The sequence below is a fragment of the Sardina pilchardus genome, chromosome 19 (genome assembly GCF_963854185.1).
Source record: "Sardina pilchardus chromosome 19, fSarPil1.1, whole genome shotgun sequence".
Taxonomy (NCBI): Eukaryota; Metazoa; Chordata; class Actinopteri; order Clupeiformes; family Clupeidae; genus Sardina; species Sardina pilchardus.
In genome coordinates, this window is record NC_085012.1 from 28078938 (window position 1) to 28223116 (window position 144179).

Genomic DNA, 144179 nt, shown 5'->3' on the forward strand with positions numbered 1-144179 from the left:
GTACGCCCATTCGTATACCCCCACTGCCAGCGCAAAGTCAGTATTAATGCGTAGTCAATCGCGGAAGCTTACGCTTAATTGTCAATTTATCTGATGTCATATTAGAATCGAGGGAGGAGGAGGCACATGCGCACGCTCCCAATGCTCCTGAATCGGTTAGGCGCGATGGCATAATATCTCCCAGTATGACTTGCGCTGCTAAAGTTTACTGAGAAACAGCCATCATCACGACCCCTTTTGTGCTCCAAGATTACCCTGGTTGCCATTATTTCCTTCAATTATACCCGGAACAACGGGACAACAACGTGGGACCGTTTTTCTAAGGTAAGTGATACAGGCTAAAGTTGAGGAATGACATTGTCATATGTGAATGAACTATGATTATTTCCCACAGACTCAGCGCTAGATTGTCTGTGGTTTTCTGACCAGCTCCTTTGTAAAGATCATTTCAGAGTTCAACATTCGATTATGTGTCCCCGCGCATTTTTTTTCTCCTCATGCCTCCTCTTTGCGTTTCTCTAATTCTTTCCTCTCCTGTACTTTAGGCTTCAGTTGTCTTCGCCTTCTCGTCTCTGTCCGTCCTTAAGTCTGATTTCGAAGAATGGAGAACAATTTGGTAGAAATCTTCAAGGAAGACAAATGCCTGTCGTCTTTAGTGGAAGAGTGTCTATCCAACTCTTCTCTACCCGACACGCGCAACTTGACGCATAACAACAGCGGCAGCTGGGCGCACGAGCCCATGTCCCCAATTATACCAGTAATCACGGCATTCTATTCCGTGGTTTTTGTCGTCGGACTGGTGGGCAACTGCCTCGTCATGTACGTCATTATCAGGTATAGTTCCTGTTTCTTTTAATACTGTTGTGTTTAAAACAGCATATGCCTATAAACATTTATGAAGCGATATGGGGTCATAGATTGGCTAATGTTATAGACATTTTTATTGCTTGTTAATGATACTTGACGTTAAAAGGCGACGTAGTTTATTTTGTGTAGAGCGTGTCCATTTGATTGCTTGTCTGACCCGGCTTCCACTCCAAGCCTGGCGCCAAATCATGTTATGCTTGTGTTCTTGTGTACTAAATCCTGTGGGTTAAGGATTTATTTGACCGTGATTGTCTGTGGAGTTGTATATACAACAAAAGATGTCGTGGTTGTATCATCTAGATTGCATCTGTGCATTTTTTCAATAATCCTATCCCTGCTGTATGTTGCTGCTGCTGATGCATGTGTGTGTGTGTGTGTGTGTGTGTGTGTGTGTGTGTGTGTGTGTGTGTGTGTGTGTGTGTGTGTGTGTGTCATGCATTCTTGGTTGTATTCAAGTTTGTTTTTTGGACATTATTATGTTTTCATGACTATATGTTTACATGACTATACATAACTATATGTTTTCATTTTTGTTTTAGAATTTGTATCAGTTTTTGAAGATGTCAGATTTCTTTGGTATTGTTGCATATCTTATACATGTGTGTGTGTGTGTGTGTGTGTGTGTGTGTGTGTGTGTGTGTGCGCGCGCGCGTATGTGTGTTTGTGACCTGTATGGCTAGACGTGTGTGTGTGTGTGTGTGTGTGTGTGTGTGTTTTAGGATGTGTGTGTCTGAGGGTGGGGGGGGGGGGGGTTGTTGTGTGTGATTAAATGTGATTTAATGGAGTGATTCCCTTCTCTGACATGAAGCGTGCTGATTCAGTTGTTTTTATGGCGGTTTTTCAGGCGCCTGTAGCAGGTGGCTCTGTATTTACGATGGGGGACACAAATAAATCTGAGCGCGTGCACGTGACCAGTTGATGTACAGCATATTTGTATCTGTGTGTGTGTGTGTGTGTGTGTGTGTGTGTGTGTGTGTGTGTGTGTGTGTGTGTGTGTGTGTGTGGTCGTGTGCATGTGTGTGTGTGAGGGAGAGAGAGTGTTTATGAGCACCTGAGAGCCCTGAAGTGTCATTTCACCGACAAATCGATAACACACCACATTCCTGAGTAACCCCGCTCTGTCACGTAAGAGGCTACGAGCTGCTGATAAACGGCTTCAATGCGACAAATTGGACTTGTTATGCACTGATTTATTAAGCCAGTTTAGTGAATCATTGATCTGATTGATTGATTATACTGAGAAATATATGATCTATAGGTCTTTAAAAAATTGAAGGAGCAAAAAAAAATGTTAACAATGTTAATTGTCCTTGCCATGCTCAAAACTTCAATCCAATTAAAGTAGCTCCAGAAAGACAGTTTACCTAATGCGTGATGCCCCAATGGCTCTAAAGGTCCCGGTTTGATCGCAACGATGGACACACACAAATACATATGCACACCATGTTTTATAGTCTTTGCTCTTCCTTTGAAACACACCATATCATTAATCCCGGCTGACCATCCTTAGGGAAAATAAATGCACAGTAAAATCACTCACTGGTCAAAAGACATCCCTGACAGGAATTGACATTATTGACATTAAGGGTCTTATTTTCAAATAGCTGCTTCATTCAGTGTTCCGGCGGTCTAACTTACAACTCAGCAACAAGATGTGGTTGTGGTATTGTGTGAGAAAAAAATCCTGTTGCGTAAGGATTTTTTTCTCACACAATCCCACAACCACATTTAGAAGTGTGTCTTCCACTCTTGAATAAACTGTTCTTCTAAATGAAGTATTCAACACAGCTTTGACTGGTAATGTGAGGCTGAGCAACCAAAATTGTCCTCTTGAATCTAATATTCCATTGGCACCTTCAGCTGCTATCTTTGCAGCAGAATGGAGCTCTGTGGTCCACTGTCTCTGTCTGCTCTCCCCTTCCCCACCTCACCCTCAGTCTGTGCTCTTTCCCCTGCCAAGGTACACCAAGATGAAGACGGCCACTAACATTTACATCTTCAACCTGGCCCTGGCCGATGCTTTGGTGACCACTACCATGCCCTTCCAGCATGCAGACTATCTGCTCCACTCGTGGCCCTTTGGGGAGGTGGTGTGCAAGGTCTTCATCTCCATTGACTACTACAACATGTTCACCAGCATCCTCACCCTCACCATGATGAGCGTGGATCGCTACGTGGCCGTGTGCCACCCGGTGAAGGCGCTGGACTTCCGCACCCCGCTCAAAGCCAAGGGCATCAACGTGGGCATTTGGGTGCTCTCTTCAGCCGCCGGGGTGCCCGCCATGGTGCTCGGAGGTACCCAAACCAGTAATGGTAAGACAGACGCCTGGCATTTGATCTTATGTTGCATGTGCCTCACCTTCTGACAGGAATGTTGTAGTGCGGAGGGCTAACCGCTGCAGAGCTGTTGGCTGCGGGGCTTTTGATTGGTGAGTTCATTAGAGTGCTCACCTGGTCTGTCTGATGGATTGCTGATCCCTTCATCAGAACTAAATGAGCCCCGAGAGGCCTGCTTAATCCTAAAGCATGTATCAGAAATCCAGCAGTAATTACCGCATTTATCATTGATTCATTTTAAATAAATGTGCCAGCTTGGGCCGTCCTCATTAACTCTTGCCTCCACTTCCCCCTCTTTCTCCTTTATGTCTCTATCCCTCCATCCATGCCACTGCTCAACGTTTGGCTCTGGCGCTCCCATCACGCCCTCCCCCCCCCCCCTCCCCCCTCCTCCCTCTGCAGGCACCACGGAGTGTGCGCTGCAGTTCCCCGAGCCGTACGAGTACTGGGACAGGGTGATGAAGCTGTGCGTGTTCGCGCTGGCCTTCGTGGCGCCCGTGCTCATCATCAGCGTCTGCTACTCGCTGATGATCCTGCGTCTGCGCAGCGTGCGCATGCTGTCGGGCTCGCGGGAGAAGGACCGCAACCTGCGGCGCATCACGCGCCTGGTCATGGTGGTGGTGCTGGTGTTCGTGGTGTGCTGGATGCCCATCCACATCTTCATCCTGGTCAAGACTCTGACGGCGGTGCCCGAGACCACGCCCGTCATGGCCGCCTACTTCTTCTGCGTGGCGCTGGGCTACACCAACAGCAGCCTCAACCCCGTGCTCTACGCCTTCCTGGACGAGAACTTCAAGCGCTGCTTCAAGGACTTCTGCTTCCCCGTGCGCGGGGGCCGGGGCAGGTCTGGGCGCCAGGCCAGGGGGAGCAGCAGGGCGGGGGAGCCCGGGGTGCGTCAGCTCGCCCGCCCCGCTGAGAGCCCACCGCGGACCGCCAAGCCGGCCTGACTAGCCGTGGAGCTGTCCTCCATCACGCAGGCGGGGAAGGAGGACTCGCACGACTTAGGATTGACTCAGGTCACGTCAGCCCTGTGACCACTTCAGACAAGCCTCCCCAGAACAACGCCTGCTGGACATCCAGAGTGAACCCTCTCACTTTGGTCTCAGATACAGCAAAAGGGACGACATCCTGTCATAATTGTCATAATTGGATGTTTTTCTTAACTGTGGTTTATTCATTCTTCAGAAAGGGGCCAATAAGAGTTTTCTGATTTAAAAATATACCATGGTTTGAACTGAAGACAGATTCATAATGATTTATTCACATTCATTGAGGTCATAGATACTATTAAAATATAAATGAATATTTTCTAAATATCTTTATTTGCATTATTCATGTATAAATGGCAGTGTGTGTGTGTGCATATGTGTGTGTGTACATTTTACCATTTATATATTTTATATACATTTTGTATCATGGTGTAGTGAATGCACAATCTAATTAAGCCTTTTTCAGCAAAGAAAATGTGCTTCATCAGTTTTGCTGACATCTTATCCAATGCTGCTTATGCACTGTTTTCTGAGTCACTGAGTCAGTGTTCCTCTATTCCATGCATTTCAACACAATTATGTTGCCAGTCAGCTCAAAGTAACTTTGCTATTTTTGGCCATTCAAATTGATTGTTTAAGTTTAACACTTAATTGGAAATGCAGGTTTAAATTCCTCTGTCTCTCTTCCAAAAGGAAATATGGTTAAACTGCCTATTCGGGTTCTATCCTCTTCATGTCAAGATAAGATTTCTGGGGTATCTTATCATGAAAACCATTCTTTACGTGACAGCTGAATAGCTCAGTATTCTCACCTGAAGAATGGAAAATAACCTATTACATCCGCGGAAATAACCCTTCCTATCGCCTGTGCTGATATGACTTTCATTACCGTTCCCGTGCTTTGGTCCATCTGATAAAGTTGCTAATACTGTATCTCCTGGCATCTCAGGCATGGCCATGCAGTAATGAGTGTATCCTCCCTGTCTGACACTGGAGGTGTCGCACTTCAACTGAATTATTCACAAAGACTTTGGTGTCACACCATCTCTCAGAGCCTTCACAATTCCTCATGAAAATGTATTCCTCGGTTGAAGATATGATTTCTGGACTGCTTTTGTCAGGGGCACTGAGGAGTTGGATGGAGAGACAAGCAAGGGCAGGGACAGATATCAGCTGTATAAATTGTTTTGTTGTTGTTGTTGTTTGTTATTATGTATTCTATCCCATGTAGGAGAGTATTGAATAGCTATGACATATATTTTTGCTAATTTATTAAAACAGTATAGCAGTGAGTGAACTGTTCATTGAATTATGGAATTAATTAAGGAGCCATGGGTCTCTTAGGGGAGACTGCTGCAGTGAGGCCTCTGGGAAGATTCTGAACTGTGAGTAGTGCATTCTCCAGGGACTGCTATGCTTTTTTAAAAACAGTCTGCCTTTCTGGTGAATGTAGGCTAGTACTACATACACATCAATAACACATGGCTTTGTTCATCAATGTATATAATTTACATTTAGTTGTTTCTACATTTTTCTGTGTCATTTTGTTAGTATGATTTTGTTACTTTTGACTATATCTGTTTTTCAAAAAAAAGAGAAAAAATAGAACAAATGGTTTCTGATCCAGATTTTAGCCAAAAGTGCACTTAATGGTCCAGGGTGTGAAGCATGCCATCCATACACACATAAACACACTCACACACTTGTACACACATCACACACACACACACACACACACACACACACACACACACACACACACACACACACACACACACACACACACACACACACACACACACACACACACACACACACACACACACACACAGACACACACAAACTCTGTACATAACAGTGGAACTGACAGCTTTGCTAGAGAAAATCCTGGACCTGAATGATCATAAATTTGACAGAGGGCTCAAACTCAATGTTGATTGCTGGAATTCCACCAAGCATGTTGAGATTTAAATCTTTTAAGGTGTTAGACCATGTGATTGAGGTGTGCTTGTGGTGTAGCATCAGCTCACCTGCAGTTGGGCCTGCTTTGTACATTTCAGAATTGTGTGAGTGTAGACCACAGAACCTGGGTGTTAAAACAATAACATGCCTTAGGCTGAACTAGTTAAAAGTGCTTCAGAGGTAAAGTGATGCGTCACAGAAAAGAGCTTGCAGGCGCATTCTACAGTAAGTTCTTATTTGTTACTGCGCTGAGAAATTGTATTATGCTCATCCAATATTTACACACATAGTTTTTATGGTTTTGAGGGTAAATGTGTTTGCATGTCAGTAAATGGACATGATACTGTATGTATATATGCTTTTTGATGGTTATTTTTTACAAATCATCAGCAATGCCAGTCAGCACTGGCTCAAAAGGTCAGTAAACGCTTCTGCAATGTTGTGCACATTTGTCAAATCCCACCAACTTTGTACAGGAATGTATATGTTAAAAAAACAAAGAGGACTCCTTATATATGTATGTGTTTACTGCTATTGGATCTTTACTGTATGGATGAAGGCTAAACGTGTATGCAGTCCTAGGATACTCTGCTTCTGTTGTATTTTAAATGTACTACATTGAATGGATGAAACACTCTGAACACCTGTCAAGCACTACAACAAGTAAACTTGAAACTGTGATATTTGCGACTAAAGACTTTTATCTCTGTTTATTAATCCCCCATGAAGACTTTATTTTCTAATGCACTATTTAACTGTTCTGATTATTTGGTATGTGAACTCCAATTACTTTTCAGCCCAGTAAAATGGTGGTTCGGTGCTCCTGGGTTTATGGCTCTTCTGTAAAAACAGTGCCTTGATGCAGAGCTCCCTTCCAGCACGGAGAGCCCCTTAAACTGCAGAAGCGACTATAATTGAATCTCTCTATATATAGCTATGTTCTGACCATATTATGAGCAATGTACCTGTACTGAAACAATGTAAACAGTTTAAGGCTGCTGTAGGCAGCATTCTGCCCTCCTTCCACCCTATTATAATTATTAACATTATTATTGCTGTTGTTGTTATTATTATTATCATCGTCCACAGTAGTGGTATGGTAGCAGCAATAATAATACAAAATACCAGATGTGGTACCTATATTCATTTTAGCTCTTATAGCTAAAATTATGTCTATATTGTCATATGACTATGAGCTGTAGTGTGTTTAGATTTCTGTAAAAAGCTAGAAATGTAGTGTGGGATTCATGATTCGCTTCTCTGCAGTGTCTGAAATGTTCTCTCTTTTGAGGGGTCGAGAATGCCCAGTGTATGTTTGCTTTAATTTTACTCGTGAAGTAAATATCTATCTTGGAAGAAAATATAATACAAGCTTAGATCATAAATCTGATTACACAAAAGCTGACCTTTCTGCCTGCATTGTATGATTCTTAACTCTCTTGAGAAGGGCAACCAGTTCTCAAGCCTCCCTTTCCTTTACTGCCAACCAATATAAAAGGAAGTAACAGCTAAACCTCAAAAATGGCAGTATTGAGAGAGAAATGATAAAACAGCCTTTGTCATCTGATGATGAGTGTAGCAATCCCAAGTGACAAATGAATGATGGATCATTCTACTGAAGACCCCCAACCCCTCCGCCCCTCCCCCACCCACAGCAGTGGCCTTAAGAGGGGATGGGCAGTTAAAACCAATCTAATTCAGTTTGGTTATAGATACAATATAATCAGGCACTGAATAGATGACAACCAACTGGCTTGTTCGGAAAAAATGTGGTCATGGGTTGTTGTTTTCTCACCTCTGTGGGTTTGTTCTTGTGGTTGCAGTTCAGTGCAATAGATTTGACGGCTTACCTCAGACGTAGAGAAACAAATCCAGTTTCGACAGATGTCTTCAGGCTCAGTCGCTCTGCCTCCCTGACCTCGGAAAGTTCCAATTCTACATTTGACTTTGGCAATCAAGGATCAAAAGGTTGTCATGGAAACACACACGGCCTAAGGGGGGGAAGGCACAGGATTTGACAAGTCTGGCTTGGAGTGTCACCAACCTCTGTCACAAACCCGGGGTCTTACTTTCTTTAGAGTGAACTCTCGTCCCCCCTGCAGCACTACTGTGTTTTTTCCTTATGCCAGTGCTTTAAAGCTAATATAGCCTTCATTGACATTTCAGTGCTTGGGCTAAATCCATTCTCAATGACACTTAAAAGCACATGAACAATAAATGGATTATAAAGACAACTATGAGTCCAGACAGATAAATAAGATGGAGTGTGTTATGTTTAGAGCATGTGTGGGCAAATGTTTTAGGCGCTCACTGAGAGACAATAGGTAAACAAAACGAATACTGACACTGATGCATTAGTGCCCTTTGCAGTGTCAAACCAGCTATACAAAAGCAAGGCAAATGGATGTATTCATCAGCAAAATAATGCATTTGTATTTCAGGGGTAATGGTAGAAAAGAGATTATGTTTTATATAATGCAGTCAGCATCTAGAATTATATTTAATATTAACATTTATTTATATACACAGGATAGCTCATAAATGATCATGAAGTAATTTATCATTTTTAAGTATGATTATACAAATATATTAATAAGCATTTTTGTGTACCCTAGGCCTATTACTGTAATGCAGCATTCATGACTGTACTTGAGCAAGACCTAGAGGCAGAGAGTGGGTATTACACATTGCTTTCCTCTCAGCACTCACAAGTTATACTGTAGGCTTACATCCAGGTGTGATGTGAACTTCGGTCCTACACATCAATTTACTTCCATACAAAATAGAAACACTTAGATCTGCATGTAAACATCCCAAGTAGGCTACAGTATATACCACACACAGACATAAAATAATTGCTTGTAGAATGATAGCCTATATGAACATATTAGGCTGTCTTAGGCCTACTCCTACATCGATCATGTCACTTAAAAAGATGTTTGAAGATAAGAAAGAGTAATAGAGGTCGAGTCAGAAAAACAAGGAAATGTATTGTATAGGCTTATATATATATATATATATATATATATATAGGCTATATATATATATATAACATATAGGCTTTGATTTTGAAGTAGCACACAATAAACAATGTTCCTTTCTCTGCTCTTAGTGTCTAGTTCAATTTGAATAGACCATCTTTGATAAGTATTATTATAGGGTGAATAACTGTTCTTGTGGTACTACCCCCTTACAAGCCCCATAATGAGCCATTTATCATAATTCATATGCAACAACTTATTTAATAACTATGAATAAGTGGTTACATAGGGGGGATTTTTAATTAAGGGTAAGGGTAGAATTTGGTCTTGCAGAATAAGGTATTAATTAGTGACTTATAATGACTAACAATTGGCTAGTATGGTACTAACAATATACATGTTAGTAGCAGCTAATTAATGGTGAATATGTGTGTCTTAATATAAAGTGTTACCGAATTCACTATAACCAACAAGAGTGAGACATGATGGAAGAGAACTAAGAGTGTGCTTAAGAATACACTAAGAAAGTATAAGTTAGAGGACTTCAGGAGAGAACTGGAAGCTGTGGGTATATATTCAGCTGAAGACAGGGACAAAAAGACCCAGAAGAAACTGAAAAGTGAAATGAGAAAAGTTCCTCTGAGGGAATCTGAAGGGAACGACAGCGGAACAGATGAGCCCAGCGAGTTCCTGATAACAAGGGAGAAGATGGAGCCATGGGACAGAGAGAACAGCCTGAGGAGGGACAGGAGCCAACTGATATGGAAGACACTGGAGAGCAGCAGGATGGAGACTTTACCGAAAGTGGACCAGTAAGGGAGGGAGAGAATGTAGAAAGTTGCCCTGCATATCCATATGGACTACGGTGACTGGCATATGCAATCTCTATTCTGAGCACTGATCTAAGGTTCTTTATACAGTAGATCAGTGACTCTGAGCCAGTAAGCACAGCAGACCTATTGTAATAAAGGCAAAACGGTGCCGTATTTAGTTCTGATGTTTCTAAACGTTCTGTGAATTTGCCATTAGAGCAGGAAAGAGAGAAGGGTGTCAGAATGACTTCATTAATGATTAAGTGACTTTTGGTTTGACGTTAACATATTAAAATAGTAATTACTGAATGATTAAATGGCCAGTACCTTATAACTTTGCTTACATACAGTAGGTTTGGATGTGAGCAGAGCTGATAGAAAAGAAGAAATAAAGGATCTCAACAATACTCACATCTATACTTGGTGACCAAAGACAATAATGTTCTTCAGTTACAAGACTTGAGCTGTTTTATGAGCAGGTGAAGAGATGCACGTAGAAAAACAGTGAGAGTAAGAACGAATATGGTTGGGAACCAACACAACTCCAGACTACAGGAACAGAGAGCCTTTGATGGAGGTAAGTACAGAGTGAAGGGCTGATACCGCTGCAATCAGTTTATAACCTTAGGAGAAATGGAGGGGAAGGGTAAATGTCACTAAGTCTGTTCATTTTCTGATAGGTCTGCCTTTGGCTCAAGCTTGCAGTGATGTGAAAATGTTGCGATGAAAGAGGAAATGGAGGGCACAAAGGGAAAAAGAAGGGTCTAGACCTCATTTCTTAATTCAATGAACCTCAAAAAACACAATTCCCATTCAACACAAAATTCCTTTGCAATTTACAGATGAGAGGAGATTCATCAGTCTTCTACTGTACAAACACAAGACCATGGGATTGGAGGAATGAGGGATATAGGGTTGTTAGAAAAATAGGATTTTTCTTGTTGATGCAGACTGCAGTAATATAATCTAATGAAATATAAAGTCTAGGCAGTTTTCATAGTTGGTTTATATTAGACCTGAAAGTAGAATGAAACAACATGCCAACATACTCAGGAAGTGTATTGCACCAATGATGCACATGTTTTACATGTGATGTATTTATGTGTGTTTATATGCCTCCCATTCAGCAATCCTGTCATGAAAGTCATTTCCTGACCAAAGCATAGCACAGTTTAGTGTTTTCACCAGGTGATCAAAAATATATGGACAATCACTGTCAATAGAACACTTTTATTGAAAATGTAATGATGAACATTCAGGAACCTTAAATCTGGTCATTCCTGAAGCAATTATTTCCATCACTCTTTCATCGCCCTCTAGGGGTCAGAAACATGAACATGTTTTCACCTAGTGAACTGTGTGAATAAATCCTTGCTAGTTTGACCTGAGAGTGGGAAACTCCAATACACTGTAAAAGTAGGACTGGAGAGATGAAAAAATGGCGCAAAAGAGAATTTCATGGTGTATAACCTGGTGAGATTTCTTATTAACAATATTGTGTTTTTGCATGAACCATATGTAGCCATAATACTGTAATGCATTTTTAGTGATTGTTCTTTGATCAGGTTCCTCTCCCTCCTGTCATCCTCAATGTATATTATAATTATCTATGATGCAATGTTAGCTTCCCCAGTGAGTGGTAGAAGTGTGTGATCAAATTCTCTAATAGCCTAATAATCTTATAATATTTTTTACTGTCCTCACTCACGCATGAATAAAATGGACTTATTTGTATCCATGACTTGTTTTTAATCTTCTCATACAACCTCATAAAACCAAGGGGCGGGGAGGGAAAAAAGATGCTATGTTGGTTATTGTTATCGTAATTTTCTTAAAGCATACTTCAGTTCAACTGTCAAATTGAAATGTGTGGGTCAAGTGATATAGATATTCAAGGGAATAAGAGAGCCAACAAGTAACATCCGTTAATGTGGCCTCCTCCTCATGTCAGATGGACAAATAAAGGCTAGAATGACACTGCATTGAAAGAGCTCCTGTGCAGTTTCACTGTAGCTTTCTTTAGTTGCAAGATATGGCATCTGGTGTTGCTGGAGCTATTCTTTTCCTAAAGGAGGCCACATGTGTAGCTGATGGTCCATTTGTTTTGGTCCATGCTGGATGTATTTATGTGAATGCATTTTACGACATTGGCTATATGCATACTTTGCAAGTAATGCCTCCAAATTATTCCTCATGTTTGCTATTTTAAAGTGTCTGAACTTTCAGTTGGCTTTATTTAACATTGATGAGAGTGAGAATTTGAAAAGAGTAGGCCCTACTGTAACTGTCGTTCTTTGGCCAAGTTAGGAGGCTACTTACCAAGACACCTGACCAACTCTCCACCAGCTCTCCACTGGTTCTCTTCGCACCTGATATTCACATTCCTTATATTAATATTTGTGTTTGGCCCCTCATCCCTCTCATGTCTGGGAGGCTCAAAATCGTACCTGTTCTCCATATTTGTATATACTTAAATAGAACTTGCTTCTCTTTCATCTCTTCTGACGTCATAGCTCAGCTGTGTTTTAAAAATGTGATTTTGACAGAAATGGCTATAAATGTTACTGTAGGCCTACTGAAATTTAATGGTATTTATATACAGTATGTGTTGGAATCCAGCAGTCCGAGTGGCTGTTGGAATCCTGCAATCCGATTTTCTCCCAGAATCCTGCAATTTAATTGGCTGTTGGAATCCAGCAATCTGATTGACTGTTGGAATCCTGTGATTTGATTGGCTGTTGGAATCCTGCAATCTGATTGGCTCCCAGAATCCTGCAATCTGATTTGCTGTTGGAATCCTGCAATCTGATTGGCTCCCAGAATCCTGCAATTTGATTGGCAATTTGATCCTGCAATTTGATTGCAGGATTCCAATATGACAATCTGACAGTTTAAGAATGTTGAAGTTATCTGTTTTGGGCTGTTAAAAGTGGTAAAAACACGTCACCGTTTTTTCATATTAAACTACGCTATTCCCTTGACTAAGACGAGTTGATACATACCTCTCACGTTTCAATGCGTGCACTCACTGGCTCTGGCGCGCGCAACTTTGATAGCACTTAGCTAGCCCAATGCATTCATTAGGATCCAAACAGAGATGAAGTTAGAAGTGACTATTTCTCCATATTTTCCCTATTAAAATACAGTTACACAAGTAGTCACGACCAAGTATGGTGAGACAAATTTAAAACGTGGCGCATTTGTAAGCAGGTAAGAGGGATAACTATATTGTGTGTGGCACAGTAATATCCTCACTCTTGCACTTTCAGTTTCACTTTGGGGTGAGGATATTACTGCGCAGAGTCTAAGTGCTCCCAATGTTATTCCGCCACACAATATAGTATTCTAGTATTGAAGTAGTGAGTGCTGGCACAGTATGGGCAGGATAAGACCACTTTACTTGGTGAACTGGCAGTGGTGGATGGAGATTCTGTGCTGGGTCTCTTGAGGGCTGTTCAGAACCATGGAGAACAGTGGTTGGCCTAGCAAACATTGACACCTTCCGTCTCTCCCTCTTTTTGTCCTCTCTGTGCAGGGACCCATAACCAAACCCTTGGATCTTGTGGGGCTACATGTCCACCAAGTTTCATGCACACTGGACTTTCAGTGTCCCGGGAATCCTTGGCACACATAGCATTTATGGATCACCAGGCATCTAACATCATGAAACTCTTAACATATAAATATAGGCTGAAAACTAAAAAATATACAGTACATCATAGAAATGTACCTTATGATTTTATGAATGCACACAAAGTATGATACAGGATGGATGGCAACTTAATGAATATACAGAACGGATGCAGTTAGCATCCCTACTCTACCGTCAGATCCAGCAATAATGGCTCCTATCACATCATTGGTCACTAACATTACTAACACTGGGTGGGATTAGTGCATTTAGAAAGTGCAGTTCGTTATGACATTGGTGTTTCATTACGCTGGTGGAAAGCTGTTATGTGGGTGGGTTTTACAGGCGTGCCCTGCCGCTTGGGCTCCAGCTCACTGATGTCTAGCCAGCCACAACAAGGTGAGAGGGAACAGCCATGGGCGGCACCACTGTGAAGTATGGTGGAGGGCGAGGGTGAGAAGAGGGCGAGAAGAGGGTGAGAAGACATATAGCCCTTCAACCCCAGCATGTGAATGTAGTAGAAATATTTGCTTTAGTCATGACCCCAGCTTTTCATCACGCCAAACCTTATCAGCCAACTGCCCTTGTGACCTTTGACATGAGGACAATTACTCATTTGATCATGAGTCCTTTCCTCTTCTCACAATCAAGAGAGGGCAACGGGCGACGGCTTAAATGCAGAGGGAAGACGCAGCACTGGAGCTTCAGTTGGCCATGGCCTTAAAGGAATACGCCACCCAAAAATGAAATTAAGCTAGTCTCGGTCACCCCCAGAGTTAGAACAGTGAAAAAAACCCGGTTAAAATCCGTCCGGGCATTCTCCTGCTTTGGGAGCAGCGATGTTAGCTTTAGCTTAGAACAGTTGCTGTAGATGAAGGGTGTCAGTGAGCACGTCCTCCAAAAAAGTGACCGAGACGTCTACATTTTTTTCTAAATATATTTTGGGAGCCGTGTGTTCAAAACGAGTACAAATCATAATGCAAAATCGAACGAGACTATTACCTGGGCAGATCTTTACTTGGAACTATTTTCAGCCTCATCGCCGACGAAGCACCGCTAGCTAGGCGCAAAGTTCTCACGTAGCAGTCTTGTAAACTCCCAACTAGCTTCGACTGGAACTTCACAAGTGGTGCTACGTGAGAACTTTGCGCCTAGCTAGCGGTGCTTCGTCGGCGATGAGGCTGAAAATAGTTCCAAGTAAAGATCTGCCCAGGTAATAGTCTCGTTCGATTTTGCATTATGATTTGTACTCGTTTTGAACACACGGCTCCCAAGATATATTTAGAAAAAAATGTAGACGTCTCGGTCACTTTTTGGAGGACGTGCTCACTGACACCCTTCAACTACAGCAACTGTTCTAAGCTAAAGCTAACATCGCTGCTCCCAAAGCAGGAGAATGCCCGGACGGATTTTAACCGGGTTTTTTTCACTGTTCTAACTCTGGGGGTGACCGAGACTAGCTTAATTTCATTTTTGGGTGGCGTATTCCTTTAAGCTGTGAGCTTCAACACACACTACTCATGTAGAGTCCATGCATGTACGCCAAGTGCTCATGTCAGCAGCGGTGCACTGGGGGAGATGATATGTATGTCAAAGCACCCTGAATGACTAGCAGAGTTAAAGCAGTGGATGACCCACAGGGGCCTCATGTGGGTTCAAAGGGGCCAACTCAACTCATGAACTGAATGGAGGCTAATTCTAAAATAGTGAAAGATGCACAGCCATGGTAATTAGATTGCCTGACAATGTCACCCCAGACTTGAAGTCGTCCTTTTTCACTATTACTGTAAGTGGCAGTGATGTAACCCAGCTGAGACAAGTGAGGAAGTGGATGCTCTTCTTGCACATTGATACTACATAACAAATTGATAACAGCCTGGTACTGTAGATTAGCCAAGGCAGCACAATATGGTACCCAACAGTCAGATAGAAGCTCTGGGCTGCCTCAGACACACTTATATTAGAGGAATTTAAGTTATGAAAACAAAGTGATATCATGATTAGATTAGCACATTCATGAAAACAAGACTACAAAAAGAGGATATGGATAGGCCTAATGCCAGACTGAAAGGAGAAGTAGAAAGCAGCACAATGCTGGTTAAGACTTTCATGTGGAACATAGTCATAGTACACTCAGACTTTCACCAACGACATGCACTTCATTATCCTCATCCTTCTCACAAGCTTTCAAGGTAAGGGATGAGGTTGTTAAGAGATATGTGTGTGTGTCTGTGCATTTGTGTTTGTGTGCGTGTGCGTGTGTGTGTGTGTGTGTGTGTGCGGGTGTGTGTGTATGCATGCACATGTGCATAATATCGATATCATGATTTTCTTTCAGGCATCAGCAGCATCTCCTCAGTAGACTGGATAACTGTGAAAAAAGGACAGACCCTCATCATCCCATGTCACTACAGTCCAGCATATAGATATGATATGAAGATCTTTTATGATGTTTGGGATGATTGGCGTGTTATTGTGAACAGTCGACACTGGCCTCAGTTACAGAAAGTTACAATGTCAGACTACCCAGACCAAACCATCTTTACTGTCACAATGAGGAATGTAACAGAGAGGGATGAGGGCTCGTACCAATTTAATATTGAAGGAAGCTGGTGGTATGAAAACAAATATGTCTACATATCAGTCCAAGGTAACAGCACTTACACATGTACTGTACACACTCCCTCTGTGGCATTGAGCAATGAAAAAAACGCCACATATTACGATGATAATATTGCCACAATCATATGTCATCATGATATTGAACCTAAATGTAATGTTTGTTCCAAATACCTTGCCAATAATTATACAAATACATGACATTTTGTTCAGATTCTCCAACACTCTATGTTCATAATCAAGTTGAGACCGGATATGTGGGGGGGAGCGTCACAATAAATTGCTACTACAAGATCGATGGATGGAAGAAATGGTGTCGGATTGGTGGCCGCTGTGCCTATTGGAGTTATGGATATATAGATGGAATGGGTGTATCCATGAGTGCTGATGTGGATAACGGAGTGTTTAAGGTGATTATGAGAGGTCTACAACTGAAGCACACTGGCTGGTACTACTGCTCTGTGGGAGACCTACAGATGCCTGTGCGCATCACTGTCAAACAGAAACAGAAGACAACTACTCAAAGGACAATAACACAACAGCCTGCAATCAACACAACCACCATCAGGACAACCAGCACAGGTAGAAGTTTAATCTCACTAAAGGTGGAATAGAACCATTTTTGTTCACAATGATATACTTCAATAGAATAACCCATAATAAATTGCAGTTGATTTATTTCCTTAATTTTATTTTTATTATCTCGTCTTCTAACCTTCAGTTGTTGATTTATCTTCCATATCAACCTCAAACAAGACCCATACTCAAAAGTAAGATTGTATGTAATCCCTCACATTTATAATTGTATAACTTTTTACTTCATCTGACCTCGTCTCAACCTGTTCAAAGAGAAACATTGTCCAGAAAATGTCCCATATAAAAACATGAAATCATATTTTGGTTGATTGTGTTTATAGCAACTTCTTTATGAACAATTTTCAGACTTTAAAGTTACAAAATGAGTGCATGATACCACCTGCAATTAATCAAGGAACTGAAAGTGTAAAAGTTCCTGGTTTCAGAGTAATTTTTAATCACCATCTAGAATGTCCTGGAAGGATTTCTGCCCTTTATTTTAGTATTGATTATGTTGGTATTCTCCTACTGTGCCTCACAGTGGGCTCAGCCTGACTCTGCTGCTGGGGCTGCTGGGGCTGCTGCTGCTGGTGGTCATCTGTGGAGGACTGACTCTCATCAGGCTGAAAAAACGGAGTAGGTTTATGAATAGAGTATCATTTCAACTCAAGCTCATTTTGTAATAAGTGGTGGGGTTTTAGGGAGAAACGTAAGTGTAAATTTATGTGGAATTAAATGAATGACACGCCATTTATACACAGGACGTGCTACAGGCCCTGATGAAGCTGTTTTTGAGAGAAAGGGTTCAGCAGCTTTGGTGAGTGACAATGAGGAAACGTTTTGATGTAATTAGAAGATCCACCAAGGAGGAACTGAAAGGGCAAATGTTCATTTTGACATACCGCTTAAGCTGAAGTTACAGGGGGTCATGCGGACTATCATTTAAGGCGAGATAACAAGCAGAGAGTCGGGGTGTCGAGTCAACAAAAGGTCAAGGACGTGTTTAGAAAATGTAAGAAGACTGAACCAGAATGTCAATGTGAATAAATATGCAAATTCATTATTTACACATGCATATGCACACATGCATATGTGTCTGCATACTATAAATGGGTAAATAAACTGGAGAGAGCGAAGAGTCCTGTTTACGGTCCATGTCTGACCTCTGCTGCTCTTTTGTATGATAACAGCAATAGTTCCACCACCTCTCCATTCCTCCCTTTGTTTTATTTACCCGTCTCTTTAATCTACATTCAAGGTTTAACAATACATTCCCCCCCCCCTTTTTTTTGGACACCATATCCTTCATTCATCCAATGTGAAGTTAAATGATGGATATATGACTGAGCACTAACCAGCATTGTCTTTTGTTCTTATTTTGTTACAGCAAAATTCCCAGGAGGACCCTGAAGTCACTTATAGCAGTGGTCGGCAATAGGCGGCCCGCGGGCCACATGCGGCCCGCAAGCAAAAAACATCTGGCCCGTGAGATCTTTTGAACCAGAGAATGAAAAAAAAAAAAAAAAAAAAAAAAATCGGACTGCCATTCTCAAACATGCTCTTTATTTTGAAACGTAACTTTCCAGAACAGAAGAATTTCAATCAATCTAAATGCTTAGATATTTGTTTCATCTGAATACGAGTGAAGCACGCAGCGAGGTGCAGCGTGAACGCACAACATGCAAAATCAAATGAAGTCAGTGGACAGCGCTGGTTCTCAAATTCCAAGCTAGTCCCTAAAACACATGTTGTCATTCAAAGAACGGACATAGGCTTATGGTGATAATTAAAACAGGCCTGACATCAAACAGGCAATTTACGCACATAGAACTGTGAAAAGTAAAACACGAATTTCAAACAATAGCGTGCGTGTTATTTAGGAACGCAACCTTTAAATTAGCATGCTTACTTTCGTGGTGCCGTCTTGTACTCTTTGCATGCAGAGAAACCCTCGTTAGTAGTTACAGAGCAGTTATGTGGGCTTTGCATTAATACAATTAGGGAGGATGAAGGCATAGTTCTCTGTCCATTCATCATTAAAGATCCTGTTTTCGCTGTTAACTTTTCTCTTCAAATTTTTTCATAGTGCCATTTTTTGACAGCTAACAGCAACGCGTGGAAATATTTTTCTGGTGTTTTTTTATTATTATTTTTTAAAGACACAGGCATATAATAGCGCCCCCAATGACCAGTCGACAAATGTAACCTACAGTGTACATCAGCCTGCTTGAATGTCTCTGCTCTGTCATTTCAAGAGCGCCTATCATGTTTACCTCCTCCGATATTAATTAATTAAATTAGCCATTGTTTTGGTTGTGAACTTGTGGCCCGCTATGTAATGGCTCGGAAAATATCTGGCCCGAGGCCAAACTTAATTGCCGACCCCTGACTTATAGCATGATAGCTATGACTAATTCAAAGAATGCAGTATGTCTCCATCTTTCTCTCTCTCTCTCCCTGTCTCTCTCTCTCCCTGTCTCTCTCTCACCTCTCACCCACCCACCCACAACCCACCCACACACACACACACACACACACACACACACACACACCCACAAGCAAACACATACTTGCACGCACGCTCGCACACATGCTCGCGCGCACACACACACACACACACACACACACACACACACACACACACACACACACACACACACTTGTATCTCTGGTATACCCTCACACAAATGCCTCCACATTTGCCACTAACTAATTTTTAAGGTTTCTTGAGCTCTAAGTATTGATGTCTATTGATGTTTCTTGATCTCTAAGGGTTGATGTCTATTCTCTCAACAGGCTGATGACAGCCATGGTGATGTCACCTACAGCACCGTGGTCACACACAATAGAGGCCTGAGAAAAGTATTTTTTGATGTATTTCTATTGTAAATTATCTGATGTGTGATTTGTTGTGGTGCAACCAACAGGAGTTTATACCCCTCTGTGTCTGCAAATGTGTATCTGTTTCTAGTCCCTTAGATACCAAGTTGCAGATGTCATCTACAGTGAAGTGGCAACAAAGTGAAGCCAGGTAATTTTACAAATTCAATAAACCTTGAAGCAAAGTGTAAAGTGAAATACTGTATGTGGGGCCCTAATTCAAATGATGGGCAAACTCTTTGTTTTAACTAAAGCTTGTACACAAAATATGTTTGCTGGTTGAACATAATGGGCAAGACAATGAAATATTGATGGAATTTACACGTTGCCTGCGAAAGAAATTAAGGCCCCTTTAACTGACAGATTGTGACTTGAGCTTGTCATGTCTCTCCTGTAGATGGAAGCATATTGATTCTTTAGGACTCACAAGGATTACAGTTTTTTTCTGAAGCACATTTTTTGTAACTATTGCCTATTTTTGCAACTAACATTGTAGTTCTCTTGCAAAAGAGAACACACCTGGCTTAACTCACACCTTCGTAATATCACGGAGACCAAAAAAATGGTCTCAGTGATGCCTGGTCAATATCCCCACTCCATTGCCTGTAAAAGGGCTATGCATTGATGGGGATGACGGTCATAGACCTTCCAGTGCCAGGCAGAGAAGAACTCTTCAATTGGATTCAAGAATGGAGAGTATGAGGGGAGGTTGAGTACAATGAAGAGTGGGTGATCTGTATATATGTTTTTTTCCCATTAGGCCATTGATTGAATTGACATTATTATTTTTTGCCATTCTCCTTAATTTAGCCTTACCATGCCATAGTTATTGTTATTTGTTATTCCCCTTTATAGTCATTGTTTATTTTCATTAGGTTATTGCTTGAATTGATATTGATTATTGTTTATATTGCTATTCTCCCTACTGTAGTCTGACCAAGTTTTTTTTTTTTTTTTTAATTGTTCACTGTTAATTCAATCATTGCATTTGTTTTATTTGTATGTTGCTTTGGACAAAGGGTCTACCAAATAACTATAACCCATATAATGACTGTAGCATAATGATTTATTATGCCCCATGAGTTCAGTTCCCTATCACATGCTTGTGTGTGTTCTGACACAAGGTGGCAGTATAGACCATTATTAGTACATCCACAAGTTGTTTTTTGAGCTGTCATTGAAATCATATGACTTAAAGAAGTCACAAGTGAGGCCAATTTTGATATTTGACTAATTAATATCACTATATTAATTGTACATATATGTATGAATATAGTGCAGGACTACGTCACATTTCAATGGCATGTCCCATATAAATAATCATTGTGAGAATTACACAACCTTACTTGGCACCTGAACTCCAACAATAGTGCCCCAAATGATCAAGAAAATGAATTATTAGTGTGAGCAAGTAAACAAGAAACCAACCAATCAAACCCCCTGTGGTTACTTACATCAACCACTTCAACTATCCGTTCTGATGAGTGATTTATTTATTTTAGTGTTATTAGCTAAAATAAATGAACTGAAAAAAGTAGACAATTGTATGCTCCCTCAAATGTTATGTAGCCTATATTCGTGGCTGTAACCCACTATAACACACTTAAACATCAGTCTGGCAGACCAGTGAGCATATTGTATAGTCTGGTGTTGAATGTCATATTAACAGAACTGAGTCTAGCTTACTGCAACATGTGCCAGATATTAGTGACCCTACTGTTGTCTGTTTGTCTATCTGATTAGCTGTAGTGCAAGAATTTCCGAAACGATCGATGAATGTCTATCTACCTATCTATCTATCTATCTATTAATTTGTGCATACGTCTGATTGATCATCTGAAATCAATATATCTTAGTAATCAGTTGTTTTTTGTGTGCTTAACTTTTTATTGAAAGTTTCACGATATAAACAAAAGTATACACAAACGCTGACAGTCACCACAGTAACGGCAAAAGTCAAAACCATGGAAAACAGTACACCATGTAAAAAGAGAAGATGGGCCAATAAAACTAAATGAAAACAAATAAACAACATTTTACAGACATGTGTCATTGGTCTCTAAGGAGCTCATTCAATTCTACCACTATATCTACAAGGCAACACAGTTGGGGGCTTCGACGGGTTAAATCTGGCGAGTATTCCACATTAGCGAGATTCAACAATCAGGTAATCAGTTGTGATACAAATTAACTACACAATTAAAAAATCCAGGTCAAATCTGTAGCTTTATTAAAATATTAAAATATCAAATACTACATTTACCTTCAAAAAAATAATTTTGAAAATTCCTCTTTGTTCTACTGTGCTATCTAAAACATTAGTAAAATATACAGGGGTAGAAATATTTGCCAATCAGAAACATTTCATAATTAGTACAAAATATAGCACGGAATGATTATGCTTACAGTAGTTGTCATTCCAACACAAAATATGTAGTTCTCAATAGTTCTCAATTATATTATCATACTGCAATATAATTATAAAGACATTTACGATATTGGAGTGGTTGCAGCCTGTGCTTTGGTTTTGCTGTTTTGTAAACATTAAACTGTCTATCCTGTCCACATGGAAAAGCCCTTAAAGGCAGTGCAGCATTAAAGCTGTCTTTATTCCCATGTTATATCGAGCAACTTGCAGCTGAGCTCCCACAGGCGCTGAGCCAGATTGTCATCCGAGGCAAGTCTGGAGCAGGATGCTGGAGCACAGTCACTATGGAGAGATTCAGAGTTTGATATTAGTTAATAATGAGGAGAAATTAACATCAACTCACACTCAACTACAGAGATATTCAAATCTAAATCATGAACATGTGGATTGGTTGTGGATTGGATTTAGAGCTTGGAATATACAATAATAACCGCTATTTAATTATTATTCACAATATAATTTTCATTAAAAATTTCATAAAACGGTAAGAAAAATCTCTGAACACAAAATCAACAAATGACTTGATACCAGCATAATGTTCTATTACATTTTTCAATCAATTACAGAGCACACAATCCTGCAATACCTGTAGTATCCACCACTCTCTGTGGCCAACTCAGGGGCAACAGCACAGTAGATGGAGGTCTGTGCTCCCTGCACAGAGGTCTTGGTAAAGGGGCTGACCATCCACATAACAGCCTGTTGCGCTTTATTGAGGTGTCTCCAGAGATCTGTCTGTACCACTCCAGGGTGCAGGACATATGCTGTCACACCAGTGCCTAGAGCAGAAGAAGATGTCATTGTAACCTGTGGAGAGGAACTAGGTGAGGGTGTTCCCGTTTCTGAAAATGGGAGCGCCCACAAATACGAGACACTAGGAAAGTTACATGCTTTGTGTTGGTCCATCCGACCTGTTTGCGATGGCATCCCCTGGTGAGAGCACACTCCACCAGAGGCATGGCTACCTCTTGGTCACTGTTCTGGAGAATATCAGTTCCTGATATTTGCATTGAAGCTGGGATGGTGTAGCATGTAGAAGCCTGACAAAACTGAGGGTTCAATTCCCGACTTCCACTGTTGGGCCCTTAAGCAACGTCCCCAAATTGCTCCAGGGACAATGGCATGTGTATATGGACATACAGTATGTAAGTCACTTTGGATGGAAGCGTCTGCTAAATGTAATGCAGCTACTGGAGCTGGGAAATACTCATGCATTCGTGAGGTTTTATCGACTAGACATTACTGCTGCCTCACTGGCCCATTTAGTACTCTGTGTTGGTGCTTTGCAAGACTGAGCTTGCCAGTTTTGCAACTTCTTGCAACTGCTTCTTGTGACTTCTGTTGTGGACTTGTGTAAAAGAATGCAATCCAGAAGTGGGCCATATATCTCCCATAGTAAGATATCAAATGTTTGAAAGAGAACGTCTGGTTACCTAACGTAACCTTGGTTCTCTGAGTGAAGTATCTCACCACTCTTCCCTTCCTTGCATCACATGCTTCAAGGAACCCACCAACATTTTGGGAAAAGAGCTTATTCACTGTTTCCCCCAGACTTAGATAAGGTGATAAATACCCTCCTAGTCTGTGAATGCAGTAGTCTGACACATAGCTCATTGAGGTGAGCAGAACCAACATGTGAATAGGAAAATGTTGGAGTTCTGATGTCACTTCTGGGAGCTAGGCTAGTTGGTTCTACAACATGCAGAACTCATGAAGAAAAAACACAGACAAAGCCCACTCCAGAATCTGCTATTACGCAGTTAGCAAATGTTTCCGAGCTCATAGAGCTTTCAGTAAGAACTTCTGAATGCTCTGATTGTACAATGCCTGTCAGATAACTGCAACCGAATTCTGGTCATATGACAGTCAGTCACAATACACTAGTCATCAGTTGATAATTCTGACATGTTTAGACCATTTCTCTGTGGCTGAATTTCTGACCTGTGAGCTTCTTGGCCAGTGAGCGTGTGAACAAGATATTGGCCAGCTTGCTCTGGCTATAGGCTGCCTTCTTGTCATAGCTCTTCTCACTGTTGATGTCCTCGAAGTTGATGGTGCCCCATGTATGGGCCATGGAAGAGACGGTGACAATCCTGGCGGGGGCAGATTTTTTTATCAGGTCCAGGAGCAAGTAGGTCAAAAGGAAATGTCCTGCGAGATAAGAGTCATAGAAGATAGATTGGTTTATTATTACACTTTAGCAAGCTATGCCTTAGTGACTGAGGTAGAATGAAAACAGTAGGAAAACTACTCTGATAACATGCCTCTGCTACACTTTTAGAAGCTGTGATTTCTACCAAGCATAGAGCCACCCTAAAAAATAATAACAAAACCTGCCCAAAAATAAGTATGCTTAACCAACTTTACATTGGTTCACTGTTCCCTTACCAAAGTGATTCACACCGATCTGCATCTCAAAGCCATCTGCTGTTTTACCATATGGACACACCATCACTCCAGCATTGTTAATTAGAATGTTCAGTTGCTTCTCGTCTGAAAATGAAGATGTAAAACCCAGGTTAATGACAAAACACACTTACTGCAATTGCATAAGACAATCATCATTCTTCTTTTTGGCCTACCTTTATTGATCAACTCTGCAAACTCCCGAATTGATTTTGTATCTGACAGATCTAGTTTCATGATCACCACATTTTGGTTTCCAGAAGCTTCCGTAACCTCTTTCAGTGCATCATTGGCTTTTTCCATATCTCGACATGCCATGATGATCCTTGCACCTGCAAAAAAAAATAAAAATCTGAGCAAACAGCTGTTGAATTCTTCAAAAATAAATGTCTCCTTAATTTGAGACTGGGTATAGTTGTTTATACACCATTTCCACAAAACAGGAAGATATTAGACATATGATCACCTCAACACTTGCACAATTCCACTACAATCTCACATGTTGATCTTAAACGGTAGTCTCTCAGGCAAACCATGATGCATTTCATCCAAGCATAAACCAAAGCACTAGGCCTATACAGCAAGATAAATATGGCTGTCGGGGATAGGGATAGGTTGTAACACTTATGAACCCAGCCCACATGCATTCAAATTAGTACAATTGCTAGATTTGAAAACATTTTGACATAATGCTTCAGTATTGGGAGGTGGGGGTTGACCTGTCCTACACCTCACTTGGAAACTGCATCCTTCCCTTTCCAGATGACTCAGAATTATGTATGTGTCATTTTTAATCATCAACTAATTTAATTTCTCAGGCATTGTTTCTGTCAGTTATCAACACTAGCACACGCACGCACGCACGCACGCAAACACACACACACACACACACACACACACACACACACACACACACACACACACACACACACACAAAAACATCTCACACACAAAATACACATATACTGTACGACCAACCACACATACAAAGGCTACTGGGGAAGACCATGTGCATGTTAACATCTAGGGTTAGGGTACAAAACAAAACTTTATATATCTCTAAAAATCACATCTGATATGATTACCAATCAGTTATGTGTTCATAAAAAAGGTTAGAGTTGGTCTCTATATGCCTAGATCAAAGGTTACAGCATCTTGAAGATAGTGACAAGTAGAGCGTCAGGCATTAGGATTTTGTGCTCTTGAAAATCTCACTCATCTGAAAGTAATTGAGAAAGATATTGGCAACATTTTTTCTCATTCTATTGTTGTTTTATGTTATACGTTATACATAATGCTTATTTTCCTGGGTTGACATGAAAATAAAAGGAAAAAATATATAATAATAAAATAAATAAATAAACAAATAAGTATATAAAAGGTTTCTGGTTCTGTAACTCTGGTACCGTAACTCCATTACCATGAAATGCAGTATTTTTCCCCTCCATTAATGGCATTAAACTAGCCTGGCTATCACCAGACTAAGCAATCTTTTGAGATTGAAAATTAAGTCTGGGGAGTCTGTGCTGTGTTTCTAGATTTCAAGGAACTTTTCTTTACAAACTTTCATCAGGGGCCCACTCCCAGCAGAGGGCTTTGTTTTTACGAGACTGATTAGTTTAAACACCTGGCTCGCAAAAACATGCTTTTCAGTAGGGATGAATTTTATTGACAATTTCAACCTTTTCTGGAATCGCAGGGAATATTTCAGACCAAAAAGCACAGAGCTGAGTTGGACTGGAGCCAAGATCTTAACTCAGAACTATCACCTCTCTCTCTTGCACCCAACATTTTCTCTGCCAACCTTGAGCCAAGCCTCTGATAAGTGCTCAGTAGCCACACAGACGGAACAAGCTGAGGACATCAACATGCAGACCTTGGAGAAACATAAACAACCAGAACAACAATGCCCAGCCACGTCCACTGGACATGATAAGATGGGTGCTGCTAAAATGATTCATAGTAAATCACTGGCGTCAAACTCTGCGAAATCTCAACAAACAAATGGATGTCATGAACAGGAGAAGATAGCACCTATCAAAGCTGCTGGAAGGCTATCAGAAAGGAAGGGTCATGTACCAGTGCCCCTCCCCACCTCCGTTGACTCCTTGCCACCACAAAGCCATAACAACATGGAACACACTACTGGAATACTTGCTAAAAAGCGAAGCAACAAACCCCCCAGGACCCCATCTGGCAGATGGAGACTCTTAACCCACCCAATTCAACTACTCAAGCCACCCAAACCCACCTAATATCCCATCCCAATCCCCACCTCATCATCCCACCACCCAAACAAACTCCCCAGGATCCCCCACATACCCGTCACCATCCCCACCCAAGCACATGATGTCCCCTGCAGCAATGCAGAGACTGCTACCAGCAGCCAGGCAGATTTTTAACAGCCCAAGATCTTCAGCACTGAAGCGCAGTGCACCTCCACGCCCTCCCCCTCCACATGCAAAAGGATCACCTAAGCAGCAACAACTTCATGACAGTATTGTGTGATATTCTGTGGGTCCCTGCAATAGAAATGGTAGTGACAGTAGTTTTGAGAACATGCCGGGACCCAGTAAGCCTATGTCATTTTCTATTCCTGTTTTGACAAGTAATAGAAGACTAGCACATCGAGCCTACAGGGTAAACCAGTCAAATCTCCAACCTGTACCACTACAGCCTCAGATTTCCCCCGTGGATCATAGCTCCCCAACTCTTACAGCAAAACTAGCTCTCCTAAACATCAGATCTCTTTCAATCAAATCATTCTTAATTACAGTGCATGAAAATGCACTGTACTGTTCTTCCTAGGCTTTTTAGAGTGCATGAAAATGCACTCTACTGTTATCCGATTTATTCTTATTATTGATATTTTTCTTCTAACGCTTTTTGTGCGTCTAATTGAGCTTCAACCGTTTGACGTAGAAACTTCATTCAAACTGCGCTGCGTAGGTCTTACTTAGGACACTTCAGCTATATATTTTTCAACTTTGTAACTTTTACACTTTTTGAACTATTAAATAAAAACTATTAAAAATTCCCCATAGACTTAACATTGGATTATGACATCATAATAGGGCAATTAGAATGTTATGCCAGGTGGCCAGCCCCACCTGCAGCAGCTCTGTCTCTCCCAGGCTTGAAGCATACAATCTCTCTGTGAAGACTACATATCCTGTAAACTGTTTCCTCTGTCCACAACTGTTTCAAAATAAAAGTCCTCACTGCAATAATACACTATTAAATCATTTAACCATTGAAACTACTCAACTATTTAACTGTTCAACCATTCAAACTGTCAGTTATCATCAACTATGCCTCCAGTCAACTATATGAAACCTCCATGGACCTAGCAACCAACATGGCAACCATTAAAATTAACCGTTCATGACAGTTTCCATAGCAACCAATATGATTTTACTACAGTAACTTCTTTATTCCTGATAGTGGCCACCATAGATACCCTATCAACAAATGTTTCAAAATAAAAGTCCTCACTAGCAAGTCAGCTAGTTAGCATATTAGCATTGTTAGCATAGTTAGCATTTTTAACATAACTGCTAGAAATGATTAGCTAAGTTAGCTAATGAACCTGGTTAACATTGTTAGCATAGTAAACATTGTTAGCATTTTTAGCAGAACTGCTAGAAATCCTTAGTTCAGTTAGAACTGTAATGTTTAAGCTTTAAACTGTCTACCTTCACACTATCAGCTTTCTTTAACCGATGCAACCACCATGTTTACCCTAGCTACACCTTAGTAACTATATCTACATTATCTACTGTATCTATACATTTTTGCATTTTCATGCACTCGTAATTTCCCTGGAATTACATTCTCTAGTTATTACAGTGCATGAAAATGCACTGTACTGTTCTTCCTCGGTCTTCTTCTTCTTCTTCTTCTTCTTATTATTATTATTACAGTGCATGAAAATGCACTGTACTGTTCTTCCTATTCTTCTTATTATTACAGTGCATGAAAATGCACTGTACTGTTCTTCCTAGGCTTTTTCTTATTATTATTATTCTTCTTCTAACGCACTTAATGGAGCTTCAACCGTTTAACATAGAAACTTCATTCAAACTGCGCTGCGTAGGTCTTACTTAGGCCATGGGAGCTTTGTAATTTTCAACTTTGTAACTTTTATACTTTTTGAACTATTAATTAAAAACTATTAAAATTTCCCCATAGACTTAACATTGTGATTATGACATCATAATAGGGCAATTAGAATCTTATGCCAGGTGGCCAGGCCAGCTGCAGCAGCTCTCTCTGTCTCAGGCTTTAAGCATACAATCTCTCTGAAGACTACATATCCTGTTTCCTCTGTCCACAACTGTTTCAAAATAAAAGTCCTCACTGCAATAATACACTATTAAATCATTTAACCCTTGAAACTACTCAACTATTTAACTGTTCAACCATTCCAACTGTCAGTTATCATCAACTATGCCTCCAGTCAACTACATGAAACCTCCATGTACCTAGCAACCAACATAGCAACCATTGAAATTAAGCGTTTATGACCGTTTCCATAGCAACCAACATGATTATACTGCAGTAACTTCTTGTTTCCTGATAGTGGCCACCATGGATACCCTAGCAACAAATGTTTCAAAATAAAAGTCCTCACTAGCAAGTTAGCTAGTTACCATGGTTAGCATAGTTAGCATTGTTAGCATAGTTAGCATTTTTAGCATAACTGCTAGAAATGATTAGCTGAGTTAGCTAATCAACCTGGTTAGCATTTTTAGCATAGTTAGCATTGTTAGCATTTTTAACACAACTGCAAAAATCATCACCTAAGTTCGCTAATCAACCTGGTTAGCATTGTTAGCAGTTTTAGCATTGTTAGCATAGTTAACATTTTTAGCATTATTGCTAGAAATCATCAGTTAAGTTAGCTAAACAACCTGGTTAGCACTGTGAGCATAGTTAGCATAGTTAATATTTTTACCATAACTGCATGAAATCAGTAGCTAAGTTAACAATCAACCTGGTTATCATTGTTACCATAGTTATCATTTTAACAGGAATAGAAATCATTAGTTAAGTTAGAACTGGAATGTTTCAGCTTTAAACTGTCTACCTTCACACTATCAACTCTCTGTAAACTATGCAACCACCATGTTTACCCTAGCTACACCTTAGTAACCATATCCACATTATCTATCTATTTTTGCATTTTCATGCACTGGTAATTCCTTGGAATTGCATTTCTAGTTATTATTACAGTGCATGAAAATGCACTGTACTGTTCTTCCTATTCTTCTTATTATTACAGTGCATGAAAATGCACTGTACTGTTCTTCCTAGGCTTCTTATTATTACAGTGCATGAAAATGCACTGTACTGTTCTTCCTAGTCTTCAACTTCTTCATCTTCTTATTATTCTTCTTCTAACGCACGCAATTCAGCTTGAACCATTTAACGTAGAAACTTCATTCAAACTGTGTTACGTAGATCTTACTTACACGATGTGGGCTTTGTATATATCAACTTTGTAACTTTTATACTTTTTAAACTATTAGCTAAAAACTAATACAATTTCCCCCATAGACTTAACATTGCTCATTATGACATCACGGCAGCAATTAGAATCTTACGCCAGGTGGCCGGCCACCTGGGCACCAACTGTCAGTTTCTCTGGCTTTAAGCATACAGTCTCTCAGAAGACTACATATCCTGTTAACTGTTTCCTCTGTCCACAACTGTTTCAAAATAAAAGTCCTCACTGCAATAATACACTATTAAATCATTTAACCATTGAAACTACTCAACTATTGAACTGTTCAACCATTCCAACTGTCAGTTATCATCCACTATGCCTCCAGTCAACTACATGAAACCTCCATGTACCTAGCAACCAACATAGCAACCATTAAAATTAAGTGTTAATGACCGTTTCCATAGCAACCAACATGATTATACTGCAGTAACTTCTTGTTTCTTGATAGTGGCCACCATGGATACCCTAGCAACAAATGTTTCAAAATAAAAGTCCTCACTAGCAAGTTAGCTAGTTAGCATTGTTAGCATAGTTCGCATTTTTAGCAAACTGCAAAAAATCATCAGCTAAGTTAGCTAATCAACCTGGTTAGCATTGTTAGCAAATTTAGCATTGTTAGCATTTTTAGCATTACTGCTAGAAATCATCGGTTAAGTTAGCTAATCAATCTGGTTAGCATTGTTAGTAAAGTTAGCATTGCTAGCATAATTAGCATTTTTAACATAACTGCTAGAAATAATTAGCTAAGTTAGCTAATCAACATTTTAACATGAATAGAAATCATTAGTTAAGTTAGCACTGGAATGTTTCATCTTTAAACTGTCTACCTTCACACTATCAACTCTCTGTAAACTATGCAACCACCATGTTTACCCTAGCTACACCTTAGTAACCATATCTACATTATCTATCTATTTTTGCATTTTCATGCACTGGTAATTCCTTGGAATTGCATTTCTAGTTAAACTTCTTCTTCTAACGCTCGCAATTCAGCTTCAACCGTTTAACGTAGAAACTTCATTCAAACTTTGTTGCGTAGGTCTTGCTTATGCCATATGTGCTTTGTATTTTTCAACTTTGTAACTTTTATACTTTTTAAACTATTAGTTAAAAACTATCACCATTTCCCCCATAGACTTAACATTGCTCATTATGACATCACGGCAGCAATTAGAATGTTACCCCAGCTGGTCAGCCACCTGGGCACCAACTGTCAGTTTCTCTCAGGCTCCTCTCTGAAGACTACATATTCTGTTCCCCTGTATCCTCTGTGCACAACAGTATCAAAATAAGTCCTCCTAATTCCATCCAACTTTATATCCATTCATCTTCTTCAAACCATTCACTCATCCACCCATTCTAAACAGTCTGCCTATCAACAACATCAATTAGACGCTCTACATTGAACTTTTAAACAATCTACTCTGTCTCAGGCTGGCTCTCTTAAGACTAGCCAGTTAAATTGATTACACCTGTATCTGTATCCACTACTCTCAGTAGAGAGCTGTGTCTCTCCATTCTACAAGAATATAAGGCACATTCCATCCAACATTCTATCCATTCATCTTCTTCAGACCATTCACTCATCCACCCATTAAACTGTCTATCAACATCTATTAAACAATCTGTCTATCAACATCCATTAAACTCTCTGTCTATCAACATTAATTAGACTATCTACATTCAACTTTTAAATGATTTACTCTGTCTCAGGCTTTAAGAGTACTCTGGCTCTCTTAAGACTAGCCAGTTAAATTGATTACACCTGTGTCAACTACTCTCAGAGAGCTGTATCAGTGTCTCTCTTAACAAGAATATAAGGCACATTCCATCCAACCTTCTATCCATTCATCTTCTTCAGACCATTCACTCATCCACCCATTAAACTGTCAATCAATATAAAACAATCTGCCTATCAACATCCATTAAACATTCTATCTATCAACATTAATTAGACTATCTACATACAACTTTTAAAGTATTTACTGTGGGTCCCTCTCAAGCAGCGTTTATATGTCCTCCCTCGCTCCTCGATCCTCAATGATCTACATAAAGAAAGATAGAAGAAGGGCTAGACTATCCCATTGTTGCCGCTCCATCATTCTTTATGTAGATCAGTGAGGAGCGAGAGAGGACGCGTAAACGCTATGAGAGGCACCTTCTGTCTCAGGCTTTAAGCATACAATCTCATTAAGACTACAGATCCTGTTTCACTACTTCCTCTGTCCACAACTGTTTCAAAATAAAGGTCCTCACTGCAATAATACACTATTAAATCATTTAACCATTGAAACTACTCAACTATTGAACTGTTCAACCATTCCAACTGTCAGTTATCATCCACTATGCCTCCAGTCAACTACATGAAACCTCCATGTACCTAGCAACCAACATAGCAACCATTAAAATTAAGCGTTTATGACCGTTTCCATAGCAACCAACATGATTATACTGCAGTAACTTCTTGTTTCCTGATAGTGGCCACCATGGATACCCTAGCAACAAATGTTTCAAAATAAAAGTCCTCACTAGCAAGTTAGCTAGTAAGCATAGTTAGCATTGTTAACATAGTTAGCATTTTTAGCATAACTGCTAGAAATCATCGGTTAAGTTAGCTAATCAACCTGGTTAGCATTGTTAGTAAAGTTAGCATTGCTAGCATAATAAGCATTTTTAGCGTAACTGCTAGAAATCATTAGCTAAGTTAGCTAATCAACATTTTAACATGAATAGAAATCATTAGTTAAGTTAGAACTGGAATGTTTCATCTTTAAACTGTCTACCTTCACACTATCAACTCTCTGTAAACTATGCAACCACCATGTTTACCCTAGCTACACCTTAGTAACCATATCTACATTATCTATCTATTTTTGCATTTTCATGCACTGGTAATTCCTTGGAATTGCATTTCTAGTTATTATTAAACTTCTTCTTCTAACGCTCGCAATTCAGCTTCAACCGTTTAACGTAGAAACTTCATTCAAACTTTGTTGCGTAGGTCTTGCTTATGCCATATGTGCTTTGTATTTTTCAACTTTGTAACTTTTATACTTTTTAAACTATTAGTTAAAAACTATCACCATTTCCCCCATAGACTTAACATTGCTCATTATGACATCACGGCAGCAATTAGAATGTTACCCCAGCTGGTCAGCCACCTGGGCACCAACTGTCAGTTTCTCTCAGGCTCCTCTCTGAAGACTACATATTCTGTTCCCCTGTATCCTCTGCGCACAACAGTATCAAAATAAGTCCTCCTAATTCCATCCAACTTTATATCCATTCATCTTCTTCAAACCATTCACTCATCCACCCATTCTAAACAGTCTGCCTATCAACAACATCAATTAGACGCTCTACATTGAACTTTTAAACAATCTACTCTGTCTCAGGCTGGCTCTCTTAAGACTAGCCAGTTAAATTGATTACACCTGTATCTGTATCCACTACTCTCAGTAGAGAGCTGTGTCTCTCCATTCTACAAGAATATAAGGCACATTCCATCCAACATTCTATCCATTCATCTTCTTCAGACCATTCACTCATCCACCCATTAAACTGTCTATCAACATCTATTAAACAATCTGTCTATCAACATCCATTAAACTCTCTGTCTATCAACATTAATTAGACTATCTACATTCAACTTTTAAATTATTTACTGTCTCAGGCTTTAAGAGTACACGCTGGCTCTCTTAAGACTAGCCAGTTAAATTGATTACACCTGTGTCAACTACTCTCAGAGAGCTGTATCAGTGTCTCTCTTAACAAGAATATAAGGCACATTCCATCCAACCTTCTATCCATTCATCTTCTTCAGACCATTCACTCATCCACCCATTAAACTGTCAATCAATATCTATTAAACAATCTGCCTATCAACATCCATTAAACATTCTGTCTATCAACATTAATTAGACTATATACAACTTTTAAAGTATTTACTGTGGGTCCCTCTCAAGCAGTGTTTATATGTCCTCCCTCGCTCCTCGATCCTCAATGATCTACATAAAGAAAGATAGAAGAAGGGCTAGACTATCCCATTGTTGCCGCTCCATCATTCTTTATGTAGATCAGTGAGGAGCGAGAGAGGACGCGTAAACGCTATATATGAGAGGCACCTTCTGTCTCAGGCTTTAAGCATACAATCTCATTAAGACTACAGATCCTGTTTCACTACTTCCTCTGTCCACAACTGTTTCAAAATAAAGGTCCTCACTGCAATAATACACTATTAAATCATTTAACCACTGAAACTACTCAACTATTGAACTGTTCAACCATTCCAACTGTCAGTTATCATCCACTATGCCTCCAGTCAACTACATGAAACCTCCATGTACCTAGCAACCAACATAGCAACCATTAAAATTAAGTGTTTATGACCGTTTCCATAGCAACCAACATGATTATACTGCAGTAACTTCTTGTTTCCTGATAGTGGCCACCATGGATACCCTAGCAACAAATGTTTCAAAATAAAAGTCCTCACTAGCAAGTTAGCTAGTTAGCATGGTTAGCATAGTTAGCATTGTTAGCATTTTTAGCATAACTGCAAAAAATGATAAACTAAGTAAGCTAATCAACCTGGTTAGCATTGTTAGCAAATTTAGCATTGTTAGCATAGTTAGCATTTTTAGCATTACTGCTAGGAATCATCGGTTAAGTTAGCTAATCAACCTGGTTAGCATTTTTAGTAAAGTTAGCATTGCTAGCATAATAAGCATTTTTAGCGTAACTGCTAGAAATCATTAGCTAAGTTAGCTAATCAACATTTTAACATGAATAGAAATCATTAGTTAAGTTAGAACTGGAACGTTTCATCTTTAAACTGTCTACCTTCACACTATCAACTCTCTGTAAACTATGCAACCACCATGTCTACCCTAGCTACACCTTAGTAACCATATCTACATTATCTATCTATTTTTGCATTTTCATGCACTGGTAATTCCTTGGAATTGCATTTCTAGTTAAACTTCTTCTTCTAACGCTCGCAATTCAGCTTCAACCGTTTACAGTAGAAACTTCATTCAAACTTTGTTGCGTAGGTCTTGCTTATGCCATATGTGCTTTGTATTTTTCAACTTTGTAACTTTTATACTTTTTAAACTATTAGTTAAAAACTATCACCATTTCCCCCATAGACTTAACATTGCTCATTATGACATCACGGCAGCAATTAGAATGTTACCCCAGCTGGTCAGCCACCTGGGCACCAACTGTCAGTTTCTCTCAGGCTCCTCTCTGAAGACTACATATTCTGTTCCCCTGTATCCTCTGCGCACAACAGTCCTCCTAATTCCATCCAACTTTATATCCATTCATCTTCTTCAAACCATTCACTCATCCACCCATTCTAAACAGTCTGCCTATCAACAACATCAATTAGACGCTCTACATTGAACTTTTAAACAATCTACTCTGTCTCAGGCTGGCTCTCTTAAGACTAGCCAGTTAAATTGATTACACCTGTATCTGTATCCACTACTCTCAGTAGAGAGCTGTGTCTCTCCATTCTACAAGAATATAAGGCACATTCCATCCAACATTCTATCCATTCATCTTCTTCAGACCATTCTCTCATCCACCCATTAAACTGTCTATCAACATCTATTAAACAATCTGTCTATCAACATCCATTAAACTCTCTGTCTATCAACATTAATTAGACTATCTACATTCAACTTTTAAATTATTTACTCTGTCTCAGGCTTTAAGATATTCTGGCTCTCTTAAGACTAGCCAGTTAAATTGATTACACCTGTGTCAACTACTCTCAGAGAGCTGTATCAGTGTCTCTCTTAACAAGAATATAAGGCACATTCCATCCAACCTTCTATCCATTCATCTTCTTCAGACCATTCACTCATCCACCCATTAAACTGTCAATCAATATCTATTAAACAATCTGCCTATCAACATCCATTAAACATTCTATCTATCAACATTAATTAGACTATCTACATACAACTTTTAAAGTATTTACTGTGGGTCCCTCTCAAGCAGCGTTTATATGTCCTCCCTCGCTCCTCGATCCTCAATGATCTACATAAAGAAAGATAGAAGAAGGGCCGCTAGACTATCCCATTGTTGCCGCTCCATCATTCTTCATGTAGATCAGTGAGGAGCGAGAGAGGACGCATAAACGCTTTGAGAGGCACCTTCTGTCTCAGGCTTTAAGCATACAATCTCATTAAGACTACAGATCCTGTTTCACTACTTCCTCTGTCCACAACTGTTTCAAAATAAAGGTCCTCACTGCAATAATACACTATTAAATCATTTAACCATTGAAACTACTCAACTATTGAACTGTTCAACCATTCCAACTGTCAGTTATCATCCACTATGCCTCCAGTCAACTACATGAAACCTCCATGTACCTAGCAACCAACATAGCAACCATTAAAATTAAGTGTTTTTGACTGTTTCCATAGCAACCAACATGATTATACTGCAGTAACTTCTTGTTTCCTGATAGTGGCCACCATGGATACCCTAGCAACAAATGTTTCAAAATAAAAGTCCTCACTAGCAAGTTAGCTAGTTAGCATGGTAAGCATAGTTAGCATTGTTAGCATAGTTAGCATTTTTAACATAACTGCAAAAAATCATCAACTAAGTTAGCTAATCAACCTGGTTAGCATTTTTAGCAAATTTAGCATTGTTAGCATAGTTAGCATTTTTAGCATTACTGCTAGAAATCATCGGTTAAGTTAGCTAATCAACCTGGTTAGCATTGTTAGTAAAGTTAGCATTGCTAACATAATTAACATTTTTAGCATAACTGCTAGAAATCATTAGCTAAGTTAGCTAATCAACATTTTAACATGAATAGAAATCATTAGTTAAGTTAGAACTGGAATGTTTCATCTTTAAACTGTCTACCTTCACACTATCAACTCTCTGTAAACTATGCAACCACCATGTTTACCCTAGCTACACCTTAGTAACCATATCTACATTATCTATCTATTTTTGCATTTTCATGCACTGGTAATTCCTTGGAATTGCATTTCTAGTTCTTCTTCTAACGCACGCAAATCAGCTTCAACCGCTTAATGTAGAAACTCCATTCAAATTTTGTCGCGTAGGTCTTACTTACGCGATGTGGGCTTTGTATTTTTCAACTTTGTAACTTTTATACTTTTTAAACTATTAGTTAAAAACTATTACAATTTCCCCCATAGACTTAACATTGCTCATTATGACATCACGGCAGCAATTAGAATCTTACGCCAGGTGGCCGGCCACCTGGGCACCAACTGTCAGTTTCTCTGGCTTTAAGCATACAGTCTCTCAGAAGACTACACATACAGTGGGTACGGGTTGAGAATGCACCTTCTCCCGCGGGACTCCCGAAGAGATCCCGCAGGCCGTCAAGCCGATTTTTTTCGAGGCTAAGGCAATGTACCCAAACAACCACCAGGTGGCAGAAAGTTTCATCCCGCATTTCAAAATGATGAAGATCGCATATCCGTCAATAGTCGACTCCTTAATCTCATTTAATCATTACAATGAAGGTGATGACTGGCGAAATTATTCAAACGACGTTTCAATGAACCATTGTTGAAATGAATGAAAATAGTTATAGAAAATCGCCTACAGCCTAACGCCGACACAGCTGATTCTTTGATTGATTCTAAGCTGTTTTGATGTAGGGGATGGGTAAACTGGCGCGCTACAAACATGCTACCAATCAAATGTAATATTAGTAGGACTAGCCTACTTAGACACTTTAGTCATAGGCAACGTTGCCATGTTAATTTGGGCTAGAAGTGCTTGCTTGTGGTGGCGCTCCTGTCCGCTGCTTCTCCCGAATTGTGTGGCAAATTTGTCAGCAATCAGCTTAAATGTCAAATCATATTTATTTCTCTTTGTCGCCATGGTATTGGGGGAAACGCGGAGAAACGAGATGGTCAGTGTATTTTTTCTTTGCGTTTCGTTATAAGAAATATATAAGTAATAGTTAGTCTTCTTCCGTATTGAACAGATACGGGACGCTCAATGCACACACACTACAATGAAAAACACACAAAGAAATCACTAAACATATAGCCTACAACCTGACACTTTAATGCAGCGTTTCTCAAACTATGGGCCGCGAAACGTGGAGACTGCTGCTGGTCCGCGAGACATGGAGTGAAATTAGGTCCGGTGATCTGATAATTTGCTGCGCAATTGACCAAGCGGACCGACAGAAAAAGAAAGCAAACGTTGCTGCGGAAATGCTTGCTAATTTGATGTGTTTAAACATAGAGCCATACAATTAGGTGTGTCTGTTATTATGACAATTTTCGAGCATAACTGCGTGTCCATAGCTCAGTGACAGGTGTTAATAGCCTTGCCATAAGCACTGCTGCAGGTGCTTCTTTTATTATGCGGTTAGAGCATAAGCGCTTACTCATATAGACTATAACTCAGGGACAGGTGCAAAACCACCAACTGGGATGGATCGAAGGGCAAGCAAGCACTGCCACACAACGTGTCAACACTAAACAGAAAGTTTCCTACGATGGGGAGAAGTGGCCGCAAGGACTGCATCGATAAGATCAACGAATAGGCTACAGTAATGTTTGACATATCCCCACTCGGCGGTAGGCCTAGGCCTATTTAACTTTTTTTTTTTTCAAACAATGTGCCATTCCGACATGAGGTCATTAATAGGCTATTAATGTCATAACTATAGGCTATCATTAGGCTTACTGTGCATGGCTGTAGGCAGCTATGTTTAGAGCGAACGTTTCAACTATGTTTGCCATGGTAGACAAAAACACTCAAATAAAACAATAGCCTAACAAATAACTGCATGCGTAATGGACACGGCTCTATATCCTAAATAATTTTCGAGGTTCGCCATTTGGTAATATGACCTATCCTTACTGACAATAATTTAGATTGAGCACAACTAAAGTTGCACGAAGGCAAAATACAGTCCTAAAAGCCTATTCTATATAGCCTGGCCAATATTGTAGATGTGCAAAAGCAGCATTTGCGTGCGTGCTTGCCGGTGAGGTGTAGCCTACAAAAATGAGCATAACATCTGATTATTAAAGTATGGCTATAGGATATAGGCTAGAGAAGAGTTGGTTTAAATTTCAAGTGTAGTAAAAACGTTTGTGCACATCCCCGGTCAAGGTGCAGAACAAGACTAGGCTAAATCATAAAAAAATGGAAAAAGGTTCGCACACTTGAAATCCTTCTTTTTTGATTTGATTTTATTTTCTTTATCACAAAGGAATGACGTTTCGATCGTGTGGTCTTCTTCAGATTAAAATTCAAGTACGTGCGCTATTTAACCCCTCGAGACCGACTGCAGTCTGCTGACACAGCCAGACGACTCTCCCAACCCATTCATTCGTTTTGGCCGATATAACCCATTCATTCGTTTTGTGCGTATATAGATTCCTGCATGCTGCATTACCGTGACCCTTAGCCTACCTTGTGGATGATTTTTTCTCATTGGAATACAGCAGGACAGAATGCCTTTTATCTAACAAACGCAAAAGCTGAGATTGTTGCAAGGACTAGGCACTCAACAAACTTGTTTTTCGTTTCTGGGAGATCTCGTTATCGTTTTGGATTGTCGGATTTTTATACTTATTGTTTGGACTTATGGACAATGAACTTTGAGGGGTGGTTGTTAGTGCTTTACAAAGCTTTGTGTTAATAAGTGTCGGTCCTCCTATCCTTCAGCTCACTGCGCGATGCAGTTGCGCATAGTGGCCACGAAGTCATTAACTGTTTATGACACAATACATGATATTTGTGTTTTTCGTTTATTAGATTTAATGCATGTTTGAAATGTAAACAGGCCTTCAGTCCGTTAACTTAAGGCCTTCTTTTGCATGGTTGCTCGCATGTAACCTAGGCTATTATGTGCGTAGTGGCTGCATACTCTTTATTATAATAAGAGGCAAATTGTTACAGGACAACTTAAACTGACTTCCCCAATGCTTCCCCGCAGCACATTACATTTTAATATAGGCTAATATAGGATGAACAAAGTCTATGCTTGCTATATTAAATCCAGTAGCCTAATAATTCTATGTGCCACGTCTTTTCACGATTTCGCAAGTGATGTAGTAGGCTTTAAACATCGACAAACGTCTGTGAGACTACCCATTTCATGAAGAGCAATTGTCTTGTGCGATCATTCCCCCTCCCCCACACTTGTCTAACCAGTTCACTAGACATTATAGCCTACCTATATGCGGCATTGAGGACGATTGCCCCCCTTCCCCCTCTCTCTAGACAGACACTTCCTGACACTAGGGCTCGGGATCATGACATCAAAACTTCGCGGGCACAGCCACATTGGCAGCTTCACTCCTTAGTTTACTATGGATTACTATGGATTTACTCCCGCCTTTTAGTGTGTTCCTGTTACTTAGTTTTTGCCTTCTTGGTAGTATGTTGCTGTGTAGTGGGGTGTAACAGTGCAACCCACGATCGCACGAGGAAAAGAATAAATCGCTACTATATTTCTGCTTCTTGTCTTGTGCATCTGAATGAATGGATATTACGTTCAGTGCGCTACCAAATGGCGGCGATATTCCTAGAATGCAAGGCGTGTGCCCGAGTCCTATTATGTAAATGTAAAATGTGTGTGTGTGTGTGTGTGTGTGTGTGTGTGTGTGTGCGCTGAACCACGAATTCACATATTAACTTTTCTTTTCAGCAGACATCGCAATCATAAAAAAATCGCAAAACGTTTTAATAAAATAAAGCCTCTTGTCTTAATGGGTTCCGGAGGTTCGTAGAGTGAGTTTTGAACCCCGGTCGCTGACGTATGATTAAGACGCTTCAACCAGTTACGCCACAGTTCGAGTGTCAATCTCTTCGTACTCAGCCAACAAATATAAAGGATTCAGTCAGTCGAGTTCATTTATTCGCGGCATGCACTTGAAACGCCGATCAAAAGTTCTGACATGTTAAACTGACGTTAGTCATTAATTCACCACATGATAAAATGCTGTTATATTGACGCACAGTAGCCCACGGTAGTCTATGTCTATCTCTGAATCAACATGAACATGCATACCGAGATCCATATATTCTAAGTTGCTAGAAACTTCTTTTGCGGAGCTAGGCCTACTAGTCGATGGTTAATGAATCACCCTCACTGCCCTATCGCATAGCCTATCTGACCATCCATTACAATGTTACAAAATGCGCGATCTTCTCCATGCATGTAGCCTACGGTTATAAGTAAAGTGACATGATAGGCATGTAGGCCTATTAAAGATATTTCTGTTAAATACATTTTATTTTCAGTTGTCAAAAGTGGTGGGGACAAAATCTGTGATAAAGTGCTGGGTAAGCTACCCAGCGTCGCCGGTTAAAATGAACATGCCTCCGTTTTAAAATAGCCTATAGGCCTACACATTTCTAAGTATTCCTTGCATAAATGTAGCCTAAATGTCTATCTTGTCCATCTCTTTCGTCTTCGCCTTGACAATAATAGCCTATTCACGGAAATGCGGTCTTGTAACCGTAATTAATTAATGAATTAATCTAAGGTTGCCTATATCGAGTCTTTCAGGTTGAATTGAAGGCTTCTAAAACCATTTTCATTAACTTCAACAATGGTTTATTGAAACGTCGTTTGATTATAATTTCGCCAGTCATCACCTTCATTTTAATGATTAAATGAGACGGATATGCGGAGCATTTCTCTCCCTCTCCATTGACCAAAACGTTGCTCTGGCATCTCTGCTGGACTGACTGAGTTATAGGCTACGTCGAGTGAGAGAGCCAGCTGTGAGGTACGCTGTAAAACATTCGAAAACTCTGAAACTGCAATCTGACATGCCGAGCGTGACGTCTCTGTTCTCCGCTTGTCGCCAGCGCGGTGTCTTCGGGTTTTTCCGTGTTTTCCGGTATGAGCCGAACCTTCATTTTATTAAGGCGGTCTTATGTTGCCCCCTTGCGGTTGCAGTTTTAATTAAAGTCCCGATGCTTCGGGAGTCCCGATGTGCGGGAAAGAAAGGAGCATTCTCAACCCGTACCATCTGTATCCTGTTAAACTGTTTCCTCTGTCCACAACTGTTTCAAAATAAAAGTCCTCAATGCAATAATACACCATTAAATCATTTAACCATTTAAACTACTCAACTATTGAACTGTTCAACCATTCCAACTGTCAGTTATCATCCACTATGCATCCAGTCAACTACATGAAACCTCCATGTACCTAGCAACCAACATAGCAACCATTCAAATTAAGTGTTTATGACCGTTTCCATATCAACCAACATGATTATACTGCAGTAATTTCTTGTTTCTTGATAGTGGCCACCATGGATACCCTAGCAACAAATGTTTCAAAATAAAAGTCCTCACTAGCAAGTTAGCTAGTTAGCATGGTTAGCATAGTTAGCATTGTTAGCATAGGTAGCATTTTTAGCATAACTGCAAAAAATCATCAACTAAGTTAGCTAATCAACCTGGTTAGCATTATTAGCAAATTTAGCATTGTTAGCATGGTTAGCATTTTTAGCATTACTGCTAGAAATCATCGGTTAAGTTAGCTAATCAACCTGGTTAGCATTGTTAATAAAGTTAGCATTGCTAGCATAATTAGCATTTTTAACGTAACTGCTAGAAATCATTACCTAAGTTAGCTAATCAACATTTTAACATGAATAGAAATCACTAGTTAAGTTAAAGCTGGAATGTTTCATCTTTAAACTGTCTACCTTCACACTATCAACTCTCTGTAAACTATGCAACCACCATGTTTACCCTAGCTACACCTTAGCAACCATATCTACATTATCTATCTATTTTTGCATTTTCATGCACTGGTAATTCCTTGGAATTGCATTTCTAGTTAAACTTCTTCTTCTAACGCTCGCAATTCAGCTTCAACCGTTTAACGTAGAAACTTCATTCAAACGTTGTTGCGTAGGTCTTGCTTATGCCATGTGTGCTTTGTATTTTTCAACTTTGTAACTTTTATACTTTTTGAACTATTAAATAAAAACTATTAACAATTTCCCCATAGACTTAACATTGCTCATTATGACATCACGGCAGCAATTAGAATGTTACCCCAGCTGGTCAGCCACCTGGGCACCAACTGTCAGTTTCTCTCGGGCTCCTCTCTGAAGACTACATATTCTGTTCCCCTGTATCCTCTGTGCACAACAGTATCAAAATAAGTCCTCCTAATTCCATCCAACTTTATATCCATTCATCTTCTTCAAACCATTCACTCATCCACCCATTCTAAACAGTCTGCCTATCAACAACATCAATTAGACGCTCTACATTGAACTTTGAAACAATCTACTCTGTCTCAGGCTGGCTCTCTTAAGACTAGCCAGTTAAATTGATTACACCTGTATCTGTATCCACTACTCTCAGTAGAGAGCTGTGTCTCTCCATTCTACAAGAATATAAGGCACATTCCATCCAACATTCTATCCATTCATCTTCTTCAGACCATTCACTCATCCACCCATTAAACTGTCTATCAACATCTATTAAACAATCTGTCTATCAACATCCATTCAACTCTCTGTCTATCAACATTAATTAGACTATCTACATTCAACTTTTAAATTATTTACTCTGTCTCAGGCTTTAAGAGTACTCTGGCTCTCTTAAGACTAGCCAGTTAAATTGATTACACCTGTGTCAACTACTCTCAGAGAGCTGTATCAGTGTCTCTCTTAACAAGAATATAAGGCACATTCCATCCAACCTTCTATCCATTCATCTTCTTCAGACCATTCACTCATCCACCCATTAAACTGTCAATCAATATAAAACAATCTGCCTATCAACATCCATTAAACATTCTATCTATCAACATTAATTAGACTATCTACATACAACTTTTAAAGTATTTACTGTGGGTCCCTCTCAAGCAGCATTTATATGTCCTCCCTCGCTCCTCGATCCTCAATGATCTACATAAAGAAAGATAGAAGAAGGGCTAGACTATCCCATTGTTGCCGCTCCATCATTCTTTATGTAGATCAGTGAGGAGCGAGAGAGGACGCGTAAACGCTATGAGAGGCACCTTCTGTCTCAGGCTTTAAGCATACAATCTCATTAAGACTACAGATCCTGTTTCACTACTTCCTCTGTCCACAACTGTTTCAAAATAAAGGTCCTCACTGCAATAATACACTATTAAATCATTTAACCATTGAAACTACTCAACTATTGAACTGTTCAACCATTCCAACTGTCAGTTATCATCCACTATGCCTCCAGTCAACTACATGAAACCTCCATGTACCTAGCAACCAACATAGCAACCATTAAAATTAAGCGTTTATGACCGTTTCCATAGCAACCAACATGATTATACTGCAGTAACTTCTTGTTTCCTGATAGTGGCCACCATGGATACCCTAGCAACAAATGTTTCAAAATAAAAGTCCTCACTAGCAAGTTAGCTAGTTAGCATAGTTAGCATTGTTAACATAGTTAGCATTTTTAGCATAACTGCTAGAAATCATCGGTTAAGTTAGCTAATCAACCTGGTTAGCATTGTTAGTAAAGTTAGCATTGCTAGCATAATAAGCATTTTTAGCGTAACTGCTAGAAATCATTAGCTAAGTTAGCTAATCAACATTTTAACATGAATAGAAATCATTAGTTAAGTTAGAACTGGAATGTTTCATCTTTAAACTGTCTACCTTCACACTATCAACTCTCTGTAAACTATGCAACCACCATGTTTACCCTAGCTACACCTTAGTAACCATATCTACATTATCTATCTATTTTTGCATTTTCATGCACTGGTAATTCCTTGGAATTGCATTTCTAGTTAATGATCTTATTTGCACATACAACCTTGATTTTTTACTCTTAACTGGGACATGGTTAGACCAAGCAAACAGTGCTGCTACCCTCATCGAATCTGCTTCACCAAATTTCAGTTTTTTGAGTGCTACCAGAGCAAATAAAAGAGGAGGGGGATAGCTACAATTTTCAAGGCATCCTTTCAGTGCAATCAGTCATCATTTGGTGAATTTACTTAATTTGAATATCTGTGTGCAAGCAGTGTGCTATATAAATAAACTTGACTTACTGCACAAGAAGCATGGTCAATGGGCAACAAATGACTCTGTGCACTTGGATAGTCCTTCAGCCAATCAGACCAACGATCTGGGTGCGCCTGGTGGATAAGCCAGTTTGTGATTGGTTCCAGCAAACGTGGACAGATCACAGGAGAGATAAATGTGCCAAAGTTTCCAGCCTGAGCTGCACTGCGAAATCGCCGGCAGATCGAGCAGGGTTTACCCAGTCTAGCATTACGCTCAAATAGGAAAATAATTTCCAAAAGAAAGCGTCTTGATAGGATACTTGATTTAGTATATCTCACTTGAAAATATTCATGCAAGGATAGGAAATATTCTCAGGTTAAAATGTGTAACTCTGTGGTAGCAGAGCTACAGCACAGTCACAAAATTCACTCTTTATCTTCTACTAAAGGGGAGTAAAGATTGTATAAATCTCAACCGATCTGTGAGAGAACCCACACGTGAAGATAAAAAATCTTTCTCGGCTGCCCTCGGAACACCCCACACATTACAGCATTTCCAGTTGCAAATATTAAATATTAACAATTAAATATGTTTAATTTTTACGATCAATTGTCGGGAGAATTTTTACTTTTATGAAATTCTGTCCATGGAGGGCCATGAAATTAATTATTTTGTATGTGTTCATCTAATGACAGGAACATTTGTAACTCTGTTACATACAGTAGGCTACATGTTTCATAAGTCTATTCATAACGAATAGGCTAGGCCTATACGTCAAAACTTGTTACAGTCACAAACTCTTTGGTAATATTATAGGAAACAGGTATGGAAACACTTCTATATGAGTTTTTGTAATGTTATATTTTGAGAACCACATGTTTGATGATGTTGACTTTCTGGCATTAAAATCACATAAAGAAGTAATTTTACTGGACCATTTTCTGTTACCATTTAAATACATATAGGCACATACAAACTGACAGATTGTTCTTTTTGGTTGGTTAATTGCTGAGTTAGGCTACAGCAAAAATCTAGTGGGAGTGTAACTCCGTTATGGCGTGATCTTCCTTTGGTTATGGTAATTTAAAGAGAAAGACAATGCTTTGATGTGTTCATATAGCCTACCTATTTCAATGCCCCAAACATGTTTCTGAAACATATTGCATGATCTGGCCTTGGTTTTCTGTCTTTTGCCTAACTGTTACAACTTACCCCAGTATGTAGCCTATTACAACCCAGAATCAATATGTGAGTGAGACTGAAGGGCAAACAAAGGTGTGGAATAGAGGGAGACATCAAAAACTAATCATTCAATAATTCGCTTTGGACAAATGTGTCTGCCAAATAGCCATAACCATAACCATAACCAATAATCATTCACTTGGAGATCCGGACCACACCCTAATCTCCGCAGTGGCTAATGAGTATTTAATTGTAAGGACTACACTCGTCAAGAGTAGGCTACGCATGTAGCTATGCATCTTCCACGATAAGGCATTGTAGCCTAATGATTCATAATGGAGCAAAAGTTGAGTAAACACACACTGAAAGAAAATAGCCGAGTCATCCAGGTTAACTCACTCACCCCTTTTAGCTAGATCAATAGCAGTTTCTTTCCCGATCCCAGTATTGGCTCCAGTAATGACAACTGTTTTGTCATCAAGTCTGACATCAGACGACCATGCACGGCGAAACACATTTCTAAAAACACATTAACAAATATGTTGGGCGAATGCCATTCAAAAATGCATTTCAGCTACTCGCTCCAAGGTCACACCCCACAATGACTTGGCTATTGATCAATCATGAATGACTTTACAGATTCTTGTCACCTTAAGCCTAGGGTAAGGTAAGGTCTAAATGTCTGAATCAATTCAGCATCTGAATAGCATAAATTTGGTCACATTGTCTGGCTGGTTAATTTCTGCCAAGCATGCAATAAACGTGCTGTCAATCAGTCTGTTCAAAGCATCTTACATCACTTCACTTTACTACTAGCCTATTACAGTATTTTGACTGAAGGGCTATTCGCATTATAAAGAAAACAATTCCAGCCTACCTTATGCTTTGCATGCTAGCAATGTAGATATGTTTCGTTGTTGAGAAAACTGATGATTGTGTGAATAGTTACAGTCTCTTCCACATTTCTCACAAAGTTATGGATACGGCGAAACAATATGGGCTTTCAGGTGGTTCCAACTACACAGACTGCTTCCCAACTAAGTCTATGCGGAAGTAAACATACGCTACGTCACATATTATGATTGGATACATTGTTTCTGACGTTCACACTTGACACACTCAGCAGAGATACAGTAGGCTACCTGATATCAACGAGTGGCTTTGCTTTGCTTTAACATGTTAATCTTTTTTTAATTGTTAGTTGTTACTATGTTACAATTGTTTAATATTGTTTTTGCCGTCTACTTGAATTAATGGCAAGCTAATTGGACAAACGCAGATTTCGATTCACATGCCTACAGGCTAACGAAAGCAAATTAAAGATATTTGTGAAAATGTATTATCAATTGACCGAGTTTAGGCTAATTATTAGCCTACTGATTTATTGATGTGTATGGTCATTCAACTCAAATGAACAAGGAAGGACAGAAGTGAGGTAGATCCTAGCCGGTCCTAGGCCCTATTTTGTCACAAGATGGCAGCAAAGCTTAAGCGTCTGTTTTTAAAAAGCAGTGATGGGGCTGTCCTTCTAATTTGTGAAATGTTTCGACAAACATCGTTTCATGCTGCAAATGTCGGTTTGCAATGGCAATTTACTGACTCAAGTAACAAACCAGTAGGCCTAGTGGCCGTGTGCCATTTTGATAGAGCTTGTATGTAGACAGTCCTTCCCAAAGAGACCTTAGTTCAACTGAGGTCATTAAAGACTTTACGTGATTATTATTGTGTTTTTGTAATCTGCTCAGCAGGTAGTAATCCCCATCATTGCCCCCTACAGTAACTGTGTAACTGTCAGAGTCACAGTAACACACACAGGCATACACAGGCACGCACACACACACGCACACACACACACACACACACACACACACACACACACACACACACACACACACACACACACACACACACACACACACGCACGCACACACGCACGCACACACACACACACCAGTGTGCAGGAACCATATCTGAATAAGGCATGTGTCACTATGTGGAGTGAGACATCACCTGTCAGGAACTATACAGGAAAAGATTGAAGTAGCATTGTTGAAAGTTCAAATTATTTTTTTGCTTTAGAAGTGATAAGGGAAGGGAGGATTTGCCCTCCATTTGATAAGTGAAGGCAAGGCATGTTGACAGTAAAATACAGAGGCATTAATCTTTTGAATCCATTCTAATTGTTTTCCAACAGGGGGCAGTGTTTCCTTTCGACTAACAATTGTAGAAACCCTTGATAACAGTTTGCCCAATTACTGTATGTATTTTATTCTTTGCTCAGGTAAGCATTATGAATCTACTGTTACCACCACCAGAGTGATGTTACCTTGACACACATAACTAGAGACATAGAGACAGGATGTGTGTTTGATCGGTTTAATCTGATAGTGCGTACCTAAGTAAGCATTTCCTTCCCATGCTAACCGACGGGGCACACGAGAAAAGGCACTATTATTAGGTTGCTTATGATTAAACCAGCTTCCTTTTGGAAGAGAATGCTAATTAAACCTTACATTCTCAGTTTCCGGAGGGGGGGTTAGGAGGGGCGGGGGGGTTCTATATACAAGCAGCAGGTTGCACCAATACAACTATAATACCATGTTAAAGTTTACTCAATGTCATGGTTGAGCTGTTGTGATATTGTGTCCACATTGCATTGCTTCTGAATAACCACAACAATTTACTTTTTGCAAGTAGTGGCGCCAGACAATATTCCAGGCCAGAGGGACAATGGCACCAGGATGGATCGTCCTGACCCTCTGAATAAATAAACAAAGCAGCCTGATGCACAGGAACATACGTGTGTGTGACCATAACAATGCACAATGACCAAAGAGAGTTTGCAGATAATCTTTCACTCATTCAGCATCAAGAGTCCTCAAGTCTTCGACTTGCCTTCGAACCATGCATGTCAAAAACAAACTGTGGGGAAATGTAAAAAAAACACAAGTATGGGACTGCAGTAATGAATGTAAATAAAAATGTAAGTCACTGTCCAGACTGCCTAGCTTCAGTCACACACACACACACACACACACACACACACACACACACACACACACACACACACACACACACACACACACACACTCACACACACACTGTACACACACACAAATACACACAAATGTGCATGGACACACACACACACACACACACACACACACACACACACACACACACACACACACACACACACACACACACACACACACACAGACACATGCATGTCAGAAAACGTAGGAGCACATAGGGCTATGAAATAGTGAGAACTTGTTTTTATTATTTATTGTTAAATTCATTGGCAGTATATCTCTGGAATTTTCACTATTTATCTGCTGGGTGTCTACAACTTGTTGCATGCATGTAAAAATCAAATTTTCAATTCCAATTTAATTTCACTTATAGAGCGCCAAAACATTACACATGTCTGATGGCGCTTTATAGAGTGTTACTGAACATTCAGAGAAAGTAACAACCCAGGTAGCAACCCTGTAGGCGGTCAGGTACAGGTTCACACAGTGTATCAGGAGACCATACTGCCCTCCATCAAATCCCATCCATCCCTGCAACTGTTCTGTAGCAAAGGCAGTAATTGCTCAACCTCATTTGATGGATAAGGATGCATGTTATGTAAACCCTTTGCCTCAATCAAATCTACTCCGCAAAAGAGTTATTCCAGTAAAAGCTGTGATTGACCCATTTTCCCCCCTAATGTGTTGAATGGCCCAAAATTCAAGTAATTACATCCACTTACAGTACATTTAATACATTAAATGAGAATACCAAAAACCTATCGGATAACCCATGCGCATATGATTCATCTGTTTAGTTACAATTTCCAGAAACTACATATGCTATCAGTGGAAGAAGACAATTGATTATCCAACAGTGTTCTGATGTTGCAACATGATGCCAAATCTCATTTCTTTCCAATCCACCTAATTTCTGCTATTTTTAGCCCTCAGTGACAATCTGCTGTGCACAATGGTCCTTAGGAGTTGAGGTCTGCAAACACAGTGTCATCCATGCACTGCTGCTATATGTCAAAGGGGCTTCCTGTACACTAAACAGGTTGCATAACCAATCTCAACTTACTCAGACCTCTTTGCTTTAATCTTCAGTGTGTGGCGTTTGATGTCACTCTTTGATCTTTCCAGATGCGTTTATAAGAAAGGTATAAACACAGACTCTCAGAAGAGGGAGAGGCTGAAATATACTTTTCCTCAATGATTATGCTATGCTATATTCTATGGATCCTTACAGCAGTAATGTCAGAGGCATGACAGTATGGTACTGGGAAGGTGTGTAAGAAGCAGGGCTTGGCAACACTGGATGACAGTGAGATGGTTATTTTTAGTGCCGTCTGAAGGAGTCGATATTGTAGGTCAACGGTAAATGATTACACCACCGCAAGGCCTGTCTGTCTCTTCAGACTTGTGCTTCATACAGAGATTTGAGAATTCCTTATTGCACCTCTAATGAACTGTACAAAATGTCTGGTTTCAAATGCCCTCCCCTGATTATCATCATGGGTATTCAGATATGTTCGAAGCATAGAACGTGGACATAGAAAAACATCAAGTGTAGGCAAAATGTTTTCCACCTCCTACGTTATTGGACAACCCATTTTACAATGATGAAATTTGGACATCTGGAATGGCTTCATGTAGTTGTAAATTCTTATCTTGGTCATTTGGTAGAAGTATGGCTACCTGATTAAAGCTATGACTTCAGCTTTTGCCAGACACAGCGCCAATTTGCTCTAACCTTATCTTCTGTTTCTGGGCGCTCCTTTCATCACGAGTGCAGAACAGCACACACAGGACAGATCTGTGATCTGGGGACTCTGCTCCCGCTAGATCAGAGACCAGTGACCGTCCCCGACGCCCTGTGCCCGCCACACCCAAGTGTTCGGATCAGATGGGAGATATGAGAGCTCCTCGATTCTGGAGCTAAATCCAGCGTCTGTCTTCTCACCAAGCCAGCTGACAACTGAGGTGATGTGCGCATACAGTAAATCATCTCATGGACGGCCAGTGCTGCTGCCAGTGCCACAGAGCCAGACACCCACCATAAAGAATGCTCTGCCAACACATGGCCTGCTTACTGCTCCATTACTACCACATCAAAATTCTAAATTATTTCCCTGACATCATACTGTAAGCCCCAGAGACAGTGTCCGTTGCATAATGCACTCCATTCAAAAATGAAAATCCCCCTAAATGCACTGAAAGCCATTTCAAATGTATTGTCAGAAAATGTAGCATTGAGCCTTCCGGACCTTTTCTGTGTAGTAGAAAGATTAACAAAATACTCACTAAACATACAACCTCAATGCTATTTTTCTACAAAACATCAGTTCGCCAAACCATTGCCATTGTCAGTGTACATGTCTTCTGTTGCCACTGTTTGGCCATAATTGAGGAATGGGGAGCAATATGCTTGTTGGCAGCCATGACGTAACAGATGAGAAAGGAGGCAACCATGCCTTCAGGAAAGAGAGCAGAGCAGTCATCCACGTTTAAACCAGGCAGGATGGCTAGCCAGTTTGGATCAAGGCCTCGGACTTAGTCATGGACCAGTGCCCGGAATAAATGGAAGAATTACAAATAGCACTGCTTTTCCCGTTTAACAACGCACATAAGCAAGCCTTCCCATAAAAAAGAACTCGGTAACCTCCCCATCCCCTTTCACACAGACACACACACACACATACTGTACACACACACACACACACACACACACACACACATGCACACTGTACACATATGCATACACAACACATGCATATACAGATACACAGTCAAGATGTCGGGGGTTCCAAAAACAGCTTGCTTGTTGACATGTAGTGGACATCAAGAGGGATTATAAAACAAGAGTCTAACATGATTTACTCTGACTGGCAATAAATGTGCTCACAGTAAGATGCTGCTATTTTTCCATATGAAAAAAGTGAGACGGCAGTTTCCACTGAAATCTCCCTGAATCACCGACAGAACTCACTGTGAACGGCAATGCTAAGGACACGTCATGTGTTCCTTTCTGCTTTGTCTGCACAGTCATCAAATTCCATCCACAAGGGAGAATATTTCATTCCTGATCTGTATCCCAGGGTTGAGAGTAACACTGACAACTATTCAAACACACTTTCTGTTCAACAGATTGTTTTTTATTTGTTTAGTTATTTGATTAATGTATTGTTAATTTTATTTAAATGACACAAGGATACACAATGACAGTGACAACAGTTTACAGAGCTACTTAAGCACAACTACTGTAGATATACTGAGTAGCAGTAACAGAGTAACAGTAGGCTACACAATTATTACAAGAGGCAGATACAACAGATTGCTTCTAATTAAACAGTCCACCTATTCCAGACAACTTGTATCCCCTTTGTTGTGTCTATATTTTGTCCTCCAGTCAGGGAAATGGTTTGGTGCTTTTAGTCTGGGCACTATTAATATAACATCTTATGAGTTTAGGAGGGAAAGGTATAGGGGACTGCAGGTCCAATTATTTATGCAAGACATGCATACACACTCACACACACGCACACGCACACGCACACGCACACGCACGCACGCACGCACACACACACACACACACACACACACACACACACACACACACACACACACACACACACACACACACACACACACACTCATACACACATACACACACACATACTGTGCACACACAGAGGGGGAGACCAGAGACAGATTGACAAACACTAATTGGGGCAATGATTGATTGTTATCACAAAATCTATCTCATGTGGCTGGTTCATCAGATGAGTGGTTTTCCATCAGAGGTGATTTTGTTTAATGGGCCTTTTAGTTTCTTTTTTTTCAAATCACATAACAATACTTAAACTTATGGTCTCAACCATTGGCCTGTGTTAAAAAAAAAAAAAAAAAAAAACTTGGCAAACGGATTAACAAAACTGAATCATGGAAAATCCCTGTGCTGGTCCTGTGCTATGCTAAAGGGTCTGGAAGCACATGGAAACTATTTTAAAGGGACGAGCCGTCTATGACATTAATGTTATCTGAAAACATAGTCAAATAGACTTGAGCTTACTTTCATTCCCTTAATCTCTTCAGAAAAGCAGAGAGCATTATTTTGCTTAAACTATCAGTTGACATGTTTGCAAATTAGTAAACTGAAGGGTTCATGCCAAAGACAGTCGGGCAAAGTTATTAAGCATTCCATTTAAAGGCGCCTTTTTGTCACTTTTCTTCCACTCATCATACCAGTATTTTTGTCTTCACTGTTATAAAGAACGCCACCACACCTTTTGTTGACACGGATAACAAAGATCTCAGCTGTCCCTCGCCACATATTTTGCTCTTGCCAATTCATAATAAAAGATTAACTCGTTGCCATGGTTACAGAGATTTGTGGACCACAGAGTCAGTAGACAATAGTCAGGTTGTCATTTTCACACACCACTGGTTAAATGTGGGCAAGTGGATCTAATGGTGTCATAATGGCCACTTTTCCAGCTCATGTTCACGGGTCCACCATTGGATTAAGTTTAAAAAAAAAAAACAGGATGGATTTCAGGAAGACTGTGGGAATGGCATATCCTCTGCTCAGCTGAGAACCTTGTTTTTGCTGACTGTATGGTCAATGTCTGTGTTCATTGGTAGTTCACAACATGCCATCCAATGGCACACAAAAATCCCTCTGTAAACAAACCCCAACAACATAGCCTAACATTTATTTCCATGCCATTTTCACTTTGGCCAAAAATGCTAATGTGAGTTAAGGGCCAGATCTCTGTATGGGTGGCTTGTGTTTCCATGCCTACCGGGTGTGGAGACAGGCTTTGAGTACTTGATGGATCACACTGGGTCCTGCCAGCCGCCCCCTTCCCCTTCCCACCACCCTAGTAAGGATAGCAAGAGTTTAGAGCAATTCAATAGAAGAAAGACAGTTAATACGAGTTAGCATTTTCTATGAGTTCAAGATGGTCAAGCTAGCAAATAATGCTAGTTTGTGTGTCCTCAAATCAGCATGATGTGTAGACAGCTGGGTTTAGTCAACTTTAAAGCATACAGTAGGAACACATACTAAATTTTGGTCAAATTCAAAGGTGGAAAAGTCCAGCTTCAGAAAGTAAAACTCCAACCATGTATTGCTTGTGCACTTAACACAGGTGATCTCACTAATTAGCTGCTCTACCTAGCTGAAGAGCTGTGCTAATTAGAAGCAGCTGATTTAAATTAATGGCTGGCACAGATATGTGGTAGGACTTTTACCTTTTGAAGCTGCACTTTTCCACCTCTGGTAGAATTACTGTAAGGCTTTAAATGTGATCATCTTGGCTTTACTTTGTGCATGTTATATGCTTGGCTAACATAATTATCGTTGAATATTCACCATGCCTGCCAGTCTCTTTTGAGGAGTTTGATCAGGTTTATGTGCCTTTCCCTGTAAAAAAATGAATAACCCACAATTGTGGGTTGGATTAGACAGTGGTGTTAAAGATGTTCAAATATGTGCCAAATTATGTGCATGTGCACTTGTGCAGCTGTTACAGATTGGGGCAAGTGTTTCTATCCGGCTACTCTAATGATTTTGTGCAACAGATTGTTCCAATCCTTTAACCCTGAAGTCCCTCTGAAGACACTGGGGTATAAACATGCCAGCTGAATGCAACTTATGGCCAAATAATGGTTATTACATGGTCTTAGTGTTTCCCCATCACAAGCCAATCCAGGGCCATGATGCTGGCTTGTTGTTACCCTTCCCTTTGAGGTCACAGTCTTTCATCTGTTTGCTGCAAGTTTTTCAGATTTCTTATCACTGATCAGCCAGATTGTATAAATACAGGATCTGTTGAAATTGTGGGTTGAATATACAGGAAATCCTGTTTGAAATAAAGGGAAGTGGAATTATCCCATATGATTAGGCTGTGGTATAGTATCCTGTTTATACCATCAAAAGCAATATGATCAAAGCTGATCATAACCAAGATACACAATAACCATTGGCAATGCAATGATGTAGAAAAGGAAAAATGTGTATGCTATTCCATATCACTATAAAGACATTGATAGCCCATCATCAGCTTAAAACATGCCAAATCAGGAGCATTCAAATATGCATTTGATCTCATTGTGTTGTGATTGCAAACCGGAAAAGCTTGGCCTTAATGTTGTCAGGGTTGGGCAAAAATACATCAAAATGTGTTTTGACATACAATTGCAATTATCCTAATTAAAATGTAGGCCTATTCAAAATAGACAACAATACAATACTATATTTGTGTTTGCTTTGTTAGTTTAGTTTGTAATTGTTCGTTTTTAACTAACTGGTGACTAAGCACTAAATGGCGTAGGCTATTGATGCCAAGGGGCAAAAATATACATTTTTCACATGTTGCTTTAGGCAATACAAGAAGCAACATTTTGACCAATGCTCCAGAGTAACCACATGACCAGTTCCATGTATTCTCAAGAAACTGATTTCTAAATTTCTCAAGAAACTTGAGGTTGTTGTGAGAGGAAGTTGTACAGTATGTGTGAGCAACCAACTGATCTTGCTTTGAATCATCCTGAATCTCAATATTCTGAGTAAGTCAGCAGAGGCTACATAGGCTACATCGTTTTGCACTTTTATAATGTCATCACATCACCAAGTATTGGTTTTACCACAAACGTTTGCCAGTATTTCAAACGACAAAAATACACACTTGTGAAATATTAACAATATTAAATATTAAAAATACAAAGCCAGTTTCTTCAATCCAATAAAATCCAAATGTCAAAGTACTATTTTGCAGGCCTATCCTGCAATCCATGATGGCAACTCTGACTTGTAGATAATTTCTCTTCAGACAAGTTTAGGGGGCGTGCCATCGCGTCAGTTTGCATTTTTTTTTGGGGGGGTTTGGTTTTTTTGACAACTACTTGTAACTACTACTTGCAATGAGCACATTGGATAAATGGATCGCACCATATATACTGCCATCCCTGAATGTTATTGCGAATAGAAGCTTCAAAATGTGATTAGCCAGTAGGCCTACTTTAAGAGTCAGTTTGGTGGACAGACATTAGGCAATACTAAGAAATGCTAAATGAACAAATTACTGAGGCCTTAAATGTTTACAAGGGTCATTCAGTTTTCTGTAAATTACTTTGAATCCTGTTAATCCTAGTCATCGAGGCGTAGGCTTCTCCAGACACGGATGCTGGCGGCCGCAAGAGTCTTTAATGAGCGGCATATGTGCTAATGCTGCGGATTTAGCTAAGGTGCTTAAAGTGATGTGTTCTATATTAGGATAATGAGATCTGCTTTCAACAGGACAGACCTCGAGACACCACCTTGACCCACAACTGCATGGATGTGTTTTACTGAATCGGCACTCTGCACAATAGGCTACCTTTTGTTTGCTCAATCATGGCTGGGAAAGAGACTGGCTTCAATGGGTTTATTTCTTCATTGACTCAAATCATGCATTAGTAAGCTTGTCTGAAAGCACAATGCCCTGGTGATTAATTAAGGCCTTTTTCAATATTTGATAAATGAAGACCTTTGTTCTCTGGTAAGCCTCTTTTTGAAGGTGCTTGCTGGCTGGCTTGTTTCTGAAAAGTGTGCTTTATAATCCATGATATTCTATCCATGCCTCTTACTTGACCCCACAAAAAATGATCATAAGAGTGTTTCAGTCGCTCAGAACGTGTCTCTTGACTGCTTTGCTAATGCTAATACCCTCTCTTAGACTTTGGCCTTTAAAATATGTTGCCATGGATACCTGCAAGTGAATCAGCTCTATTCAGCAGAAAATAATACAAATCTGTAGAATGTGTATATGTGGATTATACACACCATGCCAAAAGTAATTATTTTACATGTTTGTACACATAGGTTTAGTCCCAATTAACTTGCCATCATCAACATACTTTACTTGCCGATGAATGCTCAGTTCAGCAGTAGTAGCCTATAATCCAATACAGGTCTTAGCTTTGCACACACATTCACTCTGTGTGTTACATCACAACCATTTTGGGAGTGAAACCAGATGTAGCACCTCAAATGTATGTTACACTAAAGAATCATACATTTGAACAAATATCTGAAACAATGACACAAAAAGCATGATATCATGCATTAGGTACAGAACATACAGTAGCCTACATGTCTACACTGAGATGTAATCCTGGTTATTAGCACTTAATTGAGTTTCTACTGATTGGGTTAAGATATAATATTCTGTTAGTAAATAAGGTGTTTACATGGATTTTAACTTAATTAATGGCATATACCTCCAAACATATATTAGTAGACTTATTATGTAATTTGCCAAGTCACGCAGATGGTAGAACAAGCGCTCCAGCTAGTTATCCATCATCAGAAATTGAAACAGAACAACTTTACAGGCTAAGAGGTTGTGGTCCAGTGGAGAGCCAATACTTGTAATACTGCAAGCCAGCTATTCAAGTGAACAGTGTACAGGCGTTATTTGTTCCTGGTGGGCTCTTCGGTGTGCCCATGAAGGGTTGTGTAAGGTCCCTGGAGTCCCTCTCCTCAGTTCACCCCCACCATTCTCAAGACATTGGAGAGGAAGTGATGGCAATCAGACCGTCCATTAGAACAGCATGTTATGACTTCAAATGACAGAGGTATTTGTGTTTGCTTTGCCAACAGAGATAGGCTGCTATATATGTTTGTGTAGTGTGTGTCTGTGTGTGTGTGTGTGTGGAGGGGGGGGGCATGTGTAAGTTTGTGTTGTGTGCATGTACTGTATGTCTGAGTGAGTGACTGAATGTCTGTGTGTGCGTGCACGCATGTGTGTTTGTGTGTGTGTGTCCGTGTGTATGTGGGTAAATCGGATAGATCTGGCGCCTGTTGCTCTGTAACTGCACATGCATGCGGTCAGATAAAACCAGGTCATCGTAAGTTCAGTGAGCGCTCGCCATTTCTGCCCTGCAGCATCTGTCCATGGTTTGGGTCCGCATAGTATCACCATTAATTCGTATTCGTATTTGTGTTTGGGTTTGTGTTTATGGTATTTTCCTAACACTTTCATCCCAAGCGACTTATTAAAAATACTACTTTAGACCACCATAATATCAATAATAATGATAATGTCAAATATCATCAAAGAAAATAATGAGTTTTGATATTAGCAATAGATATAAACATGCCAGCCATAAGTATGTAAGATAATTCATTTACTAAGTGCAAGAGTAAAAGATGAGTCTTGAAACATTTCATGAAAGTTCCATGACAATCACGAGAATGTAGAATATTTTAATAATGTGATGTGAAAAATAATGTTAAGGTCATCCCTTGTGAAAAAAGGGCCTTCATTACGGCATGTTTGTTATGCTGCAAATGCAGTTCTTGCACCCTAGCACTGGCTTGAGCCTTGTGAGAGACCGGAGTGCTTATGAAACAGCCAGCGTATCGTGTGCCGAGAATTCTGATGTAACATGGACTCAAGCAGAAGGAGAGCGGACTCTATCCATCTGGGATAACAGCTGCAGGAGTGACCATTTATAAAAACAGATATTTTCTTCACTCTCTTGCGATCTCTCTTTCTCTCTCTCTTCTCTCTTTCTCAATCAATAGCTGCCTCTCTTCTGCTTTCTCCTTGTGTCTTTTTCCCTTGTCATTCACCCGCTCATTCCTGTGTTTGGACTTTGTGGCTTCAAACATCCCACCTCTATTTATTGTTGTAGCCAAGCTGCTGAGTAAATTTCCTGTGACTCCATCTTCCCTAAGTCTCTTACACAATCACTCAACAGCCATGAGAGAGTCTGTTGCAGCGCAGTAACACACTTTTTTAGCTTTTCCAAAAAGATCTGGCATGATTTTGGACTGGATTACGGTAATGTTAGAGGCATTTTCTTTACATGATTATCCATCAGGAAATATTTGATTCAGTTTGATCGATCAACTGTTATTGCTTGCCAACAACTTGCCCTACATCAGCCTTCACTGTGTGTTTTTTATGCAATTACTAATGATTTGATCCGTGCATATAGTAACAAAGCAACAACATTTTGTATTATATTCGAGTGATACGTTCTCTATACCTCTGCCAATAAAAATGGACAAACCACAATGTAATGCAGTCACATAAATGTCTATGATTTCTTATACAACTTTATTGCAAGAACATTTTCATGAAACAGCAGTGCTTCCCACTGGTCACCCACCCCAATGTGCATGTGATCTGCCTGCCATCTCTATAGCAGCCAATGCATCTACATCTAAAAGCCCACCTCCCCATCCCTGATAAGTCCCTCTTCTTAAAATATTGTGGGGAATCTGGAGCACTGTGACAGCAGTTGTGGGGTCATCTGAAGATTAGAGATTAGGCCCCACCCCACAGAGTCGTTTGCTGTAAAACTCTGGATAACAGATTTGAGTGTGTGTGTGTGTGTGGGTGTGTGTTTGGGGGGTACATATTGCCTTGTGTGGAAGCAGGAAGGGCCCAGCAGACCAGTAAAAGCGTTTTTGTGTAGGGCGTTGGAGTCACTGTTTGCTGCTTCTTCTGGCCCTGTGTCTGTGACTATTTATGGATGATGTGTGTTTATCACCGTCACAATGTTTTTAGTCATCACAGTAGGTCGGAGCATTGTCCTGCATAGCCATTGTGAAGTCTCCAGGAGAGTGGAGGATGTGTGGAGGTGGAGGATGTCTGTGTGTGTGTGTGTGTGTGTGTGTGTGTGTGTGTGTGTGTGTGTGTGTGTGTGTGTGTGTGTGTGTGTGTGTGTGTGTGTGTGTATTTACACTGTGTTATCAGACTATACAGGGTAAACACTGGTCAGTAAACACCAACTGTTTTGAGTGGGCTCTCAGGCGAGGGTTTATGGTAAATCATATCAAAAATAAAGATAAGAATTGACAGATCGATGTACAAGTGCATACACGTCTAAAGAGATAGATTGCTTGCTTGTGTGTGTGTGTGTGTGTGTGTGTGTGTGTGTGTGTGTGTGTGTGTGTGTGTGTGTGTGTGTGTGTGTGTGTGTGTGTGTGTGTGTGTGTGTGTGTGCGTGCGTGCGTGCGTGCGTGTCCATTTCTTTATGTTAATATCACTGAAAATTTCATCTTTTGTGATAAATTGGTCCATGTATCATCATATACACACCTGTATCATCATATACACACCTGAGGACTGCTACATTGCAGTGAGAAAACTGCTCTTACTTGTCAACTTATTTTATAGACAGTTATAAAGCTGACACACTAACATCTAATTATGAGGAAGTTGTTTAGGTATCTTTGACAACTTGGTTTTATGTTACATCCTCACAGAACACATAATACTATAAATCTTACGTGATTTCTTAGTTAGTTCTTAGATATTTTTTCTTTGTTACCCTGTTGCAGTGGTAACACAAATGCCTAAAAGGCCTATTTAACATTATTAACATAATTAACATTGGTAAATGTCATTTTGCCATCAGTAAATGTATTTTTGCCATCGGTAAAATGTAATTTCTGTAAATTTGCTGATAGCCAATATTAGTGTATAAGACCGATATTAGCTAATGTTAATGCTGGCTCAATGGTGGTGGCTGGCGTCCTAGACCTACCCCCTTCCACATTCATGATAGTTTCTACTAAAAATGTCTTCAGTCATTCCTCATTGTTGCAGTGGCCTTTTATCAGCAACATAACCCAACAAAACACAAGCCCTTGATTTGGACACCAACAAATACTCACAAATTCCTCAGTCAAATTCACTTGCCTTATCTAACTCTTCAGAGCTACTTTTATGACTGTCCTCGAAATCCAACACAAGTGTTCTAGTTACCTGTCTCTTTTCTTCTGCGACAGAAGGTCTCTCTTCTGCTTGTAGTCCTTGCTTTCCAACTACCAAATCCTGCTCATTCGTTCTGCACCTGTGCTGAATTGTGCCTTGAGCATATTTAATTGCAGTGCATTCCAATTTCTTTCTGTTTTCATTGCTGGGACAGTGATGTTGATATCTGGATCCTTGGACTGTGACTGAGTTGTCTCCCAACTGCTCTTACCACGTTTTAATGCCTCCACCAGACTGGTCAATGGTAACACCAACATTCCCTTTTCATGCAATGTTACTGTACTTAGACAATGTGGCACCCTACGCCATTTCCTATCTACAATATTAACAATTATCTCAAATTTCTCCTCCTCTAAAACAACAATTTCATACACAAAGGGGGCCTAATATGCAGCAAAAGTCCTCATTTTAAGCACCACAACATCAGCTCCAGGCAAGAGGATTCTATCAATGAATGAAGCTTTAAGACCTGTCATTCATTGTGTTATTGTACCACCTGCCTTAAATCTTAACTGTCTTCTCCACATGTATGGAATCACCTCACCATCAATATAAAACTTTTACTGAGAGAGGGAGAGAGAGAGAAACTAGATAAGAAAGAAGGAAGGAAGGAAGGAAGGAAGGAAGGAAGGAAGGCAGAAGGGCAAAGCAAGATGGTGAGATGAGGCATAGAAAAGAGGTCTGTATTTTGTAAACCTGTCATAATCAAGTCACAAGGAGAATCGTCTGCCCTGCCAATACATTTCATCACCAAATCATGTATTCATATACACATGGTTTGAAATTACATATCTCAGGTATTCTAATCTAAACGAGAGCATGTGCAGTATGTATTTGCCTGGGGGATAATAAGCATGCTATAAACACTGTCATTGCTCCACATGTATCAGCCATTTCGCTTTGAGGGTAATTTCCAGTGGCATCCATTTTATGAACGGTCCAGTCTTTTTTTAGTTTCAGATTAATCTTTTATCTTCTTAAGCCAAAGCGACCATGGGGATGCACTGACTGAGGATTTAAGCTATTTTTATTTATTTATTTATTTATTTATTTTAAATAATCCCTTCATGATGAAGACTCATTGTTGTTCTTTGAAACAACATTGATTGGAATTACATAATAGCAGACCTGCATTTTGTCCTGCTCAGGTATAAGACGCTGTGAGCCCCTGTGTGTGTGTGTGTGTGTGAGAGAGAGAGAGTTTCAGGGTAGGGGGTTCTCTTGGTGTTTCTTTGTGAGAGTGTGTATTATGTCCATGGGTTACACTGATACAGTCTTCTGTCCATTGTTGACAGGTGTGTCATCTCTGATCTGTGTGTAAAGAGGAGATAAAACCATGTCAGCACACACCCTACCAACCACACCAGATCAGTAACATGTAAGGCAAGAGAGTAGTTGTTTACAGACATGACGTATAGCCATTGTTCCATTGATCCTATCTTCGGTTAGCTATTAACTGTCATAAACATTTGACAACTGAGGACATTTATGGCATTTCTTTTGTATCTATTGCAAATAACAATATCTTTCCACTTGCAAGTTTTATGATAACTTACAATGAAAGTCAAGTCAAGTTAATCATAATGATTTTCTCCAGATGATTTTCTCTGTGTTTTTCAAATTGAAGAGAAGTCATACTGTAAATGTTAAATGACTTGAAGTAGCATTATCAATACAAATAGTCTATTGCTATGTTCTTTTCTCTATCAAATTGAAAGATTATTGCTAAAATTTAGTAAAACATTTGGAGTAGAGGATTTGATTCAGCTTGCCATATAAGTCACATTATCGTGTATCTAAATTAATTTGAAGGTTTTGGACTTTCATGATCCACTAGTCTGCACTTGAACAAAAGATTCATTCAAAGGCCTCCTTCATTCCCCCTTCTGTTAGCTTCGTAGCATAGTGTAGTCCAGCACTTTCCCTGGAGCCGTGAGACCTCAGGGTGACTGGAGATAGGCAGGGGAAGGCCAATCACCAACCGCGCCGCCAACAGGTGGTAACGCGAGAGTGGTGACCCTGTGATGCCCTTAGGTAACTCTAGCTCCTTGAGGGTGAGGCTAGTTGTGCTTGCTGGCACTCCACAGCGGAGACCAGAGAGAGAGAGAGAGAAGGTATTACAGGTGGTAGAGGGGTGTTGGTGTCTATGTGAGAGAGCTGGAAGAAAGGACAAGATGGCAAGGTGAGGAAGGGAGTGGAATACAGGAAACAATAAAGAGAAGTAAGTAAGAAAGAAAGAAAGAAAGAAAGAAAGAGCATAAAAGAGAGGAAAACGGACTAAACAGATGTTTGCACAGATTTGAGTGTGCAGATGCTTTTTTCTCATCAGTTTGCAAACATATTTTATTAAGTATTTAAAAATAAGACCGAAAATGAGAGAGAAAGAAACAGTGACGTTGTTGTGTCCTGTACATAGAGCTAAGTGTGCATTCTATTCCCACAAGCCTTTGTTACAGTGATGGCCATGTTGGGAGCTTATCTATCTGGGTGACAGCAGAACAGAATGAGGGTGACCTAGTTGGAGTGGCTGCGTGTGCTCTGAGCAGCAAGGGAACTCTCCAGAAGGAAGTCTCCCTTTCGACACACCCTAGCGCTATCATGTCCTCCACTCCTTGTCTTATCGGGCGACGGAGAACAACACAGAGCTTTTCACCAACAGATAGCGAGAGGGACGCACACAGGCAACTGGCAGACACCCAGAAACAAGCTTATTTAACAGATAGGACATATATGGTATTGCTCGCAACATCTCAAAAGGGCTGCATTAATTGTGCTGATGTGTCTTTCATTTTTATCCTCTCCAGGATATTGAATCGTTTGATAGCAGAGTCTTTGGCAAACGAGAGCATACAATTACAGAGATGCCAAGAGGTAGAGTGTGGGTTTGTGGGCACAAATTCACCTTCATTTCCCCTAAGTGCTTCCCCTAACTGACCGGACAAATTGTACCACGACTTCACTGTTCCGCAGTAACATCTTGAGAGGTCATGTGAGATCCATGCCCATCATAATAAATAGCTCTTGTCCGTTGATGCATTCACCACATGTTCAAGATTCCCATCTGTGGGTAGTGTGCAACTGTTTTGATAAATGGTTTATAGCCTACTTCAGCTGCCCAAAATCTCCAGTATCCTATTCTTTAGTATCTAAAGCATTGCTTGTTGATGGACATTCATTGTCAAGCCAGCAATTCTCTTTCCTGTTCCAGCACCACCACTCATATAGAATGTATACGTACCTGATTGAAGTCAGCATACTCACAAAGATCTGCATGACCATGGTATGCATGACTGGAGTGAATGCCCCCGCAGCTGAGACTTCAGCTTGAGTTTCCAATAAGATTCCACTAAGCCCTGTGTTGAGATTAATTGAGTGTTTGTAAACAAAGTCGTTCTCTCTCAGACTAATATTGCTCTCAGAAAGCTAATATCCTCTTTCGGTCTTGTGTGTGACCACCAGTAAGGCAAATATTTGCATTTGTCGTGGTAACTTTCAGACATAACAAATGTTTTTTTTTAAAGGATCTGGTTCATCTGAAGTGGCTTCCAGTGGATTAATTTGTAATAGCAATACAGCTGATGTTTGAAGCATCTATCCTGTTTCAGCGGACATGCAATGCCCTAGCCGTGGCATATATCCTTTAGTTCACATGGATTTGAGTCTGAAAAAAAAACCCATACAGAAGTGTCTTTGTAATGTGGTATTCCTAACCAAGATGTACAATCTCTTGGCTTCCTCTTTCTCCTCATCAACATGTGAGTGTCGGAAAGAGGTTGAGACAAATGCTGCTGATTATTCAAACGGTCATCATTGTGTACTTTGAATCTGAAAAGGGCTATGTTTTGAACATACCTAGACTGTGGACATACATATATAATGTAGTGTAGTGTGTGTGTGTGTGTGTGTGTGTGTGTGTGTGTGTGTGTGTGTGTGTGTGTGTGCCTCTGCCTCTGCTTTTCTCTCTTTCTCTTTCTCTCTCTCTGTATGTCTCTCACTCCATCTGTCTCTAAGAATGTATTGCATGTATCTGTGTGTGCATATGTATGTGTGTTATGTGATGACATGTGACTGTGTGACTTACATATCGTGAACATGAACAGACTCTGACATCTCATGCCGTGACAGACCGTCAGATATTATGTTGCATGTGCTAGTTTGCAGACTCGCACGCTATTGCACTCACGCACACACACTAAGAGCAATAATACATTCATAGAACAGAATAGAACACAATAGGTCTTTATAGTCATTGCCACAGGTACAATGACATTTAAAGTGCTTTCCCATCAGTGCATCATTCATGTGTCTATATGTAATATACAGTATATACAATACATATACACACCCAGAGAAAGAGAGAGAGACAGAGAGAGAGGGGAGGGAGAGACAGAGAGAGAAATGGAGGGAGAGGGAGTGAAAGGAGGGAGAGGGAGAGAGAGAAAGCCTGTTGATGGGATCACTGTCTGAGCACATGTCCATTTCACCTTGAGCTCTATGTAGACAACATGCAAGACCCTTGGAAGGTCATGTGATATCTGAAGGGTCCCTTTTAATGTGACCGAACAGCTCAAGGTGAAATGGCCGGCCAGTTGGCCAAACAAGCAGAGATATAATCAAGCATTATCAGATAACCAAACAAAAGCCCTTTATGAACCTGCGCACTAAAGGTCAGAATTACGACATTTTTAATTAAGCTGCAATGTGCCCAAAGGCGTATCGGTGATGAGGTCTTGGAAACAGTGAAATGTTTACACAGTACACAGGATATTGCAAAGGAAACTTAACATTAGAGTGGGTGGGGGTTGGGTTCCTGTCTGTAAATATATAATGCAAATGTTAAAGGAAGATGTATAATGGCAATAAACTTATACTTTTGATCTGGCTGAAAAAGTTATTCCAAAAATTGTATTGGCAAGGTATGTCAGGTTTGAAGGTCATTGTTGCTCATGTCCTGCCATAAACTCATCAAGCAGACTTTAGACAAACACAACATACAGTAGCATAATACAGTAGGATGACTTTATGTCTTGATTATGTTAGAGTGCATGACAGCTACCATCACCCAATCGTCTCCTCTCTGTCTTTCTCTGTGGTTACAGAGATACATGAATTAAGCACAATGTCAACCCTCGAGGCCACTGTTGACATGAGTTTACTATAAACTGGCTTCATGTTCACCTAGCCATAAATCAACTCATCTCAGGTCTCACCGACATTCATACTCCAGTACATACCACCAACATTTATACTACCATGCTACTCCTACATGATGTTGACTGTGTCTTTTGCTTTTACCGTAAATGCATGCTAGTAAAAGTGCTTAATATTACACACAACACATATTACTGTGGAAGTTGCAGGGCATTCAAGGACATTTTAGACATAGAATCACCCAATCAAATCAATAGTACTGCCAGGGACTAGTTAAAATATCATTTGCATTTAAACTGAGTATAGTGCACGTAATGCTCACTGTTCAGGGCGCGAGCTTGGAATATGCCTGACCAATTGATTTTCCTGTGTCTGCTGTGTGTCTGGCTTGGCCACTGAGCCGCACTGAATCTGTGACCTGCCATGGCTGTGCCTGGCGGACACTGCAGCCTGCCCTTGCCTGTGGAGAGGATCTGGCTCTGATGAGCAGTCACAGGGAAATGCACGGTCAGGTTTATTGACTGTGCGGCAGCCTCTGCAGCAGATCCATACGAATCAGCAGCTCTAGGCGTCTGTGTGTGTGGGGGCTGTATGTTTGTGTGTCTGACAGGGAGACATTGATGGTGATTCAAAATAGCAGCTGAGTCTCTCTCTCTCCTCTCTCTCTCTCTCTCTCTCTCTCTCTCTCTCTCTCTCTCTCTTTCTCTCTCGCTTTCTCTCTCTCTCACTCTCTCATGCACTTGAGATAGCCAGAGGAAGATTGAATTTGTGTGCCTTCATGCAGTTATGTGATATATCTTAATTTATGTTTTCTTCGCTGCTTACATAACATGAGACCACGAGATCTCTCAAATAGCTTCGCGTGTGTCAAACGGCTGTTGAGTGATTTCATGATGCAAGTGTTAGACTTTTTTTTACTGTAGTTTCATCTAGACAAAGCATCCACAGATTGGGTTATCTACTGTATACCATGCACACATACACATAGACACCACACACACACACACACACACACACACACACACACACACATTTCATCATCTGACCTTCAGCATGACATTGCACAGTAAGCCCATGTGCAGGCCACAGCACATAGCACTGGGGCTTGTACCGTAGCTCACCGACAGAAGCTGAGTATACCAGCTAAGGCCCTGTTTGCCCTGCAACATGTGCACAAGCTGATGGCTACTGCACTGCTGCAGAAGTGCCTCTGCTACACCAGACAGCAGCTGTGTTCCTCTGCTCAGCCTCTGCCCCCAACTCGACCCTCCCCCACACGTCACACACACACACACACACACACACACACACACACACACACACACACACACACACACATTCATGCCTGAGTCACTGGACTGCTGAGAAGAGAGATGAAACCAATTCTTACAAAGGTTGTATTGGGTAATAAGAGACATATCGCAAGCACATTGCACTTAAATTCATAGACATTTCCATTGGATCTGTCATTATTTTGTTGAGAAATATGCCGACACTCTCTTGAAAGTGATTGTCTACAGTAAGGAAGGTAATGGACAAAAAGTCTTGCTTCCCTCTTTGCGTCTATGTTCAGCGTGGCCTGTCTCTTTGTCGGTATAAACAACAGGATGTAGACGTTAGCAAAGACTGGGAGATTTCTGAGTTTCGAGATCCGGCAGTATCCTGAGGTCAATGCTTGGCAGCTTTCAAGCAGCGTCATTTATGGACAGATGGGAGAATGCTGGTCCAGACAAATAGCCACCTGAAGTCTCCCTGGACCAGGAAGAGACTCCCTTCCTCTGTGTTTGTCTCCTTAAAGCAACACTAAAGCACGTTCCTCTGTTGCACGCACGATATTTGTTTATCCAACTTGCATGATTTTATGAAAGTATGATGTATTGCAACGTTGAAGCAAGTCAAATTTGTAGTTTCTTATGTCTCATTCCATCGTACTACAGAACCGCTACCCGATCTGGTAAACTTACATAGTGTGGTTATAGCCGATAGAGGGCTGCGAAGCGAATGCAGAAAAATAATAATAATAATAATACAGATGTATATACATGTATTCATATAAATAGAGAGAGTTGTACTCATGAGTTTATGAACCCAGTTGACTAAAAACATTAATTACAAATACTTTTTTGGAAATTGATCATAATGCTCTAATAAAAAAAGAGGAACAATCTAATGTTCTTTGTGAGTTAATAATGTATTGCAAATAAATAAATGGTCTTCCTTAAAATACAGGGGCCATAAGTGTACACACCCTTACATTACATTCCCATGGAGGCAGGCAGATGTTTTATTTTTAAAGGCCAGTTATTTCATGGATGCAGGACACTATTCATCCTGATAAAGTTCCCTTGGCTTTTGGAATTAGAATAGCCCCACATTATCACCCTTCACCATTACTAGAGATTGACATGGTTTTATTTCAGTTAACCTAATAGCTGGTTTGATTTGCATTGAGAGATGATGGAAAGAGTCCCATTTATATGTAGATGAAGAATATGAAGAAATCATCTGTGGAAGCCTGCTTTGTAATCTCCAGGTCGAAGGTGCTGTTCACTGCAGATCTAGGCCTTCTGTGTTCTACTCACATATTTGGACAGTTTGTTGGCTCAGGGGCCCTTGATCTTAATCAAATGTTGCTGTACATGTCCAAATGCTCTTATCTCTCGCCCCTCAGAAGGGGAAGTGTTTGTGTTAGTGTGTGTGTGTGTGTGCGTGTGTCTGTCTGTCTGTGCATGGACCTAGTGTGTGTCAAGGGTGCTGTAGGAGATTTGCTTTCTCGTGGTCATGTGATGCTGTAGCATGCCTTTAGTTGGTAACAAGTTAACAAGTGATGGCGTGTGTTCAGATCATGAGACCACCTTGCCATGTATTTCAGTGAAGCACACAAAACACGCCAAGTTTCCCTTTAAGGTCTTGCAGATGAGCATCATGTCAAACGCAAGTCACGAGATTGTAAAACACATACTACATACAGTACATAGCTAAGTTTACTTGTTGTATAAACATGACAAGAACTACTTGAGTAACTCTCTTTCCTGCCCCCTCTTATAAGGTCGTAGGTCAACGGAAGTAGAACACCAACTCCAGCATAGTCGTAAAATATCTTTATTGAAAACCTCCTCTTTCAAAAACAAGCAGACAGCATGATGTACTCAGTGCAAGTCGAAATTCATGATCGGGCACAAACTAAGACATTCTGTCAGACACACAGCGACACATGATCTTCACTTCATTTTCTTAGACGTTCTGCGCAGACTTCTGGTCCCAAAGGCTAACATGAGACTGAGGTTCTAAGGACCTGGCGTTCCTGTTAAGTTTATCTTTTGGCAGGTTTACCTCTACCTTCACGTTAATGCAGTGCCCGGCTAACAAGCCCAATTGCAACTGCACAAAGCAGTGGTTACAACACAAGGATGGATTTTACCCCCACAGGGAGGAACACAAGAATCCAATTAAATTTTTTAGGAATCATGGAAAACAAAAGAAATGGCATAAATTTGTAACACAACATGTCTCTGTATTGTGAAGCCGCACAGACATCAAATGCACTTTGCTAGTCTATAGCATTGATACAAATCATGAAAACAAACAAGAAAGGGATTTGGAGATTGGAGGCACAAAGATGCAGAGTGTGAAGCTTTTCACATGATGAAACGCAGTACCAACAAATGAGGGGATTCTATGCGCCATATGGTTGTGTGTGTTTGTATTTGTGTGTGCATGTATGCACATAATGTGTGTGCGTGTGTGTGTCTGTGTACATGTGCAAGTGTGCGCATATGGGTGTGTGTGTGCCAAATAGGGATTTTTGCAAGTTTGCTTGGCCAAAACACCAGAGGTTCGCTAAGCTGTGGTGATCCTGAGGAGGGCAGTCAGAGATTACTACACTGGCACCACAGGGGCAGGCTCACCCTCCCCCCTCCCCCCTTTCACCCTCTCACCCTCCCAGATGGCCTGACAGCTAGCTTTTGCTCGGAGAGATGGTGCCCTGAGCTGGCACTGTGAGCAGACATGGCTGTCCTCTCGCATCGTGCTCAGCGAAAACATTCACGCCTCATTGTGCTTCGTGATTTTGCTTTTCAGCTTCATCGCCTCTCCACACTTGTCTCCTTCCTCCTCCTCCTTGCTTGTTTGCGTTTACATACTTGAACTACAATGGCTCTACTAAAGATCCACAACAATGAGAATAATAATAATATATTTTTTTCTTAGCAAAAAGAGTGAACAAATAAAACACTTTTCAAATATTGGCACCAAAAATGCAGAATCCCAGTAAACCTGCCACAGTGAGCCTTCAGGAATGCCACGACGGAGTCAGACTAGCGTCCTTCAGAGCACTCAGGCTGAGCGACACCACTGCCTGGACCAGACGGACACGTGGAAGAGGGGATGCCTCGGTCACCTTTGGTCACTAGGATCACCAGACCGCTCGATGAGTATGATCCATGTCTGTGATCCATTTCTTTTCGGATCCAGTTGTAGTGGTCAGCCAGGGTGGGTTCCGTTGGCAGGGCTAAGGGGATTACTGGTCAATGGAAGCACTGGAAGCACGGACAGGGTTCCTGTACCCCGCGTCGCTCTCGTAGGAGGGTGGGGCACACCAGCACAGCTCACTGTGGAGGACGGATAAATGCTTGGCGTTGGGAGGCGGGGTGGTGGCGGTTGGAGGGGCTGCCGCAGGGGGTCAACTGGAGGACGGCTCCTTGGTTGGGGGGAGGGGGTTGGAGGAGAGCGTGGGCGTCTGGCTTATTGGAAGGATGCGCGGACCTTGCGACCCTTCAGGGGCTGCGGGGGGCGGTAGTTATCCACCATGCAGCAGGGGGCATCCCCATCCCCAGAAAACATCAGGCCACGGAACTTCTCCATCTGCACAAAGAGAGAGAGAGAGAGAGAGAGAGAGAGAGAGAGAGAGAGAGAGAGAGAGACAGAGAGATAGAGAGACAGAGAGAAAGAGAGAGAAGCAGAGTTGAGAAGGAAGGAGGAGGAAATAGTGAGTAATAGACAGATACAGGATGTGAAGGAGGAGGTGGAAGAAGCGGTAGATCGGTAGATGAGCGATGTAGGCAGAGAGGAAAAAGGAGAAGTAAAGAAAGTCCATCAGCTGTCTAATCTGCTCGCTCATCTGTCATCGCTCTTCTCAAGAGGCCTTAAAGGCTCCATGCAACAAATACTACCCAGGAGAGTTTCCAGCCTGGCAGCCTGCTGAATCATTTTCTAAGTATATGGTATCAGCTGACTACAGACAGCCTCTCCCCGCTACAAAATTACAAGATGGAGGACCGACCAACAGACATACAGACTGATATCTGTCTCTGTCCTTTCCATGTCACTCAGCCTACGGCTTCCCGGCAGGCCGCGGCGGTAGAGGAAATTAAAAATGGCCACCGGGGGTTTGAACACACACACAGCGTATTGGCTTGGCTTAGCTTGTCTTTTCTTGGCTTACCCCCCAGAGAGGGCCAGGCTTCAGTCATAAAATAAACATTTGTCTGGGGAGTGTTAATTTTCACATGGGTACAAGATAGCCACTGGGTCAGAGAGGTGAGGGAGGAGTGAGAGACAGAGAGCGAGAGAGCGAGAGAGAGAGAGAGAGAGAGAGAGAGAGAGAGAAGGAGAGGGAGAGTGACAGAGAGAGCAACAGAGAGAGAGAGAGAGAGAGAGAGAGAGAGAGAGAAAGCCTAGCTGCCCCAGTGTAGCATCTCCAGTGCTGGCTCCAGAGACAGAGCTTGGACGGCTATGAAGGTGAGGGAGGGCCCTCAGGCATAATTACATCTCTACTGAATCTTTCTCCTACCTAAACCTCAACTGGACTACATTTAGATGCACTAAATATAGGCAGGCATTCTTACTGGCTGAAGTCTGTTGAAATTCAGAAAATGATATCCCATGGGATATTTTAGGGAACATGAATGCGTTATCATCCAGACCCAATTTCCAAATTAAACATATGCATATTCATGCTGGGAAGATTTTAGTATGAGTAAGGCGTTTAGGAATATCTTTTGCTGGGCCAAAAATGTTTTCATAGTTCTTGTTTTGTTTTTTCTAGAAAGCCAAAGAGAACCCGTCCAAAACCACAGAGACAACATCCAGCAACCACAGCCCAAAGAAATGTGCTCTGAACTAATTACTTATGCCACGTTAGGCGAGAATGTGCAAATCTCGTAAAAAAAAAAAAAGGTAAAAAAATAACTTGTGGCAGTGTGTACTGTAGCAATGAATTTGAAGTCTTTGGAGGCTTTCACAGTGCCTTCACTGTACCTGGCCAGGGCTGACACTGATTGACTCCTTGCAGACGATCCAGGTGACGCTTTCCAGCAGAGGAGGTGTGGTCAGGGAGCCGTCGTATGTCCAATAGTTCAGGGACCCTGGCAGGAGTGTGCTGGGGTCATAGTTCGCAAAGGAATTCTGGGTGCTCTGCAGGAATAGACAGAAGCAACAGATGTAAGAGCCATGTAGTTGCAGTGATTAACTCAAGCTTTCACATATAAATGTTTATATGTGTGTTCAAGGGGGTCATAGTCCGTCGTACCTTGGCTTTGATGCCGTCAAAAGCATCAAGAAGCTTCTGCAGCTGAGGATTTTCAGCACCAATCTGGATAAAAAAAGTAAACCATGAATCAAAAGTTTAGCTCACAGGGCACAGACACGAAATGAAGAGGAAGCAAACGTGGCAAATGTGGCAAACACAGTGCAAACGTGGCGAGGGAGGGGGGAGAGGGGTGGAGAGTTCCCACCAGCACCAACCTGAAGGAAGACTCCAACCACAGCCAGTCCGTCACTCTGGCTGGCGGCCTCTCCAAAGCTGGGATACTTGGTGTTCCAGTGGACCAGATGCAGCTGAGGCGAGAGCACAGGGCAACGGGTTCACACACAGCAGCTCTCCAGCTTTTGAACAAATAGTTTTCAGTGGCTTGGATAGACTGCCACAAAAAGGCTAAGACTAAATAGATTTACTAATAAATCTATTAGATTTACTGTGTGGGGTAAGAAGACAGTACAGTACACATCAGGCAAAGAAAAGAGGAACGTGTGTATTCCTTTCAACTAATGAGCAAAGAAAATGTAACATGTCTTTAAGTGTTAAACCTCGAGAAACCGATGTGAAATCTCGCCGGATTTCTCCTTTAACACTTCCAAATGTATTATGGGGAGGGCTTCTAATTCTGCGAGGTCAAGTGACTTCAAAGTATAAGACACTTCAAAGGGGTTTGTGCGTTACCTCAGCTGGGTACTTGGTCCCGGCTACAGTGTGCTCGGAGCCTCTGTCGTCGCTGGCCCCCCAGTGGAAGTGGAACTGCTTGAGCCTGTAAGTCCCGGAGATTGGGCCCCCGGTCAGAGCTGCAGAGATGAAAGAGCAACAGCACAGCACACATCAGTGACGCCGGTCACAACCCCCTCTGACTCATGTCCTTTTGTCCCAGTTCTCATTTTATAATAAAACACCCCACACACTCACACACATACGCATGCATGCTCACGCACAGATGCACAAACATGCATACACACACACACACACACACACACACACACACACACGCAGGTTCACATATACAGTATATGCTTACGGACATGGTATGCACAACCCAAGACAGTTGTTGAAAAGGCAACGCCGGGTAAAAAGATATTCCTTATCACTAAGGGTTAAAGTTTCTGGGGAGTGGGGGATTTACCAAGTGGAGTAAAGATAATATTGTATTTTTCTACCCACTCTTGATATAGTAGGCCTACTATGACAGATTGACTTTTCGGGAAGACAGAAATGATTCATCCCCAATCCCTGACTCAGCCCTATAAGCAAGAGCGGAGGGCATGTATGTAACAGTGTTCTGCTGAATGTCTCACACAACTGATCCTACACTCACACCAATGCAGGCACGCAAGCACCCTCGCTCCCCAAACAGCCAACCCGGTGCTCCTTTACATTAGAGGTATACACAGCCCCTGTTACGTAACAACTACAGCTGCGTGAAGGTCAGAAAGATAAAGTGCCTAAGTTAAGATTGTATATGCTCCGTGAATCGTTGCATAACAATATTATGGTAACATTTCATCAAATATATTGTCATATCATAACTTTCTGATTTTACAAAGCAGCATTTAGGTAGGATAAGCTTTATTACCTTTGTAAATATATTAGCAGCTATATTCGTAAAATTGTTTAGAAAATGCAGCAGAATCATTTCCGTTATTAATATTAAACTAGTGTAGACAATACATTTGTAATTTTAGATAAATCACTTAATAGCCTAAGCATGGAACGTTACTGTAGTGTTGCAGTGTTTTGTTAGAGACCTTTGTGTTTCTATTTGATTATTAAACAAAGTAGTGGTCTGTTGTTGGAAAATTAATGTTTAACTCGTGCACTCAACCCACATGCCCAAACCCTGACCTTCGGGTTTTACGCAGTAACAGGAGAAGCTTACAGGTCAGTGTTTGTCGGCAGTCCGCATTAAATATTTTTTAATTATCACCGTTTTATGAATCGAGCGATTAGCGAAGACAGTCGATTCTTCCTAAGTACTTGTCAATTACATTTCTCCGGACTCCTCACAGCTATGTGGTGACATTTCTACACCTGTTTTTCGCCAGTTTTTTTTTTTTTTTTCCCTGATCAGTCGGTTCCATTCTGCTGCACTAGCTTGTCAGAATAACAGTGCGTACCAAATGAATAAGTGGAAATGGAATCATCACTTAATACAAAGACTACGGGAATAATTTTGCATAATGAAGAGATTAACAGTTGCCATGGCGCTTTAAGGTGGTGAAGGGAAGGAAATAAGGAAAGGAAGGATTTTCCACAAACTTGAGCTATCAGTGTCGTCGGCGAAGGTGACTTGAACAGAATGGCCATTGTTGAGGATGTCGATGGAGGTGGAGGGATCGTACTTCAGCGTGAGCGCCTTCAGTGCGGCGTCGTACGCAGCCTCGCCAGGTACAATGTCAATGGGAGACTGGCGAGGTCCATTTGCGATCGGGAAGTTTTCACCCCATTTGTCGGGTCCTGCAATAGGAAAAGGAAACAATTGGAGAAAGAGATGGCGACATCTATTTTGTGCAGATAACATGTTATCTTACACCCTAAATATATAGGCCTAATTAATATTGCATGAAAAGAGAACATTTAAACAGAATGTGCAGATGCAATGTCACAGGACATCTTGCAATGTCAAAATGACATGTTGGACTGCAGACAATTGGGAAACCATACCAGGATTATTCAGTCATGACATAGGCTTTCCATTCATTCTAATATAGGCTATTAAGATGCCTTTGAGTGCCCGTGTAACCCCACCGCGTCTCACCGTTGTTGGCTGCGTATCCCCAAGACATTGTTATCAATTGAGAGTAAGTGTTTTAAGAAGTAATCTCCTGAATTCCTTCAGCCTTGTGTGCGTACTGACAGTCTCCGTAAATAGATCGGCGAGGCTGGTTTATATAGGGTCCGGCTGGATGGTATGTCTCATGCTGAGGGGGTTTGGCCACATGACCGCAACAGCGCAATTGACTGTGAGCAGCAGGAGGAGTTTCAAGAGATCGATGCTCTCTCTCTCTCTCTCTCTCTCTCTCTCTCTCTCTCTCTCCTCTCCCTCCCTCACACACACGCGCGCGCACTAACAGAGGGAGAGAGCGCATCTGTGTCGCTCCCTCTGAGTTTAGTTTAATTTTGCAGGCAAGGACAATGTTCTCCACATCAGTAATGTCTCGAATGCTAGAATGTTATAATGTTCTGACCGGTGTCTTGCTCAGATTGATGTAGGCCTAGTTCAGTTCCATCTACAGTATCACTGACATGCCACCACCATACCGCCACTCGCTGGTTTTCATCTCCGCTGAGACATGCAACATGAGCCGAGGTCAGTGTGGACACAGGTGCTGAACTGCTGTGCAAAATCCCTTTACATCCGCCACAGCCTCTCTCTCACGGGCTCTCTCTCCCTCTTAAGCCATGACAAAATGCGTTACGCTTCACGCAGAATATTTTTGACATGCAACACGCAGAACATATTTGACATGCACACACACAGCTGAGTGTGTGTTTTTTTTTTTTACATTTCACATTTGCAGTTGCCTAGTGTTGCCTACAATATTGTGTAGCCTAGGCCAATGGGGTCATAACGCCAGCGTCCACGCCGTGCGCTCAACAGGTGTCAAACTTGCGGAGCTTTGATATTATTTAGAGCTTGACTGTTGCCTGGTTCCCCCATGAATTTCAAAGAGCCATCTATGCTTTGACCTTACTATGTGCTTTCCCCCCACGTACTGTAGGCCTACCTGCACTGTTATGCTAGATTGCCATCTGGTGGTCAGCTAATATGCCAGGCTAAATCTGAACGGGTATTTTGCAGAATAGGCTACCTAGCCTACAAAAATGGATGTAGCCTAGACATGACGTGTTTAAACTGTAGGCATACTAAAGGCTATGCAGTAATGGTAGCCAATACAGATGTTGGAGTAAAAAAAAAAAAAAAAAAAAAAAAAATATATATATATATATATCGACACATTTATACATCTAGAATACGCAAACATAATTGATTGGGCACAACATCATTAAGTTAAGACACCATCTCAACCTTCTCAACTCATATTTTGTGGAACAAACTTATTATGTCATACAAACTGTCCTCTGAAGTAACCAAAGAACCTCCAGACACTCAGATAGAATTCTAGGAAGACTAGCGCAAAGATGATGGCCATATGAAGTTATAACTATGAAATCAGTAACCTAGGCCTAGGCAGGAAATGGGCAACTAAACAGGCCTATCAGACTCAGACCCAGCAGCTGAAAGGGCCCTGAAGTTCAATCCTCTGTTTGAAGTCACTGTATTATCCTCCCTTATCCCCATATACAGTAAGGCCCCTTATGCAATATGTCTTTACAGGGCCCCTCAATATACTGTACATTACCATGGGTTGTTATTCACCTGATATCTGAATGGGGCCCCTGAGTCGAATACACAGGTTACACTGTGCGATAATTATGCTTTGTAATTGGCATCTTTTTTCATAGCAAGTTGCCTTGGCTTGTGGATTATGGCATATTTTTAAGTCTCAATCTGTCAATTTCTTTCCATAAAAGTCACAAGAGGTCATCGTGTAAGGGGTTATTCTTTCAAATTTGTGTTACCTTGTTGGTAACCCCCTAACTTAGTCGAGTTACCAACTCCCTTGGGCAGGGGGGTCCTTTTCATGTCTATGCCCAGGGGCACACTATGGCTCATACCTGGGACAGGTATATCAATGCTGTGCAATTTCAATATACTGTAGATGTTTTAATTTAATGTTTATATGCAATGATGCCCACAAGTATACAGAGGCTGTGGCTTTCTACCAGAGCAGAAGATTTTAATGTGTTATACTGCCACCTGCTGGATGTAGTAGCCTAGTACATTAAATAATAATATGAATGTGCAACAACCTCATGACATTACTGATGGGTAGGCTAGCCTATTGCTCACTGGAATTTAAAACTTTGACACTTTATAAGTTACTCAATTAAATATTTTATAAACTCAACAATTGGAAAATATGTATTTTCTTTTTACAGACCGTATTTAGGGTAAATAACTGTTCACAAAATAATAAACAAACAGCAATACATAATGCACTGAACATGTTTTTACAAATATAGAATTGAAACCTTTTTAGACTAAATTAATTTTGAACAAGAACGTTCACATATCTCTACTACCTTTTTCACAATTTAAATAGTTTAATAATAGTTGTATAATCTATTATAAATAGATTTTTATAAAAACATATTTGTCAACATTTGGTCAAAAGATCAAAAGGAAGAAGCACCCTAACATCGTTTTCAACCTTGTCTGAGGAGTCCTGTTCAAAGTGCACTATTTATGTGCCTGTCCCTCTGCAAACAGGAGCATATGGCACAATAGCTTTGCATTGACATTGTGGCAGCAGGTCACGAACACGTCCCTTCTTCAGTTGTCAGCAGAGACTTGGTCCAGATAGGTAACGTTGAGGTGGTTTTAATTCAACAAGCTTCCCACCTTGATGTGATGACGGGAAGAGTTCTGAATGTCACATTCTCATCTCACTGCATCACGTTTACAAACCATGATGGCCCCTAAACTGGGTTTTGTTATTTCAGTGTTTTTGCACTAGTAGCCTACATACCGAGATACAGCACACATTACTTACTTACTTATCCTCTTCGTCCCAGTTGGGGCATAAGGCTGCATACAGCACACATACTGAAATACAATTTTCATAATTCACCTTTGATATAAATAAAGTAGTGACAACCTTGAGCGCTAACACAGGGACAGGCACTATTTTCAAGTCTTTGTCAGGGTGACACATGCCTAAATATGCTGTGTTTCATAGCTATTTAACAGGTAAGAACAGCTTTGAGGAATTGTGCAGTCTTCAAAATATGCTGCTGATCGTACATGTTTGAGTATAATCAGCAACATATTTGAAGGCTGCATGTTGTTCTTTAAAACAGGGAAAGAGCTTTCCTACTATAATGTCTCAACACCTTTTCCCTCCATGGATGATGTCATTATTATGTGTATGTCTCCTATAGTGCATAAGTACATCACCATGTCACAGGGTCCTATAGGGAACATACACTTCACTGACTCGTTCCATTTAGCTAAAGATTATGCCCATGGCATGATGTCCATCCTGCGGGCAGCTACATAACCTCCTTTCCCCTCTCGTGCTCTCACTGGGAGTGCGGTCTTTCCCAGCCTCGGCGAATCTGCTCCAGCCTTCGGTCCAGACAGGGCAGTGACAGCACCATCTTGACCAGTAGCACGCCAGCAGGAAGGACAGAGGCTAGGATGAAGGATGGGGGCGTGTACCAGACGTAATGCTTTGGCTCCACCCACTTGCGCCAACCAAAGACCAGCGCGTGAGTTGTGCACAGGAGCAGAGCAAGATATCCCAGAGTTCTCTGCAAGGACAACAGAAAAGTGTGGAACAACAGCAATACGTTCCTGTCGTAAAGGAAAAGATTACGAATATATCTGTAATGGCTTCCCACTTAGGTGTTCCTTTGTTACCTGAATGCATTGGAACTCTCTCCAGTTGAAAGACTCACTAACAGATGGTAGGGAGGACATAGCAATTACTGCTAAGACTCCAAGTCCCAGAATTCCAAGAGAGACATAGATCTCCATCCTCCAAACATCATCTTCTATCCATGCATCATCCTTATTCTGCTGTACCTGTGGGAACAATCGATGCCTTTGTGAGTCTACTATATTTTATACGATAAATCCTATTTGGATATATGCATGTACAGTATGCCCTTTAGTTCTAAGACATTCAACCAGTAGCTCAGTGCATCCAGTTCAGAGTACCATAAGTAAGTAACAGCGTGTATGTACAATACATATCTGACTTTCAAATAGGTAACATAGGTACAAAAGGAACAAAAGGTCAGACAGCACAGCATGACACCAAAAGTAACATTCATATGCCTCATCTGCTTGGAGACTGAGCTCACCTGCTGGTAGGCCCAGTTGAGGAGCTTGTACCTGTAGGAGCGCCTCATGGGGTAGCTGAGGCTGTAGAGGGCATGGAGCGCAGCCAGCAGGAAGGACAGCAGGCCCAGCTGCTTCCTCACACACATCCACCTCTCCAGCCAGCCCGGGAACTGACTGTACTTGGTGCCTGCGCAACGAGCATGGTGATTACACACACTGTCTATACTTTGTATACTGTACTTCTCCAGCCAGCCTGCTGAGTGACTGTACTTGGTGCCTGCACAACGAGCATGGTGATTACACACACTGTCTATACTTTGTATACTGTACTTCTCCAGCCAGCCTGCTGAGTGACTGTACTTGGTGCCTGCACAACAAGCATGGTGATTACACACACTGTCTATACTTTGTATACTTCTCCAGCCAGCCCACTGAGTGACTGTACTTGGTGCCTGCGCAATGAGCATGGTGATTACACACACTGTCTATACTTTGTATACTTCTCCAGCCAGCCCTCTGAGTGAGTACTTGGTGCCTGCGCAATGAGCATGGTGATTACACACACTGTCTATACTTTGTATACTTCTCCAGCCAGCCCTCTGAGTGAGTACTTGGTGCCTGCGCAATGAGCATGGTGTGAGGATGAGATCGCTTCACCTCAGATGACACTATAGACCAGAACAGTGTTGCTCAAGCTTCTTCAGAGTCAGACCTGAGCACTTGACCAATTAAAAAAACAAATTGATCACACACAAAAACACACACATAAAGACAAATGCACACGCACACACACACACACACACACACACACACACACACACACACACACACACACACACACACACACACACACACACACACACACACACACACACACACACACACACATACATATTGTGCATTAGGCGTGCAGTGATGTGTTGATGGAACCATGGTATGATAGTTAAACAAAGTTAATGTGTAGTAAGTCCAGGCAATATAACAATTGAAGACACAAGATGTCAAGCTAAAGCTGACATTTTTCAGGGGAAAGGAAAACTGCCTAAAAATATGAGATGGTTACTATATATGACTTTTGAAATGGGACTTTTGTCTCATTGCTCTGTCATAATTTCATTATTTCAAAATCTAGAAGAATGTAGTCTAGTGTCATTCTTACTCATATGCAAAAAAATGTGATGTCCTAAAGCACTGACTTGTTTCTCTCAGTAGTTTAGCTTGGCCGTGTTCCAAGAGACTACACAGAGAGGGCTACACACTGCTGCACAGGACAGCAGCAGCATCTGTTTACACTGCTGACCAGTCTGCAGTCACTTCCTTTTCACAATGAGGTGTGGTGGGTGTCACCTCTTCCCAAAAGTGACAAGACTCACAACTCTCTAACCAGCTGTTGATGTCTCAAGCTAAAATTAACTGTAGTTATACAGTCATAGTCTACTGAAAGTACTCTGCATGGATTACCACACACAAGAACCAACATTTATAAAAAATGAATATTAAATATTTGTCGCTACATGCCCTCAATCGTGTAATTTCCAAGCAGATGTCAGACTTTTCCAGCAGCACTGTTTGTGCTTGCACTTGGCTTATGGTGTGAGAGCGAATTGAGCAATCTGTGGTAAATATTGCACCATATTTCCAGTTTAGCGCGCGAACACTATCCCGTTTGCTGAGACTGCAGGCTGAACTTCTTTCTCTGACACACTTCCATCTTGGCAGACGTGCACAGGCCTCCCTTTTCCCTGAGACTGCGCTGACAATACGTCTCTCAGTGTGACCACAATGGCACGGAGAGAATGTGAAAGCCTAAATTTACACTTGCTGCAGTTTAATTGCTACTCTGAGACGAGCCGGCCATGTGAGGACAGGGTAAAGGCCAGCGGAAAGGTCAAAGCTGCTTTACTCCAATGTGCAGATGACCTGTGAGAACCCTCAACATTGGTTAAGATGTGCAAGTGCAGCTTTATAGGAAGAAATCAGTACTATTTGGAACTATGTATCAATACAGTCATTTGCTGTGTATTAGCCACATTGTGTATAAGTCACAGGACAGTGTTTTATGCAAAAAATGGCAAAATCGATGTATAAGCCGCGACTATAGTTGGGAAATTACGGCAGTATTCTTTCTCTTTGGTTAAACTGGCTATGGAAATGACTACTACAGTACTTTACTTTACTACAGCTTTATGTCTATTAAAATAGGTTAATGTGGTGTATGTTAATCAGAAAACAGTAGTCTACCTACTATTACTGGCTATTCCTACTGAGCTACAGAAGTGATTGCTTTAGGCCATGAGGCTCGCCCTTATGGTATTTACAAAACTTGAAGTTTCTGTGTCTCAACACAATAGGGACTCTTTTCTAAAATATGTCTGAGACACAATGGGACGAGAACAACAGACAGGCATCACTTAGTTTAAGCGCCGGCATATGCGTCATCTCACCCAGTCTTTGTGTGTGTGTGTGTGTGTGTGTGTGTGTGTGTGTGTGTATGTGTGTGTGTGTGTGTGTGTGTGTGTGTATGTGTGTGTGTGTGTGTGTGTAACTGGAGGGGAGGGACTGTAATGTAGAGGTGTGATGTACTGTAGGTGGAAGTTAGCAGCTGACTTCTTTCTTCCTTTCTACACACTCAATAAACTACTGTGTTCAACACTGTTCTCACCTTACCACATGTTCTCTCACCCTCATTCACCCTTTCCTTCACTCTTTTGTCCTCATCTTTCTCTCTCACACACACACACACACACACACACACACACATGCGCACATTCACACAAACACAAACACACACACACACACACCTACACACAAACACAAACACACACACAGAGACAGACACACAGGCACAGACACACTCACATGCACACTCCAACAAATGTGTTTTGTGTGTTCAACAGAGTTTTGCCTCTACCAATAGAAACGTGTATTCTTCCTGCCCAGTATCACCCCCAAATGTACATTCTCACCTCTGTGCAGTTGCAAGATGGCTGCCAGCACCCCGGGAAGATACACTGTGGCCAGCAGGGTGATGGAGGTCCAAGGCAGCACCTTGTTCATCACCAGAATGGGAATCTTGTAGGAGTCATTCCGGCTCTGGGTCACCAGCGGTTGCAGGACGTCCCTCAGTAGTGTGTAGAGGAATGTGGAAACCATCAGGGAGGTCATGACCTTGAGAGGCAGGTGCCACTGTGGAAACAGAGGCAGCTCCTGGAGCTGTAGGCTAGTGGGCAACTCAAAGTCCTCCACAGGGTAAGGGCACAGCAGTGGGTGCTGCCATGATTCTCTCAGCAACTGGGCCTCTTGCTGTCTACAGACCTGACACATAGAGAGAGAGAGAGAGAGAGAGAGAGAGAGAGAGAGAATGATGGAGTGTGCCTGAGACATTCTGTGTGGTGCAGTAGCATGGTATTCTGGCACTGTACAATAGCCTATAAAAAGCAATTGACTTTGACACACTGTTCAACTGACAATTGCAATCAAATGGGAGGCAGCATGGTCATCTCTGGAAAATTAGGAGAGAGGAAATGTCAAAGACACTATGCAGTGAGTATATTAATACAAACATGTTTTCCCTATTAAACAGAACATGATTACATCAGTCTCTAGGCTGTGACTCTTTTGCATAGCTGATCTTGTTTTGACTTGAAAGACATAATGGAATTCATAGACTGACTCCAGCTCTAGCATACCTCTGTGTTTTGTGTAGGTTTGCCATCATTTACAATCTCTAAAAGTTCAAGGCAGGCTTGAGCATTTTCCGTCACTGTTGAATCTGCTTGTCTTTTCTCCATCCTTTGTTGTCTTACCTGGAACGTGTATGCTGAGAAAGTACAGTATAGCAGTTAGCACTGCAAGGCAAATGAACTGCATATGATGGCTAGGCCTACACAGTTGGCACAAAAACAACATGACATGTCAAAGTACAAAAGACATAGCCCAGGAATGTTTCTACAGGATTAACTTCAGATTAATCTCAGTCACAATGTCCCAGTCGTTAACCTAGAGCAAAAAGAATGTGAGGGAATATAGGGGAAGGGGTGTTAAGCTATTACTTTGAAGTTACACTCTTGGAGCCTAACAAGAATTTTGCGTTGTTACTTGCTTATTACATGCGACTATGCTGATTAATGATATGAATGACGTGGAAAACGATAACACCGTGAAAATATAATTAAAAATACATAATTTCCGCCTGACTGTTTTCAATGATATAACGAGCTATATAGCCTGCTAGCCTACTCTGTTTGATCATACTAGGTAGGTTTTGAGTCAGACATAAGTGGTAGGCTTCAGTAATTATAGTCTACATGTGCTTCCCTTATTGTTACTTCCTTCTGTAAGTAAAATCACCAGCTAAGATCATTTGAGATCTTATCTTACCATCAGTTGTTCCATCAATTTGGACTGAAGTGATTTACAAACCCACCGGCCAACATCCAACAAACTGTCCGAGAGGGATCAGCTTCCCTGGCTCTCCAACACGTTGCTCACGATTTCATTTGACAACCTCAAGCCAAAGTTGGTGAGTAGAGTGACGCAAATATCGTAGGGTTCTCTCTCCGCCTTGATGTTGTCATCTACCAACCACAGATACCTTCGTCACCTAGCGGGCGACGTTGTAGTTTCTTTTTACACTGAAACATTTTGTTATTTTGATGACTAAGTTTTACACACACAAGCGAAATTTTGCTTAGCCACCCCAAATATAGGCTTAGCCTACAACAATTTAGCCCTGACCTTGAGTCCTTTCTTGACATTGTTAAAAGATTGGATAACCAATACATTTTTTGAAGACCTGTTTTAAAGAATTTGGTCTAGGTAGGTTAGTTTTAAGGTTTAGTGCAAACTGCATAAAATTCAGGAAATTTAATATGGCCTATAAACTCCTTTTTAAAAAGTAAGTCCTTGTGTCAGTTTGTCAGTATAGAGATCATACCATTCGCACATTTATAACTAAAATTTGTCCAATAACTACTGTATGTAGATGTCCTTCAGTGGCGAGTAAATGGTGTTTGTCCCAGAGGACTCCTTGTTAGTCTAATTTAATTTGGGCTCTTCCCTTCAGAGAAGAGAGAGGGCACATGACCATCCTGTGATACCGAAGCTCCACTGAAAGATGTATAAAGCTGCCACCCCATCTTAGTTTGTTTACCATTAGACAGATTGTGCATCATGCATCTAACCCGCTGGCTTCTACTTGGCTCTGTCATTTTGGGAATTGTGGTCCTCTGTGATGCAGGACCTTTACATGCTCAATGCAGAGTGCAATGGTAAGGTCTGCTCACTCTTTTTTTGTCTTAACCTTTACTGCTACAGACAGCATAAGGGCATGTTTATGGCAAAATGGCTGACTAGGTCTTAGAGCCTTCCTTTGAAACTGATCTTAGATAACTGCTCTGCTATATTATGTTCTATCAAGACAATGTTATTTGAACTGCTAATCGCAGGCTATAGCCTACTGTCGGCCTACCTTGAGAATATTCAGTTAATCTCATAGTATTATGTAATAAAATATCATACTGTAGCATAATTATCAAAAAGCATTATGGCTGTGACATAAAGTAGCTGAGTGTCATGTTGCTTACATGTAATGTTGATGTTGCGAAATGAGCTATGGCAAATTTGTCTGACTGAATAACTTACACTGATTGATTCCTAGCCTATATAGTGAATAATCTGTAATAGTGGTCAAATGCTTGTCATTTCTGCTTTTAAGACTCCCATGTTGTGTATTGCCTTTGCCTTCAATTTAAAGGCTAGTGTGCAGGCTGAATGATTCATGTTCTTGGCTGTCTGCCATGGTCATATGACAGACATCACAGACACTATTAACGAGTCAATTCCTAATGAGAAAGCCAATGTTTGCATTCTCTTTCGGCGGCACAAAACAGTTGGCATTAGCACGACAGGACATGAAGGCCAGTGTGCTGGTTAGACTTGATTAAGGCACTGTGCGGCCCACTGTTCACACGATTCTATGAACTGGTCAGTTGTTCAACCGACACAATAAACGTTTGTGTTGCCCAGGCCAGTATACATGAGTTAAAGGGTCTGTGCAATGGATCTAAACTGGATATGTCAATCCATGTGCATGCTTGGCCCTTTTTTGAAGAGTGCAAGAGTTTAATTCAATGATGTGGGCTTTGCCATTGAGGAGAGCCTTTGTTTGAACAGGGTCAATAGCTTAAGTGTTCTCATGGGATGGTTGTACACCTGCATGGTCTAAACATACACATTACAATTGTAGTACTGTGGTGAATGTGCAAACTCTGTCTTTTCAGGATGGTTCCCATGAAGCCTACATACATGCCTTTGTACATTTTACAGCTGCGTAATTTAGTATGAATAAAACACTTGTTAGCATTTAGTCATGATGCAGAATCAATGAAAAATTCCACCAGATGGCAGCATTTGATTCAGAAATCACTGGGCAACTTGCATTAGAATGTAATTTTGGTCTGTATCTTTCTCTCTCTCTCTCTCTCTCTCTATCTCTATATATCTCTCTGTCTGTTAATCTCTCTCTCTCTGTGTGTGTGTGTGTGTGTGTGTGTGTGTGTGTGTGTGTGTGTGTGTGTCTGTGCTGTTGCAGGTACTTTGGCATACCTTGTAGATGGGTATATGAAGGTTTGGTGTCTCAGATTAAGAAGTGGAGGACGATATCAGGCTGTACTGGGGGAGGACAGCGGTGTCTGTATAAGGTGTGGAATGCCAGGATGTATGTGCCCAGCAAGTGCACTAGTGTTAATACATTTAGCCTCCAAGGCGCGTATAGAGATGATATAGATATGATATAGATATAATGTGTCTTGCTCTGTGTGATTTGTGCTCTTCCAGCTCCAGTCAGCTTCTTCCCACTTCATCGCAGCCAAGCACACAACGCCAATGAAAAGCCATGTTGATGACATCACCTTCCACTTAGTTTCATTTGGATTCTTTACGCATTGCAGTGTTTCTGTAAGAAATGTTTTAATAGCTAGCTGCTAGAAACTGCTCACCCAACTGGGTCATCTTGGGTGAGCAGTTGATAGAGACTTGGCAGAGAATTTTGAATATGCTATGCAAACTGTAAACTTAGATTGTAAAAATACTACATGTTTGGTTGGGAAGAATAATAACTCATTAAGCTTTCCTGTCATCTCAGGGACTGTCTGTGTCAGAGTCATGGTATGCCATCAAAGACCATGGAGTGAATTACTGTAACCTCTACAACTTAATGGATGGTAGGAGTCCTTCTGTATGACCATGGTCATGTTTGCCTAGTTTGTTTACTTCACTGTGGATTTATATTCAATGAAACTGGACATTCTGAAAGAATCAGTCATAAGGTAGCAACATAGTGTATATTACTGATAAAAATAAGCTAAGCAGAAATAAGCAGAGTAGTTGATTTGACGATGTGTCTACTAGATGAAATAAAAAAAATCAAACAATTTCATGTGATACTCTGCAGCCTCAAGTAACGGATAGCATCATACCACCTTCCTTGAGGGAAAATGTTTAGCGCTGCTTCTTGATTTTCCTTTGGACCTTTTCCACAACAATTTCTGTTGCCCACAGGAAGTGGACTGACACAGGCCCGCGGATACCAAGAGATCACCAGTGACTTCATGTGCACCCAGCGCTCCTCTGCCAACTGCACACTGTACTGAGGGAGAACACGGACAGTAATCAGCCAATGAGACTGCATGGCTGTAGGGAGACCAATGTTATTGCTTTCTTCCCTCAAGTGCTGGCTTGCATTTCATTGTGCCTGCACTCCGTAGTGTTTTTATTTTTTTGTTTACTGTTTCATTTATATGGTTTGTAGCTTTATTTTTTACATCTAAATAGAATTTTGCTGCTTTATGTTGAGGGATGATATGGTTAGTAGAGTAGCCCACTTATGTGTACAAAGTCCCTCTGCAAGGACATGCACTGATTTCTATGCTTTTGTATTTCTCATGATTCCTTTTATTGACTAAGGGCAGATAAAGAGTTAAATGTTCACAGAAAAAGAATTAAAATAGATCCAGCTTTTGTACTTTTGAAGTGAGATGCCGTCTTTGTGGAGACATCCTTCTTTTTGACAGGTAAACCGCTTTTTTCCCCTTAAAAGCTGCAATGCTTTGGAGAAAACACTCCCAGGTGTGTGAATTGCTGGCCAGCTTTTATTAGGAGCGCAATATGCTCAACTGGGCATCGCTATCCATCACTGCAAAGTGTGTCTGGTCGTAGGGAGGCCGCTGGCCGTGGGCATAGATGTTTACCCACCTCACACCTGGGCATAACTACTACTGACCACTAGGTGGCAGTGTGTGCTAGTGTCTCTGCTGGCTTCAAGGTACTGTAATGGCACTGAATGTAATTCAGGTTTGTTGTAGAGTGGCTGTTGCTCGGTGCCGGCTCAGTTATGATTTAAAACATTAACTTTTAAAGGCTTTTCAGAAGCCGAGGAATTCCCCCAGTTATAAGTCCAGGATTCTAAGCAGGGATAGTGGATTTGGGGCAGGTAATGACCTTAGCATCTTTGTGTGTGTGTGTGTGTGTGTGTGTGTGTGTGTGTGTGTGTGTGTGTGTGTACATGTGTGTGTATTTGTGTGTGTGTGTGTGTGTGTGTGTGTGTGTGTGTGTGTGTGTGTGTGTGTGTAGAAGACTGAGTGAGTGAATGAATAAATGAGTGAGTGAGTGTCTGTGTGGGTGGGTGTGTGTGTCTACGTCTGTGCATGTCTGAATATGTGAACGTGTGTATAGTGTGTGTGTGTGTGTGTGTGTGAGAGAGAGAGAGAGGGGTGATCAGGCTGCAGGGCAGAAAGACTAGTGTGTGTCAGCGAGATGAAAACTCTGCTCACTTGTTAAGGGGAGCGTAATGGGAGGCAGGTTCCCGCCATGAAGTAAAAGAAGAAGGTTTAAAATGCCAAAGAGAGCACAGTGGGCTTTCTATTAGGGTGGAGAATATTACAGACATTTGTCATTTTTACAGTACCATTCCAGTGTGCTGAGCCTAAGATATTGGAGCTGAAGGGCAGCCATTCGCACATTTTGAAACTTTTATCTGTTTAAATGAAGTCCTCATGGGCAAGAGATGATAGACCGACATGTCCTTTAGAGGAAGAAAGTGGGAGGCAGTGACATTCATATCTCCACTGGAATGACAGAATAGATGCTTTTTTTCATAAACCTTTTTATCACTTATTATTATGGTTTGATTTGGATTGGACTTCATTTTTAATTTATATATTTTTTTCACACATATCAGTGAGTCAAGTCCATTGTCTGCTGGAGTCTCTAACTGAAACATATACTGAGATCCCTTGGGTGTTTCGGTCTCTTGAATCTGACAGTGTGTCTGTATCTGTGTTCAAGTACATAGTCTTACAGACAGGCCAGTAATGCTCTGCTCTCTCTCTCTCTCTCTCTGTCTCTTTCTCTCTCTCGCTCTCTCTCTCTCTCAATCACACACAGGCACACACACACACACACACACACACACACACACACACAAAGGTATATATACTGTACCTGTCACACACCTGAAGCTGAGACACATGAGACCCTGGCAGTGAGTGGCAGTGTGAGAGGCTAAAATCCTGAAGGCTGCTTTCCCAGCTGGCGGGGCCCTGCAGCACGTGCTGTGATGAGATTTGCCGCCGCAGAAAGGGCGGCAAAACTCCTCTCAAAACCAATTAGAGAGGCCAGCGGCCCCGAGGGCAGTGCGCGTCCAGCTCACGCGGCCCCACGGAGGAAGTGGGGGGGAGGTAATCAGTGGCCCAGTATTGAACAATATTGAAAAGTGCAACAATAACACACAATAAATCACTCCGAAGGCTACAGGGTGGACACGCACGGCCTCTCAAGGACACGCAGGTCGTCCTCTTAGGTGGCGCGTAAGTGAGTGAACTAACCTTGAAACCAGGAAGGGAAGAGTTTTTATGTCATTCTGGGATGTCTTCATTCAGCCTTTTTGTCCTCTCGAGCCCTGAAGTGTTGTGAGCATCTTTCTTAAATCTTGTCACGTTGTGGAAGGACACTTACTGTACTCTTAGAAAAAAAGGTGCCATGTAGAACCAAAAATTGTTCTATTGTATCCTTCAGGGTATCCCTAAATGGTTCTTTCAACCTTTCATCAAAGGAATCCCTGCATGGTTCTATATAGACCCCAATAACCCTTTTTAAAGAGTCTTTGTTTGAAATCAATGTTATTAATGATCTAATTTTAATGATCTAATCCTGACTGGTCACAATTCCTTAACTCTCACTTGTTAATGTATATTTGAGTATCTGGCTAAGCCAGTCAAATACAAACAAATCAAACAAGACGAGTGAAAAAAAAACCCAAACAAAACGAAAAACACAAAGTAATAGCACTTCACATTGATGTTCTCTAAATGAATGCATGAGATTTTGACTGTGAGGAGGGTGGGAGACAGCGACGTGTCTGCAGTCAGAAGCTATTGATCAGTCTGCCAGCGGGCCTCTCATTTGCTGTGACAGCCCATGGGCTCGGTGGAGGAGGGAAAGACTAGTGGGGTCCCTACTTGCGACCCAGTCAAGAATGTTGAGGATCACCCTGCCTCTACAACCCTGTGTGTGTATGTGTGAAGGGGTGTTTGCGTGTAAGTCTATGTGTGTCCGTGTGTGTCCGTGTGTGTGTGTGTGTGTGTGTGTGTGTGTGTGTGTGTGTGTGTGTGTGTGTGTGTGTGTGTGTGTGTGTGTGTGTGTGTGTGTGTGTGTGTGTGTGCGTGTGTGTGTGTTTCTGTGTCTGTGGCTTGTGACTGTGAGTATGGATATGTTTGTGTATGTATGACAACACACATTAGAGAAACAGATAAACATGGCGTCTGGCTCCATAATATCATCATGCGAACGTCACTCCACCACAAATGGATTTTCAGATGCTTGTACACCACTGGCACAGATTTAATCTGAACAGAGGAGAAGTGTTGTCTGCCTCGGGCTCTCAAAGGATTGAGAGAGAGGAAGCGAGAGAGAGAGATAGAGAGAGAGAGAGAGAGAGAGAGAGAGAGAGAGAGAGAGAGAGAGTCGGCTTGGTTTTATCTTCTAGTTCTTAGTGGTTTTGAGAGATACATACCACATTCTTCTTTTTCCCTTCAAATGAGAGGAGCAACCACTAACCAATTGACATAGCAGGATTTATGGTTTTGAAATCAAATTATTACGCACTTATAGATATGTATATAATGTATGTCAATAATAATATATACATATGTAGAAGGCTTGTAAAAAATCTGTCTCTGCACTCACAAAGGCATACGCCTCATTGTGATTTTGCCATAAAACCACCCGAACCACCCGACTCTTCTGAAAACATTTACGGGCATTTGCCCTTTGTCGTTGATTTATGCAGCCTTTAATGTGGCCAAAGTAATGAGAGAATGTCCTCGGCGTTCCCATTTCCCTTCCTTGTGGCACGTTGTGAAGATCGTATCAGCCTCAATTAGGCGGTGTGGCAGAGTTTCCCCTCGCCTCCACTGAGATTGTCCAATCGCTCGCTCACGCCGAAGTACGACCCACAATCTCCTCCTCCCTCCCTCCTTCCGCCGGCTTCCTTTTTTATAAATCTATTGCGCGGTAATGAAAACCCGCACTCACATGATTTCATTTAGCTACCCCGCTAATGGCCGGGGAAGTAATAATTACATTCAAATATTAATTCCGTGTTTCAGATGGACCCATGAATCACTTGAGCCGGCCATGTCGTGAGAGGCCAGCCATTCTTTTCTCTTGCTTTGCGCAGCGGCAGACAAATTAAAATGACAAATAATTGCAATTTCTCTGCTGGGGGACGACCCATGGCAGTGTTTGGAAAAACACTTTTCGGGCGAAAAGGGTGGGGGCTGGAGGTGGAGGTGGAGTCTGGGGCGTGGGGGCTGGGGGGTCTGATTGGAGATGGCGATGGGGGTGGGAGAGAGAGGGAGGGGGTGGAATGGGTGGGTGGATGGGAGTATCCATTTGTTATTCCGAAGTGGGAGAGAGGGTGAGTAATGATTGAAGTGTGCATTGGTGTGTGTCTGTGTATATCTGTGTGTCTGTGTGTGTGTAAGAGAGAGAGAGAGAGAAAGAGAGAGAGGAAAAGGAGAGTGAGAAAGACACAGTTTGTGTATCTGTGTGTATGAATGTGAGTAATTCTATTTGTGCAAGCACGCTTATTGCCTGTTTATACATGTATGACAACACAGACGGGAGCGCGAGATTTAGGTGCCATTGTGTGCTGTAATATCATCAACCAAATGTCACCAAATTGTTTTTTTCACGCTTGAGCAACATCACAACATGTTCTGAGATTTCAAACATCTATGCTGCACAGTGCAAATGTTGGAATGAGAGTTGTGGATTTTAATAATACTTTGTGATTCGTTATGTGTCTTGAATGTAAATTTAATCGGGGAGGCAGTTTTCAGATGACATAATTGCAAAAGGGTTCTCCCATGTTTTCTTAGTTAACCTTTTAGAATGAGATAGTACATGATATCATATTAGTGAACAGAATGTGCCTTTGGAACATGGGATGAATGGTTGCTGACAATGGGCGATATAAATATTGCAACAGGGAATCCTTTTGCAATTATGTAAGGACATAATGTAATCTAAAAATTGCAGCCCTGATTTTAAAAAGTCAAGTGCAACTGATCTCAGCTGGTATTCTGCCTATGACAGACCCCAAAGTGACCCCAAACTTTTGACCAGTAGTGTGCATATTAAAAAAGAGAGGAAGATAATCACATTCATTCAATTTTTTTATGATTAAGATGTCTCTGAAACCGGGTATGAAAATTCACTGGAGGGTAAAAAATAATAATAATTGATTTTAAATGGATGTCAAGCCTTGCTAGCGTTACAAATACAGAGAATATTTGAACATAATTTGTTACAATTTTGCTTTGTTCAAAACTGTCCTCTATCCTGCCAGTAAGTATAGTGGACAAAGTAAAACTTCCTTACAGAAAACAAGAGAAAGAGGGAGGTTGAGATGGGGAGAGAAGGAGAGAGAGAGAGAGAGGATGACCAAGAGAAAAGAGAGAATGATAAAGATAGTATGAAAAGAGCAAGAGAGAGAGAGATAGAGAAAGAGAGGGGAAGAGAGAGAGAGGGAGAGATGGGACTCATTACTCCTGCGTCGTCTGTGGCCCCAGAGAGAGCCTGTGTCAGCCTGTCCGCCACAACAGCGACAGCGAGCGTCCAAAAGAACTTCCTTCCTGTCAGCCGCCCGAGTCCTTCCCTTACTCCCCATAGTCAATAACTGTCCCGCCCAATCATGCCGGCCAAAACAATTACAGTGCCGCGGCCATGTCCACTTAACTCACAAACACTGGCCACTGTGTAGTCTTCTTTCCTCCTGTTAACCACATTGCGCGATCAATAAACAGCAGACTGGGAGACAGAACTTGACAACTAATTACTGTTGGACTGGGTGGATATTGCCATTGTAATCATCACAGCCCAACAACCTTTGAGGGGAGTGCATGCAAAAACGGGCAGAGGAGAGTGAGTGTATTCACCATTTGGAGTGCCCAAAAATACACTTTTGGTGCTCTCCCAGCTGTAAATGTCTGAATGTAATTCCACTTGTGTGAGCACCGAGTGTATCTGCGCTCAACAAAAGAGAGAGAGAAAAAAACGTCCTTCAAGATCAGAAGAGCTCTCATCAATCAAAGATATTGCATTCACAAGATAGAAAGATAGAGAGAGATATAGAGAGAGAAGGGAAAAGAGAGAGAGAGAGAGAGAGAGAGAGAGAGAGAGAGAGGACACAGAGAAAAGAACATCTCCCCACTCAAAGGCTTACAACAGCAGGACCCACAAGAGGCCTCTCAAAATGGGATCTGGATGTGGCCTCACTTCTGCCATATACCATGAGAGAGAGAGAAGGAGAGAAAGAAAGGGAGAGAGAGAGGGAGAGTCAGAGAGGGAGAGAGAGAGGGAGAAAGGACAGATGGAGATGGAGAGAGGCGTGCCATGTGCTCTCCCCTCCATGGCTCCACCTCCTCTCTCTCTCTCTCTCTCTCTCTCTCTCTCTCTCTCTCTCTCTCTCCGGTCCTCAGGCCCATTCCTCAGCTTCTCCCCCCAGGCTGGTGGCCATCCGTCACCGGTCGCCCGTGGGCCTGAATATCCTTAACCTCCACGGCCGGCCACCGAGAGCCGCTCCCGCTGAGTCGGAGCGCGTGATTGCATTTCCGTGATGATGTCTTCGAAAGGCATAGGAGTTGAGGGATGAAGAGAGAGAGAGAGAGAGGGACAGAGAGAGAGAGATGGAGAGAGAGGAACAAAAAAAACAGAGGGAGGAGGAGAGAGGGAGGAGTGCTGTTTTAAAGTGAAGGGCGGGATGTATTGCCGGTGCCATCTGGATGTCCCTGCGCAGTCCATCACTCAGAGGCGCTGATGGAACAACACAGGCCTCGTTTAGACTCTGCTTTAAATGCGAATGCTTGCTTTTCTGTGCCCCCCTCAGCCAGCCACCCCCCACCCCCAACCAACAACAACAACAACAAAAAAGGGTAAACAGAAAACATCCAAAGCCCAGGAAGCCAAAGTGCCCAGACGTTAAAATCTGCCTCAAGCACAAACTGATCAAAGTGTTGTGTGGGTGGGTGGACCCATATAAACGTATAAAGGTCAAATGGAGACAAAGTCTTCTTATGGTGGAATCTCTCTGTTCTGTGTGTCTTACAATTTAGATTCAGAAACTCTGGCAATAACAGAATAATGACAAATTCTACTAATGACTGTTTACTTTGTCAATAAACTCATAATAACATACCGTATCATAACAAATCTCAACATTGTTGTTTACTTTCACTGTTACGTAACAGAGAGACCCATTCCACCAACAGTTGCCAAACACAGAAGTTCATCCTAACAGAGCACCGTGGGTAGCCGACCCCATCAGTCACAGGCTAATTGTGGTGATTTGTGACGCCCAGAGGCCTCGCTCCCCCTGACTTGCCCCATGCCAGGCCTCGGCCTATTAATCACAGGTGAGGAGCTGTCACTGTGCCCGGCCAACCGGGCGCATCATCTGCCAAATGCATAGGTAAGCCCCGAGAGCGCCGGAGGAGGGCTCTGGCCAAGCTGACCTGGGGTGGGGTATTGTGGGCGAGACGCAAGGTCACGGCACTGGGCTAAACAGAGGCATGGCCCGCATGACCTTCGTGGAGGTGACTGGTGAAACCACGGGGGGTGACATGACACACTGATTCAAGCGCTGTTAGCATTGTGGTACAGTTAGGGTTGGGTATCGTTTGAATTTGAACGATTCCGATTCCGATTTCGATTCCTTGTTTCGATTCCGGTTCCTAACGATTCTCGATTCCGATTCTTGTAAGAAGCAAGGTCAAAAAAAGTTTGGATATTTTAAATGAGCTAGCTAACCAATGGTCTGATCTTCTCCATCAATTTTAATTCTATGAACTTTTTACTTTTTATGAACTTTACTATAAATTTCTCACAGGGCTGTTTTCAACTACAATATAAATATAAAATCTTTGAACTGTCGTCTTGTTGCCTCAGCTCGGTTATGCAAACACCTTCTTCGTTGGTGTTTAGCGGCTTCTTCTTCCGGTTCGCGGACTGGGAATCGATACTAGGAATTGAAATGTAAACTTTTGAACGATTCCGGGAGAATTGGAAAGCTAGTCCCGGTTCCCATCAATTCTTGATTCTCGATACCCAACCCTAGGTACAGTCAATATGGAGTGTGCGCCATATTGACAAGTAATGTCATATCAGTTTGTCCAGTTCACAGTCATTTATATATCAACACTGGACTAGATCATCATGCTCACAATCTCACCTCCAAGACAGCAAGTAGCTTCCTGAATCTCATGCTCTTCTTCTACAGTGTGTACCTTTCCATAATCCCTACGTTGTCTCTCTCTCCACACCATTTAAGCATTAAGGTATCTTCACAACTTCAGGAAATAAACGAGGAAGAAGAAGAAGGTAAGGGTTGGTAAGACAAGTGGAGAGGAAGGAGGCAATATGAGGAAGAGAGAAATGAGGAAGTCGGAGGCAAGGGAGTGGAAGATCGTAAGGAATTACGAGACTGTGAGACAGTGGAAGAGATGGGACAGATAGCATGAGACAGAGAGACAGAGAGAGAAAGTGAGGGATTGAGAGAGAGGGAGACTGAAAGAGAGAGAGAGGGATGAATGCTTGACATTTATTGGAGCTGGGGGAGCGGGTTGAGCTGTCAGTGATTGGTTGGCGCCATGGCCTGGTTTGAAGGTTATGTGAAGCCTCCATCATTAAGCAGACAGACTCACTGTCAGGGAGCATATCCTCTTTGGGTTTCCCCCCTGTCCTCATCTCTTCCACTCCTCTGGCCAATGGAGAAATGGACAGAGAGAGAGAGAGAGAGAGAGAGAGAGAGAGAGAGACAGAGAGAGGGAGAGAGAGAGAAAGTGAATTACTTGAGTCATTGTGAGGAAAATCCATTTATTAAGGTATGAAAGAGGGGTTGTCTCCATTTCAGACATATATCCTCTTAAGGAGGTCAGCAGTCCTGAGCTTCATGTCAGAAATGGCTGTTCTAGAAAAAGTACTTACGTAATATCATGTGAGCTAGACCATTAAATATGAAAAATATGACATATAAGACTTATAAAGAACACATAGCTTACATACCAACTAGAAACAGGTAAAACTGTAGGTAAAGGTAATGGTTTGTAAACTTACAGCGTGTAAAAAGTTTGGTAAAACAGCAGTCACATTGTACATTGTGTATCCATCTATTTTGTAGTAATGACTTCCTGCTTATACATAATCCCTTCCTGTCATTTCCTGTATTCTCCATCATGCCCTTAGCTGAAACTGAACCGTTCTCTCTTTCATACCGTAGTAATTACTTGTCCGTATAGGATCTTGACTGGAAAACCTCTTTCTCAAGGTACACAAGGAAAACAAAAGTCAAGGACCAGAGGGACCCATTCATGGACATTCACACAGAATGCAGAATCTTTGCACTGTGGTTCCAAGAGTGACGTTAGCCTGAATGTCCCTTCGTGCCTCCCAAAACACCCATCAAGTTTCATGTTTGTTTTCTCCAAAGTTGGCCTTGGTGCTGTCTGAGTTTACTTCACACAAGCAATATTACACCCATTAATTATTCATTTTCTCGCCGAGAAGCAAATCTTCCACATGGCGTGACCTTTTGGTGGCGGATCGCCACGGCCCCTGTGTGTGTGTACCTTTCCTCATAATATCTCCTCAGCCTTTACCCACGCGCACACATTTATAAAAAGACATTTAACATTAAACGATCAAATAGGGCCCCATCAAATAAAATATCATGGCATCAATTCGGCAGTGTACACTGGAAGGTCACTGATTCATCTATGAGACATAAGACGACAGGCGTTTCCAGTGAGTGGGGTGGTAACCCAGGACCATACTCTATGAATTAATAGTGGTTGATGTTTTAGTTTTTGATTTGGGTTTCCTTAAAGACCACTATCATTCGTGCTGTCATTCATCACTATATGTAAGTGACAATATTAGAGAGAGGTAGAGGAAAGAAAAGACTTCCAGAGAGATGGAAAGAGAGAGATGAGAGAGGGCAGGAGGGATAAGGGCAGCCATCACATATGAAAAGAAACATGATGGGAAAACGACATAAAATGGCTCTCAGCTCATTCAGTTGGAGAGTAATCTGGAGCTGTATGACCTTCAGGTTGCCAGCAGGTTAGAATAAACACTCATTCCGGTTCTCAACCCTGGAAAGCTAGTTCGAAACAGAAAGTCCAATGACAAGAAGAATTAATCGATCGCAGAGCTGCCTGAACTTTACCCTGCTTCCCTTTTTGATTAGACCTAACTAATTCATCTGACACTGACATATGGAAAAGTTGTTGTCAGTGCAATCACCATTACTACAACTATGCAGTCATGATTACTAATACTAATCTATTACTGCTGTAGTTGTTGCTGTTGCTGGTAGTAAACATGGCAGTTTACTGATATGATAATACTTAACTTTGATAATACTGATATGATAATACTTAAATTTGCTCTCGGATTATGTTAAAGCTTGTGGTGGTCACTTATGGTCAGGAGGTGCACAATTGCAAACTTCTCTGAATTCACACACAATGTGAGACAAAGAGAAAGAAGACAGATGAGATTGAGAGAGGGAGAGATAGATAGAGAGAGAGAGAGAGGGAGAGAAAGAGAGGGAAATATAGAGATAGAGAGGGAGAGAGAGAACATAGACGGTGCACAGACGCTGTTCTGTTTGGTCAATTGGAAAGGAGGGAGAGAGGCTGAAAGAAAAAGGAGTGGGAGTAATAGAGGAACAATGCGACGGCATCGATTAAACGGTGGCCACTGTGCACGACAACACCTCTGCCCCCAGAGTTGGGTTACCGTGGCAATTTGTCACCCAAAAAGCCATTAATCATCAGGCCGCAATCGGGTGTCCAGACTCCCAGATCCAAGCTTCTCCATCTCTGCCATGGAAGCAGAACCTCAGGTGTGTGTGCACCAGCCACAGAGAACACGCTCTCCGAACTCTCTGGCCACCCGTGATGCACCTCACCATGGCAGAGCAGGGCGAAGGTGACATGACCATCTCCCCTCCTCCTCTCCCTTCGTCTGTTTGTTTGGACATTTCCTCATAAAACACAATTCCAGCATGGTTTACTGGTCCCGGCAGTGTCATCCGGAGGACTCCACAGCAGCACTTCACAGCAGATTTATTGGGATTTATATGGAGCCTGTAATCTTCAGCAGTGGGCCCAAATAAGAAGACGGGGTTGTTATGAGCCGCAAGTCTGAAGTCAGTCTCTCTTTCTGTCTCTCCTCATTCCTTGTCTCTCACAGTTCAGTTAAATTCCAATTGTCATTAAAAATTGACAAAATAATTTTTTTCCACATCAAAGAGAATGTGGATCTGGGCATTAGTGGTTTATGGACAGTCAGTGGACATGGATGACATTAAACTGTATACAGACTCCCTTACACACACCACCATGTATTATACTGGATATGAATGTACATTCTTTGCTTTTAAAAGCTTATGGCATTGAGAGGTACTTCATGCTTTCCTTGATCTCATCTTATTCTTCTATATCAGGTCCTTTCTCACTTGTGTCTACGTCCTTGTGTGTGTGCGCATGTGTGCATGTGTGTGTGTGTGTGTGTGTGTGTGTGTGTGTGTGTGTGTGTGTGTGTGTGTGTGTGTGTGTGTGTACGTGTGTGTGTGTGTGTGTGTGTGTGTGTGTACCTTTCCTTATTTCTTGCCTTTCATTCCATTGTGATCCCTGGGGAGGCGCTGCTGGGGGAAGTCAAAGCTGTATGCATCACTACAGGGGCACGGAGGCACTCATACGACCAGATTTCTATCTCAATAAAGACACAGCTCCATCAGCCGCAGGCCGGGCTGGGCTGGGCTGGACCGAGCTGGGCTCTCACAGGCTCCAGCCGTCCCCTTTCTCATGTGGAAGCCCAAAAGTCACGGAGCCGGACAAAAGGCAGCATATCTTGCTCCTCCATCTTCGGTCTCCACACAGCCCTGTCGACTGGAGCTGAACACAGAGAGAGAGAGAGAGAGAGAGAGAGAGAGAGAGAGCGAGAGAGAGAGAGCGAGAGGGAGGGAGAGAATGAGAGAGAGAAGAGAGAGAGCGAGAGAGAGAGAGGTGAGGAACAGACTCCCTGTGCTTATCAATGGGCCACATCTCTTGCCCTTTACAAAAGCACCCTCTCTACTCTATAGGGGTGCCTGGAGGAAGATAGTATATACATGCTGATCAACTATGAGTATGTGCTTTTGTGCAAGTGTGTGTGTGTGTGTGTGTATGCATGTGTGTGTGTGTGTGTGTCTCTAGAAGGAACGAACACCATGAAAAGGCTGGCTTTGACCTTAGGGGCACTATGTGCACACAACTTATCCAGACGCCCCATCTCAGACACCTTTTGTTTTTTTTTCCGGCAGGCAGTCTGTAAGGCAGACACTGGGGGGTCCATGGAGGCCCAGGCTGCATGACAGGTCTCTGTTGAGAGTGCTGAAAAGAGCGCAGGCCAAACAGGGGACGAGATGATGATCTGATGGAGCCACGGCTGCAGTGGAGAGCGGAGATGAATGGGGCAGCAGGGGCCGGAGGCCGGCAGGGTCCATTCAGCAGTGAAGGAGGCGGCCGAGTGGCCACCCGCAGCATCAGGTCAGCCCCCCAAAGGCTCTCACCCAGACCAGACTGAGACCCGTCTTCTCAAAGATCAGGACTGTGTTTCAATTCTTTGCAGATAAAACTCTGATAAAAGAGGTGGAGTGGAGTCAAACATTTGACTGTAATATACATGTAGGACATGACTAGCTTGAAACGCTTTTGAAAATGAATGGATTGACACAACAGAACCCACACACTCTTACATCCATACACATTAATGCATAGTTACACTATATTGCCAAAAATATTGGGTCACTTGCCTTGAATGACATCCCATTCTTAATCCATGGGATTTAATATGATGTTGGTACACCCTTTGCAGCTATAACAGCTTCAATTCTTCTGGGAAGGCTTTCCACAAGATTTAGGAGTGTGTTAATGAGAATTTCTGATCATTCTTCCAGAAACGCATTTGTGAGGTCACACACTGATGTTGGACGAGGAGACTGGCTCTCAGCTCTCATTCATCCCAAGGGTGTTTTATTGGGTTGAGGCAGTCAAGTCCATCCACAACAATCTCTGTCATCCATGTCCTTATGGACCTTGCTATGTCATGTTGGAGCAGGAATTTTTGACAATTCCATGCTCCCAACTTTGTGGGAACAGTTTGGCGATGGCCCCGATCCTGTTGAGATGAATGTAAGTAGACTCTGAGAGCCAGTCTCCTCCAACATCAGTGTAACCACACAAATGTGCTTTTGGAAGAATGGTCAAAAATGCCGATAAACACATTCCTAAACCTTGTGAAAAGCCTTTCCAGAAGAGTTGAAGTCATTATAGCTACAATGGGTGGACTGACATCATATTATACCCTATGGATTAAGAATGGGATGTCACTCAAATTCATATGCGAGTCAAGGTGTTTTGTCAACATAGTATAATTTAGGAAGGACAAGATGGCATATTTGGAGATGCTATACACAAAGGAAATGCTGGCTTCTAATGGTGCAATAACTATGTAACCATAACGTATAGAGAAGAGAAGAGGTAGCATGTCAGCTACTTTGGTTTCTGACCCTTCACTCGTGCCTTTTCAGGTCTCAGTGTCAGTCCTATCCCACTTTATCCTGAGTCTAGACTCTAACCCCTCACTGATCCCTATGTTTACAGTCCGTTGCTGAGCCAAGGTCAGATGCTGACCAGATGTTGTTGCTGACCTAAGTTACACCTATTGATAATATTTAACTCTGTGTTAAGAGGTCTTCCATTTTGTTTGTATTATGATACAGAGATGATGTAGTGTGATGCTGTTTCATGTCTCAAATCTGGTTTTCACATCAGCTCTATAAATAGAATAATGCTCCATGTTTCCAGAACCAGTACCTCCTAATTGCATAAAGAGTGTAAACAGTCTAAACCATCCCTTTCTCTATCTATTGCTCTTTTCAACACATATGCACGATGGCAACTTTTGCACAATGACTCCTAGAAAAGGAACTTTTGCTCCATTTTATGCTGCTTCAGATAAAGATGTCGCCCGCACCATGATGCTTCCCCCTGGGGAGTAAATCGCTCCCCTCTATGTCTGCCTCCATATGAAGGTGACCCCATCTTTAACATCAAGAACATGCTGTGTAAACCAGGCCCCTTGTCACATAACTTCTCATTTCCGCTCCTCAACGGACCAGAGTGGCAGCGCTTCCTGACGCCTCCCCGACTCCGACAGCTGAGAAGTCTCATCCATCTCTTTGCCCAGATTTATTGCTCCATAAACCATTTCCTTGGCAAAATTGACTTCTCTCACCTTTGTGGCTGCACTCTCTCTCCCTCTGCCTCTCTCCCTCTCTCCATTCTTTTGGCTTTCAAGGGACACAATCACCCGATGGCGGACCATCACTTTTCCCTCACGCCGACAGTCTTTATGGGGGGCAGTAAAAACAGGCCACATTGTGACAGAAATGGGAAGTGGCTGGGTCTGTGAAGCGCGGAGCGCGTCGGATTTTGATGGCGCGCGGGGTCTCGGATGACACCTTGGCTATGAAAACCTGTGTCCCCCCTCGCCTGTCTGTTCCGTGGTGGCGGGGCCCCCACCCTGTCAGCGTTGCGCTCGGCTCCAGAAGCCCTCGCAAGGCCACGGACAGACAGGAAGTCTCCGCTCAACAACACACACACCAGCACTTTTGATTTGACACGCCTGTGTTTTTCTCCTCCTTTTCCTCCCTCTGCATTTTTTTCCCCCTTTTTCACTCTTGGTGACAATTCCACAATGCCGCCTCCAACTTTGAGCTCTTACTAAGGTTTCCACCCCATATAGCTGAGAGCAATGCAAGGGTGCTCTCTGAACCTCTTCGGAAAACTGGTAGTTAGACAAACAGACAACTTCAGAAACCAATCTCTATCACACCAGCACTTGGGTACACGACACATAGCTCTCCCCACCTCCCCAAAGGCATTCCCCTGAGCGGTAACACTGGTTTAATAATCTCCATAGCAGTGATCAATAATTCACTAGAGTCTTGATGACTTGTTTGGCTGCACTGATATGGGTGGAATTGGAGAATGCCCCATGAGGTCAATCCCCATGGGTGTGTAGGAGTTAACAGAGCAATTAGTTTATGCTGTTTCACAAATCATTAAAAATACTGACAAGATGCTAACACACAAGGGAACACAATCTCAGCTCTCACCAATACAACAGATACTACCTCACTGATCGGAGTTGAGGGTTGTCAAAAAATCCTTTCAAAAAGTCTAAATATGTATTTTCAGTAGGCTTACCAGATATTCTATCTCATCACAACTAATATTTCATATGATTTATTTTCTGCAGACTAAAGTGGGGCATGTAAAATGTATAGATTTAACAAGACCAGAGAATGGAACCCTTTTATTCGAAAGAGTTTCCAGGGGGGGGAAAGTTGACTTTTGGTGTTTGGTCATGAACTGTGAGTGGGAGACTCAACGACATCCATCTTCGACGCCGGCGAGTCCGCGCTTTTAATTAACAGCTCCTGAATTTGCTTTGTCTTCTAAAAAGGATCAAGTCTAATTGTGCTCCAAATTAAAGGGCTTAATGAAAGCAGCTCTCGAGCCCATTCATCAAACCCAACACTAGAAACAGCAAACTGTTTAAGCCAGGTAGAGAGCAGAGAGAGGCACTGGAATCAGAAGTAGGCGAAGAGGAGAACTACATTTCCATTGGGAGGTGCAGTTCTTAAACCCGCTAGCAACAGTTACTGTAGGCCTGTTGGTTAGTTAGACCTGCTCTTTTAATATATAGTAGGTGTACTTCTAAGGGATGGTCACACATACTGTTCTTTCACTTCTACAGCAAATAAAACTTAATTTAAATCAACTTAAATGTAACATACCGTAGTCCCTCTGAAATAGTTGTAATGACTAGCTATTGCTCCAGTTACTGAAGTTACTACTGTAATATGACTAACGAATGCTGGAATGAACCATCGTACACCACACCGTGGACTGTAAGTGTGTGAGTGTGAGAGTGTGTATGAGTGCAGATTCTTTACTGGTGGCGTTTTCTCACATGACAATAAATTGGTTCAACTCAGCTTCCTCCTGAGTCAATGAGTTTTTACTACTTTAAGAGCCAAACTAGCATGGGGACCGTGTTACAGCCACCATATAAGCACTCCGCTTGTCCTGGACAAAAGGCACAGTAGTAAGACAGGATTTGCTGAGCGCCAGACAGCATATTTACACTTGAAGACTTCATCCTACACAGCCTGCCGGTCAATACCCCCCCACCCCCACCCTGCAAGGCAAAGCTCCAGTCACTCCTCTGGGTCTTTAGTGAGGCAAGAGGACAGTGACAGAGAGCAGGGAGGGAGACAGGGGAGCTTGGATGAAGGCTGAGGAGTGTTGGGATTCGAGTGGTGGCGGCTGGTAGTAGTTGGGAGAGGGGTTTGGCTGAGTGGATGGGGGCAACAGGGAGAGTGTTGGGGGGGATTGGATAGCTGTCACTGCACCAACGGGCCTGACAGTCTGGACTGATGAGTTGGTGCAAAGCGTCCAGGAGAAAGTGGTTTAAGGGCGTCCGTGGAGATGACAAAGGCCTCTGTAATGGGCCCCGGGAATCCGATTAGACTTTATTGTCTGTGTGAAGCCCAGGCAGTAATTCAGTTTGAGGAGAACAGAAAGGCTTCCGTCATCGACAGGAAAGTTCACACTCTGCAATCTGGACGCATAACGGGCATATGGGGAAAAATAACAATAAGCACAAAGCTTACAGGCAGAAAGAGACTGGGACTGAGGCAAAGATCCAGTCTCACAGAAAAGAAGTGCAGAAATCATCAGTCTGCTGACAATGAAACATTTTACTCCTGTTTTAATGATGACTTTTCAAATTGAAAGGAGATATATGGGATATTATTGATATGGCACTTAACAATCAAGAGTAATATTGTGCATTACATGTATTTGTAATCGTACTAACAACTATACTAACACAATCCTCTGGGAAGTTTGAGAGAAAGTCGTGACCTCCACACAAAATGGTATGCTCTCTCGTTTGTCTTAAGGTGTAATGTGCATTGTCAACATTCCATATGGCTTTAATGATCAGAGCCTGGTTGACAATTAACATAATATGATTTGTTGGCTATGAAAACTAAATCATTTACTCTGTCTGTCATGTCACCTCTGCATGCCCTCTCTTGAAACGTTCAAAAACAGTACCACCTCTCACTAAATGTTCTGCTGTCAGGATCTTAAGAGTTGTGAGTGTGTTCACTTTCGACAGGCACAGGGGCAAGCACAGGTGACAGCCTAACACAGAGAATGACAGCGACCATGATTGGTGAGACCACTAGAGGGAGTGACCAATCAGCTGTCGAAGCTTCAGAAGACTGAAACTTCCCTGAGGAACATACCCAAGTGGTGCTGAGGAAGTTAATAAACAGGCCAGACAAGAGAACACCTCGGTGCATGACTTTTGCAGAGACTGACTTTATTTCAGTGTTTGGTACGGCCTGTGTACATGGTAGACATTTTACACATTTCACATTTTACAGACTTACATCAGAGTAAAAGACATTCATTCACTACATTTCAGCTAATGGCATCTGGCCTGATCTTAGAGGACATTGAATAGCTTTATAAAAACCTAGTGTGCTTTAAAGCAGACCAATATCCAAAGAGCCTGTAGAATCTACAGGCTACATAGTCATACAGGATCAAAATTCATTTTCTCTCTCTCTCTCTCTCTCTCTCTCTCTCTCATAAATACAAACAATCAGCAATTAGTTCAATATTTACATATGTATTTACAAAGTAGCAACACTTTTCTAATATGGATTAATCAGCATTTATATTGCATATTTTGATACAACAGAGGAACACTTATATCCTGGCATACCTCAGGCTGATAGTTGTTTCTGAGACTACTCCTCTAGACTACTCCACTAGATGATGAGGTCCTTTGTTTAATGGGCACTGTTTGATGAAATGGCGTCACTTGGTTCCCTCCCTCCCTGTGCTCTGTATAAAGGTTAGGGTTGCCATTTGTCTGAAGGCTCTCACTTGATCCCCTTGTCTTTCAAGAGTTTGGCCACTTTGGTTAGGTAGTCTGGATCTGGATAGCGAAGGCTAGGCAGAAAAATAAATGTGCATAAATGAATAACCCAGTCATTCCTCACAATTTAAAGGAATATTTTGGTATTTTACACTTAAATCCGTTTTCTGTATTGCCTAAAATGAAAACGAGTGTTTGACACCGAAATCTCGACGATTGAGCCTGTTTGTGGAATTTGGCAGCTTTAAAATGGAGCTCTGTATGGCTTTAACATTGCTTGCTTTGTGCATGGACTATTCTGTCCTTAAAACACCCCTAAACGTTTGTTTTTAAAAATGTGCAGCTCACCGAGTGGTTACTGGTCTTCAACGATCTTCTGTAGCAAGTTTCACAGTGAAATTCAAATTCTGTTGTGTTATATTAGGCACACACGGTTGTGAGGTATCTGAAAAAGTACTTCCGGGATTTCAAAAATCATGATAAAAGATGACAGAAGCTGTATTACGCTGCTAAACTTGCTATAGAAAATTGTTGAAGACCAGTAACCACCCGGTTAAAGCCATACAGAGCTCCATTCTAAAGCTGCCAAATTCCACAAACAGGCTCAATCGTCGAGATTTCGGTGTCAAACACTCGTTTTCATGCTAGGCAATACAGAAAATGGGCTTAGAGTGTAAAATACAGAAATATACACTTTTTCATTTAATTTGTAAGATTAGACATATTTGTCATCTGAAATTCATGTATAGAGAGACACCACAAAAACTCTAATGTAAAAAAAGATATAGTTAGGCCTACACCAGTTATCAATTTTTTGCTAAAACATACATGCTGTACTGCATGTCAGTGGTTCAAATACTTGTTCTGGCTCACGGCATCCCTAGACATACATCTCTGTCCATCGACAGCACCCCTATTGTTTTACTTTTTAATCTCAAACTCATTTGAGCCATATTTGTACTTCATGCCATGTTGGATAGGCCCTAACTGCTTATATTATAAGCATTATGATGAGAAGGTAAGGTTTATCTCATTTAATAATTAATTAATTCAACTCATTTAATAGAACATTTGAAAAAAATAATAGTGAACAGACTATGAACAGAAATATCAGGAATAGGCCTTCAAAAGTGCATAAAATGTCAGAGCCTCTGTCACAACTGTATTTTGAAATTGATATTATGGCTATGTCAATGAATTTTCAAACCTGGGACTATTCCGTGACACCCTTGAGCATGTGCCAGGTTACGGTACGGAGAGTACTCTAACATACTCATAATACCGCTTCACATAGCGTAATATCGAATACATGCAAGTCAATGGAAATGGCTATGGTTGTGGTTGTGGATGCAATGCTACACTGAAAACAACTCACCCCACATATAGCACCGTCAACTATATAACACTATAAAAACCCAAACAAGAACAGAAAAAAACAATAATATGAGCTCTCATTTACAGTACCTCTCTGGCCCTGTCTCATCACCGCTGGTCTTGAATGGAATGTTTGTGGGAACCACGGCCACTTCCCCAGTGCTGTCAGTTGCTACTGTAAACAGCAGCTTCTGCTGAAAAGCTTTCTCCAGCAGTCGTACCACCGCGGCCCCCTTAACATTCTGAGGTAAGAAGGTCGCTGTCTTCAGTCCATGATACTTCTCTCCTGGCCTGGGATGATTCTCCTGTAGCATGTGGAAATATGTTCAGACATTTAGGCAATATCATGAACTAACTCTGTTTTTTTAACAGTAGGCAAACCAATCTGGCAAACAATCGGGACATTTACCTGACTACTCTCACTTCCTTAATCAGCTTAGAGGTATGCTGCTTCAGTTACATAATTTTCTAAGTATTCCTTAATTCATCTGTCTTTGTTTCCTTTTTGGCCAAAGGCAAAAGAGCCAACTGGAGAAACCAGATAAACCACAAGCTAGGATTGTCTGGAATGTACCCATGCCTTCTAGTGTTTGGCTCAAGATATGGGCGGATATATGCAGTCATTTCCCTGTTTGAGTGGTACTCATGACACACAAACAAAACTACTGTGTCAAACCATGTAGATAATAATCAACATTTTCACACGTACTGTTTGTATTCCATCAGCAAACGCAAAGTTGATCTTTATAGTGTCGTCTTTGGGATAGCCAGGCAAACTCCTCCTTTCATGTTGTAGGGTCATCTCTCCTTCTGGTTGGTCCCCCATAATCTGAGTTCCATTCCGTCCCTCAAGGTCCTTCTCCACTGTAAACAAACAGCGTCTTAACATCTGAACAGCAAGGCAACATGATGACCTGAGAAATAAAGTTAGCGAGACAAGTGGTTACTTTACCTTGCTGCTCGACTGACAGAGGGCCCTTGCCATCGACGTAGCGGGTGCAATGCATCTTGTCCTTGCTCTGGCCAGTACCCATGGTCAGCTAGATTGGAGTGGCCAAAGTTACTTGTCTTCACCCATAAATCAAGAAGAAAGAGAAAGGGAGAACAACTGAGCTCAAAGTCAAAAGAGGAATAACTTTTAAATATCTTTAATTTTCTTTTCATTCGTAGACTCAGTAGTACTAAAGCCTTCTACTCACCTCAGCTGACAATTCAGTTGGTTTCCTTCTTCTGTCTGTGTTCTTCACTGTCACAGAGTGCTCCTTTCCAACCACAGTCACACGAACACACACACAAACACGGATACACACACTCACTCTCCCATGCACATTAACACACCCTCTTAGATCATTATCATAGCTGCTATTATCAGGTTTTGAGTGACAGCCCAGATTATCTGAAGTGGGCGTGGCTTCTGGAGCTCCAGTTTTCACTCCATCTTGATTGTTTGGTTATGTTTTGATCCTGTTGTGATGCAATGTCTTGGTATCTACTGTAGGAAAAGGGTTAAAGCTGGTTTTGAGATGGACCGAGAGTGTGTGGAGAGGGGGAGAGAGAGAGAGAGAGAGAGAGATAGAGAGAGAGAGAGAGAGCAGGGTGTGGCCGAGAGAGGATTAACACCTCCTTAGTCTCACCAAGGAGGTGTGGTCAATGGCAAAAGTTTGGCAGAGAAACAGATCACACTTTTTCTTCAGTATCGGTCACCTACACTCGGAGATGAGGATTGTATTGGGTCAAAGCCTAAAACATAATGCATCAGGATGGCTTTTTGGTTTGTGATTGTCAACTTGCTAAAATGAAAAGCTGCAGAGAGCTTCTTGTAGAATATAACTTAAATTAATTTATTAAGCTAATGGCTTGTTTACGTTTAGAAATGTGTCTTCTTTATCTTATCTTCTTTAGTATTTGTTTGTTATGTCTTTGTGTCATATCTCCATGTGAGTGTACTGTAATGTCACAAGGAAAGAGGCCTGGTGTCCATGTATTGAAACTTTACTGCTCAGTTCTTTGTCAGCATGTCTGTATCTAGTCTGTGAAAGCTTTGGTGCGGATAAGCCCATATGCTTTGAAAGCCCAAGGATTGTGTCAGTGTATACAGCATTGAATGGATTTATCAGATTTCTCACTGGGAGAAATGAGAAACGTCCACTAAAGAGAGTCCACGGCGCTTTCCTTGCTTTACTGTAATGGTGGACATAAACAACCCAAAGCTTACACAGGAAAGCCTGGCTTGATAACACAAAGTCCTGGAACATCATGAAAAGATATCTGGCTAAAACCACCACGGTGAGGTTCTTCAGCAGAGTCTAAATCCACAAGCTTTTGGAGGGATATGTGACTCCGGTGAATTTTGGACTGGAGAGAGCTTAGTTACTTTCTTTTGATACACACTTTGCTTTGTCAGTCGAATAGAAGAAGAAACACAGCGAGCATCCGCTGATGGCTTGCTGACAGACACTACCTTTGTTTACTTTTTCTACTATTTTCCCTTCTCCATCTCTTTCTTTTCTCTCGAAACTGACACTCTGCTTCACCCCCATCCCCTCTGTTGCATTTCAGGCTGTTTTCCGGAATGTTCTCTCCTTTCATTTCCTTCCCCCCGAGGGTCAGCTGGACGTCAACAGATTTGGCCCTCTCTGATGTCACTGCTATTCGTCACAGTAACTGTCCTCCACTCCATTCCACTTTAGCATGCAGATTTGATTTGGCCCCTAAGCCTTCCAGACTATAAGGTGTGATCTATGCCTGTATTTGTGCGTGGCGGGAGACGAGGGAACGATCAGAAGCACATCTCATTCCGCAGAGTCCATTCTCAATTGATATGCTCTGTAAGGTCCTCCATGGGGTTATGAATTTTTATCATATGTCTATGGGGTCAAGACCCCGTAAATGGGGAAATGCAGTGCAGTGGATGTGTGTGGTTGTCTTGATGATGCTGGCTGGCAAGCTCTGATAGAGTGGGGACTGCTGCTACATTTTCTGGTGAAATTTGGTTCAGTGGACATTGAACTGACAACTATTAGAGGGTGAGATACAGTTGGAAATCATACGGTCAGTTCTCTCTACCGTTCTCTGGTGCTGAGTGCCTTCTGATGCTCAGACTCCTATACTCAGGCTCCCTCAAAGACAAAGATGAACACAGACGGATCCACATACAGTACACACATGAACACACAAACACATATAAACACATACACACACAGAAAAGGGAACAAGCACACACAAATGCTCAGAGGTTAGATAAAATTGATAAAGGAACACAGAGGTAATAAGTAAGAATAGTACAATTTCAACATAACATTTTCAGATTTTAGGACACCTGCATAAATGCAAAGGGCTTTGTGTACAGTATGTGTCAAAGAGAGAGAGAGAGAGAGAATGATAGATAGAGAAAACAGATAGATAGAGAAAGGCTAGTTCTGTGGAATGGCAAAATCATAACAATGACGGGAAGGATAGAAAGAACAGGTTCTTAACATTTAATTAATGTACATTGCGCTCTAATACAATACAATAAGCCAACAGTACAATCTCCCAGCATCATAATATCACCCCTCAAATCTCCCTTTATGAATCAGATATCACCACCAACACATCAAAGGAACACTGTACCCTCAATCCATCGGATAACGCCTCGCTTATAGGGCATTATGGCCCATATAATAGCCCAAGACCAATCTCATTCGTCCTTTGACTAACACTCCACAGCCCTTGGGAACCCCCTTTTTCTAATAAACCAAGCATCCCCCTCCCCTCTCTGGTCCGATTAAAGCAGCAGACAAGCCCCTGTTACCTCTCCACACCTGCCGCTGTAAAGATCTCATTAACCTTGGGGGACATCACCACTGTCCTCTGCTCAGTCCTGACAGCTTATCAAAACACACATAACATAGCTTGCACACAGGGCAAGGAGAGAGAATTAGGCGACCAGACAGATAGAGGGAGACAGAGAGGGAAAAAATATGTATTCAGATCTCTGCTCATTTAGGAAAGTATCTCATTTGATAACTTTTATGAGGTTGGCTCATTGAAATAAAAAAACCCTCATTGAATCAGTCATGCCTTGCGAGTGCAGAAGGGTTGGGTGGTATTATGTCTTTATGTTTGTGCTTAAGACTCTCTTAGGTCAGATACAGACCCCAGTGGAGCAACAGTCAAGACAAGCAGCAGACAACATCCTCCCCTGTTAGTTTTTCGTCCAACTGCTGTTGTGAATTGAGAGATAAGAAAAAGACAGAAAAGATGTTGTTGCATTGCACTGTGTTACATTCATCTATCAAGCACACACACACATACACACACACACACACACACACACACACACACACACACACACACACACACACACACCAAGACAGTCTACTGCACATGGCAGAACATTCCTTCAGAATTCTTTGTTTTAAGTGGTTGGGGGGCTGTAGGGGATCGGCCTCTTCTGCTGAAATCTCTAAGCACAGCTGTGTTTCTATGGCAACAAAAGAGTTATGCTAGTCATAGTTTAAGCTCAAAAATGAAATCATATGACGGGTGGGAGGGGGGCACCAAGGTTTTCCAGGGAGCTGAGGCAGGTGAAAAATGACAATGACAGTGCGTGTGGCCATCATTAAACACGTGTGGGGAGGGCTGCCAGTCTCAGGAGAGGGAGAGGACCAGGTGAGCATGCTAGAACCCGTTCTTAACCCCTTGATGTCCAAAGAGCCCTTTTCAGAAGGCCTTTTGAGAAGGCCTGTATGTGGCCTTTTAACAATTAGTGCAACTAGCCATCAATATTTTATGATCATTTCTGAAACCATTTTTGACTGAAAATATATGGCGGCAGTTGGTCAGTTTGAGTCATATTGATGTGAACTTTTGATGCGTTCATGGGGTCTGGAAATAATGAGGATTTTTCCAGTGATGACATTGTTTGATCACAAGTCAGAACATGTCATGTGAAAAGTTTATTCCACTTTTTGACAAAGATCTAGCTGTGTTTTGAATATGCAGGCCAATGTCTAATTTCACTTTACCAAGGTGTTGGAAGAACAGTGTAAGTTTACTTTATTGGGGAACATTTAAAAGGCCGCAGTTCTAAGAGCACTAAGAAGATTCTTAATAAAAGGAAACTGTTATGGTGACACTCAGTGTATGAGGACATAACTCCTACCATATAACCATAGAGTCGGAGGGAATTCTTATCTGTATCTTTGAAATACTAGTGGAGATCTGATGATGTTATTTAGAGATTAACACATCATCCAAAAAAATTTATTGATTGTAAATCTCTCTCAGATGAGAATTTGATTGTCACCAGTCTTGAATTCAGGAAATTCATAAGCTCCCATTCTAATTTTCATTCCAAATCAAAAAAGTCATCAATGCATTCTCACCCAAAATGTTACATGATGTTTAAAGGTTATTATTGTATTACTGCACAGTGTCAGAGTAAGAGGGGGTACCAGCATCTCTCTTTCCAGGGAAATACCATCCCACAAGATATAAAGGTAATAGAGATAACGTTCTCCATCTCACTCTCATACTAGTCCACACCTTCCACTTTATTAGATCTACAGATATTGGACATGGCGTGTGTGTCTGTTGGTGGTGGGGTGAAGAGACGGTGTGCAAACAACCCACCGAGAAGCGAACAATTACCCAACTAGCCCCTCAGCACCCCAGACACACACGCACAGAGTCAGAGCTGCTCCTGTGCCGGTCCAGAGCAACCTCTGTGGGTAAATAAGAGGCGTGACATTAATATAGCCTGGACAAGTGTGGTGGCTGGCCACAGTCGTAATCAATAGGTAGTCCTTTGTGCGATAGCGAAGGACCCCAATTATCTGCCTCCCCAAAGTGTTTATCTCTGTGGCTGACCAGCTAGTTCAGCGGGGCCATTTGGCCAGCAGGTTCAATACTTTGCTTTCCAGCGCTGTGTTTTGTCTAGTGACACAACAAAGCTGCTAATTGTGAGATGGTTTACGATGCTTCTCTCGTGCTGGTGGTGGACCCACACACCTTCTTCATTCTACTTGAATTTAAATCTTTAGCATGGGATTTGTATGCCTTGTTCACTTACACAAGATAAGGGATGGATTTCAGCCCTCTCTGTTAAGCACGAGATCCAGCTCCTAGCCTGAGGCGAATTTAGCAATTCCATCAAAGGCAGCGGCATAATTAGCAACAGTCTGATGTCAGGACTTACGAGCAGTCTGTTGTGAAAAATTAGGGGAAAGTGCCAAATAAATGGACAGCGCTCCCCGCGAGCTCTGCTCAACGCATCTCGACAGACAACCTGATTCGCCCTGTCCGCGCTGCCAACGGCTGTCTCTGATTTATTGGGTAATTCAGCTTTCACCAGTATGTCCTGGGCTAATTAAATGCATCGCACTCCATCCACAAATGTCACAATTGATTTGTCTTTGGTGAGCAGTGACTTTATTTCAATCTTCACGCAGGGAAGATGAGAATCACAGGAAAAAAGAGTGTGTGTGCATTTGTGTGTGTGTGGGTATGGGGGGGGGGAGGTTTTTTTTTTTTTTTTATCAGGAGGGTAGGTGTAGTCTCATTACACTTTGACACTGCTTCTTTGAAGTTAACCTGGACTCCATTCTTTCTTGCTGATCTTTCTGATCAATATGTACGGTGTTGTGTAAAGAGTGGTTCTTCATGGTCACACTGCACTTGCTGGACTGTAGCCTACTGTGTGTCTGCAGGTGTGTATTCTTGAGTGTGTACAAGGCTATATACAAAGAAAAAAATCCTCAGAACAGTCAACTGTCACGGTCACAGAATAATGTTCTACTTCAGCGCAAGCAGTGCAGAGCGGTAGATAAAACAGCGACACTCCCATAGACCTCCATAGGAAAAAATGGCAGCGCTTTTTCCAGGCTATTTCCTCGTTATGGGACTTTTGGAACTATTTACAGCCGATCTCTTGGTCAGTAGTTAATGAGTTAATTGATTACACCTTCCAGCATCTATAAGTACATCCCACCCTCCTGCAATTCAGCCATTCAGCGCAGGTTTTTTGGAACTTTTGATCGCGTGGCGGCGACATCAAAGCATGTCGCAACTCTCTCTCTATATGGCTCTGAAGCAGTGGGCATGACCAATCTCAGACCATGATGATGAACCATTCAATGGTCAATTCAGTGTCAATGTGTCAACAGAAAACGACCTGCTTGAAAATGGCCTGACTTGTTTGTTTTGGTTCTTACTTCTGTTCAGAAATATAGATGTGGCCCCAGCTGTGGCGCAACTGGCTGGGGCACCTTCACCGCACGCCGGCGACCCGGGTTCGATTCCCGCCCCGTGGTCCTTTCCGGATCCCACCCCGACTCTCCCTCCAATTCACTTCCTGTCATTCTCCACTGTCCTATAACATTAAAGGCATAAAAGCCCCAAAAAAATATATATAAAAAAAAGAAATATAGATGTGCTGGCAGTCTATAAGCTATGGTGGTGTATTGCTGTCAAAAAAAAAAAAAAAAGGCTCAGTTTCAAGTAATTACGTGAAGGTTTCTTGTTATACCAAGATCTTTCACGTTTTAACAAGATAAGTTTCATGTTATCACATGAAAGTATCATGTTATTTCATGATAATGATATTTTCAAGTTACATGAAAATATCATGTTATTTCAAGATATGATATTTTCATGTTTTTACAAGATATTTATCATGTTATTACATGAAATTATCACGTTATTTTAAGATAATGAAACTAAACGAAACCAGGAGAGCCCATGGCTGGCATAGGCTGAATGAGAACAGGCTTGTGTCTATGAACTTGCACCCTGGCTGCTATTGCAGTGCTGCTTGATGAGTGTTTGTTTTTGTGCATGTGTGTACAGTATGTGTGTGTGGTCGCCAGCTAAGTAGCAGCAGCAGCAGTGAAGAGCTGTGTGTATCGGCAGAGAGCCGCTGAGGAGGCGGATAGAGATAGTTCTGATAGTTCTGCTTCATCTTCTCATCCACTGAACGCAACTTAACGCAAGAGAGAGAAAGGGCCTTGATACATTTGCGGATGTTTACACAATGTGGGCGCTTTGGCTCTGTGGCTTGCATGTCAGGTCATCGTGGTAATTTTTAGGGCTGTTAGGCCAGTCAAGCTAGCTCAAAAAAGGGCTAAAAATGAAACTGATTGCAATAGTAATGGTTCATACTTTTTATTGATCCTTAAACCCTCCTGCATCACATATTAAAAATCTACCGATTTATATTTAGTGGAACATACTTTTTTTCAAGGTAAAAGGTAGCAATTTCCAATGCATTTTGCCATTGGGATTTACTACAGGTGAAATGGGTACAATTTTAAATTATAGATATCAAATTGAAACTTTCACAGTTGTTTACTCACATTAAGGCAAATCAATGCGTTTCAATGGAAGTATAGAACAAATGATTGTCAATGATATGGTATGATGGAAGTATCTCAATGCATGCCAAGTCACATAAGGAAGATATTGACCTTTTGACAACATATCAAGTGACTTGGCATGCATTGAGATCCTTCTATCATAGATAGATAGATAGATAGATAGATAGATACTTTATTGATCCCCAAGGGGAAATTCAAATATCATACCATTGACAATCATTTGTTTTATGATGTACTTCCATTGAAACACATTGATTTTGACTTGACTTGATTTCCTCATTTTTGAGGTGGTATGAAGTGATATCTAATATTCCCTTTGTATAGGCTTTTGGTATCCAATATAAGCAAAATGCAGCAATTATTTTTAAGCTGACTGTACCTATTGTTCAGATTTAGTTTTCTAGAAATATATGCAAATTACCGCATATTTCAGTAAAACTGGCCTCATTTGCGTATCTTAACATCAAATTTCAGAAAACTTGCAATACAAAAAAAGCTTTGCCTTAATGTGAGTAAACAACTGTGAAAGTTTCAATTTGATATCTACAGTTTAAAATTGTACCCATTTCACCTGTAGTAAATCCCAATGGCAACATGCATTGGAAATTGCTACCTTTGACCTTGAAAAAAGTATGTTCCACTAAATATAAATCAGTAGATTTTTAATGTTAATTAGATATAGCCTAGGGATCACAAAAAACTTGGAATGATTACTATTGCAATTTGTTATATGTCAAACGCTAGATTGACTGGCCTATGTGGGGAGAGGCCGCTGGGAGTGAAAAGTGAAGCGCTGCAGTCATACAGTCCATGCTGCTGGAGAGCACGGCAAAGGAAATGTTTAAACAGCAATACCATGCTTTTTGAGATCACATGATCACTACACTATCATCAGCGGGCCCAAAACACCACACCGGGTATCTTCCCGACTCTCCCGATTGCCACTTCGCTACTGCATACAGGTGCAGAATATTCTGGACAATGCTCGGGTGTTCCCATAACAATATCATTCACCATGTTCAATAACTGGAGAATCACAATAAACCGAGCTTAACATAGAATTTGATTGACTCGTGAGCCATAGTAGCCTACCAGCCTTTCTTGCCTCTCCTTTCGTTTAGTTTCATTATCATGAAATAACGTGATAATTTCATGTAGGCCTAAAAATGTGATAAACATTTTGTAAAAACATGATAATATCATATCTTGAAATAACGTGATTATTTCATGTAATAACATGAAACTTATCTTGTTAAAACGTTAAAAAGATCTTGTTATTACAAGAAACTTTCACGTAATTACTTGACACTGACTCTTTTTTTTTAGTGTGACAGCAACCACCGTAATAAGCTATAGTGGAGTGCATTTTAGGTCACTGATAGCATACTTAGATTTAAGCCACATTTAAAAAATACATCCATTCATACATTTCACAGAGTAGTGAGATTTAAGTTCACATTCAACAAAGCCAGCCAGTGTCACAATAAGCATCTTACTCTTTTGAAAGAGTAGCAAGAATAGATAGATGATAGATAGATAGATAGATAGATAGATAGATAGATAGATAGATACTTTATTATTTCCAAAGGGGAAATTCAAGAATAAAAAAAACAAAAACAAAAATTGAGAGTACTGCTGGTTCACATTATGTAAGGGATAATCAACGATGCGCTGTGCGTTTATAGGAAAATAATGCACGTTCGAAGTGGTAGTAAGGTCCCGACACCGCAGGGCACGGCACGGAGTTGATTATCCCGCTTATACCACTGCTACTATCATTTTCGTTTATATTGCCGCTGTCTTAGATACAACGTTTTTACCGTTACATTCACATTGGCGAATTAATATTCGCCAGTGTGATAAGCCCAAAAAAAAGGAACTACTTCATAGCTGTGCGTATATCGAAAAAATAATGCACGTTCCAAATAGCGCATCACAATAGGAAATTTGACCAAGCAGTGGTATAAGTAAGGGATAATGTATAGAACGCCTAGCCTGATTGCCATCAACTTGAAAGGCTCTGCGAGACTTTAGTCTGACCAAGAGCCTGTGCTAGCACGGTTTCTCCAAGCGCTTGGTTGACCCGCCTCCTTTAAGTGCCTCGATTTGCTACTGGTCGATGTCAGAAAGCGGTTTGCCGAGTTTAAACCAATAACAACAGTCTTTCCTCTGCCTTGAACACGCCTCTACCCAGAGCTGTTGGAGCTGCTCAAAGTTGATTGGTTCTCGACCAAAGGGGGCAGTTCCGCAGATTTGGGGAATCCAGAAATCCTTCCCGATTAGCAGTTGACCAGACCAGCGACAGCAACGCCGAAGGTGTTACGTCACTGGGAGGGCGTGCCAGGCTATAGAACGCTGGTCATTATCGGAAAATAATTCCCGACAGGATGAACAGGTTTTGCTTCGTCCTGAAGGGAATTATTTTCCGATAATGACCGGCATTCTATAGCCTGGCACGCCCTCCCAGTGACGTAACACCTTCGGCGTTGCTGTCGCTGGTCTGGTCAACTGCTAATCGGGAAGGATTTCTGGATTCCCCAAATCTGCGGAACTGCCCCCTTTGGTCGAGAACCAATCAACTTTGAGCAGCTCCAACGGCTCTGGGTAGAGGCGTGTTCAAGGCATTATCCCGCTTATTATACGGCTACTTGCCAAAACGAGAAATGAAACTTAACTCAATGTGTCTTTAGCAATGACTTGGCTACCGTTTCGTGGCTTCCGCTAGAACTAGCAAAATAAATAGTTTGCCACAGTTGACAGTTGTTAGGTGCTCTAGAATCTTTGGTTTTACTTTCAATGAAATTCCATTGCAACCAGCGAACGGCTTTGTTGCGGATTGATATGAAGGACTAGCCTGGGTTTCCCATACTGCCTTGCACGGTGATTTCTTTCACGCTGCTAAGGCAGTCTGGAAACTAACGCCCCCATTTTCGCCTGATGTTGGGGGCCAATCACAGAACAGGGGAGAAAGCAAGACCATGATGAGCTATGCAGAGACGCATTTGATTGACATCCGTGGCGCCCAATGAACGGATCTGGCTGGGCATTTTTTCAAATACGAGAAAATGAACGTCTGGTTGCCAGACCACGTCTCATTTGAGAAGTGGGAGGCGTTAGCCAGGCTAATGAAAGACGTAAATTAGAAGCGCAAAACCCATTGCCATTGACAGCGGTCATTATATACTTTCACCGGTGATTAATATAGATTTAATATAAGTCACCGCAGAACGTTGGGGAGGCCCATTCAAAGTGAATGGGAGCTCTCTCAACATTCTAGAGAGCTGTATAATAAGAAGCGATATGTTGAGCATCACACTCTTGAGCACACTATGGCAGCTATCGTTGTGAGGGTTGTGCACAGTGCAACAACACCTACTGTATAAGACATACACTTTTTGCCATCCCCACAACAACAAAGTTGTCCATGGAAACTTGTGTATGTAGGCCAGACTATAAGACAAAGGATTAGTGAACACAAGAGCTCTATACGCAGAAATTATCGCAAATATCCTGTATATGACCTGCCATCTTACACCATTGCATAAGACTGTTCAGTTGGAACACGATGTCAACATTAATCTCTCTACCCACCACGTTGTGGTCATGGCAACATATTCAAGACTGACTCCACTTGAGAAGTGGTGTTTGTAAAAAATGGTAAATAAACTGCATGTATATAGCGACTCCTGCAAGCACCCAAAGCACTTTATTTTGTCATGCCTCACATTCACCCATTCACACACACACACACACACACACACTGGCTGCCATCCAATAGCCCGGGTGCTGCAGAACTTTAGCCCCGCCTACATGATTTTCTAGTGGGAAGTTCGGTCTGGCATTTCTCCATTGGGCTTGCACTAAACCTCTGAAGTTCGCCTACAAAAAGGATCCAAAGCTGCCATCTTTGTAGCCTGATTACCATCGACTTTCAAAGGCTCTGCGAGACTTTAGTCTGACCAACAGCCTGTGCTAACACGGTTTCTTGACAGCGCTGGTTGACCCGCCTCCTTTAAGTGCCTCGATTTGCTACTGGTAGATGTCAGAAAGCGGATTGCCGAGTTTAAACCAATAACAACACTCTTTCCGCTGCCTTGAACACGCCTCTACCCAGAGCCGTTGGAGCTGATCAAAGTTGATTGGTTCTCGACCAAAGGGGGCAGTTCCGCAGATTTCGGGAACTCAGAAATCCTTCTCAATGAGCAGTTGACCAGACCAGCAGCAAAAGCCTGAAGGCGTTGCGTCACTGGGAGGGCGTGCCAGGCTACCATCTTTGCCCATATAAGGTGATCCTGGAGTTAATTGAAGGTAACTGCCTATGGCAAGTTGCATTGTTAGTTAGCTATGGGGTAGCAAAGATCAAAGTGTGCCATCTTCACCTACCGAAGATCACACTCACAGTATCCACTAGACGGCAGTGGACAAAAATGTGTAGCGAAAAACGTCTGCATTTCCAATGTCATCATCCCCGCAAGAGTTTAACAGGTGCGATAATTGAAAATCCCCATGTTATTTTCCCATAGAAAAAATCACAAGATAACGGATCTCCTTATTTGGGTAAAGATGGCACATTTTTTGTAGGAGAACGACCTCTCTCTAAATACATCTGCATGGTACTGCAACTAGAGGGCGATCGCGAGCAAGTGGAGAATGAATGGAGGTGAATGGAGTTTCTCCTAAAATCCACTTTTCTCTGGATATAATTTTTTGTGAAGAAATTGGAATTTTGCATGCGAAAGGGGGGTCAAAGAAAATACACACGGATGAGTATTAGATTTTTTAAGTCCCTTGATTGTTCTAAAAAGCCTTTCAAACGTGTCAATGACGTCATTTATTAGCAGGATGCTAGTGTGTTATGGGCAACAACGACCAAGCCTGTGAGAAACTAAAGGGCCATAAGTAATTGTTCATTCAACTTTCAACCTATAATCCATATTGAGCTTGCAGAAACTAAACTCCAATCTTCGATTTTTCAATGACAATCAGGTGTAACAGACCAATTTAGCCGTCTAGCCCCATAGACCCCCATTGTTTAATCACTTGCTCGTGATCACCCCTAGCGGGTGGACCGGCTCTCCCTAAATGGGCTCTGGGTCTATGCTCTGTACAGACAGAGCCCATTTATAGAGAGCCGGTCCACTTGCTATTAACTCCATTGTACCTGCAGTTCCTGTTGCAGTTCCGCTAGGGGCGATCACGGGTAAGTTCCATTCATTCTCCACTTGCTCGCGATCGCCCTCTAGTTGCAGTACCATGCGGAAGTATTTAGCGAGTGGTCGTTCTCCCCCTATAGACCCTTTTCACGTGATGTCAGCAGCTGGGTATCAGTTCGTCCGGTAGCAGTAGTCATAACGTCATTTAACTTTACTCTCAAATCAAGGCAGCTACGAGAGCAATGATTGCAAACGATAACTGAACATAATGTTAGTCCTAACGTTAGGAGACCCCTGCTATACATAGCAGCAACTTCAGCTAGCTAACATGTTAGCACCGAAGATCAAGTTGGTTTGATATTGGATATTCAGATACTCAATGAAAGACCGTTCCTTATTTTGAATCTCTGTCGAATATCCAATATCAAACCAACTTGATCTTCGGTGAAGCTAGCTGAAGTTGCTGCTATATATTAAGGATTAGGCTACTGACTTTATCCTACTCTCAAATCAAGGCAGCTACGTGACGGCAATGCTCGCCAACGATAACAAGGAAAATGAAGATAATAAATACACATGAAGCATTAATTTTACCTCAAGGACTGTAATCATATCACCATAGCTTTTGCTTATGCCGGATGAACTGATACCAGGGATTAAAGCAAAAAAAAATCCTGAGCCTGAACTTTTTTAGACTCGTGCATGCGACTCTATACGACACTATGTTGGTCGATCCATTGGAAACCGGTTTACTTTTTGGAGTGTTTGCACACAACACAGGCCTTGTTTGTGATGTTGGACACCAAGAAAGGCCAATAGGTGCCAATAGTCCAACACACTACAATTGTATCAAATTTTTATATCAAGTTTTGCTGCTAATCTTTGTCTTTGACAGGTTACAAATTGACCTACAATCATAAGGTGTCATGTTGTAAGGATATGTGAAATTGGAAGGCAGGCATTTGAAGAATAAGATTTAGTTGCAACCATTTAAGTTAAGGTATTCATTCTTTCCCACAGATTAGAAGGCAATGTGTGGTGGTCGCCTCATGTCTGACTTTTTATCGCTTTGCTTTCATATAATGTTAATTTATTTATTTCATGATTTTTTAACAAGATGTAAAGCACACACACACACACACACACACACACACACACACACACACACACACACACGTAGCCTAATTATTTATACATTCTGTATACTGACATTTCTGATATTCATAACAGCAAACTCCACCTCTTAAATTCAGCTGTTTCATTGAAGCCTAAAATATTGTAAACAAAGTAGCATATTGGCTAGTTTATCATACTCTAGCTAGCTGGTTGGACTGCAGTGTCCCCACGTGTGTTTAAGTTTCAAGGTAAGCTCATACTTTTTCTCCTTGGGACAGGCCCTTTAAATCTTGGAGTTGAAAAACATTGGTATTGAGATGGTCAGTCAACTTGAATGCAGAGTTTTAATCAGATGTGTGCAGCATAGCCTACTAATGAAGCTAACCGTATTTAACAATAATTCAGCTAGTCGTCTTCTGTGCGTCATTGCGTTCACGATTGTGAATGTTTTGTTTGGATTAAATGTGCATGTCGAGGGGCGGGTGTCCATTGCGTGCGCACGAGAGCGGGCCAAGGAAAATTCGTTTACTTCTATAGCCTACTGTTTGGTAAAGTTGCACGCATAGTCTACAAAATTTGCGGAAGAACTTATGCTTCCACCCGCAGCGTCAGGTGCATCAGTGTGACCACGCTTCCAGGGATGATCTCGTTATGGAGACAGACGCGGTGTGCACGAAGGGGAGTCTGTGTCTGTGTCCGAGTGTGTGTGTGTGTGTGTGTGTATTAAAGGGCGCGTGACGCGTGAGTGACAGAGAGGGAGAGCAGGGAAAGGAAATTCAGCTTAACGAATGCTGCGTGTTTTTCAATAGCGTTAACAAATAAATAATATTTTAAAAAATGAACGCAGTCAATGGCCACACGCCGGAATGGTGCCGGAAAACTTTAATCCCTGTGATACCCAGCAAAGCCTCAAAGCGGAAAGTGTCTGATGTTAGCGTGAAAAGGGCGAATTAGACATTCTCTGGTACAGATCTGTATGGACAAATCAAATTGTCAGGGCGGGCTTTACATGATGATGGACAGATGAACAACAGGGCTCACACTTAGGTTGATTTTCAGGGGTGTGATTGGCAAAGGTCAAAAAAAAAAAAAGGAAAATATACCCGGTTCAATGTGTCGATGGTGGGGTGCGCGAACCAAGTAGCCTAAGGTGAACCGCTCTGTCCGGGGCATCCTAAAATCAGTGGCAAGCCTATAGGTAGGCTACTGTAGGCTACATCACTAGTTGTTCAAGTGCACACACTAAATGGAGAGCTAGGATTAAAATTCAGACTGTGCCTTTAAATAGGCGACTTTTTTCATCTATCAGAACAATGCCATAGGCCATTTCCACTAAAAATTCAGCTCAATAATATGTGCAAGACTGATGTTTACCAAGCATGCCAAGTGTTTATCTCTTAGCACTATTTTTCTCATATTGAGATGGATGGCGATCCCGAAATATGGTTTGAATGATGACGGTGCGCACGGAGGTGAACGGCTGGACAAACGCGAGTGTTAACTAGCAATAACGTAGGCAGGCTTTGCGAACGCGAGGCAAAGGCCACAAAATTATAATTTAAAAAAGGCAGAGACATAAATGATGTCTTTTTAAATAAATAATTTGACTTTACCGTTTCATGGCTTCTGCTAATAATAAGAAACAAATAGTTCACCACACACATATCCAACTTGCAACCCGTCTGCTTTCACTTTCAATCCCCCCCTACACATCCTAAACGGAATTCCGTTTTAAAACGGAAGAATCCTGGATTTTGATTGCAATAGAAACGCTGTGGCTATGAAGGCATATTATTCCATGCAGTTTGGACTTTCATTTAGCTTACTAGGCTACACGAAAACGGAGGTTTTTATCACGGATTCACACGACTATTTCTGAACACTATAGACCAACGCAATGTGGATGTAGCCTATGGGAAAACTCCGGTTTCACTTGCACTTTCATCAAGGTAAAACAGCATGTTTGTGTGATGTTGTTCCCATTTGTTTGACATGTCCGTTTGCTCTTTGGATTAACGACACCCTTCCCCAGCTGTTCATTGCATGTTTAGGCCTCTACGGTTTGAAGGAATTATTTTTAAAAACGAAGGAGGGGAAATGTTTTCCAAATAGCCTACCCAGGTAGGCTATTTCGTTGTCTTAGATTTCGCTATCAGGTGTTGTACAAGATAGATGGGCTACTGACAGCACAATAACTAAAAAAAAAAAAAAGACCAGAAGATATAGCCTATATACAGTATATTGGCTATTTCGTTGCTCTGTTTGGTGGGTTAACAGTCATCCCCCGCCCTGTATCGGTTGGTTGAAACACGCCCCATAATCACATCTGACATGGATACATTTCAGACTCACATTCTGACAAGGATTGTGAGGATGACATAGTCAGGTTAACCATCCAAGGCACCAACGTGCTTATTGGGAGTAGGCCTACTGGGGTTAGTGTCTTGCTCAAGGTCAGGAGGAGTTGGGCTCGAACCAGCAACCTTGCAGTTGCAGGACGACTCCTCTACTTCAACCTCTACCTCCTGAGCCACTACCGCTCCTGTTTGGGCTTCCTGCAAAACCTGTTGTGTTTTGTGATTAGCTACAGTATGGTGTCTGTGAGTCACACTTTTTGACACAGCTGAGTTCCCTACTCCTAGGCCTACAGATATGTGTGATATGTTCTATGTGTCTGAGTGTAGCCCAAAATAAATGGTGTCTGTCTGCCCTCAAGCAGACAACTAACACGCTCCAGCAACGGTCTCCTCTGTAGATTTCACACCTCTGTTGCAAGGAGTTCGATATTCAGCACCACAGGGGGGGCGAAAAAAAGCCAAAAGGACTCTCTTAGCCCTTTTTAACAGCCCAAATCAAAATCAGGGACATTTTATTGAATAGAATAAATGGTTACACACAGCTAGAAAACCTTTCTATAATTATGGCTCTCTATTATAGCAAGTTGCCTTGCAAGTAGCAAAACCAAAATAATGTACAGAGATCACAGTATCCAACCAAAGGCAGAGGACACAACAAGTGTGTAGTGCAAAACGTTTGCAGATGTAAAAGATTTTTTGTAGAACTTCAGAGGTCTATTTATGGTCTGGTATTACTCTACACACCGCCGGCGACTTGAGCTTCCAAGATCGCTCTGGACGCCCTGTCAAGGATGCCGTGGGAAGCTTGGATGCTTTGGCTGCTCTGACGTAGTAGCAGTCTATGTTCGTTGCTGGTCGTTTGGTCGCTGAACCGCGTCATAGCTCATTACCATAAAGTTGAGCCACTTTCAACTTTCTCTAGTCGCTGAGCCGCCGACGGATTGGTCGCTGCTGGCAGTTGAGATATAGGACACATTCTCCACAACTGAAACTGGCACTGTTCACACTTTTCTAACGTAGGCCTAATATGTGTCACATGAAGTGAGGAAGTGTTTTTAGGTTTGGTAATCAGACTTTTATCAGTCTGCATCTATGTAGACTTTTCATCAAAAGGCTTTAAGAATTACAATTACACTTTTTTCATTTTCCTCTTTGTTAATTTCTCTGATGTTACTGTAAGAGAGGAGAAAAGCAGAAGTGATACGGGCCCTATTTTGACTATCTAAAATGCATGGTCTTATGTGGAGTGATTATTGACTGTTGAGTGTGCATTTTATTGAAATGAAATGCACACTTTGTTCAACTACTGCTGCTTAACTGTTTTTAACTCACATTGATATCTTACTCATTCCACTAGCATAGCATTTTGTCTCTGACACACATTGTCTCTGCAAATTAAAGCATGACAACAGTTTGTCTCTTTCTTGTTTTGCTAACAGGAAAGACACAAAAACAAAAGGGGAAGTGAATAAGTCTCTCACAGAAAAAGAAAGTTACACATATATAAACTTAGCATTAGATCTGTGTTGATTCAGTCAGCTACTTCACTAATGAAAGTAGGCTACTTCTTGCATTCACATCGAAGGGTTGGGAGAAGGGAGCTTCAATACATAAGATGTGGAGTTTTGCTCTCACCCTGATAGGTAAGGAACACTGGCAGACTGGCATATGCATTGGTTGGCTTGTATGTGAAGTTTTTATTTTGAAAGATATGTTGTTGAGAGAAACAAAACAAAGCCACTGCAGTATTTTTCCATATTATTTTGAAGTGTATTCAAATTGAGTATTCATTCATGTGTTTTCCTTTAAACACTTTTAACAGGTTACTTACTGAAACTATCAGGCACAAGTAAGTATTTCTTTAAATCTTTTGGTACTGTGACTGACATGCTGTAAAAACTGATAAGATTAGCAAGTGATCAAAATCTTTGTTATTTTATTCGTTGTTATTGTTATCGTTGATGTTATTTTTTCACAATAAAAAAAAACACAGCGCCTAGTACAGACACAGGTACTGTATGAAATAGTTACCGTAAGTTTAAAACTGATATGAAGGGTGTTTCAATCCCAAAGATAGGGTCAGTCAGCAGGACTTGCCATGTTCTCTGAGCAATCAAGGTTTAGGTGGGGATGCTACTGTACTGTAGGTACTAGTCCCCATCAATATTTTGAGATGATAAAATTGTGACCCCATAAATATCTTAGCTAACTCCTTTGTGTCATTTGATTTTTGTGCTTTGTAGATCAGCTACAGTACTGTATGTCTCCAAAGAAAAAAAGGGCCATACAAAGCTTTTCCATTATGCAGAGTCTAAGTGCTATAATTTGACAGTCTAAAATGCAGGGTCACTAGCGAATAGCTTTGGGGTTTGTCCAGTTCACATTGGGTGTGGTTTTGTTTTCAAATTTGATCAAAAGTCTAAGGTGTCTAAGTTCAAGGTGGTTCTTAAGTTCCTTATACAAGGTGGTTCTTAAGTTCCTTATATTCCACGAAACCATGCTTTCTGAGATGCTTACTCGTCTATTCTCATAGTCAATGACAAAACAGTTAAAGTTCCTGAAAGCCTGAAAAAAAAAAGACACACTTACTCCAATAATGTTAGAATGACTGAATAAATAAGGACATTTACCCTGGCCTGCAGAGAAGTTGCTGTTTACATCTTGTGACAATTGCAATTCCTTTGTGTTCCTGTGGATGAGAGAAGCAGTTGTGCACCCGCCCATATAACTGTTGATAATACGCTCTTAAAATAACTTTCTGACCAGGTTTCTCTTGATCAGTGGCAGGGGCAATAGGATCTGACCTATGTCTGTATCGTTTACACTATACTGAAACACATTGTTTTTTCTCAAAGGGGGGTTATTGCGTGATGTATACATGGCTCTAGACACTCAGGACAAATCTAGTTCCTCTTTCCATTGGTTAAAGGCGTATTGACTGACTCCTGATCTTCATTCCTCTAAGAAATGCTGACTGCAACTCAAGTACTTTCATTTAGAAAGTGCACAGACATTTTGATGGGGCTGTGACTAACCAAATAAGGGTAGGCTACTCCACCCTCCTTCCCCAGTAAAACATGCTCAAGTGCATAGGTCCTCTAGCCTAGAAATCTAAACGCCCCTAGCGGCAGCAAATGTAATTTGGCTGGCGGGGCAGTCTAGGCACGATCCATAGAGCCAGGGAGCTGAGAACTCGAAAAACCAGCGGGCCAATCACAGCGTGTATAGTCGATGGGTGGGCTTAACATAATGGTGACTGACATGCAACCAGAAGTTGCTGTTCCTGTTATTTGAAAAAAAGAAGAAATGCGTAAAAAAAAGCTTACGCGCGATTTACGCGCGAATGGGAGAATTCCCCCCTATGTATCTCTTCTATACTATTTAACATTTATTTATATTACCAGGTGGTACACAAATCAGGGTGGTCAACGGGGACAATAGCTGCTCTGGAAGAGTTGAGGTCTACCATAGTGGTCAGTGGGGAACAGTTTGTGATGATGCCTGGGACCTGAAAGATGCTGAGGTGGTGTGCAAACAGCTCCGGTGTGGAAAAGCGGTCTCTGCCCCTGATAAAGCCTACTTTGGTCAGGGAAGTGGGAAGATCTGGCTGGATAATGTTGGGTGCTCTGGCACAGAGAGCTCTATAACAACATGTTCACACAGGGGGCTTGGAGTACACGATTGCTCCGCCAGTGAAGATGCAGGTGTGGTGTGTGCAGGTGAGTCAGGAACTAGTTTCAACTGATCAGTTCTGGATGACCTCAATTGATTTTATGCAACACTGCTTATTTGATGAAATGTTCAGAAATGTTGAAATCCAGACATTGCTCAGAGTGGGAGGATTCACATTTGCATTTCCTCAATTTGCAGTTGGTTCCAACATTAGGCTTGCCAATAGCAGTGGCTACTGCTCTGGAAGAGTGGAAGTCTACTATAGTGGTCAATGGGGAACAGTTTGTGATGATTCCTGGAGCATAAATGATGCTCAAGTTGTGTGCAGGCAGCTGGGGTGTGGGAAAGCGGTCTCTGCCCCTGGGAGTGCCTACTTTGGTAAAGGGAGTGGGACGATCTGGCTAGATGAAGTTGGGTGCTCTGGTACAGAGAGCTCTATAACAACGTGTTCACACAGGGGGCTTGGAGTACACGATTGCTCTGCCGTTGAAGATGCAGGTGTGGTGTGTGCAGGTGAGTCACAACTAGTGAGTCTGATTTTAAATGGTCAGTAATGGATATTGATCTTTTTAAAACAAGAAGACTTTACAGTAACTGTTTCATTAGTCTTTATTTTAATCTGTTTTACAGGAATGATGAAGACACCCACACTTACCCTTCATACCACAAACACAGCTGTTTTACCTGGAGAATCAGCAGAGTTCAGATGTACCATAACGTCCCACAGACCGATGTCTGCAAACTTCCGGCTGTATAGAAATGAAATATCTACACAGACAGCAGAGACAGCAGACCAAAAGACAGTAACTTTTAGTCTTCCTAGTTTGTCATCCTCACACCAAGGCAGCTACACGTGTGATTACTATTACCAGAGTGCACTCACGGCCAGCTCCAAGAGCAATTCCATCACGATTACAGTTGGTAAGTGCATTCCAAATTGCATACTATCACACGATTAATGGTCAAAAGTTAGGCTACAGTACATGTTTTATACATCCATTGACAATCTATTTTTATCAATGTCTGAGCCAATTCTATTTCTTTCTTTCTTTTTTTTTTTTACATGTTTTGCCTTTTCTCTTACCATGTATCTGCACATACAAGAGAAGTTGTCAGGGGTCAACACAGTAGGCATTATAGTCAGCACTGCACGCATGTGGAATATGTATTTATGCTGTGGGGTGGTTCATTAATTGAACATCTGCATTGTTAGTTTCACTTTCTAGTCCAAACATTATTGCCTCTTCAAGTGACATCACCTGGGGTCAAGCAGTACAGATGACTTGCTCTATCTCTACACAACATTTGGGTGGAATGTTCACTCTGCACAAAGTCTCAGGATCATTGATAGAAACAAAGAGAACCAGTGGCATGTCTGTCACCTTCACCATTCCTCAAGCTGACTTCTCTCATGAAGGCTCATACTTCTGCTACTATCAGACAACAGTATCTAGCCGAACATTTACTTCCCCACAAAGCAACACCGTTAGCATTTCTGTACTAGGTGAGTAATCATACACAAACTCCAATCACAGTATAAGGTGGCTTGATGTGTTAAGATTTTAATTCGGTTTCTAAGCGTAAAGGTGCTCTAAACGATGTTAGGTAATGTCAACTTCAAACAAAACAGAGACCTAGCTCGCTACTCACTCTGCCTCTCTCCCGTGCAATTGAAACTCTCCTAAACACGCATCTTGTCGGTGATTGGTTGGAACAGTTTGCTATGTTTTTATGGTCCAGGCTGGACCAAGTTGTTTTTGTTGCCATTGTTGGAGCCTGGGCTGTCCACAGAGACCATGTTTTTTACACTGTATTCAGGGCACAGGCAGCTAACGGATGGGGAGGTGATGTTTGCTGTATGTGACTAAAAATGTCGCTTAGAGTACAGTACCTTTAAGGGTGATAACATGGACCCTGGTTTTTGCAGTTTCTCTTCCCAGTCCACACATCTCTTCCTTTTCAAGAGACATCAATTGGGGTCAAGAGGTACAGATGACTTGCTCCATCTCCACACAACACTTGGGGGGAGTGTTCTCTCTGAGCAAAGTCTCAGGATCATTGATACAAACAAAGAGAACCAGTGGCATATCTGCCACCTTCACCATTCCTCAAGCAGACCTCTCTCATGAAGGCTCATACCGCTGCCAGTATCAGACAACAGTATCAAACCGCAAATTTACTTCCCCTCAAAGCAACACTGTTAGCATTTCTGTAGCAGGTATGGATGCAAACGGTTTTCATATTGTTCATGTTTTCTTGATGTGTGCTTGAAATGTTTGAGTGCATAAAAGCCTGCTCACCAGAAACTCAATACACAATATACTGTATGTGCATTTTTTGTGGCAATGGAGGTTGAGTGTATCTCTTGCTAGGGGTCGATGATATTTCTGATTTCTCTTTTGATAACTGGAATACAGTATGTGCATTCCCTCTATAACAATGGCAACATATCTTTGAAACTTGAAAGTAAGTTACACATTCATTATCAGATAGTTATTGTGATTTGGCAGTCATCATTTGCAATCACTGCACTCGACTTGGAATAAGAATAGTAACTTGTATGCAAGCTGCAAAAGCTGCAGTAGGTTTAATATTAGCTAATCTACCAGTGAAACTGCTTGACAACTTGAATTACCTGATTTACGAACATGAACTGAGAAATCAACAACTTTTTATAGCCTACATTTTAAACATTCCTTGTCCTTATACAAGACATTTATCGTCATCTATTGCACTCAACACTGCACGTTGTTTACATGTAAACTCAAACTCTTTGGTTGGAGGGGTTAAGTGATCCCACTCGATCACCAGAGAAACTCCTTAGTGCCACTTTAAAGTGATTTGCATTTATTCTGCTTGTTTCTAGTGAACCTGCATCAACCTCGGATCAACTGCACTGCTCCAGATGGAGGGCTCTCCTGGGGTCCTCAGGGTCCAGAGATCACTAAGGGCCATAACTTCTCCATCACCTGCTCCACCCAACCACAGTACCCTGGTGGAGTTTTCCATCTGAGTTTCTCTGGATCCAACCACACCATGTCTCAGCCTGCCATCAACCACTCCGCTTCCTTCTATTTTCCAGCTGCAGATTACTCCCACCAGGGTAACTACAGCTGTGTGTATCAGGTGGACCTATCGTCTCGTCAGTTCTACTCCACAGAGACAGACAAGTTAACTGTCACCATCAGAGGTACAGAAAAATATATATGGGAAGATTATTATTATTATTATTATTATTATTATTATGTATTTTGTGAAAGACACATGTTTTTTATATCATAGTATATTATAATGATAATCATGAAGCCTGTGTAATGGATGCCAGCTAGCATAGCTGTGCTTGTGGAACGTCAATAAAGAGCAGTGCTGGCATGAAAGCTATCAGCCTGGGCTTTTAGCTCGATTGTCAGCACACACTCGACTCCCGATCTAAAGTGCTGCTGTTCGCAGGTTCGAGTCAGGCGTGTGCAGGGCTGAACCATGCTGGTTCAAGACAACACACATTACGCACACCCTGATGAAGTCTGTAGGGGCCGATACGCGTTGCTGTTTTTTAATGCTTCTAGCCCAACGATAAAGATTTATGTGTGCCTGGACCTGGATTTTTTCCTTTTGATGTTCATGCTTTGTCCAAGAGTCTCCAAGAGCACCAGTCATTTCAAGGGACACTAGTAGCGCCCTACCAAACGTTTGGTAGAACGCTACATTACGTTGGTGCTGTGGCTCAATCACTTAACCAGTCTAACCTGCATTGTGTTGAACCTGCGCGGTTCAGCTCTGTGAAATGTGATGTAGTTTGATTTTATAACATGGCCTGTTGTAGCTGACCATATGGATGTTGTCTGTGTATGTATGATTGCACTCCACAGAGTTTATGGTCCCATTCATTGCTGCTGGAGTGACAGGTGGTGTAGTTTTGCTGCTGATGCTTGGCTTGGTGTTTATCTTTTTGGCTAAGAAGAGACAGAGCAAAACAGGGGAAACATCTTGGAAGTACTCTAAAGGAAAGAGTAAGTTTGTAGAACTGCCTCAGCATAATCCAGACTCTTTGGAATAGTGGTCCACTTTAGAAGAGAGCAAAAATAATGCCACACTGCTGACCTGAATGTGATGATGTGCCATATTCATTGATAAACTTGTGTTTGGTTCACTCAGCCTTTCATCAGAGTCTGTTCTGTGCCCTTGGAAAAGCTGCATTTGTGGAGCATTTTCCACTGTAAAATTTTCATTATAAGAATTATAAATTAGTTCACATTTTAAATGTGTTCTTTTTGTTCTCTGTTCATGTCACAGCAAAAATGAACACCTATGGAAACAGTACATCAGAGCAGAATGAAGACCAGAAAGGTGAAGCAGATGAAGAGATTTACCTAGATCCAAATGAAGAAGACCAGGATGACTATGAAAATGTAGAAGAAGAAGACCAGGATGACTATGAAAATGTGGAAATGGAAGACCAGGATGACTATGAAAATGTGGAATTGGAAGACCAAGATGTCGATGACAAAGGAGAAGTGGAAGACCAGGATGACTATGAAAATGCAGAGGACTTCATGGATGCGAGGGAACTTAATACAGGATGTCAGGATGAGGACATTTATGCTAACTGTTAACATTAGTGCTTACAGGTGTCCTCCTAGTAACATAACAACGATTAGCTTCTTAAAAACACACAAAGTAGTTGCACCTGGAAACTGGGAAAAGGAAGAAAAACAGGAATGAACAGTCAAAATGTCAGTTAAATAAATGTAATGAAATCATCGTCCTATGAAATGTTTTAAGGTATTCTATTTTTCTAATATTATATTTTAGTAAGATTTCTTATTTTGAAGACACGCCCCACATATTTATTTGTAATCAAAACGCATTCCATGCCATGTTTTATGCACTTTCAGATAAAGCTGTAGGCAATACCTGAACTTTTGGGTAAATGTGTGGTCATAATATACCATTTAAGATGGTATACTGTACAGTTGTATTCAACTTTTTTTTTTTTTATCAAGTTTTAGATTTTTGTAAATGTATGGATTTATGTACATTTATTTTGAGTGTGCAAAAGTTATATACAATATTCCACAATCCAGTGCTTTTTGCAGTGTAATGTCAGCCAATATCCCTTCTGTTGCTATCCTTGTCGTTTTTGCACCATCCTTCTCTTCTGTTGCAATCAATGTGTTCTATAACATTTGTCTGAAAAATATCTAAATGTGTTGACATTACTGCAGTTTCCACATCTAGCATTTAAGCACTTGAGCAGAAATAAACAGTTTTCAGATATGTTGCCGTGTCATTGCAGTGTTTAGAAATACAATCATGATAATAAGCAGTCACATCAAGGATCTAACTAAGCTGAGTTGTCTGTATTAGTGAGGTCAACCAGCAGATCACAGTTCCCAATTTTCGATGCTTTGCTGTTAATGTCTCTGATCTAAATAGAGGGGGAAAGCAGAAGTGATACTGAGAGCAGTATGTTCATTTTCGCCTGACCCAGACCACAAAGTCTAAGATAACTATTTGACTTTTTAAGCATCACCGTTGCACTGTTGCACTGTTGCACTGTTGGTCTTATTTGCACTACCAACTTGACACACACCTCTTACCTCATACTGGATCACAGTACCAATCCTCAGTACATTCATGCACATCTTTATCTCTAGTATTTTACTGCTTCTTTAGTCATGCTGATTGTTGATTTGTTGATTTGCCTTGTATTTTCCTGTTTACATTGTAGTGTGTGTTGTGTGTGGTGTCTTAAGCTGCATGGACCTTGAATTTCCCCTTGGGGATCAATACAGTATCTCTCTATCTATATCTATCTCTATCTATCACAAGCAACACTAGCTTGTAATATTACAGTTTGGGGTTCTGTTATCAAACTGTTGAAACAAAATGTTTATTCACTTAATAGGTATTTACACAGAGAGAGTTAAATGTATTAATATTCACTTACCATTACCGTGAGCAAATTTTAACTTCCAGAAAAGAAGCCCAAAGCAGTTGGACCTAACACAAATGCAACACAAAAGCCTATATGAAGTCACATTTCTCAGCAGTATGGAGGAAGTGAAACCAATTCATCTTCTTTTAGCATCCTTACCGGAAATGGTGAAGGACTGCACAGACAGCCAATATGTTACGAAGGATGGAAAACACCCCATTCAATTATTAAATAACGTGCCATATATTACCAATCAATATATAAACCAGATTTATGTAATGGTATGGCACACAAGGAGTTACCTGAATGTTTGATGAAGGAACAGCTATACAGAATGGTAAACGGATAAGCCCAATTACATGTACAGGATGGTAAACTGGTAAGCCCAACCCCTAAAAAACCTCCACTGTGCCATTATCTCTCCAGAGGTACGATTGTATACTGTGCACAAAGCAAGGTCCATAAAGACATGTTTAAGGGACTTTGGTTTGGTATGAAACTCCTATGGGATGAATGTGGTGGGGAAAAAACTCATACCAACCAGATTACTCTCAGACCAAATAGCACTCTTGAAAAAAAAACCCTGATCCAAGGAGACGAGAGTAGCTATTGACTGTAAATCTTTATTCACGAGACCACAAAGTGGCAAAGCCTGACGTCTAATGAAGTCACAGGCCTTCTTGTCCAATGCCAGTGCCTGCCTGGTGACCTCAGACTCCAGTGAGACACCAGTCAAAAACAAAATCATGTGCATATAACTTAGATTGTCATGAAATAGATTGCTATTATCTGCATTACTGATGACATTACTGTCATCTGTCTACTGCCCATGCTGTATACGATTTCAGAAGTTAGGATACATCCACATTGTTCTATTTTCATTTTTCATCATCATCGATTATCGTCCTCATGAGCTTCTTGCTCATAACAGGAGTCCTTTCAGCCAACTGTCATATTCAGGCATTCAAAGACCTTTTATCAGCTGGTCAAAACAATGTAGATTTCAGCCTATGTTTCCCGTCCATGATTGAGAGAAACAGTGATACACTGTATATTGTTCTATTGCTTAAAGCTGCCCATTGACAGGTTGCGACTAGAAGTTTGTGGATGACAGAGATGGCCTGTAATAAAATTACTCTAAAGACTATCAGTGGGACATGTATGTGGGAGTGTCTAAAAGGTGGACAAATGTTTTTCATAAAAACATTGATGAATTGGATTCCAAAGGAGGTGCACCAATACCTCACATGAGGTGTGGTGGGGTGGAGGAGATGGTGGTGGTGGTGGTGGGGGGGGGGGGGGGGGGGCACTATGACAAATGTTCTTCTGCCATCAAGTCCTCCGTAACTGAACACAGAAAACTCTTTTACACCCTGACAACAAATGGAGATATCAGCGTTATTAGAACAGACAAGAGCTGCTTTAAGCTACTTGGCACAATTTGCTTTGAGTTAATAGTCTCTGCTGCTAGAGATTTGATAAGCACGGAGTGAAGTGAATCACATCCCCGTCCAAATAGTTCCACAGCACTTGTCACATTTGATCAACTCAGTGCTCAGGGAAAGAGGTTTGTGGTGTGTGTGTGTGTGTGCGTGTGTGTGTGTGTGTGTGTGTGTGTGTGTGTGTGTGTGTGTGTGTGTGTGTTAGTATGAGAGAGAGAGAGAAAGAGAGAGAAAGAGTTTGGATTTTTCTTTCATGCATGTCCTTGTTTATGATTTTTGGGAAGGGGGAAAGTAAGTGTGCTTCGCTGAATTGCCTCTCTGAATTGTAACACCTGATAAATTGACTTACAATCACTCTAACCTATTGCACCCCCACCCCTCTCCTCTTTCTCTCCCTCTATCTCTCACTGTTGATCTTGTGTAACAAGGGAGAAGGTGGACCAGGGATGATCTGGACATGCTCTCCGCACACAATTCTTTTCTGTGGGATCAATGGAAATCCAGGAGGCTTGGAGCCTACCAGAGCCTGCTCTCTGTTGAGTTTTAATCATTCTTTGCGAACAGCTTGTTAGAACTAGTGTCACCATTTCACAACATGTTTTCCATTCAGTCCTTTTCCCAGCCATTCCAAAAAAAGAAATATATGTCAGCTTCTTCAGGGTCTGTGCTAGCCCCATCAGGGGTATACTGTAGAAAGGTGGCGGTTAAAGCAACACTAAAGCACTTTTCCTCTGTTGCACTTACGCTATTACTTTTTCCACCAAATAACGATGTCCACAGACCAGGTAGAGCATGTTGCTTGATTTTATGACAGTATGATATTGCAACATCAAAACAAGTCAAATTTGTTGTTTCTTAGGTCTCATTTCATCGAACTACAGGTACGCTACCCGACCTGGTAAAGTTACATAGTGCGGTTATAGCCGATAGAGTGCTGCAAAGTGAATGCAGAAGTGCTATTCACTCGAGTTGATGAACCGCTGAAATGATTTTGGAAACATTATGTTAAGGTAGGAAAAACTCTTTAGTGTTGCTTTAACACACATAATCTACTGTTTTTCTCATGTAAACAAACGTCATTGCACATCCTCACACACAACCCAATTTTAACTTAAAGGGGAAAAAAAATTCACACAGATCTCCGTTTCTCAAGGTCACCTAGTACTGTCAGTACAAAAAAACACGACTACGTAGTTTACCACAGTACTCGAGAAATAGATTGAAAAATTGCCAAAATTCTCCTTTAAGAAGTTTCTCTCATTTCAGTGTTACTTAAACCAACACTAGCTAGCTAGTTATCCTAAAAGACCCTGCTAAAGAAGCTTGCTGACAGTATGGTGTTTTCGGCTGTATAATTAACTGCTGTGAAAGATTATCTTTCATCCTTGCAGTGTGCTAGTCCTGAACAGAGAACTGCATAGCGCATGTCCTGGATGGTTTGACAGACATATGTGTTCATCGGTCCTCCACACCATCAAAATGAATTCGAAAAAAGATACCAACTAACCTGCCAAATCATACCTCAAAGTGGCAAATTGTCGCATAGTGCTGCTTTATGCTGCTGAGGACTGCTTTTTGTCCAGTCAAGTATAGCATTTCCAAAATCAGAAAACCAGCAGCTGGACTCCCCATTGGGACTGTAGTGATGGATAAGGCAGACCTATTTGACTTGTGGGAAAGATCAGTCATATCAGTGAAAAAACATCTAGTAGTTTACAGCCCTGATTAGCTCTATGCAAATTTTCTTTTAGCATTTCAGTACAGTATCTTCAGAAAGGGATCCTGACAAGGGTTAAGGGGAGGGGGTGGTGAGCTATGTAATGTGTTTATTATTTTTCTTATAATTTGTACAATGTGTGTCAATGTTTCTGTTATCATTTGATGTCTGTTGCTGTTTTCTTATTGTGAAGATCATTCTTAAAGAAACATGTAAATATCAATAAACATATTTGAGACAGTATTTTAGTATCTTCAAATTCATTATGATGGCCATTGAAACACATGTATAGTTACTGTAACACTAGAAATTCAGCATTTGCACTTGATGTAGTTCTGTATTAAAGGCCAGAGCATCCTACAAAACAATTTAAGGAAACACGCTTTTAATCTCAGAGCCTATAATCCATTTTAAGGTTTTATTTTGAACTAGAAATGCAATTCCCGAGGAATTACATGAGGGGATGCAATCTGCTGGGTAGACTTTTATTTTGACACACATGAAACACTTCTATACAAGTATAAACTTCTCAAAAATGTCAAATAGATTGTCTAGTAGATATTTGGAAGATCTACGGAACGGTGTTTCAACCAAGTTTGTACGTTAAGCGGTTCGGGCTGAATAGCGCGCACAAAAAGGTAAAAAGAATAATAAGAAGAAGAAGAAGCGACCGGATTTCAATAGAGGGGATGCATCCCCTCTAATAATGAATTGTTGCGGAGGAAACATGTTCTGGGGGACACCAATAAAGAGGAGACTTGATGGGCAGTTAAATGGCTTTATGGCTCAGGGCCCCGGAGCTAGAGGGACATGACATTAGGTGGAGGGCTCAGTGACATTTCAGCCCCCTGCCCCAAGTGCAAATGAGAGACCCCCTATCAGTTAGGGTAGCCATAATGAGCTCACATGGTGGTCGTAAAATTTTGTATTATATCTATTCATTATTTCAACAAAATAATTGTGAATATAATAGGTGTAATTGTGAATGAATATCTGTAATGATGTTGCCTGAGAATTTCCTATTAAGAAAAGATATATCCGCAGTCTTTGTGTGTTTATGAGTGCTTCTCTCTCTCTCTCTCTCTCTCTGTCTCTCTTCCTTTCTCTCTCTCTCTCTCTCTCTCTGTGTGTGTGTGTGTGTGCATGTTTTTGTTAGAGTGTGTCAACTCTTCACACAAGATACCTTGCCTGTTTGAAAAGATGCTTACTGATTAGTTCCGCATGTGACTATGGGGCACAATCATTGATCTTTCCACTGATTAATCTTTTCATGTCTTACCTCACCCCCGCCCCCCCCCACACACCCCAACACACACACACACACACACACACACACACACACACACACACACACACACACACACACACACACACACACACACACACACACCTCTCTCTCTCTCTTTCTCTCTCTCTCTCTCTTTCTGTCACCCCTTAATTTGCAAAGAGGTCAATGCCATGTTATCTAAATGCAGATAAACATAAGATTTTGTCTCTTGCGTTTCAAATATGCTTGAGATCTTCCGCACTAACTGTGTTTTGATAATAGGTGTCTGTGATATCTGATTTAATAAACTATGTCTTTATTCGTAACCCTGAGAAGTTATAGAGTGAGCATAGTTTTATTGAGTGCCTGGGCTTCCTATAGACTCTAACTGTAGTGATTCTTGTTTGGCGCCCTCTGTAAGTAGCACAACATGTCAGCTTTATAAATGCCCCTCAGATATAATAGCACTCAGAAATAACCATATGGATTGATTCTGCCCTTCTTCCCTTGGTTTCAGCCCTAGAATCTTTCGATGCCTTTTAGCTTCTCCTGTTAGATAAATGATTCACAACATATTCCCATGGCACTTTGATCAATTTGTATCGGTTTTTGTCTTTGAGACCCCTTTCTCAGTAATGGCACCAAGGGGTCCTATCCCTCTCTCTCTCTCTTTCACCCCATCTAATTCTCTCTCTCCCTCTCTCTTCTCTTTCTCTGTCTCTCTTCTCCCTGTGTCTGTTTCTCTTTTTATCATACACACAGAGATTGTGCATACTGTTTGTACCATGCAATAAGTAGTTGGGGATAACTTCACATTAAAATCAGCTGACTAATTTTTTACCCAAAAAAACAGAATCATCGATCATTCATCCTCAGCTTATCACGGGGCAGTCAACGCTAGAGGAGGAAAATCCTTCTGGTTACATCGTCTCTATTTTTCTTTCCCACAAACATTGTTGACAGAAGTATTTTTAGTGCATTGCTCTGGGTCTAATTCACTTGAAAAGAAAAAGGGTGAGGTAAAAAGAGAAGAGGAGGAAGAGAGAGAGATGAAGAAGGAGAAGAAGAAGTAGGATAGGGCTTTTCTGGGCCAACATGACAGGCCCAAGACAAAGTGGGGAAAATGGGAACAGGGAATTTGAGTTGATTGTTTTGCCTTTTAGTGCAAAATGTGTTCAAATGAGGTGTGTGAGAGACGCTCCGTGAGCCTAGTTTGAATGGGCTGCCAGAGCGGGAGGGAGAGGACAGGCGCTCTCTCAACAAGCTCTTCCTCTTCACTACTAATTGGGGTGGTGCAGGAGGCTGATTGGGTCCCATTTGAATGTGATGGACTCTGCTTGTTAAGCCAGGCACATTCTGAACAGAAGGAGGCACAGCACTGAGAGAGCAGAGAGGGAAAATGGGACTGGTGGTGCAGGGGGGTTCTAGCCGCAAACGCAAGGACAATCCGACACCTGGAGGAAACACAGGTATGGGTCAGCAGCCGTCCCTCAGTCATGGTGTTGAGTCTGGATGAGTGAACAATTATGAATATTGTTGTCCTCTCTCTTGAATGCATTGTGGATTCTGAAACATCCTACTCTGGGTTTACCTTTGTTGTTAGTGATTGTATAGACCTCAGTGGAGAATTTGACACGGACATTTACAGAGCTTAATTACCTTTCCACTAAAATGGCCCTGGCTGGTTGTAATCACTGAATAAGCTGCATCAGGGTAACTGGTGGTGATATGGCAATAGCCCTTAATGGGATTCATGTCTCATATCAGGGCACTGGGTTAAGAGTGAAGAGGAGCAGGAGTGGCTCTCGTTTTCAGATTAAGGGTGACCTTTTAATATGTGTGACATTTCCATAAGCCCTGCTCTCCATTAGCCCATGAAGAGGCTTTAACTGAGGTTAGCTAGTCTGAAATGTATCCTTTTTGCTTTTGTTCTGGATGGTGAAAATACACTTAAGACTATTTCATTTGTTTTTATTAAAGCTCCTTGTGTAGCATTTGAGTGTTTCATCGGCTCAACAGGATGGTCTATCGGGGATGAATAAAGAATGTTATCCACTGCACATCTGGATGAGGCAAATGGAAGTGTGAATTAATAAGGAGATCTCTTCATAGCTCTTCCTGCATGTTTACATACTCCACACCTCCCTTCTTTAAATCTGCCTGGATTGTACTCGGTATCCCCAGCAGTCTCTATTGAGTCCAGCTGAAGTGTGGCTGCTGCTTCACTGTCAATGATCAAACATTGGCCTGTGTTGCACCACGCGTGTCAGTCACTTCAGACCAAAAGACATCTTTTTTGACGACTAACTGTATAATATGAATACAAATGTGCAATAACACTGTAGCTGAACATCTGTGGGTACTCCACTAGGGCCAAATGAGTTAGGCTGATGGGTTGCACCCCTCAGTTATTCTGCGTAAGATCTCCAGACTCAGCTTGTGTGTGTGTGTGTGTGTGTGTGTGTGTGTGTGTGTTGGGGGTAGATGTATGTTTGAGGTGGGGGCGGCGTCTGTGCGGAGTCGTGCTGGTGGAGACAGACGCCCTATCGGGGCCTGTTGCTTTATTAATGAGTGCTCAGGGACGCGGGACGCTGCTAATGAAAGGTGCAACAAGGGCGTCTGAACAGGTGGCCTCTCAGAGAGGATTCTGGGTGATGGATGACGTGCCGCACCGGAGCAATTACCAACATAAACTTTGTTATCGTGGATATTACACTCCTCGTGAATGTTACAAGAAGAACGAGGGCTGTTTGAAAAGAGAAAACGCTGGTTAGTGTTGGCTGTAAGCGGAGGTCAAGCCCCAGGCTTTGGCTGAAGAGTCTGTGATCTATCATAATCAGAATGGGCTACAGTATGTCTGTATTCTCTTTAGCACACTCACAAGTCATCCAGTTCACAGCATTGGTTAGGACCTATGAAGAAAGTAATACTAATAACACTAGAACATCCTGGTCCAGATTCACTTTCTATGAGCAAAAAATGACTAGTTTCACCACAGATTGTCAAGATACCGTATTTCTATCTTTTCTTCACTGACCTCGTGTCGGTGCAATGAGTTGCATTGTTTCCCACGTTCTGATCATATTTCTGTCCACAAACAATAAAAGTAATGGAAGGCCCAGACCCTGATGACCCTCTTCCACGACACAGGTTAATCCTCTAGGTGTGATACAGGTTAATCCTCAAACTTTTTGCACAAATCTCTCTGTTTCCATCTCATGTCCTTTACCTTGACATCCTCTATGTGGTACTTAGTCAGTTCAAACGAGGGGTGCCTTGTTATTTGTGTGTACCGTTATATTATAAATCCTTATAGCTGGGCATATGAGTAGTATATTTGTTGTTATAACAGTCAATTAACACTATTAATTTGTGTCCTCAAATCACAGACTGGCCTTCAGTGATTGCTCCCATTTCCACTGTTTATCAGTGAATTTCTATAGTTTTAACTTTGTGTTTTGTTTTGATAATGAGAGTTACATGCCCATGGAATTAAAGATGCACTCCAGTCATCAAGTAATCCCTAAAAACTCTTTCTTCCTGAAAGATACATACTGGTATTCTTGTTTTTGTGTGTGTGTGTAATACTTCCTTCATGGCTCAAAGACGTTTTTACCCCCTCTGCCTTACTATATCTCAGATATGGAGAGCTAACTTGCCCCACCCCAACACTGTATACAACTCTGCTTGCTGGACAACACAGTTTGATGTAACCAAAGGCTAACAATGTAATGCTAATGTAAGATAGCTAACCCTGACATGATTTGTGAAAACTCCATCCGTTGTCAGACAATTAAACCTATAGGTTTGCTTGATAGATTTGATTCGTTAATTTGAAGGCCCACAAAATCACATCATGCCCACAACAACTATCTACAATACAAAATATTTGATCAAAGATCTGTTAGTGCCTAATGTGCTATTACGAACTTGATACTTACTGTACCAAGTGATTGCTCCTGTGTTTTACCTTGAATGGGTATGCAATGGGCTCATTAATGGTATGGTAGACTAACCATAGTTAAGAACCTTTCTGATGCCTTCCCACTGTTACTGACCACAAGCAATTTGTTGACATATCTGAGGTTAAATGGGGAGGGCTGGATAATTGGAGGAGAAGGCAAGTCCTTTGCCAAAGAACCGTCTGCTGTGATTTCTCTTATTACCTCACAGCTGGGCTTCATGATCAAAAGAGGCAACTGAACACCGTCAATAAAGTCACTGTAATCATCAGAAAATGGAGCCAGAAGTTACCGGTGGTATTGCAGGAATATGCCATTTAATTGTGCAACAGCACAGCAATGTGGATACACAAGATGGAGCTTTTTTGGGGTAGTGTGTGTCATCTGTAAAATATATGTGTGTGTGTGTGTGTGTGTGTGTGTGTGTGTGCAAGAGTTGGGCTGGAGAGAGCCAAAGGAGGAAGAGTTTAAGGGAGGATATTTCAGCTCAAGTGGAGCACCCAAGGAGGGAGGAGGAGTAACAGGGGGAACAGCCGGCACCTCATTAGTGGCTCTGGGCTTGGGCAGGGGGATCAGAATGGCTCTGTATATCTGCAGGGTCATTTGCACACACACACGCACTCACACAAACGCGCACACACGCACACGTGCACACGCGCACACGCGCACACACACGCACACACACACATACACACACACACACACAGAATGAAACACATGACATGTATGCTCATATAATGCCATGCATAAACATATACACATACAGAAGTATGAGAACTAATTTACACTCCAGACAGATACACACACAGGCATCTACATACAGCATACTGTTCATTCATACAAACTTGAATACAAACTAATGCTCACTCAACTCACTGAAGATGCTGATATGTACAGTTGTCGTAACTTTACTTACTACACACTTTTAACTTTTAACTTTACTTAGTTTCACATCTCTCTCTCTTTCTCTCTCTCTCTCTCTCTCACACACACACACACACACACACACACACACACACACACACACACACACACACACACACAAATGAAATATGGTATAAATGCTAAGCCTCTTTGCACTGGGAAATTATACTCCATGGGACTACAAATATTGGACATATGACCTGCTGTTCTGGTCCTCAAATCAAAAGAATGACTTCTCATTTTTTAAAGGAGTCCCTGTCCCAGTCCCAGCCTGGACCCCGAGACATCCCAGACCAGACTGGTCAACCATCTGGGCTGCTAACGAAGATGTGGAGGTGTGAATCTTATGTCTCCTTTGTCCTCTCTAACACTTCTCTCTTTCACTCTATCTCTCTCTCTCTCTCTCTCTCTCTCTCTCTCTCTCTCTCTCTCTCTCGCTCTCCCTCGACAGTTTCTGTCTTTTACCAACTCATACACCAACAGCCTATCTGCCAAACTAAATCAATCAGCTATCCTCACCATTTTGTGGCTCTTCAAAATGTTTTGGAACTGAGGAAGGAAAACAAATCAGCCACTGCGATGGGCCGACGGCATACAGTCTCAAGCTCTGTTCTGTTTTTAAAGGAGGACACAGACAAGTCTCAGAGAAACAATCAAGTTAGCAAATAAATAAAAACACAGAGAGAATTGGGCATTCATGAGCCCCGAGGCTGAAAACTAACATTGCAGTACTTTCTCTCTCTATCTCTCACACACACACACAGAGCGAGAGAGAGAGAGAAAGAGAGAGAGAGAGAGAGAGACTGCACTATTCAACATGCAAGTCTGTTCTGAACAGATGGAATTGATAGACATAATGACATGTTGCATGTTGATTTTTGTCACTTTAAGAATGTGGCAACCTCATTTGCCAAAAAATATCGCACAAAGAGTTGCTTTATAAATCATCAATAAAAACTAGACACCGCTAACAGCTTAAGACTCGTCAGTTGTGAATAAATGACTACAAACACTATAAACCAGCAACTATACACACCCTGCACATCTCATGATAAAATAAGCCTATGCCGTGTGACAGGCAAAATAACAATCCTGTCAAGGAAGAGCCGTGACTTGCATTCCCCACAATTCTGATGCACTTTTCTGTAGTGTGAAACAACTCCACACCCACCAGAACAACTTTTCCACGTCGACAGAGTTTTGAGTGTGACGTTTTTTATTATAGCGTAATATACTCTAATACATTGCTGCAGCACTGTGCTCTTTGAACATTTGTACATTGAAGGGGAGAGAAAAATAATCACTACACTATTTACATATAAAATAAGTAGCAATATCAACAGTCACTGTAATTCTTCAACTCTCTGTAAGATACATACACATTTTACATATCCACGCACTCAGTTTCTGCATAGGGCTTTCAAGATCACTTGAACTCTTTTTTTCCCATTGTATAGTGTAGATATGTTGGTTGCAAGGGGGGGCACGAGGACTTGGTCTGTACCCCTAAAGGGGGACTGGAACTTTCTGCACATTCTGAACTAGATACTGTAGGTCTACTGCAGGTAAAAAAAAGGGAAAATGATGGCTGTGCTTTAACACCTGGCAATACAGACACATCTGATTGTGATGTACTGTGTTGATTTGTTTTCCCATATACAACACTATAA

At 41.6% G+C, this 144179-nt stretch overlaps 8 protein-coding genes across 11 annotated transcripts; 4 read left to right on the forward strand and 4 right to left on the reverse strand.

The window, feature by feature from the left end:
- Positions 1 to 601: 601 nt before the first annotated feature.
- Positions 602 to 4151, forward strand: LOC134065988 (delta-type opioid receptor-like). Its single transcript, XM_062521138.1, has 3 exons — positions 602 to 834; positions 2828 to 3180; positions 3607 to 4151. Exons 1-3 carry the CDS (start codon positions 602 to 604, stop codon positions 4149 to 4151), a joined length of 1131 nt encoding a protein of 376 aa, XP_062377122.1.
- An 11774-nt stretch (positions 4152 to 15925) lies between these two features.
- LOC134066329 (uncharacterized) lies at positions 15926 to 20240 on the forward strand. The gene is made up of 10 exons (XM_062521634.1): positions 15926 to 16229; positions 16412 to 16780; positions 16920 to 16968; positions 17316 to 17410; positions 17536 to 17591; positions 18162 to 18188; positions 19163 to 19201; positions 19571 to 19636; positions 19746 to 19805; positions 20052 to 20240. The coding sequence occupies exons 1-9, from the start codon at positions 16013 to 16015 to the stop codon at positions 19797 to 19799; spliced, it is 972 nt and encodes a 323-aa protein (XP_062377618.1). The 5' UTR covers positions 15926 to 16012; the 3' UTR covers positions 19800 to 19805; positions 20052 to 20240.
- Positions 20241 to 21861: 1621 nt separating this feature from the next.
- Positions 21862 to 47218, reverse strand: rdh12l (retinol dehydrogenase 12, like). The gene is made up of 7 exons (XM_062521466.1): positions 47074 to 47218; positions 46600 to 46715; positions 24665 to 24820; positions 24471 to 24575; positions 24024 to 24233; positions 22669 to 22861; positions 21862 to 22364 (listed from the first exon to the last, which is right to left on the reverse strand). Exons 1-7 carry the CDS (start codon positions 47085 to 47087, stop codon positions 22262 to 22264), a joined length of 897 nt encoding a protein of 298 aa, XP_062377450.1. The 5' UTR covers positions 47088 to 47218; the 3' UTR covers positions 21862 to 22261.
- Positions 47219 to 69227: 22009 nt separating this feature from the next.
- On the reverse strand, positions 69228 to 75602 carry LOC134065664 (carbonic anhydrase 1-like). The gene is made up of 7 exons (XM_062520650.1): positions 75444 to 75602; positions 74945 to 75142; positions 73361 to 73479; positions 72886 to 72978; positions 72671 to 72733; positions 72400 to 72555; positions 69228 to 71004 (listed from the first exon to the last, which is right to left on the reverse strand). Exons 1-7 carry the CDS (start codon positions 75469 to 75471, stop codon positions 70885 to 70887), a joined length of 777 nt encoding a protein of 258 aa, XP_062376634.1. The 5' UTR covers positions 75472 to 75602; the 3' UTR covers positions 69228 to 70884.
- Positions 75603 to 77696: 2094 nt separating this feature from the next.
- LOC134065665 (STEAP family member 1B-like) lies at positions 77697 to 84076 on the reverse strand. The gene is made up of 6 exons (XM_062520651.1): positions 83979 to 84076; positions 83288 to 83418; positions 82565 to 82913; positions 79619 to 79785; positions 79173 to 79337; positions 77697 to 79063 (listed from the first exon to the last, which is right to left on the reverse strand). Exons 2-6 carry the CDS (start codon positions 83387 to 83389, stop codon positions 78833 to 78835), a joined length of 1014 nt encoding a protein of 337 aa, XP_062376635.1. The 5' UTR covers positions 83390 to 83418; positions 83979 to 84076; the 3' UTR covers positions 77697 to 78832.
- Positions 84077 to 84770: 694 nt separating this feature from the next.
- LOC134065626 (uncharacterized) lies at positions 84771 to 87504 on the forward strand. Its single transcript, XM_062520587.1, has 5 exons — positions 84771 to 84868; positions 86191 to 86299; positions 86436 to 86555; positions 86743 to 86821; positions 87159 to 87504. Exons 1-5 carry the CDS (start codon positions 84771 to 84773, stop codon positions 87248 to 87250), a joined length of 498 nt encoding a protein of 165 aa, XP_062376571.1. The 3' UTR covers positions 87251 to 87504.
- A 17141-nt stretch (positions 87505 to 104645) lies between these two features.
- On the reverse strand, positions 104646 to 107989 carry dtx3la (deltex E3 ubiquitin ligase 3L a). Of its 2 annotated transcripts, none has more exons than XM_062521095.1 (5): positions 107804 to 107989; positions 107557 to 107644; positions 107314 to 107468; positions 106695 to 106909; positions 104646 to 105304 (listed from the first exon to the last, which is right to left on the reverse strand). In XM_062521095.1, the coding sequence occupies exons 2-5, from the start codon at positions 107636 to 107638 to the stop codon at positions 105235 to 105237; spliced, it is 522 nt and encodes a 173-aa protein (XP_062377079.1). In that variant the 5' UTR covers positions 107639 to 107644; positions 107804 to 107989; the 3' UTR covers positions 104646 to 105234. The 2 variants fall into 2 exon arrangements, with proteins under 2 accessions (XP_062377079.1, XP_062377077.1); XM_062521093.1 differs by having other exon boundaries at positions 107557 to 107672; positions 107804 to 107979.
- Positions 107990 to 125125: 17136 nt separating this feature from the next.
- LOC134066406 (deleted in malignant brain tumors 1 protein-like) lies at positions 125126 to 132573 on the forward strand. Of its 3 annotated transcripts, XM_062521739.1 has the most exons (10): positions 125126 to 125230; positions 125410 to 125436; positions 126992 to 127306; positions 127458 to 127772; positions 127890 to 128180; positions 128473 to 128763; positions 129187 to 129477; positions 130126 to 130449; positions 131129 to 131269; positions 131553 to 132573. In XM_062521739.1, exons 1-10 carry the CDS (start codon positions 125203 to 125205, stop codon positions 131870 to 131872), a joined length of 2343 nt encoding a protein of 780 aa, XP_062377723.1. In that variant the 5' UTR covers positions 125126 to 125202; the 3' UTR covers positions 131873 to 132573. The 3 variants fall into 3 exon arrangements, with proteins under 3 accessions (XP_062377723.1, XP_062377724.1, XP_062377725.1); XM_062521740.1 differs by lacking the exon at positions 128473 to 128763; XM_062521741.1 differs by lacking the exons at positions 128473 to 128763; positions 129187 to 129477.
- The last annotated feature ends 11606 nt before the right edge of the window (positions 132574 to 144179 follow it).

What these genes read in the sequence shown, in the direction of transcription:
- LOC134065988 (XM_062521138.1), top strand. Translation starts at nt 602, where the DNA reads ATGGAGAACAATTTGGTAGAAATCTTCAAGGAAGACAAATGCCTGTCG. An exon ending in GTCATGTACGTCATTATCAG is followed by an intron (nt 835 to 2,827) that starts GTATAGTTCCTG and finishes TCCCCTGCCAAG; the next exon opens with GTACACCAAGATGAAGACGG. An exon ending in AGGTACCCAAACCAGTAATG is followed by an intron (nt 3,181 to 3,606) that starts GTAAGACAGACG and finishes CTCCCTCTGCAG; the next exon opens with GCACCACGGAGTGTGCGCTG.
- LOC134066329 (XM_062521634.1), top strand. Translation starts at nt 16,013, where the DNA reads ATGAAGATCTTTTATGATGTTTGGGATGATTGGCGTGTTATTGTGAAC. An exon ending in TGTCTACATATCAGTCCAAG is followed by an intron (nt 16,230 to 16,411) that starts GTAACAGCACTT and finishes CATTTTGTTCAG; the next exon opens with ATTCTCCAACACTCTATGTT. An exon ending in CCCAGGAGGACCCTGAAGTC is followed by an intron (nt 18,189 to 19,162) that starts ACTTATAGCAGT and finishes TGCCGACCCCTG; the next exon opens with ACTTATAGCATGATAGCTAT.
- rdh12l (XM_062521466.1), bottom strand. An exon ending in TGCAGAGTTGATCAATAAAG is followed by an intron (nt 24,576 to 24,664) that starts GTAGGCCAAAAA and finishes CTTCATTTTCAG; the next exon opens with ACGAGAAGCAACTGAACATT. An exon ending in ACTGGCCAAGAAGCTCACAG is followed by an intron (nt 22,862 to 24,023) that starts GTCAGAAATTCA and finishes CTTCTGCTCTAG; the next exon opens with GCACTGGTGTGACAGCATAT.
- LOC134065664 (XM_062520650.1), bottom strand. Translation starts at nt 75,471, where the DNA reads ATGTCTTGGGGATACGCAGCCAACAACG. An exon ending in GGGATACGCAGCCAACAACG is followed by an intron (nt 75,143 to 75,443) that starts GTGAGACGCGGT and finishes TTCCTATTGCAG; the next exon opens with GACCCGACAAATGGGGTGAA. An exon ending in GGACCAAGTACCCAGCTGAG is followed by an intron (nt 72,979 to 73,360) that starts GTAACGCACAAA and finishes CTCTCGCCTCAG; the next exon opens with CTGCATCTGGTCCACTGGAA.
- LOC134065665 (XM_062520651.1), bottom strand. Translation starts at nt 83,389, where the DNA reads ATGGAGAAAAGACAAGCAGATTCAACAGTGACGGAAAATGCTCAAGCC. An exon ending in CATCTTGCAACTGCACAGAG is followed by an intron (nt 79,786 to 82,564) that starts GTGAGAATGTAC and finishes CTCGTTGCGCAG; the next exon opens with GCACCAAGTACAGTCAGTTC. An exon ending in GAGAGTTCCAATGCATTCAG is followed by an intron (nt 79,064 to 79,172) that starts GTAACAAAGGAA and finishes TTGTCCTTGCAG; the next exon opens with AGAACTCTGGGATATCTTGC.
- LOC134065626 (XM_062520587.1), top strand. Translation starts at nt 84,771, where the DNA reads ATGCATCTAACCCGCTGGCTTCTACTTGGCTCTGTCATTTTGGGAATT. An exon ending in GACAGCGGTGTCTGTATAAG is followed by an intron (nt 86,300 to 86,435) that starts GTGTGGAATGCC and finishes GTGCTCTTCCAG; the next exon opens with CTCCAGTCAGCTTCTTCCCA. An exon ending in TTACGCATTGCAGTGTTTCT is followed by an intron (nt 86,556 to 86,742) that starts GTAAGAAATGTT and finishes CTGTCATCTCAG; the next exon opens with GGACTGTCTGTGTCAGAGTC.
- dtx3la (XM_062521095.1), bottom strand. Translation starts at nt 107,638, where the DNA reads ATGGGTACTGGCCAGAGCAAGGACAAGATGCATTGCACCCGCTACGTC. An exon ending in TTGCTGATGGAATACAAACA is followed by an intron (nt 106,910 to 107,313) that starts GTACGTGTGAAA and finishes CACATGCTACAG; the next exon opens with GAGAATCATCCCAGGCCAGG. An exon ending in GATGAGACAGGGCCAGAGAG is followed by an intron (nt 105,305 to 106,694) that starts GTACTGTAAATG and finishes TTTTCTGCCTAG; the next exon opens with CCTTCGCTATCCAGATCCAG.
- LOC134066406 (XM_062521739.1), top strand. Translation starts at nt 125,203, where the DNA reads ATGTGGAGTTTTGCTCTCACCCTGATAG. An exon ending in TGTTAGCATTTCTGTAGCAG is followed by an intron (nt 129,478 to 130,125) that starts GTATGGATGCAA and finishes GCTTGTTTCTAG; the next exon opens with TGAACCTGCATCAACCTCGG. An exon ending in GTTAACTGTCACCATCAGAG is followed by an intron (nt 130,450 to 131,128) that starts GTACAGAAAAAT and finishes TGCACTCCACAG; the next exon opens with AGTTTATGGTCCCATTCATT.